Source organism: Coffea eugenioides, chromosome 3 (assembly GCF_003713205.1).
Source record: "Coffea eugenioides isolate CCC68of chromosome 3, Ceug_1.0, whole genome shotgun sequence".
Taxonomy (NCBI): Eukaryota; Viridiplantae; Streptophyta; class Magnoliopsida; order Gentianales; family Rubiaceae; genus Coffea; species Coffea eugenioides.
The window spans coordinates 38,893,337-39,028,463 of NC_040037.1; the positions used below are offsets into that span (position 1 = coordinate 38,893,337).

Below are 135,127 nucleotides of genomic sequence, written 5' to 3' on the forward strand. Positions count from 1 at the left end.
GGAGAAATGTGCCATATAAAAAGTTTTCCAATTTTTTTTTTTAAATGCATGAATCAAATTGCAAAATCACCCTTCATTATTTTGTGAGCAAACAATTGTATCCTCAATTCTTGTTTCATTGCCCGAGTTAATCATGAAACTAGACAGAAGAACCACATTTGTAGCACTTTTTGTCAATTTAAGTTATAATATTCTCTACATAATACTTTGCTTTTCTATTAATATATTGTTCTCATCTATTGCATATAATTAAGGAATATGTGCGTAAAAAATAAGATAGAATATTAGTTAATATAGACGTTCGCATATACAAGTTCAAAAGATAGGAGACGAAAAAAAAAATTCAAGAATTTTTACATAACAAATGTAAAGGGTACAATAAAAGAAATGTTTATCAAAACCTTTCTACGTGTATTACATTTCAGTCTTTATAAAGAACAGAAAATGAATGTATTTGGACCATTATGATCAATTTAGGCTTATTTCATATAATGTTGAGAATATAAGCCTAAACACCTAAACTTAGTTTGTATTTAGTTAAAAAGATGCTAGAAGATTATCATCATGTACTCGAGGTCTATTGACAAAACTTTCAATTTGCCTACATTGTTTCCTAGAAAAGAAAAATTTTGGTACTATAAGCAACCCTTATTTGGATTCAACCCTTTTATTTTTGACAATATAAATTAAATCTTTTATCCCAAATAGTGCGTTTGGGAGGAGAGATTTGACCAGAAAAGAAAAGAAAGTAACACAAGGAAATAATTTTCCACCGTTTGGGAGATTTTTTATGTCAAAAAAGAAATGAAATGGACTGATTTGACCAGATTCATTTTGAGGCTACAATAGAGAAAAGCTTTCCGTCCATTTTGGCCTGATTTGGACGGAACGGGGAAGAGTGGCTACAAATTTTTTCAAAATGCCAATTATGTCTTTAAATGGTTATTGAACAAATTTTTAATGATATATATATCCAAAATCTTTCTACTTCTTTTTTTAAACTCCCAAACAATATCAAAATCTCTTCCTTTCTTTTCTTTCATAACTTAAGGTTTCTTTTCTTTTCTTTTCTATCCTAAACTCCCAAACTAGCTATAAGAGTTTGCTTCTTCTACGACACTAAACGAGCTTATGAATTGATGAATTTCATATAATGTAGCAGTCAAATGTGTGAATGGAGTATAGTTAGAGGGCACTTGTGTAAATCTGGTCCACAAAATTAAACGTGGGTTCAGACTTCTTCAGACGCTGGGCTCAGTGCTCCACCCCAGCACGAAGGCGTGTTGTCCCCGTCACATTAACAAACGTACGCCTTTTTAATCCTCTCCGTCTTAAAAGGCGTGCGTCGGAACCCTAAATCCACAATTCACGCCTTCACCAGATTGTCCGCAAAATTCAAATACTTCACCGGCCGCCGGAGACAATATCCACAAGACTAATCCGCAGAGAATCGTTGGTTCTCTCATTTTAACGCTGCAGGTCTCTTAAATACCCTATTGCAGATTTTTTTTTCTTTTCAATTTTCCCTTTTCTTTTTGCAACTCTTTACAGTAGTATCATTTTTATCATAAAATTTAGCAATGAAATGCTACATGTGGAAAAAGGATTGTACTTCTGAGAATGCTTCTTTCCTCAAGTTTGGTTTTTGTTTTTGTTCATTTCTTTTATTGGGTCGTTTTCTATTTAACTGGAAATGGTTCAGAATGCATGATAATATGTATGGCAGTAAACGTGCTGACTTTCTGCTTTCATGGTCTCAGTGGTGAACGTGTTTTTTCCAGTTTCACTGTGCAAGTGATGATGGGCTATGGTTTGTGAGAGAATTTGTTAGTTGGAACACTATTTAGATTAAAGATGTAACATTTACCTTAGAGGCTGATAAGCTGAAACTAGTTTTGGAAAAGACTTGTAAAATAAGCTCAGTGTGTTAACTAGTTGCATGTCCTGGAAGCAAAGATAAGTCTTTATGCATTGATATATGTGATGAAAAAACCGTTGGATTTATGCATTGTCTGTTTCTTGATCAATGTTATCTTTTTGTTGACTGCTGATGTATGTGCAGGATTAGTTCTAGTGCCAGTTGAGCTTCTCATGGATAGAAGTCTTACGCTTTATGTGATTGCTTGGGCTTTACGAACACCCCCATGTATATGCCCTCTTTGTAGACTGTCGACATCTCAGTCAGTGGTTTTAAAATTGTATGATGAGGAAAAAATCTCTTGATTTAATGTTTTAAATTAGCCATTTGTATAAAAGTATGTTGTTTTCGGTATCTATGATGCTAAGAGGTAGAAGGTCCCCCATTGATCTCTCTAGAATTTCAAGCGACATTAATGAGATCTTGGGTCTTTCCACTCACTGCCAATTGGTTTTGAGATGGAACCTCAGGTTCATAAATTTTAGACGGTCAAGTGGTTGGAGCGAATCATGTCTGCTTTAATAAAATTTTGGCTATCAAAATAAGCCAGCCTTAAATGTGTAAAACTTATCTTTAGTTTGAGCACCTGATACTGGGTGCATCTTTGGTGGTATTACTGGAATAATACTTTGGAGATATTTTCTTTAATGTCATTTGTCACCTGTAATTTGTAACATTCTAAATCTCAGTTGTACCAATCTGAATTAGATGGCCATTAAAATCCTAACTGAATTACCTCAACAGTTATGCAGCATCTGTTTTTGTTTTTGGATGGCCATAGAAATTATATAATGCATGTCCGTTGCATTGAATTGTTATCTATAGTATTGGAGTTTTTGAGACGAATTTCTTTTTTGCTAATTACTGTTTGTTTTTCTACCTAAACTTCTTGCTTTCCTTACTAAATAATTTCCATATCTTATGGTTTGTCAGTACTTCTCATTATACATCAGAAGAGGAGATTCTGGAGATTATCATGTAGACGTCAAAGTTACATAAATCCCTTGAAAAGTTCTGCCCATTTGACATTTATTTTCGCTAGTTGCCTCTTGTTGCAGCTATTTCATCATTGGGAACATTTCTTTGACTTCATATCAACTAATAAGGAATGTAACTTGACTACAGTAATAAGAATGTTAAACTATACAAAGCAACATTTTTGTCCTACTGATGCTACATGGTACACGGCAGCTCCGTATTGTCAGTTTATCAACTTCTTCAACTACCTCATTTGACCAGTCTTTCTTTTGAATAAAATCAGAGTTTCAAAGTTTCCTGTTTGAATCTGTATTTCCTTGCTAGTTTTTCTTGAGCATCCTCAAGGAAGATAAAATCAATAATCAAAGGGTTTTATTAATGTTCAGCAACCTTAAATTATACTAACACTTATAGCCCAAGGGTCAGGTTGTTAATCTCATGCCTTAATAGTTGTAATTCAGTTTCCAAGTGCAACTTTCTCTTACTCTCTATTCATGATGTCAGGATCTTCTCCTGGCGTGTCATTCTTTTGGTTTATATATATTGTTAGAATTTCTCAACCTTTTCATTTTTTCTTAATTTGTGTTACATAGTTTTCAAGTTATTTAGACTACTCTTTTCTGTAAGAGTTCCTTGAGTCACATAATCATTTTCATTCTATTTTGACTTTCTATGTATATTTTGACTTTCAATGTACGTGCCAAGAGTCATTGATTTAGGTATTGTGTTTCTAGAGCTCTACATTGTTGTTAATACTGATTGCCATCTAATTATGCTCATAAATTTGCGTTACTTACTGCTACTACGGGCTTTGACGGTTGTGTAGCTTTCTTTTCACTTTAGCTGAGATTAACACATAAGATGATGCAACTATTGTTGATTTCTGAATTGGAAATTCTCCTACATGATTTTATTTACTGATTTGAAATTTACTCAAGTTTGGCTGTTAGTTTAAGTTCTCGCTATTCACATGACTTCTCTTTGCAAAAGAGTATTTTCAACTCCGTATGTATCACTCTGAATTTTTACTTACCTAAAAATTTTTAAGCATGATCTGAACAATTGCACATGTTACTAGCTGTTGGCAATCATTGTCTAAAAGCCAAGGGAGGTAAGTTTGCCCTGGAAATAATGGAACTTTGTGAAATATCCAGGTTAAAAAGAAATATGTAAATTCTTATGTGTGGGTGATGTAAAAAATAGCACAATGACTGTTGACAATATTTATGTAGAATTAAACAAATTCTAGCAAAAGCCTTACTCATGCCTAGATGAATATTCAAATTATATAATCAAATGTTCTCATAAGAAGAAGACGTTTGTGTTGTATAACTTGTTCATTGCAGAAAGAATTACAAATTTATGTAGATACAAGCCCATATCAGTTAAGAATTGGAGAATGACAAGGATAGCAATTGCTAAATAAGGAAGAAAAAAAGTACCGTGAAACCAAAAAGTTTTTTGACTAAAAGAGAGGAAAAGCTTTAGATTCCCCCTCCAAGCCACTTCCTTTTATTTAAAGGGAGGAAGAGGATGTTCTTGTGACTATTAACTTTGAACTTTTCTTGGGATGATTTGTCATTTTATGTGCATTTTAATGTAGTCGTACACTTTACCATTGTTAAGGGTAGTTTTGCTTCTTTCATCTGTTATAGACAAATTTCCAAGTAGCACATAGGCTTTTTCAGTCCAAAATCCATTTTAATAGTGAAAAGCATACTAGGGGTTGGTCTTCCCCTCTATCCCCATGTTAGTGTGTCAGGAGTGGTAAATTTTGTTTTTTCTATTAATAGCATCTTTAACTGTCTTTTGAAGTTTGCCTATGAGCCTCTGCATTTTTAGCTCCCTAATATGAAGGTATTATCATATTACTAATAACAGACCCCCTTATAAGTAAAAATACGACCATTTTAGAACAGTTTTAACAACACTTTCCTGCATGTTATATGTATAGTTTTTATATGACATGAAATAAAAGGTAGTACCTGACATCCAGTGATTAAGGGTCTATGAAATATATGCTATTTCCAAACATGGGTTTTCTCATATCATACAACTATTTGTCTGCTACTTATGGTAGTACACTATGTTTCAAAAATGGTTTTATACTTGTAGGTTCAACTCTGAATATGGAGGAACATGAGCAGACCCATGGTAATCTGCCAGAATTGGCACTGGGACTGGCATCAAGTGAGGGTCCTGTACTCAGTTTGCAGGCTGAGCATCGATCTAGTGACATAGAGAAAGGAAAGGTATTTTTATTGTGTTCATTATCTATATTGATTGACATTTAATATTGATTCTAAACGCCAAACTGTGACAGGATTTGGCACCACTAACATGTAGACGAGCTGATAGGCAGTTTTGGAAAATGAAGCCTTTGGATGCGCGTGTGCTTCTTCATCTTGCACAAGCAGGATTTTATGGTGTATATTGCATTGGGCAATTACCATTAGATCACTCGCTTATCACCGCACTAGTTGAAAGATGGAGAGAGGAGACACACACATTCCATTTTCCAGTTGGAGAGTGCACAATCGCATTACAGGATGTTGCAATTCTTTTAGGACTGCCTATAGATGGTGATCCAATCACTTCACCAGAGTCTTCCAAGAAGATGCAGGAATGGCAGGCTCTGTGCCAGGAGTTATTAGGAGTCACTCCTCCACCTAAAGATTTTAATGGTAATCGACTTCGGCTTCGTTGTCTCAATGAAAGGTTTAAGAGCCTTCCATCAGATGCTGATGACACTGTAATTTTATGCCATGCGAGAGCTCATATTTTGCGTATGATCGGTGGGTTATTGTTCCCTGACAAATCTCAGTCTAAGGTAAAACTCATGTATCTTCCATTCCTCAGAGATTTAGAGGCATGTGGGAAACTCAGCTGGGGGAGTGCTGTATTAGCTTGCTTATATCGTGAAATGTGTCGAGCTAGTAAGTCTAAAGCCAAGGAGATTGGTGGTCCCCTCATTTTGTTGCAGGTAAAAGAATTTTCTCATAAGCAGTATTACATTTTGGCATTAGAAGGTTTATTGATGACTTGGTTTTATTTAGTTATGGGCATGGGAAAGGCTTTTGCCATTTCGTTTGGAGAAAAAACTTCCAAGATTGAAGCCACCATATACTGAAGATGTGTCGAATGGCTCTGATCTTGTTGCTGTGGAGGATGTTGAAGCTCATGTTATCAGTGAAAGAGACCATGATTTACCTGGGAAACCTTTAGGGAGTAGGTAAGTGAACTGGTGCTGGTGAACTCCACCAAAAACACAAGTTATGTTCCTGTGAATGAAACTTGTAATTTTCATCTAATTTTGACAAGGTGGAGAGAGAGATTCAGGCATAAAAAAGGTGTTGCACACAATCTGGAGCTTTACAGAAACCAGCTAGATAGGCTAAAGGAGGGTGAGGTTAGTAAGTGGCATTATGGATTTGGTACTTTCTGTTTTGTTAACCTTTGCACTTACTCTGTGGTAACTTGAGCTTTCTCTTCTTTTCTCCTTCTCAGTTTATATGGAGACCTTACAATCCTGAAGTTACAGCACAATTGCCATCGTATTGTTTGTCTGGTCAAGCAATTTGGCATACAGTGTCACCACTTATATGTTTTAGTATAGTGGAGTGGCATCTTCCAAACCGAGTAATGCGTCAGTTTGGGCTTAAGCAGATGAAGCCACCTAATTGTGATACTCGCAGGGACCTTCATCGGACTGACATGCGTGGAAGGGAAGGTTATGACTTTGAAAAACTTCATTTGCACCATGTTTTGCTCTGGAGAGATCGTAATCAGCATGTCATTCAGGGAGAGCCATTTGACGGAATAATGGCTGATGATGATCCTTATCTTGTGTGGTATCGTGAGATTACTCGCTTAAGGATTGGGAATCCAAGTCAGAAGCAAGAGGAAAGATATGTTGAGAAGGAAGACATAATCAAGTCAATAGTATGTGCTAGGATCAATTTTTGTATCTCAATTACTTGGTCAAGCTTACTGGGTTATAATGATGTACTCTTTTCTCTTTTCAGGCAGAGACAATTGTGAGCATCTATAAGAAAAGCGATGGGACCATCAAGGAATTTAATGAGGATTTGGGGTTACAATCACTTGTACAAATTCGAAGGATGTGCATCAATTCACTGGAGACAATGCAGAAGCACCCTGGTCCAGCTGGACATCTTGCATCTGAGATCGTAGTATCAAGGTCAACACCAGCTCCCTCTTCTTCACATATGCCTCCCCGCAAGAGACACAGAGGCCTTGTTGCTCCAAGATCTCCAAGGAAATCGAGGAAGAAAAATGTTAATAAAGCTTCACCAATTACACCTACTGATATAACTTTGCATCCATTACCAGATGCTGCATCAATTTCAGTTCACTCACCACTTAGTGTTCTAGCAACCTCAGCAGTAGGATTGTCACGGGATCCTCCAGCAATGCCTGTTGATCCTCCATCCCCATCAATGCGTATTTATTCTCCATCTCCATCAATGCCTATTGATCCTCCATCCCCATCAGTGCCTATTGATCCTCCTGGCCCCTCAGTGCCTATTGATCCTCCTTCCCTCTCAGTGCCTAATGATCCTCCTTGTCCCTCAATTTCTATTGATCCTCCATCTCCGTCTGTGCCTAATGATCCTCGATCCCCACCAGTCCTTTGCCTTTCAAAAAATACGTCAAGCTTACCAGTTGTATTTGGAGAACTTTCCTCCTCAGTTTTACCTCTTCCGCATTCTTGTCCACCTCTTCCCCTATCATGGCCTTCTAGTGGTCTTTTAACTCGTGAATGGATCATGGATTTGGAGATTGCTCTTGATTGGTCCTCTAGGAACATGCCTCCTGAACAATTTTCCTCTGTGGTTCCTGAAGAGGTATTCAATCAATTGGTTTTATCAGCATCAACTATCATGTCTAAAGAGCCCAACTGCCTGAGAATAGATGGTGAATTCGGATTGAGCCCAGGATCTAGGGTTGTAGTGGTTGGAGATTTGCATGGACAGCTGCATGATCTGCTATTCTTGTTAAGAGATGCTAAATACCCTGATGATGATAGATTCTTTATATTCAATGGGAATTACGTGGACATAGGAGCTTGGGGACTCGAAACCTTTCTTATCTTGTTGGCTTGGAAGGTAAGAGTAGTTAAACTTACTTATGGCATCATAAGCTTATACCATAGAGGCTGAGATTGTTTAAAGTTTTAGCTAACAATTTCATTGGCTTTTGTAGGTCCTTTTCCCCAACAAGGTACACCTTCTACGTGGTAATCATGAGACCAAACTTTGTTCTAGCAAGCACGGGTTCAAACAGGAAATTTTGGTTAAATATGGGACAAAAGGAAAAGATGTGTACCAAAAATGTTTGAGTTGCTTTATAAAGCTTCCTCTTTCTTCTGTCATAGCTGGTAAAACATATGTTACACATGGAGGACTCTTTCGTAGCATCACTAAAGGAAAGAAGAGTAAAACTTCAGTAGATGACCTGAAGGAGATTGGCTCTTTAGAGGACCTATCGAAAATAAGAAGATTCGTCCTAGATCCTCCTTTAAATGGTAAGAACGCAATTATTGGTGATATATTGTGGTCTGCCCCGTCAATGAGCCCTGGATTTTCCAAGACTAATCAACAATCTTTTGGCCTCTTGTGGGGCCCGGATTGTACGGATGAGTTTTTAAAGAACTCAAATTTGAAGGTGAACACTGTAGAGCAATTTTTTTCTTTTGGTTGGTTTTACCTTTCTCCACTTTCTCTTTCACATTTGTATCTAAATATGTACAATTCGGATATCTCTATTTTTCCTGCATCAGTTAATTATCAGGGGACATGAAGGTCCTGATGTAAGAAAAGACCAGCTTGGCCTTGGAGGAATAGATGAAGGGTACACCATTGATCATGATGTGGAAGCTGGAAGACTAATTACAGTATTTAGTGCCCCAGATTATCCACAGTTCCAGGTTTATTTTTCTGTCCTTTTTCTTTTTAATTTCATTTATCCTCTTCTTTATCACATAGTGTAACATATTTTGGTGGGTCAAGTGGTTTATTGTGATTTTTTAGCATTTTTATCCTATATAATCTATTAAAATTTGTCATTTCAACAGATCTGTTATGTTATGTTTAGATATTTAGAATATAGTTGACTCTCATTTGGGTGGATGGTCACCCTATTGTTTTAGCAGAGCTTGGAGAGATCAAATGTTATGGTGCAGGTGTTTATCTCTCCTGCTGTGAGAATAAAAGGAGTTATTGCTGGGTTAATGGTGTGTTTTAGTTTTTCATTGAAATTTATCCACACCATAAAATAGATTAGCCTCTTTTATATGGTTGATTGGGAATTGTGTATGGGCCTCTAAATAGATCTTCCCTTTGTGATTCTGGTCAGCCAAGTTGGAAATCCTTCTTTAAGAACACTTTTTGATAGAGTGGAAATTATTTCTAGGGTGCAAGGTAAGAAAAGTAAAGCTGGAGAATCTTCTATGCATGTTTTCTGTATTTCTGTGCCTGTTCATGTGTGTGGTTTTTTAATATATATGGTAATTTCAAATGTGGCTTTTAGTATTCATTGGATGGTTTTAGTAGGCCTGAGAAGTTAGTAAAGCTAGCCTCAATCAGGGAAGTTGTTAAGGTCAAACACTTACTGATGCTGAAAGTAGGGTTGAATTGGTTCTTCAAAGCTAATGCAGTGGGGCATTTATAATACTATGGAAGCTAATATATGCACCTGTTTATAGACATATAACACCATGAATGTTTATACATTTCTACATAGCAGGCGAAAGAGGCCAGGTACCTGAATAAGGGAGCATATGTTGTTTTGGACCACCCTGATTTTGATGCTCCCTCTGTACGGATATTTGAAGCAGTCACTCCAAGACCCAAGGTACTGTTTCCAACTCACTTGGCAAAGAGCCAAGTAGAAATTTAAGTTGTTAGCTTTTACTTCTTATAGTACTTGTTCACTTTTGTTTACTGATATTTACTGCCTAGGGAGTGTGGTTAGATAAGATATTCTGTTCAGTTTTCCTTATGGGGTATTCTTGATTATCGTCTCGTCGTAAAATTTTAGGTTCTACTTCACTGACAGGCAAATGCTTACTATGATTACAAAAATGTCGCTGGTTCAAGTGAGGAAGGGAATTTAGCAAGTAGCTCGCATGAAGATTTGGACTTGGCTGGTGGTTCTGATGAAGAAATAAATTGCCCTCATTAATGTTAGTTTGGAGGACCTTCTCCACAAGAAATTTGCAAGGTGCAGATTTCTTTCATTTTCCTCACTATTCCTCCTTTAATGTCGTTTTACATTATATTGCTGTGAAATGTTTGATTCCTCATACTTGGTTTGCTTTGCATGTATAACAATGGTATTCAAGTTTGTTCCTTAGTACCAAAGGTATACGAGTCCTTTTTGATGCAGTTGCATTTTCAAATGTTTGTACTTTCAAGCCACTATCTTTTGCTGATACTTTTGATAGGGCTTGCTATTGTGTAAGAAGATAACTAGTTGTTTTGCTTTGGTTGCATCCCTTTGGTGCCTCTGAATAAAATTATTCCTTCTCAAAAAAGAAAAAGATTAAAACCCTTGGATTAATATGTGGCTTGTATTCATATCTTTATTTGTCCTCCTTCTTCAACTATAGTTGCAGCAGCAGCGTAGTAGAGAATTCTGGTAGCATGGACTGGAGGCTAAGCAACCGCTAACCAAACCAATTCTGAATTCAACAAAAATCCATATAAAGGGGTCCACCACTGGAATTCAGTATATCCACATTAACTAACCCCAATAATTGTGAGTTAATGAGTAAAAAAAAAAAAATTCTACTGACTTAGTCTAAGTACAAAATCTAGCATCTGTCAAACCTAATAAGGTATAAACAATTTACTCTTAGGAAGGGAATGCAGGATTAATTCCAGGACCAGGGGTGCAGTTGTGGCATAAGAAGCAGGAACTGAAGGAGTAGCTAGGGGAAAGGAAAGCCAAATGAGTTGGGAGAGATGAGACAGGAAAGGGAGGAGATGGGCAGCTGAGATTTCACAGAGAAAGCAGGTGGGAGATGGGAGAGGGAGAAGATTGGTGATGGGAAAGGGTGAGATGGGAGAACAAACAGGGTTTGGATTGGGTTTCAAAAAGTAGAGGGATCAGTTGAAGGGGAGAAAGGCCAGGGCAGGAAAAGAGACTGTTTAAACTGATGGGGCGTAATACTTTAGACAAAACTTATCTAGACACCATTTAACTGATTGTATTGACAGAGGAGGTCGGTGTCACTCCAAGAACACAAGGATGGTATGTGGAATAACAGCAAACCTCCAGGGAGGTCTCTGTCATTTCTGTAGATATTAACAAAAGTATATGTTATTTTGCAAGCAAGGAGTCCTTATTGGGGTAATATAAGAGAAATGACATAATATTTGATTAGCTGTTGCTCATGCTCACCTAAAAGCTTTCCTCCTGTGGGTTAACTGTGAGCCTTAGATTTAGGTTTACACCTAATCTGAGCTTCAGGTTCTGTGGATGAGGTACAGGAAATATGAAATCCAAAAGTGAAAAGTAGATGATTTTTATTGCAATGAATTTAGAATAGTCGTGATGTGATGCAACACTGAAGAGGATAGATTGGAAGCAAAATGAGGTCAAGTGATAGTAGCTCTGATTATGTTGCTAAGCATTCAGGTATTAATTGATGGCCTTTGTGCCTGCCTGAGAGAGAGGGAGAGGACTTTTTGGGGTGTAGGGGAAAGGATACAAGAGGAATAATGGTAGATAATCTTGGGTTGACTACCTTGTAAATTAATTTGGCAAGATGTTCTTTGCTGATCCAAATTAAGATTCCATCTCTCCTTTCAAAATCACTAGTAATTGTGAACCATTTTGCGATTATGAACTGCAGAAAGCTGCTGAATTTCACTCGGGCTTGGATCTGCAAGCTATAGAGTTAATCAGACCAAACTATTCCACTGAAGAAAGTCCCAACATGTAAAGAAATTATTGCTTTTACAGTGGCTTGTATAGCACCCAGTAACAAGCAAGATTTATTTGGACTAACAATTATTGTGTGGTTTAAGATGATCAACACAGCTGTAGTTGTCTGCTGGATCTTTTAATATTGAAACAGCTCCTGTAATCTGGATTTGATTTTCTCGACCGAGTGTTTTGGAGTTTAGACTCTCATTTTTCTTGCATCCTCAGCCAGCTTTGTCTTTTAGGCTCCTGCTACTTTCCTTTTCAATTAATGGAACTGCTCTTTTTTTGCATTTACCTTATAGTCTCTCTTGTGCTCTTTAATATTTACACACAAACCCAGGGACAGGTAGTGGTGTTTCTTTCTTGTCTTTTTTCTTTTTTTCCCCCCTTTGTAGGATATTTCCTCATTTTATTTTGATGATGATCACTCTTCTTCTAGGCAGCATAAGTCAAGAAGAAGTGGACACTGGTGGCAGCAGTGCCCCATTTGATAGCTTATGAAGGAACAAGTCCTGTTAAGAGTAGTTCCAGTATTTGCTATTTCAGCCTTTGCCTTTTGGGTTATATGCCTGTAACTTGTGTGAACAAGTGTTACTGGAACTTCACTGGCTTTCAAGAACCGGAGAAAAAGAGGCAAGGTATGGAATTTTTGGTAGCAAAAAGAGTATTCCAGCCTTGATTTGATGGAAGTTATCAGTTTGCACGGGCGTCAGTACCCATTGGAGTTTCTCTCTCTAGGCGTGCAAAACAACAGAGCCTCTGCTCCTCTGAAGCTGGAGTAAGGAATTGTCCACGTCGCCTGATTCTTTCCAACACCCAATTAAGATTTGGGTAAATGAAGCTGAGAGACAGTCCACCAGTGCAGCATTTCGTTCCTGCCTTGCTTCTAACTGGATTTCTGCAAGAATAGAAATAGTAAAGGTGGTTGTACATTTATTACGGTTCACTAACCTTCTGCATAAGCTGTTTCTGGCAGCATTTGGTTCCTGTATTGCTACATAACCGGATTTCTGCAATAAGCGTTCCTAGCCTTCTGCATAAGCTGTTTCTGGCAGATTCTGTGACTTTGTTTAGTAAAATTATGAAGTTGCTGCCTATTGATTGTGACAGCTTATAAAAAATCTTACCCCCCGGCCATCTTCTGTACCTCATCCTGATATTTAAGTATGACCTCATTAACCATCAATGTTTGTTTCTTGTTCATTGGGTTTCAGTAGCAGATTCTGGGAGATCGCTTCCTGGTTTTTATCATGCAATCATAATTGAATGCTAGAAAAAATTGGACCATCTGCCAGCTCAGTGCAAATTGCCTTACATGAAGTAATAATGTCCTTGGTGGTATATCATTCGAGAGCCACAAGAAGAAGACCAAGAAGGTGGGAAAAACACGAATCTAATTACTGCCAAACGAGACATTCATCCGCCTAGCACTTAAAAGAGAGATTTGGAGCATGCATGAACAGCCTTCACAGTTTCGAGTTTTGTCGGCAAGGCTCTGCCCAGATTTCCCCATCTTGTTCTTTAGTCCTGCCTGTAATATATTCTCCGACCTGGGGATCCTCAGAGAAATCTTTCACACCCACAGCCAAAAAGTGATGGGATCACTGTTTTAGAATTCAAGAATCGTCCAAGGTTCAAATAAACAATGAAGAGTCGATGTGAATAATTTGCAGTGAAATTTGAGTCAGTGGCAAATTCGACTTCTGATAATCAAACAACAAAAATGTTCTGTCAGTGCTCTTAAGCTTTCATCCATTACGAGTCAGTAGCAAGGAACATTATGGAAATGAAACTATATTGCTATCAGCAGATGAAGGTGCCAAGGAAGAGTTTCTTTGACCCCTTTCTGACTTGAATCTCCACTTTATAGCTTCCCAGAAGGCAGGTATTGCAACATCATCTGGGACCTCCTTGAAAGATGGCAGGTAATTTAAATCGACGATGACATGGTCGCCTGTGGCTTCCTGGATCTGAAAGTTTAAACGAAGCAAAACTGTAAATTCCAACAGGATAATGGAAATTAAACTGTAGACAGTTTTTGTTTCCTCCGTCGTTCCTTACACAAAATCTATCAACCCATGATTGAGAGGAGCAGTATGAGAGTTTAACGATCACAACGGCCTAAACAGTATTACCGGCATTTTATTACTTGGTAGATCACGCTACAGCAATAAGTTTTGATTTTTCATCACAACATCAATAATAAACAAGAGCTTCCACTCTCCTTGTTTCATTTCCTCTTACTGTGCCTGAACGAGATTATAACTTTCCTTAATCATGCCCATGAATTCTTGAAAATATACCACATAAAAAGCAAATCCTACCTTTTGCAAACAATCATGTGGAATTCATTGTGTAAAATACAGCTGGTCAGATGAGAGTAGAAATGATAGACGTAGAAAATGGTCAGAGTTGAAACAGAAACTCACAACAACATCAAAGCCAAATATGGTAAGGTTGAGAACACTTCTGAGCCAATTTGCAGCATCAGTGACGAGTTCGAGGTCAAGTTGCTGAATTCCAGCACTGCTCACCCCATCCTCAACCTGCTGATTTTTCTTGTCTATAGGTAGAGATTTCAAGCTGCAAGCAATGCCAGCAGTAATGAAAGGTTTGCATATGCTCTCATTCATGTGAACAGTTCTAGTATCATGGCAAAAGATGAGAATAGGAAATCAAGAAAATGGAGTACCTGTCAAAGAGGATAGGCTTGAGATCACACGCCTCTGGTAAGCCCATCAAAGTAGCTGCATTAGGCGTAGACTTCTTAATTGCATAGAAAACCTTCTCCCCCAGGACATAGAACTTAAACAGACAGGATGAATGGTCAACATATTCCTGCAGTTTCAAATGAGTACTAATCCCCTTGTGTCAATGTCTACATGCCATGCTTAGCGTGACATGTTCCATGATAATCACATAAGACAACTCAAATTGGTTTTATGAACATGTAACTTTAGTAAGTGGTAAACCATCATGACACTACTTTGTAGATGCTTGTACATAAGACACATACAACTATATATATGCATGACAACAGAAATTTTAGCAATACAAGTACAAAACGAACAAGTGAGCTGCAGTACAAGAAAGCTTTACCAATTTTTATCAACAGTCCCCACAGTTCCTGGCTTACCTGCACAACTGCTGGAAGGGGAACATTCAGGCCTTTGTACTGCTCCATATTAAAGACTATCGCCTGCCAGTTACAGCAAGTCAAAAGTCACAAAGAGATAAAAGTGACAATAAATCTGGATCTCTCCATCAGTCAAAAAAAAAATTAAAGAGGAGGCAAAAGAGTAACTAACGCAAGTTAAGCAAGCAAAAGAAAAGGACCACCTTGACATAAGAATTTCCAAATAAAAGTTTATAAGCTTTTTAGGTTTCAGGGGAGATTTGCAATCCCCTTTGTACTTGGGAAGTCAGATTTGGTGATTCCTAACATGCATTGCACAAATCAAACTGTTAGAATCTCAAATACTGCTTTAATGTAGGGTAAGTTTTCATGCAACTAGCTGTCTCTAATTTCAAATTTCAACTAACACAACCAGGCTATCTTGAGATGTTGAAATAATTGAGACAGAACTTGAAAGCTCCAAAAGATAGACTTGTATATTTGCTTTCAGTTTTTAAGTTATAAGAGATAATGTTCATGCAAGCAAATTCTTAATAAAAAAAATCCGGCCAATTTAATATAATTGCAAAAAGGGGATCTAATTTCATAGGGGCAAACTTGATATCATAACTTCTAGTAAACAGTTATTGCCGGTACAGTTTAGCAAACAATCGAGGCAAAATTTTTACTAAAACATAAAGATACCAGTCTCTTATTTAACCTGGGCTAGCAAAGCTGAAGTAACTACAGCAGCTTAATCTCCAACCAGGTAACATCTACCAAAAGGAGGGGAAAAAAAGAGAGAGCTGCAGCTACTCATGGCAGCATAAAACTAAGAAAGCATCACTTCTCTGAGTTAGAAGTCAAAAACTTCTTCTTTTTTTTTCCATTTTCATCAATCTCAATCCTCATTAAGCAACATATACATCTAATTCGACCTTAATACGCAAAAAGCTGCTATTTCATATACGAATTCACAGGATTGATAATTGATATTCGAAGAATATTGAGAAAAATATACACATAATGAAAAGAAAGCTAAAGAAAACATTTTTGCAACTGTACATATCCTACTTTGCCAAGCTTTCTTAGTTTCCAAGAATATGCACTCAAAAGTGGTGAATGTTGAACTGATAATTACCATGCTGTGCGCAACAGCTACACCACAAGCAACTTGAGGTTTCACAATATTTGGAAATGAGAGCTTGGCTTCAAACAACCTGTGTTCCAAATTGGGCTCCTCAAAGCTATTAACCTACACGATGAATCCCATAAAGTAATCTGACTGATGAGTAAGTTTAGCAGACTCTACAACACCCACTTCCACCCATTAAGCAATTAGAAAATGAAGAATCAGGCAGTTTTATAGTAACACAGAGTTTATCCATATAACTGCATTCAAAAGATAATTTTATTGTGACTAGGTAATATGAAATTATAGTTCACTCCACTTCTAGGCAACTTTGATACATGTCAGTCTGTTAGTGTGATGTCAAACACTGACGAAAGACTCAAAGGTGGCATCCTAATTATCTAGGTTCAAATCTATGTGACCACAGTCCTAATTTCCTGAGCAACCCCCTGTCTACACATTATTTGTTTGTTTCAAATGACTTTCCTACGTCTTGATAGTCTATTCCTTGACAGGCATCTACATGAAATGGAATACTATGTGATTTACAATATCTCCAGAAAAAGTTAATCAGGGCTCATCGCTCTTCTTTTGAATGGCAAATTATTCCAATATTAATGGTGTGTACTTTTGTCCACATATGTAGGATTTTAGCATGAAAGCATACAGTGTTACAACTATTAATTGGGATAGCGCACCATGAGATGTACCGAAACTTTTTCTTTTTTGAGAAAGAGTCTACTTGTGTAAATTAGGGAAAATATTTAAACATATCTACTTATTTAGTCGAAATTTTCACCTCAAGATGACTAGAATGTCTTAATTATCTCAAACCCCACTGAGTGAAGAGGTGGAAAATTTGGGCCCGCATATCCAATAGAGATTTTGCTAGCACTAGCCTCTGGTTTCTTTTCCAACAAGAGTTTCAAAGGAATAACCTGTATTGAAGCCAAAAATTAGCACTGCAAAGAGAATTTCTAGTCTCTACTTGGACGTTTAAGCAAAAGAGGAGAGACAATCTCAGACAAGCGAAATTTGATACCCTTGTGTTTTCATTTCTTAGGCAAAATCAGATCACTCATTTCCACCACATGTTCAGCAAATGTTTTCTGTAAGTAACATTTCAGAAAGAAGGCAGTCACTTGTTTTTCACATGTTAGGAGATAAGGTGTAAATTATAGTTTTAACATTCTCATTAATGTAATAAACAGAAAACGGAACATACTAAGATAGTGAGATGAACTTACAGGAAATACACAGCACATACTATTAGAATGATACACCATAGAGAATACTCTTAACTGTGATTAGATATTATTTATGATATAAACATATCATAGATAATATTCTAGCAAAACAACCTTGAGAAAACGAGGACCCCTGATTCTGTAACAGCTTTTTATGCAGAGATTTTCCAAACCAAATAGGATCTGTTGGATTCTAAGCCGATCCAGTACAGGATAAATGTTAGGAAATGGATCAATCACACAGCATTCTGGATGGCTCTCAGTGTACCTGGAAAGTTCATAATTAGAATACATAAACCGCAGCTAACTACTTCTTTATTCAAGAGCAGCAGATTGAAAATTTCTCTCGCATACTTTTATCAACATCTGCAATTACCAAATAGCTAGAACAATAGTCTTTTATCAACATAGGTTACCGCTGGAGATAAAGTTTTTCAAACATCTGCAGTACACAAAACAGAGGATAATTCAAGTGAAATAGAAGTGGGAAAAAAATTAAAAGACTACTGTTTTTTAATGCAATAGGCATGGATGTGACATGCACAAGATACATGAGGGAACATAGGAAACCGCTAGAGAAAAAGTTTTATCATCTTGCTCAAAACAGGTAAAATGTTCAGTAAACTACAAAGATTTCTGGACTAATAAATATCTGAAAGCATTTCTGCTGGTGCTTGATATAAATTTGAAAGTCGATTACTGGTCAGATAGAGTGCAGTCAGGCCTTGATTCTTTCCATACTAATTAAAAAGACCAGCGTGGAAAAAATTGTTGAAACTAGATAGTTCTAACTTTACAATGTGTCTTTATAAAGCTCTTAAATTAAAACAAAAGCATCCACATGAAGTTAAGTCACATAAAGTATAAGTGACCATATGATGTTTAGGTTACCTTTGTAAATCCTGCATGCCCTTGGTATACTCAATTTTGTCAACAAACTCCGAACTGCTACTCATTTTAACATCAACAATCTCATCTGTTGCTTTGTGAAGCAGCACATCTACTTGTTGTAACTGAGAAGATATGGGAAGTTCAAAGTTAAGGGGCAAAAATATCAACCCATTTTGCGTTGGATGTGAAGGGAATGCACCTCTCTGCAAATCCAAACACCGAAAATAAGCATCTTTTGGCATAGGCAGACATAAATTTGACACGTACAAGCTCAACATATAAGCAGAACCCAGAGAGTCATTTTGATCAAAATTAAATCAAAGCTAGCTACTCCTCCGTGCTTCTATTCATGCATTGTAATCGGACAATGACAAAGGCGTATATATGGCAACATCGTAATTCAACTTTCAAGGGAACATATAACTGCTAAGTTATGAACCAAATTCGAAAGGCCATTATCGTTGTTGATCCAGCCAGACCCAACAACGCAATCAAATCCATATCCAATCATACATCTTCCAAACTACCTAAAGACTTCCACAGACATGTCCCAACTGACCTTAGCAAAATCTTCTTTCCGAGAAGGCTTCATTATGTAACCGACCACCAAGATGTTCTCCTTGCTTTCTGCCTATTTGTCCAGAAAGATGAGAATCAAGCAAGCATTCATATGAAAGATCATTAATTTAATAATGAGATGATTGAATTCAATGGCTAAACTCCCAGAATCTCATTTTCTAGGCTTTTTCATGGAAATGGTATCACAAGGGCTTCGTCATGGCCGCCTCCAGCCATGATTCAAACAACCGCCGTCCACTGCACCAAATTAACGCAATAAAAGTACGCCAAGAACAACGAAGAAACTAACCTCCATGCTAAAATCTCTAGGCCAAACTTGTCTTCTTCAAAACCCTTCAATGAAGAACAGCAGGAGGAGAAGGGGAATGAGGAGCACTAATCAAGGAGAAGACGATGAAGATGAACTCCGGAAACTCAAAGCTTCCTTGAACAAAGCAGAAAGTTATCAATCAATCGGGTTGGAGTGGAATGCGTTTGGCAGTGGGCTTAATTCGTTTAGCTAAGATTGTTACAATAAAGGCCACTTCAGCTTTGACAGGCAAATTACGTCATTAATATATTTTTTTTCATATCTTTCTTTAAAAAAAAATTTCTGTGTTTTATACATGTGACTAGTGCTGTTAATCGAGCAAGTATTTGACTGTCGAGCTCAACTCGTGGTTAGTTCGAACTCACTCGACTAAGCAGATGAACCTTGAAATGTGCTCGAATTTGGCTTGCCAAATGGGACATATGACTCGAGTTCAAGCTCGAACTTGACTCATTTATCACAACGAGCCGAGCTCGACGCGAGCTCAAGTGTCGAGCTTATGCAAATTGATCACAATGAAAACATATAATTTTCAATTTCTATTCTTTTGACTTGTCAAAATAATATATATGTTCTTCCTTATCGAACTCAAGTGAACTGCTCGAATTACATACGATTCGAACTTACTTGGCTCGTTAATTAATCGAGTAAATTTCTAGCTCAAATTCTACTTGTTTACTAAAATTGACGAGCTCAGTTCAAGCCTTATCGAGTCGAGTTCAATCGAGTTTTCGAGTTCAAGTGCCATTTGAACTTATGAGACCTCAAATTCCTTCAAATAGTTTGAGGCTTTGAGCTTAAAAGCTAGACTTAACAAGCTCAATCTAGTGTGAGCACTTGCGAGATTTTTCAACATCTTTCGGTAGTTCAAACTTTGCAAGAAACACATTTGACTTGAATCGACTGCAATCCTTACTACTTCAAGCTACTCTTTTGTTAGCAAACATAAAACTTCAATCAATACAATAAGAAAGAGGATCCTCATCTAATATATGCTACAATTTTCTGATTCATTTGTGTGTGATGTCTGAACTCCAAAATTTTATCTGTGAATAATCATGTGAAAAAAAAAAAACTAGAAGATGAGAAGAAAATAAAACAGAAAAGGAAACGAAAAGCATCAAATCAGAGGCAATATAACCGAAGAGAACTTGTCATTTTGCACCGCCAACAATGGTAACTAGAAGTTAACTGATACCCTCTGGTATCGTTTAGAATAATAGGGGGGAAAGCAATGAGACCAGAGGGGCACAAGTATCTACCAACAATAACAACCCGTCTGAACCTAAGTATCACTCCCATCTTACTTGATGAAAACCGAACTATGTAACAAAATATGCTACGGAACAACAACATCAGGGTGAAACTGCCAACTTAAATTACAAACACACCAAAAAATGAGCCGTTCTCTTTGCAACTACAGGCAAAGTTGCTCAACTGCTGCAACAATCTGCGCAGGTTGAACTACAGTCCATTCCTCCAAGGTTCCTGCATATGGGGTTGGCACATCCTGTGACGACAAACAAACAATTGGAGCATCTAAATAGTCATGGAAATTTTCGTTAATAGCTGCAGTCAAGCTGGCACCAATTCCACCGGTGCGCATGCACTCCTCCACAATCAGCACGCGATGAGTCTTCTTCACTGAATTCCCAATTGTGTAAAGATCAAATGGCTTCAGCGATCTGATATCAATAACTTCAGGATCGTATCCTTTGTTCACCAATGTCTTGGCAGCCTGCATTACATGATACCTCATCCGCGAATAAGTAAGAATGGTCACATGCTCACCAGGTCTAACCATCTCAGCTTCCTCAAGATTCAAAACATATTCTTCATCAGGAATCCTCTCCTTCAAGTTATAAAGTAGAACATGCTCAAATAAAATCACCGGGTTGTCACTTCTGATAGCAGCCTTCATTAAGCCCTTGGCATTGTAAGCTGTTGAGCATGCCACCATTTGAATACCTGGAATTGATTGGAAATAAGACTCAAGCCGCTGTGAATGTTCCGCTCCCAGCTGGCGACCAACTCCACCAGGTCCCCGGATGACAATTGGTATTTTAAATTGACCTCCAGATGTGTAGTGGAGCATCCCACAATTGTTAGAGATCTGGTTAAAAGCTAGGAGGAGGAATCCCATGTTCATTCCCTCAACAATTGGTCGCAGGCCAGTCATGGCAGCACCAATTCCCATGCCAGTGAAGGAGTTCTCAGCAATGGGGGTGTCAAGAACCCTGAGATCCCCATACTTCTCAGCCAGGCCTTTGGTCACCTTGTATGAACCTCCATAATGACCAACATCCTCACCCATCACACAGACGCAGGGATCTCTATCCATTTCTTCTTCAAGGCCTTCTCGTAGAGCTTCAAACAGCAAAAGCTCATGCCTGTGGATGAATGAGCACAGTTTATATATTTTAGTCCCAAAAGATCGATGGAATAGCAAACACAGAATAAACATCTCACCAAGGGGATAATTCATATACATAAGTGCTGAAGCAATCGAGATTTATGAGATACAATATAAATAACTTCAACAACCTATTAGTGAATTAAGAATTAACAACTTCAATGCATACACAATTTAGTAATTAAGGCCCACTGTATAAGTGTGCTTTTGAAGAGGACCGTGGGATTAAGTTAGATAACACTACCCTCCATAATAATGTTACCCTATATAATATCCTCATTATTTTTTAATGCGAGGATAATACTCATCATGGGTAGTTTTAGAAACTCAAGATGCAACATTACACCTAAAACTGGATACAAGTTTTGATAATACTCCTATGGAGTGCATCTGTAATTCTCTTTACTTCTTCAATAGAATGTACTATTTTATTTCAATCATAACCGTACCAAGAATGTGGTTGTATGTGTACAAAAACAAAGAATAGAGTTCTGATCTAAACTGTCATAAGTTACAGTATAAAGTTGCTTGAACAAGCCCTGAATGCCTCTAAAAGTTTCTTATTGACTATATGGCTGCTTCTGATATAGCATTAGAGTATCCTCTCATTTAGTTCTCTATCTTTGAACATGAGGACATCTCTCTATCACTCTGAATCTGAATTTCCTTGACCTGCTAAATATTAGAGTTTGTTCTTTCATTTAGTTCTCTAGCATTGAACAAGAGGAAATGTCTCACTTAGTTCTCTAGCATTGAGCACGAAGAAATCTCTCTCTCTTCTTCTCACATACACACACAAACCAATTTACTCATACAAGAAAATCTGCAAAAACCAAATGATCACCAGAAGAGGTACCACTTAAACCAAACAAAAGGAGAAAAGGAAGGAAAGTATAAGATCAATTGGAGAACAATGAACAACATAATTGGTATTTCCATCTGCATTTACTACCAGAAAAATGAAAACTTTCGCTAAAGTAGGCTCAGCACCATTTTGCCACCAAACAAATCATTTATTACAAACCTAAACTTATAGTTCTCCAATTCAGAAACCGACTTCTAGCTTCCCAATACATTTAACTTTTCCTCACACAAGTGCATTCAGGTAAAGTACCAAACTGACTCCAGCATTCAATTTCTAACAATAAAATCATCTTTGTCAACAACCATATGCATGTGCATGATTATAACAGTCCAAATCTTCTGCTATTGTGTATGCATGTTGAGGAGGGAAAATCATACCCTGGCTTGGAGCCCACAGCAGCTGATGCCTTTTCTTCCTTGGTCTAAATGATGCCAAAAAAAAAAAAAAAATCGTCAGCATTCGTTCTACACATTCAAATAGTCACTAAAAAGCAACATGTTTCTGTGCATGTTTGTGCATAGGGTGAGAGGGAAATTTAAGACTTACAGCAACAGCATTAGTGACCACATTTTGAGCTCTCCTCTGTTGCTGGTTTAAACCAGTGTAACATTTTCCATCTGATCTAACAACAAAAAAGTTCCTTTTCTTCTCTGTAGCAAAGACCAAAAAAGAAAAACTTCATAAACACCCATGAGAACAATTGCCAAAGGTTACTCGAAGAGACACAAGATGGAAAAGGACCCAAAAATAAATCACTCCACCATGAAAAGAGAATGCAGGTACACTTTAGCACAGTAAAGTCTTGCAAAGGTCTCAGAAGTGAACTTGCTTTACTGGAACCACATGGATAACAGTTTATACAAAAACAAGAACTTAATTACTAAGATCCTGAATGACTTATTCCACCCAAAAGCAGAAGAACAATGGAGAATTGAATTAGGCAATAAATACTATTATGACATGGAATTTAGACCAAGAAAAATGAAAGCAACAAGAACAGAAATTACAAGAATTGCACAAAACTAAGAAGATTAGCACTTAATTGAATAAAATGGAACACCCAGTTTCAGATCCATGCATGTCGTATCAATCTAAAAGCCACATAACAGCCAAAGCAGAGATCTCCACTAATGATGTATTCAGTGCTAGTATAAGATTTAAAACATAACAGAGTATACCTAAGAGTGATGATCCCAGAGATGACAAGAGAAATTTGTTGGAACTGGCAGAAGGAGCTGCTGTAGCTCCTATTCCTTGCACAATCGCAGCCATTTACTGCAAAAACATATTGGCTCAGCTTCCAACTATTAAGTACACAAGAAAATTTTCAAACTATGCATGTCAAGGAAAAGTACAAGTAAAGATGTAGACATGCTTATCATATACTGAAAAAAATCTCCATTTACAAGAAAAACTGGCCAGGTACCCAGAGAACAAAGAGGACAGCAGAATAAATCAGAGTGAAAAGAAAATAACCCTTATATACGCGCAAAGCAGTATATGAACTACACAACGGCCAAAAAAAAAGTATCTTCTCTCAAATTCTCAAAAATGAACAAGGAAACATGAAAAACACAAAGCTAGAAAAAAGAAAAAAGGAAATTCGTTTAAATAAAGAAGAAGAGATGTTGCCATGGGAATTTCAATTTCAAGTCAACAGAGAAAAGCTGACTGAAGATTAAACTTGAGATTTACAAGCTCAAAATAGTAAAAAAATAAGTAGGACTTTACCATACACCAAACAAAAGAAGGAAAAACAAAAGAAAAAAGAAAGAGGGAAAAAAGAGATGGAAACGCAGACCCAAAAAAAAAGAGAAAGAATAAAATAAGTGACCCAGACAAGGTAGAAACTAGTTACCAGCAGAAAGTGAAATCCAACCAAGTTGATATAGCCATAAGGAGAAGAAAGAGAGGCCTATTTTGGAAACAGTTTGATAATGGCTAGATGAAAGGCAAGGAGAAATATAGAATGAGGTTTGGTCACTGTGGAAAGCTATCAAGAACGACAATCCTAGAGCACTACACACCTTTTGTACATACCCCAGGATACATACCCTATTGAGTAGACAAAGATTGGAAGCTATGCAACTTATCTTTAATGCATACTCTCAAGAATGGACAATCTTACTGGCCCATGATCAATGGGGAGTATTTTGGCAAGGGAACCTCAAGTAACTAACACACTTATGTGTGGTTTCAACCAAAAAATAATTAGGACCACAGTTGTTTAACCTAAGAATGACTGTTAAAGCAAGATACATGGTAAAACCAATCACTGACTTTGTAATCATTCCAGTGGACACCATACTTGAGTTCTCAAACGTGTGACCTGAAAGCACCCATGAATATAGCATATCCCCTTAAGAATTGGAAGTAACATAAGGTACCTCATTTTTGTTGAGAAAAGAAATGATAATGGTTGGTCCTATAGCCTCGTCTGGCTCAGACCACACAATATGAATCAATTGAAGAAATAGGAATAGCAGTTAGTGATACACATGATCGGTCACGTAACTGGATGCTTCAGTAAATTCAACAGCTTAGCAGCTTCTATTTAAACTCAGCTAACTGATCTAGAACATATACCATCATGCTTGGGCACAAGCATACAAAGACAGATTCTGAAAAAAAAAAAGATGCAGAAAACATTAAAGTTTTAGTTTTGGCACTTCTGAACCTTTTGTGTACAACTGGCATGTAGTTTTCTGCACAAGGCATTAATAACTGGTTCAATCTCAAGGAAGGTGAAGCTACAATAACCAGATGATGATTGATTGAGTTTAAGTCAGTTATAGGATCAACAGAATAATAAATTGCCATTTTTCCTCAAAAAACTTTCATGTTTTTCATGAACACATTTTCCAATCACCTTTTTACCTCACATACATCAGATTGCTATGGTACATTTTTCTACAAAAAAAAAAAATCCAAAAATTAGAAATCCAAATGGGCTCTAATTTTCCTTTGGTTTTTTGGCTTTAGGTGAACCTTAGACTGCACAAGTATGCAACTAAATTTGAACTTTTGCTAAGTAACATTTTGGGTGGTATGGAAAAGAATCAATGCTAATATACTTTTCTTGGTCTACCAACTGAAAAAATGGAAAAAGAAAGGGGAAAAAAGAATCTTTTCGAAGAAATGCAACAGAAGAATTCCTTCCCCACCACCACCCCCCCTTCTTCTTCAGGGCAGCTGGACTGGGCAACTGGGAACACAATCTTTAAAACTTAACAGCTTATTTCATATAATAATTAACTGCTAGCTATTCTCTGATCTTAAAATCAAAGAGCTTAAAATCTATTCCTGCCCATATTATTGGTTGTGAGTCAAATGCTAGCCAATTCAATAAATTCTGCCATCTTTACTATAAGTAGCAGAACTCGAGCATCAATTGAGTACAGAAAACAATCCAATCAGACTCATCAAGTCATGTCAAGGGTCAAATTCAAGTCCCCAAAAGGCTTGAGAAAATAAACAACTGTACAAAACCAAAACAAGAAAAAAAGGAACTGAACCAATCATTTAAGACATCGAGTAAAGCAAGCAAAACCCATCAAGAAAACCAAGCATGCAATGCAGGAGAGAAATTTGCTGGGAATATTACTTACGCTATAAAACCAGGTTTTGGAAAAAGAAAAGATGGGCCTTCGGCTGCTGTCCTGTCTTCTGGAGTTCTGGGGACAGCAAATGCAGTACAAAATTGGACGGATTGTTGAGGCAATTATCAATTAAACAGAAAAAAAAAAAAAAAAAAAAAAAGAGAGAGACCAACGACAATAAATTTGCTGTGGGGAGTTGGGAGTAGGGATTGGATCACACCCCCACGGCCCCACCCACTCCGCCAATGTGATCTGATCCGATGGGGAATTCTGGACTGAAGGAAAGAGAAGAGCCAAGCGAAAATGTGAAAAATTATTAATTAAGGACACCAAGGAAAGGAAATTGCTTTCTGGCCTCTATCTTTTTATTGCAAATTTCTTAGGACCTGTCTTCTAAATAATCTTTAATCAAGTAGTAGTAGACTAGTAGTTGTTGTTTTCCCCTTTTTCTTAGTAATTGTAATTTGGAAAAGTATTGTGCTTTTTATTATTGATTTATTATTTTCAAACTAATGCATTTTTTATTATTGAGGGAAAAGGAGGAATAGTGAAGAAAAATGAAAGTGTGATTAAAGTTTGGATTAATTTTTTATAAGAGAAAAAAAAATGTCATGGCCAAAATCATTTTGTTTTTGTTTAAAAGTAAATTGCAATATTTCTCAACAAAAAAAAATGAGTGAATTGCAATAGAGCGAACAAATTTTTTTCCCAATAAAATTACCTTTACTACTTAAATTGACATGTAGTTGTTTCAATTTTTTTAGATTACGTTGGTTAAATTGCTCTTAGTTTTAAACAATATTTCAATTTAAACTGCATAATTACATGTTTCTAAAAGAAGCTCAACTTCTATTTTTCATAGAAGACTTGCATTATTTTTCCATCCAAGTCAATCTACGTGACGTGTACTTTAGTACGTGGAATTGGTAATTGAATAACAAATATACAAGTCTCCTCAGTGGTACCAGAAGTTACCGGCTTTTGGTATTATTGTGGGTTTGAAGTTAGAATTATTCTTGTTCAACTTTGACAAAAAGAAAAAAAAGATCAGTGGTAGGGTTTAAAACTCGATTGGCTTAGTCCCTGTTCCCTTCCCCGTATCCCACATCGGTTTGTCCAGGGTGTGTGAGTGTAGTTATAGTCTCCTCAGTGGTACCAGAAGTTACCGGCTTTTGGTATTACTGTGGGTTTAAGGTTAGAATTATTCTTGTTCAACTTTGACAAAAAGAATAACAAATACACAAAATTTGTGGGTGACTAACAAAAATTTATAAATAGAAGTTTATCTTGTTTTCTTTAAGGAAAAAACCAAAAGAAAAAAGTTTTTCTTTTTAACTTAAGGTTCCCAAAGAATCTTTGTAGTCTCTTATCAGTTTTTTAATAACTTTAACTACAATAATTTCAAAAAATTTCTCAAAATTTTTAAATTACACACTTCAAAATATCCAAAACACAAAAAAAAAAAAAATTTCCCATTCTCCTTTCTTCTTCTTCCTCCCCACATCAACCCACTACCATCTCCGACGCTAATCACCTCTTCCGATGCTGACCATCTCTTCTGGCGTCGGTGTCGACTGAGGTAAGGTTTTTTTTTTTTTTTTTCCTCTTCTCCCTCTCCTCTTTCGTCCCTCTTCCCCTCTTTTCCGCCATCTCTCTTCCCTTCTCTCCCTTTCCCTCCTCCCCTGCACAATCTGGCCGTGCGACTAGACAATATACGTAGGGGAGAAGGAAGAGAGAGATGTTGGTGAAGAGGGGAGAAGAAGGGGAGAGGGAAGGGGAGGAGGAAAGGGGGAGAGGGAGAGAGGAAAAAGTGAAAAAAAAAATTTTGTGCTACTGCTGGCGCCGGCCGTTGGCGGAGGTTCCGATGCAAGCGCCTAACAATTGGTGAGGTGAGGGAGAAGAAGTGGAGAGGAAAGAAAAAGAAAAGGTGAAAGAAATAAAGAAATAGAAAAGGAAAAAGAAAAAGAAAAAGAAAAAGAAAAGAACTGAAAAGAAAAAGTTTACATCTTACAAAATTTTTCTATAACCTCTACAATAAGTTACAGTAAGATTTTAAACAAACACTCAAAAAATTCATTTGTAAAATGGGAATTTATCAAAAAAAATGAAAAAAAGAATGACAGAAAGGTTAAGAGCATTGGGATTGTCGATGGAAATGTTTGACATTGAAGTATGTGACCAATCATTGTAACTTAATCTAAAAAAATTGATGCAACAATAGTAGCCCAAAACACACAAAAAATATTTTCTATCCTCCTTTCTTCTTCTTCCTCCCCACATCAACCCATCACCGCCTCCGACGCCGATCACCTCTTCCAATTCCGACCATCTCTTCCAACACCGACTAATTTAAGTTTTTTTTCTCTCTTCTCCCACTCCTTATCCTCCTTCCTCTCTCTCGTGTTCCCATCTTCTCCTCTCTTTCCCGTCACCGCTCTTGTTCCCTCTCCCTCCCCCTACCACCCCTTCCCCTCCCCCCCGTGCAATTTGGCCGTGCGACCAGGCGATCTACGTAGTGGGGAGGGGGAGAGGGGGGGAGGAGAGGAGGAGAGGGAGGGGAAAAGGGAAAGAGGAAAAAGCGGAATTTTTTTTTTTTTTTTTTGCTACTCTACCAGTGCCCCGCAATTGGTGAGGTGAGGAAGAAGAAGTGGAGAGGAAATAAAAAGAATAGGAGAAAGAAAGAAAGAAAAAGAAAAGGAAAAAGAACAAGAAAGAAAAAGAAAAGAACTGAAAAGAAAAAGTTTTATATCTTACAAATTTTTCCTACAACTTCTACAATAAATTACAGTAAAATTTTAAACAAAAACTAAAAAAATTCATTTGTAAAATAGGTATTTGTCAAAAAAATAAAAAAAAAATGGCAAAAAGGTTAAGAGCATTGGGATTATCGATGGAAATGTTGGACATTGAAGTATGAAACCAATGATTGTAACTTAATCTAAAAAAATTGATGCAACAATAGGTTTTAAAACATAATTAGAAAAGGTTAATACAAATCTTATGAAAATTCGACCGTGTTTGGATAGTTAAGTTTTGTCAAATAATATTTTGTTTGCATCATAAATTTATTTTTCAATTTACTTTTTTATCTCACGTATATCACATCATAAAAAGTGTTACATTAATTATTTCAAATAATATGTCAAATGATCTCTTATCCAAACATTTGTATCCATGCCTAATTGGTAAAACAAATGCAAATTTTTTTTTTTTTTATGAGTGTGTGTATTGAGTAGTAGTGTATATTTTGTTTTAAAAAATTAGCAAAAATTTTCGATACAGTAAATTATGAAAAAGTTGTGCACTCTTTATTAATTATAATTAATCAACATGGTGATGTCCTCCTCAATAAATTCTTCCAAAAAAATGTGTTGGACAAATAAAACTTTGTCACATGAATATTAATATTAATTTGCACTTTAAAAAAAATATAAAATTGCATTTCTCAAAAGTAAAAAGAAAAAAAAGGTGGCATCAATCATTCCTTCAAATCCTTCCGCCTAAATACGAACAAAATTACACACACTCACACACTCAGTACTATTCTGCTCACTGGTCTTCCACTCCTATATCTCAATTTCCTTCAGATGAACCGGATAGTAAATTTAGTAATGGTGGATTCCGACTTCCCACCGGAACCGCCCGCCGCCGCCACCGCAATACCCTACCCTACCACCGCCAGGTCCACCGCCACAGCCAACAGTCGTCGGGACTGCTGGCGGAAATGGTGGATTTTTCAGGCGGAGGCCGAAAGTTAGGGTCACCTCCGAGTACGACAGTGAGAGCTCGGTGTTCTTCCACAAGATCTCCTGCAAGTTGCTGGATAGCTTGGCCAAGTTGAAATTCTCGTTTCAGAATGACGGCAAGGGGGAAATCTCCGACCCTCAGCTGGCTTTTACTTCCAAGTACTTGTCTCTTAACTATGATATCGAGGAAAAAAACGCCCTTGTCAACGGAGGTTTTGATGTTGGACCTGCTCTTCAATTCAAAGCCACTCATGACGTCAAAGTATAATATTACTGCCATTTTTTTTTTGTATTGCAGTAATTTTGCTCCATTTTTCATGAATTAATTTGAATTGTTGCCATGAATTAGTTGACTTAAATAATTTCACCATGGATTTTAGACCTAATGGGCAGGACTCATGAATAGTTTCGGAATTATTACTAGTTGCTTTTACATACTCTGGCAATGAGTTAAATGGATGAAGTTCTAATAGTTACTGTAAACTGGCTTCTCAGAACTTGAGAATTTTAAGTGGAAAAGTAGATTCTTTTGTGATATATTCTTTTGGTCAAATATGCAATATTGCAGCTTTCTGCAGTTTGTTTTTGTGGGACAGGAGTTTGGAAGTCAATATTTGGATTCTCCTGTAATTGGTCATAAAGTTTGTTTTTGTGCTTGTAATTATTGAGAGTCGAGTTATGTGATAAGTCAAAAAGTGACATGATTAAGTATGAAACTAAAAGCAAGCTGTGTTCTCTGAATCAGATAATAAAGAAAGAGATTCTTTTGGGCCAGTAAAGATCATGTAATTCTGTGCTTTGATGGATAAACTAAGTTCAGCTTCATTTTTTCTGTATTCAACATCCCAATCTCCTCTTTTCCTTGTCTAACTAAAAAATATACCTATTTGGTTACTACCATGATTTAGCAATGTTAACTTTCAACTTGAGCATTAATCTGTGAGCAAAGCTCGGATTTTCAACTGCTGTGGAAGTTAAAGATTTCACCTTATTTAACTTTTGCTTCAATCTACGGTGTGATGTATATTTTTCGTGATATTTGAGGTGGAAATTTTGCAACCGGTACACGATACCTGTAATTTCTTCCCTTGTTTTCTTTCTGGGGTATATAGCATCTGCGCTATGCTGGTCTGTTTACACCCTTTATTTACTTCTTTGCAGGCTCAGCAAGGAGAGGTGTCAATGATTGCAGATCTTGTCACTCCAGGTTTGAAACTTGAGCTGTCATCCGCTGTTCCATCTGTTGGCATGGTGAGATTGGTTTGAGAGTGCTTTGCATCTGAAATTTATATCATGAGCCACATATTCTTGTGCTGTAGGGCATACAGTACAAATACATGTTAAGCTAGATTTCTTGGACTTTTTTTGCTTATATTGGTCATCAGTCTATGAAAATTATGGTATTTAAGTTTCATTCTTCTGCTACTGCAGCCTAGAGCAACCCTTAAGTTTCCACTAGGCGAATTTTCATTTGAGGAGAAAGAGGAGGATGAAGAGGAAGAATTAAAGAGGAGGTTATCTGTTAGTGGGATATTCAAAACTCAAATGCTAGATGGGATTTGTACTGCAGAATACAAGGACGAAGATTTGAGTTTACGCTATGCCTATAAGGTAGTTTCCTCAAAATATTCTAATTTTCCTGTTATTAATTTTGAAAGGGTATCTACTTTTTCTCCTAATTTAGCTGATCATTTGTATCTCTTTACCTGATAGTTTAACAGTGAGCTTCTGATAGTTTAACAGTGAGCTTCTTACAAATTTTGAAGAACTCTATAACTAATTTTCTTCTAGAAAAAGGAAAAATCTGATTTAGTAATAAGTTGAAACATCCTGCCTTATATTTGTATATTATGTTCAATAGTAACTTGTTTTTTGCTATTCTTACCATCATAGGATGAGCAAATAGCATTCATTCCAAGAATTTCTTTGCCTTCAAATACAGTATCATTTGCTTTTAAGCGTAGATTTGGCCCTTCAGACAAGTTGAGGTAAGATCTCTCTCTCTCTCTCTCTAGCTCTCTACTATGTGGGCATGGACCGTACTTCTTATATCTTAAGACCATTTATGCTAACTGAATTTAAACACGATACCCAGCAGTATTTATTAAGAAAGGAAAAGAGCAGATACTTTTATGGTTACCGATATAGTGAAAAAAACATTTAACTTTGAGTATGTAATCGCGAAAGTGCAAAAACAAGTTATGTGAAAGTTCTTGGTTTAGTACATTGTCTAGCTTGGGAGTATGGTGTATTTGAGAAGTAAAGCTGTATTAGTTGGCCAAGGTTCTGCTTAGCTGGTGTCATTGCTTCGTTCTTGTCTTACACTTCTTGTTTAACTGAAATCTACTTAAGTATGATCATGCTGCACAATGGTTCAGAATTTATGACATATTGAAAGCACAGAAAGACAGATGTTTTATTGGATAACTTGGTATGTCATTGATGGCTCTGCTTGAATTGTTCTGTATTTTGACCCCAATCAAGCGGAACCTATTTTCAATTGTATTGTGAAATGGTGCAGTTCAAACAGGAACTTATGTAGAAATTCTTATCTGATTCTTGACAATTGTTAGTCCGCACAAAAGTAAGGGTATTTCTGTCTAAAGAAAAAGTAGTACCCACAAATTTAAGGCTCACGAAACAAGAACATAGAAATGGGTGATGACAAAGAAATGTGTTTATTCTTCTTTTGATGCTTTGGTGTGACAGAAATTGATATTAGTATCCCAGTGAATCATGCTTTTATGTTTATATGTCTTAATTATTTATGTTTGATGCTTCCTCTGTTGTCAATAGAATAAAACTGAATCAATTCTTGATTGGTGCTCATTATGGATTTTGATACTCCACATGGACAGTTACTGGTATAATTTTGATTCAAATGACTGGAGCACAGTGTATAAACACACAGTTGGCAAGGACTTGAAATTTAAAGCTGGTTATGATTCAGAGGTGCGACTTGGGTGGGCATCTCTTTGGGTAAGTGTTTTATTTTTCTGCACTAATTTCATCGTCTTTGGCTGCTAATTGTTATGCATTAACTTAACATAAAACATCATTCTAATTGTCTGAATGTTGGCTCTAAGTGTAATTACTCATTCAAAATGTTGGGTGAACGTTCAAGTTGAGCCAGATTAGTACCTCGGAGATATCCTACCACATAAAACAAATTGTGCTTGTGCTTCTTTCTCATCTGGCTAGAATGTGGGCATTGGTTTCATGAAATATTTTCTTATTCTATTTCCTTGAGAACAATGTGTTGATCTATTAATCGGTCAGAAATAAAATAGTAACTATCCCTTATCTTCTATTTTACCTCTTCTATATTATATTTGTGCGTATATTTCTTGTCAGACAGTCCAAAAAACAAATGAGAAAAAGCTTAGGATGCAGAAATTAATTCAAATCGAAATACATGTTCTATTTCAACTGATGAGATCAGCAGCATATTTTTGAGTGTATTAGAAAATTAGCTCCTGCTGACTGCGAGATGCCATATCACGCCACCCTTGCCACATCGTTGTTTTCTTCTGTTTCCACTAGTAGCCAGTGTTTAAGGAGCTTCATTACATTAGCCTACTGAGCTTCCTGTTGATTTGCTTATGCGTGAGATACATGGTACATCGCAAAGGCCCATAATTGTATGGTTAGGTTGTCTTCTGCTTCTTTGGGATTGTTCATCAACACCTTGGTTTCTCATAGTGAAACTTTGGTACGCCAGAGTTGAGCTTTCTAATGCCTTGCATTTAGGTTGGAGAGGAGGATGGCAAAGCTAAGACTGCTCCCATGAAGATTAAAGTTCAGTTCATGCTCCAGGTGCCCCAAGATGACATCAAATCCTCTGCTTTGATGTTCCGTGTCAAAAAGAGATGGGACATATGACTTTGATGGTTGTACAGTGATGATCTCTTAAATTTTCACAGCAATGATGAACGTGGTGTTTCAAGTGGTGGTGCAGCCTAGAATATATTTGTTGTAACCATAATTGTGCTATACCAAACAGGTCACCATATTGGGTAGAAGATTTATCTTTATTATGATAGAGACCTGAAAAAGAAATGATCAAGCATTTTGCCTTGGATAATTTCTTTGATGATTCTTGGTTGCAGTTTTTGACATTCAATTGTATATCCGACAATGGAGTACTCACCTTTTCCTAGTAGCTTCAAGTTCATATTTAGCTGGTTGCTTGGTTGAAACTTGGCTATACAAGTTGCAATTGAATCGAGTTAACTTGTCGCTAGATTAACCTGTACGTGCATTTTTCCTAACGCAGCAGAATAGTTGGAAGTTGAATCTGAAAGAATGATGTTTCAATTGAAATACTTAATTAAATATGCACCCTTGCATTAAGGTCTACATTAGATGAGTAGACTCCGCTTAACTGTAACATGTTTGGTTCCTTATTGGACATAATTTAGCTCCAAAAGAGGGGGAAAAAGTTCTCAAACTAGGGTTGTAAACGAGTCGAGTCGAGTCGAGTTTTGGACTTATTAAGCCGAGCTTGACTTAAGAACAGGTAGGCTCAAGTTCGAGCTCGACAAGCCAAAAAAATTGTGCTCGAACTCGACTCGACCAAAGAAAAGTTAGGCTTAAACTTGAGTCGACAAGGCTCGCGAGTTGTAGTTTGATTTTTGGCTCATGAGCAACTCAAATTGTCAGCTCGTAACGTAGCTCGAATTTCTGACTCGTGAGCAGCTCGTTAGCTTGAGTTTCTGGAAATTAATCTAATAAAAACAACAAATAGATTTTTTTTCTTACTAAATAATAAAATATTAGGGATATATATGTAATTTTACTATTTAAAAAAATAATAAAAATATATATACTCGAACTCGCGAGCCGGCTGACGAGCTTAATATTTTGAGCTCGAGTTCGAGTTAGAACTCGAGTCGAGCGCTTACGAGCGGTTCGGTTCGTTTACAGCCCTAGTTGCAAAGTAAAATAAGCCACTTTAAAGTTGAGAAAGCATGGTTAAATGCGTCTGCTTCATGCAACTTTTCTGTGCTAATAATTAATAAACTTAGAAAGTTGGAGGCATTTTCAGCTAAAACAAGTACTCAAGTAGCCAGTCAAATTAGAGGCCAAGTAAAACAGAGAGGAAAACGTCTGATGAAGAAGTTCAATGGCATTCTTAAGATAACCCATGATTGAAAACATATCTCCTAAGCCATGCCACTTCTTACCTGTGTTTACTAACATATCAAATGTATATTTGACTAACTAAGAAGCTTTTTTAACCTGATATTACTGAAAAAGTGATGGATATAAATTTCTTTCAGATATACACACCATATTTATATGTGGGTTATTTAGACAAACATAAAGTTTTTTTTTCCCTTTTTTCTTAGATAAACATAAAGTTGAAGAAAAAAAAAAGAGAAAGGATTGATGTTCTACTTTTGACCTTTTTAAGTGAATTTTGTTGGTAAATAATCACGAAATTACCATAGTTGTAATCTTACATCTTGATCTTTTGCTCCATTAGTGGTACCTCTTAAGTGTTTTGTTTAGTGTATATTTATCTAGTATTTGCAATGCAACATATAGATTTTTTTTAGAGCTAAATTTTTTTTTTGTCTTACCATTCATCTTATATTAAATCACTAACAGTGCGCTTAAACAACAGTGTTTACCGTTTAGTATATAATAATTAAAAATGTTAAAGAAAAGTTTACGACAACTTTTTGGTTGAGAAGGTAAATCCCAAATAATCCATAGAAACAAAGATCAGCAGCACTTCAAGAAGAAACAAATATTTTTCAATCATCTTTTACCTCATATACATTAAATCGCTATAAAATAGCAAAATTTCTATAAAAACTCTAAAAAAATAGCAATTCAAACGGACGAAATCACTACAATATATATACAATTTTTTAACAAAAACTTAAAATTATATTTTTCTAAAAAAAACTCCAAAAAAATAGCAATTGAAATGGGACGTAGATAACGGGGGTGGTGTAGTAGGAGAAATGAAGAAAAGTAAAATGGAAAAGCTGCTACCCTTTTCTCAAATTCCACCTCTCCTCCATTCTATCGACTGTCATCAATCATCAGCAGTATATTATCGTCTCCTCCACACGTACACGCACTCACACACTCGTGAAAAGGGATTAAAAAAAAAAGGGAAAAAGGGCTCTCCAGTCTCTTGCTTGGAATAAACAAACCAAACAAAAGAAGGCCGGGCTGCGGGCAGCAGCACAAGTCATAGGGAGGGAGTGGTAGCAGATAGCTCGTCAACAAAAACATACATCCAAAAGCTGCCAGCCTGCCACCGCAAAGCCATCCAAATTTTCACCCAAAACCAGACAAAGCATTCGTTTCAGCAGTTCTGTGCTGCTGCTGCAAAGCATAGGCTAATCAGGCGGAGGCCACAATCGAAAATACAAAGAGTTCTTGAGAATCAGTATAGAGCATATACAAGAGTTCTATCGAAGGAAGAAAGGAAATTTAGCAAGAAAAAAATAATAATAATAAATAAAGAGAGAAGACTGTGAGAGATGACCACATCTTTATCATTGAGGCTGTTGCTGTTGCCTATTCCTCATTCTTATCCACTGGCCTGTGCTTTTTCCCCTTTGGGTTCTTCCAAAATCTCTCCTTTTCCCCACCCGAACAATCCCTTTTCTGCATTGGACTCTTCTTCATCCTCCTGTGGGAGATGGGCTTCTTTCCGCAAAAACAAGGTAGGATTTTTCGACTTCTTTTTGCTTTCTTGATTTTGATATTTGCATTTCTGTGAAGCTGTAAGTGGGAAATGGCGTTTGTATCTGTCTAGCATGCCATTTATGGGGTTCGAAGGAATGTGAGTTTTATTGCGTTTCGTTGTTCTTCAGGGGCGAAAAGGGAAAAAGAAAAAGAAAAAGAAATAAGAGAATTGGGAAAAAAAAACAAAGGAGGGCTTTTTGCTTTTGTTCCTGGGGAGGGAGGGGGTTTGAGTGAAGCTTTATGGCATTTTAGTTTTCAGTGATTTGGAATTCGGATGCTTTGAGCAGAACAAAAACGTTTATTTGTTTAGTAATTTATGGGTTGGATTTGCTCTGTTCTGGATAATTTGTGGGGTTTTAAAATGCTGGGCAAGTGTAGTTTTTACCGCTTCATTTTCTAAAGTTCGTACTTTTTTCTTGGTTTTTCTAGCTGTGCTTCTCTATGTCCGAGATTTTGTTTTGTTCTCCTTCGCGAAACCTGAATTTTTGTGTGAATGTCTGTGTTGGAACCCTGCAATCAAATGGCACGGTTCCATAATTTTCTACATGCCTGAGTGTCATGCATACGTCAGTTTGTATAGATTTATTGTTTCTCCCGGCATTCCTTTGAATAACTTGGTATTGTTTCTCAAGCGATGTTTTTACTATGATTTATCAATGTGACAAATCCTTATTTTTCTTCCATAACAGAGGAAGTTTCTGCTACATTTCTTTTGGTCCTTTTGCGTGAAATATATTCATCTTTTAATTGGTAGAATTAGTTGACTGAGAAGGTCAATTAGTCTTGCATAGAATTCTGTAGTTGAGGATTTAAAGATGAATTAGAAATTAGGTGGAGATTCTTTGGTAGGTGTTGCTGCATTGATCTGAACAGATATTTATTTTCAATCTGCTCAGGATTTGTGTGGTATATGAGTGCACTACTTTTTATGCAAAATTTCTATCCAAAGGGGAACAATACCACTTACATTGTTTTTAAATGGCTAAATGCAATGAATGACCTGAAGTTCCATTTTCTTGTTTTGGTTCCTCTAAGCTTAGGAAAGCGATATAATGTTCGTAAATTTTGCCCCCATTTTTTTGGTTAGTTCTGCCTCTGAGCATTGGTTTTAATGATTTTTGGGCACTCACGTGCTCAATTCTTCAGCCGTGAGATGCTTGATGTCTTCACAAGCTGGTACTTTCCCCTTTGTTTTAGAAATTTCAGCAGTAAATGCAATTGCAATACATTTAGTACACCTTTCCATTTTATTTTCTCAGGCGAAGGGGGCCAGAGGAGGGGGAAGGGAAGACAATTGAAAAACGCAAATGACTATGTTTTTGTCCAGCTTTTCTTCTCTATTTCTCTTAGTGCTTCTCCATGTTTTGATTGTTGGAGTCCAAACTTATAGGCTGGAAGGATCAAAGTAGTGGCTTAATGAAGTAGATACAAGGCTACTCTGGGCTGTTAGATAGTTATCTGTCAGACTATTAGGTATAAGTGCAGTTTGTGCCGGAGTTGCAAGTATTCTGTTGGCTGTTTGAAAAGAGAGATTTTGTTTTCTATTCCTGGTAAGGATATTTGAGCCAGTTGCTGCAAACTTATGTTATGTCATGATGGCATACTTGATCCATGGTTTAATAGCAACTAGAATGGAATGACTAACTTTACATTGTGACCGATTATTGGTCTTACATGACAAATGCACTTTGCTGGGGGTGCTTGGGTGTAGAACGCATTAATTTTCTTTGTAGTTTAGTGGTTTTAACAAGTTTTCTCAAACAACTTTGCTTTTGAAAACTGAGAATTTCTCATTAGAAATGCTATTCTTGCAAGCTTGAGCTTCTCTTATTTCTTTATACGCATCAGTTGGTTTTCACTAATGATTTACTACCAGGGAACTCTCTTTTCTATGTGCTGATATAGTGGCTTTATGGATATGAGAAAAGACATCAAGGTTCTGAGGGCGTGAGAGATGAAGATGATCATCAGGTGCAAATGTATGGTTCTGATGAAGAGGTCAAAACTCAGATTCCAACTCAAGCCCAATCTATTGTTGAAGGGTCAGGAGCAGTTCTGCTGTCTGAGTACAAGCCTGCCCCTGATGTGGACTACATACAGGTTTAGTATATTTAATGTGCAAAATGAGGTTCAGATGGCAAGGAGTTTTGACCACAATTTTTCTTTACACCACTTAAACAGTATCAACAATTTTTTGTTACTTACTTTCCATGTACCTCTAATGGGATCACCGTTTTGCATTGTAATCTTTCAAGCATGCCATACTTTAGGCAAGAGAGCATGCAGAATGACCTTAGATAGTTTTCATGCCTATGTGTGGATAAATTTACTTGACTCATTTCAACATAAGAATTGGTTAGATAGGATGTCAATATAAACTATTGGCAAAGCATTTACACTTTCAGTGTTTAGGTTTTCAAAATTTCCATTTGTTTGTAAGTTGCAAATCCTCACAATAGAAGTACCTTTCGAAAGGCTACATAAGAGAGTTTCTTTCACTAGTTTGTTGAAGGCCCTCTTGCTTCAACTTTGAGTATTCAACTTCAAGTAATCATTACTTGGGTAAAGGCCCTTTTGCTTCAACTTTAAGTATTCACCTTAGTGAGCAGAAAATAAATCAGAAAGATAAAGAGACAAACTTGATTACAACTAATTACTCATTTCCTCTTGGTATCATTGAACTTCTGGCGGGTTTGTCGAGTCTTCAGGTTTTAGATTGTGTTGGAAGGTTGATATGAATGTCTTAACATCTTCAATGCTTTTGCAGATTCACAACAACTTATGTGAATATTCTTTTGTGTTCTTAGGAGTTACTAGCAATTCAACAACAAGGCCCAAGGGCTATTGGGTTCTTTGGGACAAGAAATATGGGATTCATGCATCAGGAACTTATTGAAATTCTCAGCTATGCATTGGTCATAACGGTATTCTGTAGCTTGAACCAAACCATGAAATGATAGTCGACTATTTCAGGCTGTTGAGTTGGTCATTCCTTTTGTCCTTTCAGCTAGAATGAGTATGGTGTAATTAGTATGCTCTTCTGTTTCTATTTCCAGAAGAACCATATTTTCACATCTGGAGCATCTGGAACTAATGCTGCTGTTATTAGAGGTGCTCTTCGTGCTGAAAAACCAGAGCTTCTCACTGTTATATTGCCTCAAAGTTTGAAAAAGCAACCTCCTGAGAGTCAGGAGTTATTGGCTAAAGTAAGAGTTACTGTCTTTGCTTAATTAGTATTTTCTTTTCGGCATCTGTGTTTCTTCTCTATCCTTCTGCTTTTGCTCATCTCTCCTTTTTTTTTTTTTTTTATTAAAAAAATTATTCTTTTACTTGCAATTGGTTGTCTTTGAAGCTGGTAGAATCGCCACAATGTGAGACTACAGGCAAAAATGTTTTTTGTCTCTCACCTTTATGATCTCTCTTGAATTTTCTCATTTGGGATTCTTTAGGAAGAAGCGCTACATGTTATACAAATTTTCTCCCACAAATACGATGTACTGGATGTCAAAAATGGAAAAAAGGAAGCCATGATATAGGTTGCAAATCCTTGTATGAGCCAAAGTTTGCCATAATTTAGTATATTTGGTCATTAAAAGGTGATTTCACTTTTGTTGTTGTTGCACACACGTAGAGTGCGCCTCGATGGTTATTACACTGGATCAAGGCTCTTGTTTTCTGTAAAGCTGCAAAGAATACATGCATATGTTTCATCTTATCACCTGATGGCCTTACCTTCATGACCACCATCACCTCATATCATCTGGTTCATTACATTGAAATATGGGATGAAAAGTTGGTCCAAAATTGCAGGAAGTACAAAAGTTTGACACTGAAAAATCTCTGTAAGGAACTTTTGTTAGTACTAGATAAACTAGAGAATTTACTCTGGCTTTTTCTGTGCTGGAGTATCCTGGGTACAGCTTGAGCATTGAAGCACCTCTTTTAAATAGTTTGTAAGTCAATAAGTTTGCTTCAACTTGTCAGTTTCAGGCTTGATTTAGCTATCCCATGATGGTTGATTGTATGCTAAAGCTACAATTTTACTGGTCTTAGACTGACTTGGGGTTTATAATCTTTAAAAGTCAGGAATAGAACAGGGGTTATCTATTGATCATTGTCATGGTTGATAACTTGATTGCCAAATTGCTCAATACAGTTCCTCCTGAGGGGATTCCAGCACTTCTCCAATGACATAATGGAGACGAAATTTATTCAAACATGAGAACACGCCATATATGTCTGAGGAAGTGAACATATGCTTTATGCATCAGGCAAAACTAATTTAAGATGCTTTTACGTGACTAATGAGAGTGATAAGTTATTTAAGTCATTCCTAATATATTACTTTCTTAATTTGCAGGTTCAAAATGTAATAGAGAAGCCTCATAATGATCATCTTCCACTTATAGAAGCCAGCAGGTACACAAGGGAGCCTACAGAGGTTCCCTTTCCTCTTGGCCTCAAATTTCTGAAAGTTATTTGCTCTTCCTTCTTCCTTTCCTCACCTTAAAAATTTTTTGTGTGTGTGTGTGGGAGGGTGGGCGGGTGGGCGGGTGGGGCTTTAGACAACTGGGGATACCAGCAATGTCATTTGTTGAATGCTAGTTTCACAACCTGCTACCATTAACTCGATGGTTTGAGATTCCTCCCCTAATAACTTTTTCTTATGATACCTAATAATACATGTAGATAGTTGGATGGCCTCTGGATTATGTATAGATACCTTATGAAGTTCATTACCAATTATCCTGGGTAGGGTACATCTTTAGCTTAAAACTGAAAAGTCACTGTAACTTATGATGTAACCCAAGATTTAAGCAGGGTTGTAACTAGTGAAAAAGGGGACTAATTTCAACCTATCTGACAAGTATTTGTTTTTATCTTTATCTGTTTTATTTTTTATATTTTATTTTCTGGTATATCTAATAGACTTCCAAACTAGGTTAGGTTAGTGTCTTCCCTTCCATTTGCCTAAAGAAGCATTTTAGTTAGGAAACGTAACACTGCTTTATGTTAAGAATCTAGTGGCTTCTCAAAGATAACCAAATAAAAGGATGCAGTAAATAAAGTTCTATCCAGTTATACTGGAAGTTTTACATACCAGTGCTTCTTTTGCTTCGCTGATGGAAATCTGTAGTTTTGGTATTGAATTTGCAAGCATTTAAATCTAAACTTGTCATGATGAATGCAGGCTGTGTAACATGGATATTATTTCACAAGTACAGCAAGTTATTTGCTTTGCCTTTCATGATAGCAGACTGCTCATGGAAACCTGTCAAGAAGCTAAGAATATGAGGAAGATAGTTACCCTTTTTTACTTGGACTGACAGAGCTGCAATTCTTTTTATTTCTGTCAATATAAATTTTTGTTCCAAGGCAATTATTATCTTCGGTTTTTGGATTGGAAGGGCCAGACAGAACGGATTTTGTCTCTGCAAGTGGAACACTGCAGAGAAACGGCCGATTCATGGTTCGTATATTGGAAAGTAGAGGGCAGCTTCTAGTTGATTATATTTTTTGCAAGAGAAATTAAGAAATGTACTAAATCTAGCAATGTGTTTCATAACACAGATGTTAGTGATAGGTCTTATCTGTAAAACCCCTTTTATATATATCACTAACACAGATGTTAGTGATAGGTCTTATCTGCAATACAGATCCTGTGTATATATATCCCTTTTGCTTCTTGGTGGCATACATTTATTAGAATTATTGATGAGCACTTTTTACATTTTTATGACTTGATGTGATTCAAACTTTTAATTCCACAAAACTTTCCATGACCTAGTATGCTTTCATGCAAGAAATGCAAGAATGATTTTTTTTTTTTCATTTGGTTGCCTAGATCCACAATACAAACTTGTTGATCCAGCAAGCAAAATTTGATTCCTTAATTTGTTCTGGGCACTTAGCTGATGATCCTCTGTTCAGTGGAAACATACCAGTACGCTGAACCATTTCTTAGTTCCATCGACTTCCAAGCTTTTGTTCATGTTGGACGTTGCCGATTCACACCATTACTGCTATTAGCGACAGTGGCATAACATTACTCCATGGGGTCTGGCTAGGTTTGCAGGAATATTGGAGAAAATAGCACAAGAGAACAGATCGATGGTTAAGCATATAAAGGGCCATGTTAGTTAAACACTGCAATAATGTTGGATTTGGGGCGGGAATAGTCAACAGAGAAACCGTCCGGACCGATTGTGTATTTTGCACAAGGTGTAATTCAGTTTGCACATGATGTAATTCACTTTGTACAACGTGTAACTATAAAACAAAATTTTGTGAATTCTATACATGATGTGAAAAACGATGTATAAGATAAACTCTGGATCTTACATCTTTTTTAGCCAAATCTTGACCATCAACCTTCTCGAACGGTTGCTTCCCTGCACCAAATCCAATAATGTTTTACCAAGGTTGACTATTTTCGAACTCAGGTTTCTCACTTCCTTTGCAGACATGAAGACTTGGCTAGCGTTTGGAGGGCATTATGCATTTTGCCAACATATTTTCTCCCACATCTTATTGGAATCATTTTCTAAATCTGAAGGTACAACTGCTGTTTGTAGCTCAACTTCACAGGCAAAGCGAATAGTGTAATATCTAACTAGTAACCCCATCTTTTGAAACTAAACGAAGGTAGGAGAAAGAGTTAGGCAAACAAGATATAGACTTCATCTTCCATGATGGAAAGTTTATAGATGATCTGACTAGCATACGTGGTAAGTCACACTTTCCCAGGTGTATTCCCTCCCTGCTGTTGCCCAAAAAAAAAAAAAGATATGCTGGTTTTCTATATCTCTGACTGAAATGAAGGTGACAAAGAAAATCACACTTTATAAAAGCCAACATGAGTATAGCATCTAAAATGAACCTATCTAGCATGGACATGAAAGCCATTGTCTTCAACTAAGAATAGCAAGTACATTTCAAATTACATGGAGTAACTGACAAATACTTCTGTACAGAAGTAAAAAATTATGAGTTCGTGACAAAAGTTTGACCATCATGCAAGTTTCCAAAGAATCCACTCATAATAAATCATACGAAAGATTGAACTACAATGTACAATTGAAGCTGCCAGTGGCCAATAAATAAAACTAGATTAGGGCTTCAATTGCCATCGTTATAGCAAATTTTGATATACATATAGATCAGATGATGTCCGAGACAGCATGACAACTGCTCATTCAAGCAGGTAATGGCTCCTCCAGAACTGAAGTAAATTCAAAAACAATGTAGTTAAAAGCAGAGAGATAAAGAGAGGTAATGTTCCTCCAGAAGAGAAGAAAATTAAAAAGCAATATTGTTAAACAGGGAAAAAAAAAAGGGCAGAGAGAGAGAGAGAGAGAGAGAGAGAGAGAGAGAGAGACCTTTCTTCCGCTTGACATCTTCTTCAATTGCCTCTGCAATGGCTGGTGCTTTAGTTGGTACTTCAGGAAGATCTAATCTCTCTTCATCCTCCGGATGAGGTGGAACTGCAGTTGGAACTTCTGGCAGATCTTGAACCGTCATCTGCACAATTTTAAAACAATTCTTCAGGTTATCATCAGAGGCATCTATCTTTACATAATGCATGCATAAATCAAGAGGAAATTGGTCATGTGAAAGACAGCAACAAAAACAAATGAGATATAAAACTTAAAGAGAGCATTCTTGTAGCTTTATCTCACGGAGTATTAGGTGTAAAGAAAGCAGACAGGTGTCAACTGAAACTGCTAATACCAAGTACTTCTAAATCATGGGCCATCTAACTGCAGGATAATTGAGTTATGCTATTGGCACAATTTTTGCAATACCCCAAAATGCTTCCTAGCACCCAAATTTGAATGCATACCATTTATCGTATGGAACTAAAAGTAGGAAAAATCCTGGGATTCTGCTATCCATAAAATGATCATGAAGAAAAAGAAATTGCAGATATTTCTGATTTTTAAACCCTTTGGAGAAACAAAACAACGAAAGTAAAAAGCTTGAAATGTTCTGACCTCAGTTTCAAGATTGTCAAATTCCGCCAAAATTTCCTCTTCATCTTCTGCTGATAACTTCTCTCCCAATATTGCATTAATTTCCTATAAAGAAACAATACAGGTGTTATCCCCCAGGTGGGTTTGAAACAATTATACCATACATGAATTGCAATATAATGCACTCCCACTAATAAATTCATTAAGGTCCACGAGCTATAAGAGACAAAGAAGAAGAAAGAAAGCCACTTCAATCCTGAAACACAAACTTGGGGAAGACAAGAGAAATGACGAAAAGGAATAACATGAAAACCATACCAGTGGACCAGTGCTAACCAACAAACACAGGTGAATGAAGTCGCATAGCAGTAAACGTACGAAGGAGAACTCTCCGAAACAAATAGAGAGCAGATGTAAATCTTTTCAATGCAGTTATTACACTTCACATTCATTAATGCTTTTGTTTAGTTAAGAAGCTTCCTCAAGTACACACGATTAAGAAGCTTCCTCAAGAACAGATGACCACCATCAATTTTAAAACTTCATTTATGAGCATTGTTTGTCTCATAAAGTGTTGCATATCTTGTCAAGTTTGGTGGCAGCTGAGAGCATGGCATAAGAATGCGAGTTGAGGCTTTCAAGCACAAGCACAAGATGTGATAAGTGGAGCTAGTGAGTGATGGAATGAATTTATATTGGGACGAATATGGATTAAGATTAGATATGAAAAGTACAAACAAAAATAATAGCACATGCAAGGAGAAAAAGAAAGCGAAAGAGGGTGATGGAATCTATGAAAAGAACATTTGTTTTCTAAAACCCCCTTCTGTCCACTTAATATTCTTCCTCCCATCAAGAAAAACTGAAGAAGAGAACTTCACTTCTCCCTGATGTAATTTTTCTCACTCCTCTTGAGGTACTTAACATATTTAAAAGCTACAAACTGTTATTAGGACTACAGCCTACATATTTGTTTTGAGCAACCCAGCTATTTTGTAGGTTTACATGCAAACCGCCAGAACTGTTACCATCAGTTGGACCTTAGACTGACACTTTTTGTATTAACTCCTTTATGGCAGGAAAAGAATTTTCACATTATTAGCCATATACACACACAAACCCAAAAAAAAAAAAGGGTGGAAACACCTTTTTCTCTGTGACCATAAAACAGAAAAAACTTTTTTGAATAGAAAATCTTCTGACAGGAGAGCCTTTTCCATCTGAAATGTTTAATGTCCCACCGAACCAAGCCCAAAAGTCACATGGTCAGTTCTTGAACTATGAGAATGCATCTTCTCAACTTAATTGACATTAACCGTCATCTAGCGGCCATTTCAAACCAACAAGCAGGAATAAATTAAGTTCCAGATAAGAATAATAACAGATTCTAAGAGTTATCCCATAGGATACTTTGGTTATTTTTTTTTTCAGTTACTTGGGTAAAATTTTAAATTATGCAGGAATTCAAAACCAACATAAGCACAAGACAATGGAATATAATCCACACTGATCTGGAAGACAACAGGAAAACACTGTAAACTCTCACATCTTGGTAGGCCTTTGCCTCGGCAGTGTCATCCATCAGTTTTTGAACATCATCCAAGTTGATCTCACTTTGTATTGCTTTAATTGCATTATTTCCCGTCTTCAAGCTCTCAAATACGGCCTTCTGCTTGCTTGCCAATTCGATATCTGCCAACTAAACCAAAATGCATGTTCAAGTTCTACACATTTGCGAATGAACCATCCACAAGAACACCACTAGATGGATGAACAATAAACATGCAAAAAAAATAAATAAATAAAGAAGGAATCACTTACTTGCTGCTCAACATTAATGAGCCAGGTATCTACTTGCTTTAATAGTTCTTCCTGTACTTTCTTCTTTTTCAATGCTAGTAAGGCCCTATCTTTCTTCTTTTCACGAATCAAGTCCCTTGCAGCTTGCTTCTCAGCCTCAATCACATTCTCCAGCTGAAATCAGCATACCACCAATGACGATGCAATATCACAAATTATGATGTGCATTTTCAATCACACACTGAATTTGCATTGTTTGATCCTAAAATAGTCGGGGTCTTTAACAAACCATCATCTACAGGTTCTGAATAACAGAACATGCAAAATCTTAAAAATATTGGATCTTTACAACACTAAAGGCAATCCCACAAGAAAGAAGGACAATCCATTTACGCCAACAATCCTAGCTTTCAGAAATCAAATTGCTCAAACATAATTAGTTCTTGACCAAGCTTACCTGCTGCTGGTATTGAGCAAGCTTACGCCTTTGGGTCTTCAGGGAGAGGATTGCCCGATCCACCTCTGTTATTTTTGGCTTCTTCACAAATACATTTCCCATTATTCAATCCCCTCTATCCTAAGACCCCCCAAAGAACAAGCAGAAAAATTGGCGATTGAAAAGCTGTTATGCCAATCCAATGAACAGTTATACCAATTAAAAATCCAAACTTTGTACTTAACAGAAATTCTTTTACAACCAAACAGGATTGAAAGTCTGATTATGATGAGAACTCAAAAAATTCCTCAATTTTTGGAAGACCCCAAAAGAAAAGATAACAAATGAAAGAAAAGGCTAAAACCCAGATGCAGAAAAGTTTAACAAAGGGGGTTAGCTGCTGACTCCTGGGGTCTGGTGCTCAGCTGGGACTTTTTCTTTTCTTTTGGCATGGTTCTGAGCTTTGACGGAGGGAGAATTTTCTTTGTTCTAATTTTCGTCCGCTTCATATTTCTCAAAATTATAGATGCGACCCCCTTAGCTTAACAGGTTTACAATTGCACCCCTGGGGCTGGCAGCATGCTTCTTTCCCTCCAAAACGGAGCAAAGTTAGTTATGATTCTTGCATTTGTAAATGTCTAATGCTTCCCTGCGGACCAAAGCTCCCATCCTAATAAACCGAGCCTGTTTTCTTGCTTTGCTGGAAAGATGCAAATCCATGCCAGAGCTCAAGCAAATTCACGCCCTCTTGATCACCTTTGGCCTTTCCGACCACCACCCATTTGCCTCCGAAGTCCTCTCCTTTTCTGCAGTCTCCAGTTCAGGTGACATAGTTTATGCTAATCAGTTTTTCCTTCGGCTGTCAGACCCAACAATCTTTAACTACAACACGATGATAAGGGCCTATTCTAATAGCAAGAACCCAAATAAATCTGTAAGTTTATTTGTTGATATGTTGAGGGTTGGTGTCCTGCCGGACTACTTGACGTACCCTTTTCTTGCTAAGGCTTCTGCTCGGTTATCGGAGCTGAGGCTCGGAGGGTGTATTCATGGAGTAATACTGAGAAATGGGTTTGTTTCTGATCGGTTTGTTTCGAATTCTTTGATTCATATGTATGGTTCTTGTGGTGACGCAAGGAGTGCCAGGAAGTTGTTTGATGAAATTCCTACTAGGAACTTGGTTTCTTGGAATACAATGTTGGATGGATACGCAAAGTGTGGAAAACTGGATTTGATGAAGGAAGTGTTTGATTTGATGCCTGAAAGGGATGTTGTGTCGTGGAGCTCTTTGGTTGATGGCTATGTCAAGGGTGGGGAATACATGGAGGCGTTGGCAGTTTTTGACGGGATGAAAGCTGAAGGACAGAAGGCAAATGAAGTGACTTTGGTTAGTGTCTTGTGTGCTTGTGCTCATTTGGGTGCACTTGAGCAGGGAAGGTTGATGCATCGATATATTGTAGAAAACAGGTTGCCTTTGACTCTTGTGTTGACGACATCCATAGTTGACATGTATGCTAAATGTGGGGCAATTGATGAAGCATTGTTTGTCTTTCATGGGTTTCCAAAGAGAAAAACTGATGTATTGATTTGGAATGCCATCATTGGTGGGCTCGCTACTCATGGGTTTGTTCAGGAGTCCCTTGAGATGTATGTTGAAATGCAGAGTTTGGGGGTCAGACCAGATGAAATCACTTACTTGTGCCTTTTGAGTGCCTGTGTTCATGGAGGTTTGGTAAAGAAGGCTTGGTATTTCTTTGACTCTCTTAGTAAAAATGGTATGACAGCAAAAGCAGAACATTATGCTTGCATGATTGATGTTTTAGCACGTGCAGGCCTATTGTTGGAAGCATACAAACTTGTTTCTCAAATGCCAATTGAACCAACTGCATCCATGTTGGGCGCATTACTCAATGGATGCATACACCATGGAGATTTAAATCTTGCGGAAGTAGTCGGAAAGAAACTTATTGAGTTGGAGCCTGATCATGATGGCAGATATGTTGGCTTATCAAATGTTTATGCAATTGGAAGACGCTGGGCTGAAGCAAGAACAATGAGGGAAGTCATGGAAACAAGAGGAGTGAAGAAATTTCCTGGCTTTAGTTTTGTCGAAATAGGGGGAACCCTTCATAGATTTATTGCACATGAAAAGATGCATCCCAAATGTGAACACATATATATGATTCTAGATGCCATTATAACACAAATGAGGCCAGCTACAGATACTGAAACACAAGAACTTATTTTAAATCTTACTTTTTGACTTCTAGAAAACCCTTCAGTTTTAGCATAAGGGGCATATCCGGCTTGTAGTAGGTCTCCGTTGGAAAGAGCACTTGATTATCTATCAGCTGTCTGTGCTACTGGATTTAGATGATTATGTGAGTTTGGAGATGGAGAATATAGTCTTATGCGATGTTCTTTCTCATGTTTTAGTCGTTTCTACTTGAGAAATTCTGGAGACTATTGGAGCTTGTCCTCAATAGAAGAGAAAAATGATTGGGTTGTTAGGAAATATTTTATTGTAGTTTCTATCACCAATTTGCTTGTGTAGGCACCGACATGGTATTCGAAACTTTTATAGGGAATTGCAGAGGAAACTCTTTTAAAGAAAACATCTCAAGGTTTGGCTTACAAGATACAATCCAGAGGCTGAACGTTGTCTACTACAGAACAAGCATTTTGTTTCCGAAAGATGTATAGGGCACTGATCATCTGATTCAATTATGCATCATAGAGAGCAGGCATCTCATATTGTCAAGTAAGTTCTTTTTTCCTGTAAGATTGCTTATAAATAACCAGTTATTCTCAAGGACAAGAGTCATATAATGTTGAACGGTTGGGAAACTGGAATAAGGCCAAAGGCCAATCTTTTCTTGAATGGGATGGAATCTAATAGTTATTCATATCTGGAAGGTCGAACAATAAAGGTCAAAGCTTGCCCAAGACATATGACATGTACAACTATTCATCCTTCATACTTTTATCTTCTTCTCTCAAAGCCAGTGTTTGCACCCCGTAAAGGAGCCATATTGGCATAGGAAGCTAGCCTTAGGAAGGGTTTCTCCATATGATCAGTACCTTTTTTCACATGTAGATGCCTCAGCAGCAAAGATAGTATGGTTGGTCGGCTTGCGCTCTTACTTGGAAGTGGTCTCAGCAGCTAAGTCAATAAAGAGGTTAGTGATATTCAAACTGCTATAAATGATGTAGTTTGTGATTTATGAATGGTTTTTAACTGTTGTCAATGATATAGAAATTGCTTTCTGGAAGGACCTGAAAAAGGTAAGAATTAAATTCCTCGAGATATCATTAAGTGCTCATTGTATAGGAGAGGTAAATTGATAGATTTCAGTTTCTTGTTGGTTTTTAGCATTTTGAGCTCCTTTTGTGTTAGAAGGTTGCCATCATGGAACAGATTTACATCATCAAACATTTTTTTAGCTCCACTATGAAGTTAGAAAGAAGCTCAATCACTTTCTGTAGTACTCATCATGGTAAACTTCTTTACATGATTACATTTTCTATTTGGTGTATTCGCTTTTTGATTTTCACATCCTGATCAAGTTTTATATACTAATTTTGAATGATTCTGGGGTGCACTTTATATCTAAATTATGAATGGTGATCCAGGTTGTTTCTTATAGGTTTGCTACTACCAAAAAAAAAAAAGAAAAAGAAAAACCTTATGCTACAATCCCAATTGCAACCAGGATTCACCTGTTGTCTTACTAGTCATCGTATATTTGCTTTTCATCTCAAAATCTGCATGGAAAATCCTATATTCATAGTTTTCTCTCCTTCGAGATCTTTGGGAATGCATTTAACAAGCTGTAATTTTGTTCTCATTCTGGGGTTTTTTTAGGTATTTAACTGCTTGTGGCTGCTTTTATAGTTGGGAAGTTGTAATGAATATATTTGCTTCACGAATTTCACTTGCGCTTTCAAATGCTAATTGTAGCAGTAACTTATCCATTCTCCATGTTACATTTTTTCGTGCAGGATAACTATGCTTTAATCATGTTCATCATTTCCTCATCCATTTTGAAAGTATTATCTGGATAAGCAGCATGTGCTTATAATCTGGATTGTTAAACCACATGCATCTTCCTACTGGAATTGGTGTAAAACGTTGAAGCTGCATCCCATTGCTAGTAATTGTATGCAGATGATTTTTGGGATGGTCAGATGACTTATCTTTGGCAGGATCGGTGGCATTTCCTTGGACCCCTGGCTCATGTTTTTTTTTTTCGCCACAGATAGAACACACTTAGCTAGGAGCTCTTAGAATGCAAAAGCATCATCTGTTATTGAGGATGGAGCATGGTTATCGCCTACTGGCAGGAGGTATAGAGGGGAAGTGGTGCATTTCGCTTCTGCTGCTCCACCTCTTGTTCCTTTATCAGATCAGTTAGATTCATCTGTCTGGACTGGAGACCCTAAAGTATCTTACTCTGCCAAATGTGCTCTCAAGCAATTTTGCCATTTCTGGACCTCATGTTCCTTCGTTCAAATTTATTTGGGGGCAGAGAAATGTTCTGCAACATGCATTTTCATGTGTCCTTTTTCAGCTGCTGTTTGGACTCGTGTCCAAGGAAATGTATGAATTGCAAGAAAGCTGAAGGGTAGTCTGGGGCATTGATTGGCAGGTAACTCACTGTGCTCGGAATAACTTTTGTCTCCTGTGTGTCAAGTGTGGTTGTTGCTGCCACAGCTTGCTTACCCTGGAGATGCAGAAATCAAAAGCTATTCCTGAAGAGTATAATGCCAACATCATCAGAGATGTCTGAAGCATTGCTTTGGATCCGCGTCCAGTTGCTAGATTGAGGCAAAACCGAATCCAGTAGCTAGACTGAGGCAAAATCCAGAGCTGCTTTTAGAATTACCAGTTTTCTTGCTCCCTATTGCTTTGTTCCCTATGTGGTTTACTAGTAATAACCCACACGTGAATATATTTTTCCAAAATATTAAATCTTTAATATAAATTAAATTTCTGTGTAAAACTAAGAAATATAAACTAAGAAATTGGTGTAAACTAAGAAATTAAATTAAAATCTTTAATAAATTGGTGTAATATAAACTAAGAAACTATATAATGAACAAAATTAAGCAATTGGTAGTTGAACAAAGTGTTTGTTGTGTGCAAAGTAATTAAAAGTTTATTGTACATTCTATAGTTGTAAAAATTCTGAAAATGGAAGATTATCATATTTAACCTAAGTTGTTGGTATAATATTGACTAATAAACTATATAATAAACAAAATATATTGTGTCAAACCAGTGTATACAACAAAACCTGAGCAAAATACATACTAAAACATTCTGACTTTGGTAGTTGTAAACCTTTTCTATTATATTTTTTATAATTATAGATGATTTTTTTTGAAGTTTTCTTAGTCAATATGACATAATATAGTCATCAATTTAATCTTTTGCTTTCTCATTAGCTGTTTATAACCTTTTGTCTTCTTATTAATTATGATTTTCTTCTAAACCAATATGTATACAAAATATAGTTAACTCTAATTATCACGCATAAGAATATAACAATTGGAGATAATTCTTACATATACAAGAATTGGAGTTGAAGAAAATGATTGATGAGTAATTGGAGTCGGCTTGACAAGCCTAATGACTCGAGTTGAACATCTCTATGTTTGATTTGCTAGCTCGATGAACCTTTACATATTTATTTTTTTATTAGTGGTGAAATTACTTATATGTCCCCAATATTTTTATTATTTATTAAGATGAAATGTCTATTTTATAAATATAATAATTATTCTTTTAACCTCCATTAGAGGGCTCGAGTTTGAGTTTGCTAGGATTAAGTCAATCTCACGATTAGACCAAAACTCAAGCCCTAAATATGATAAGGGCGGTTGATTTATGCTAGTGTTGACTGCCCACCCAATGTGTGTGCAATAAAAAATACATAATATTTATGGTCATTAAATAAATTTTTTATTACTGAAGCAAACTTTAATCTTTTAAATATTTTTCATAAAATAATTTTATATTAATAGTTATAATATTTAGCGGTAGTTATGTTGAAAACATATATTTAAATAATTAAAAGTAAAAATAGTCATAGACAGTTATATATAGTTAAAGTGAAAGTAGTTTTTATATGAGTAAAAAAGCAAATATATATAATGACAATAAATATTAACTCCAATATTAATTCCAAACCCCTTCCTCAGGTTTAATATATAGTATAGATATTGATATGATGGTTTGATTAGTAGTATAATATGATATTATGACGTGATTAATACTATCTCTCTTCCGTACTTTGATAAGCTTTTATTTTTTTTTTTTTTTTTAAATTTTGTATCTATTCCAAATTGTAGCGACACTTTTCAATTAAAAGACAGAGGAGGGAAGCAATGGGCAAGAAAATATGAGAAGCTCCTCTAGCGTCAGCCTCATCTCCTGCTCCTGGCCGAGGTTGCTCGCACCCACTTCCACTTCCACTTCCACTTCCAGCTCATCTCCTCTGAGAACGATGATGAACCCAAAATTAGATGCTACAAAGTCCCACAATAGATCAAATACTAGCACAAGTTCAACTCTTCTTTCATCATCATCATCTAGTTCTACTACAGTTGATAAATTCCAACAAGTCATCCATTCTAGCTCGACAGGTAATTATTTTCATCAAGACCAATCATCTTTGGACTTAATAATTCCTGATCATAATGCTGATTCAAGATTTCTGTTTTTTTTTTTTTTTTAAATATTGGGTTTTCTTGGAGAGTGGGTAGATGGTTGGCAAAAGTGCTGGGAACAAGGGTTGACACCATGGGACTTGGGGCAGCCTACCCCAATTCTTGTCCATCTTCATAAGACTGGTGCCCTTCCTAAGGGCAGGGCTTTGGTCCCTGGTTGTGGTAGTGTGAGTATTATCCTACTAGTTTAAAGTTCTAATTTTTCCTCTTTTGCGTATCTGGGATTTCTGCATTTGGGTTTATGGATTGGAACTGATGCTTAGAAGTGTAGAATATGCTTGTTGGATTCAATTGTTGTACGTTTGGGTTCATGGCTGTAAATTGCCTGCCTTGGTTAACTTTTGTTCAAGATTTCATGATTGTATAAATCACTGCAATATGGTTGTTTTTGGGTCCATGCACTATTGCCAGGTAGCTACAAGTTTACTGCTTCAGGTGCGTTGTGAACACAATATTTATTGAACGAGTAGCTACAAGTTTACTGTCACTCTGTCTTCTTTGGTTTGCTATCATGCTGAGAACATTGGTAGATTAGTTAAGTGCTTTTATTGCAGAATAGCTATGTAGAGGAAAATTTCAGATTTTATGCATTAAATGCAATCCGCTCAATGTAGTGCGCTTCATCCCATGCACTACAGCACCATGGTACCCTTGTGATATGGGGATTAGGTGATCCAGGTTTTTGAACATGGCAGTGACTATAGGAAGAAAAGAAATCAAGGTTCTTTTGACTTCACCATACTGCAGGTTTCATTTTTATGCTGCATGTTTGCTTGCTTTTAGTAAATTCACCCAGTTGACATTTGTAATCATGAATCTGTACTAAGGAATGGTGGAGATCATTTTGGAAATCCACATAAAATTTATTCTTTTTTTTTTATTTTCACATTTTCTGTTTTGGGTGGTACAAGATTTGGGGTAGGTGTTCTGCAGCTTAGTTTTAATTCCATACTGGTTGTGACTCTAAAGTCGTTCCTTTCTGTTTCTTCTTTCTTTTCTCCTTGACTTATCAATGGGCTTTTGTCGGCTGCAGGGCTATGATGTCGTGGCAATTGCCTGCCCTGATCGCTATGTTGTTGGCCTGGATATATCAGAAGTAGCTCTTGAAAGAGCCAAAGAGGTAACTACTTATTTTCCGAATGCCCTTTTTGTCCCCTCACACTGAAGTGTATTTTTATTTATGAAAAGTTTGGGCAACTTTCTAGCTGGTCAATGAGGAAGTGCTAAGCCATCAAGGGGCATTGGCTAAATGTTGGTCACTAAATGCACATAACATGTGTTAAACGTTAATATTAGTTCTCATCTTGAGTCATTTACTATGATACATTTGTTCAGAAATGTTAAAACTCTAGGCTCTTGCCATAATTATCCTCTTTATTCTTGGAGGAACAACTGCCTTGGATACGAAATGCTAGGATTCCTTGATTCGAGTTCTCAGACTTGATTTTTTCTGAATAAAAAACATTGTCTAAGTACTTTATACATATTATTATCCATTTTCTCATACTGTTGTGGAAATGTTTGCTTACGCGGCACATCAAGGCAGTTGTCCTCATTATCAAGCCAAGAACACTTTGAATTCTTGAAGGCAGACTTCTTCACATGGCGTCCCACTCAGTTGTTTGATCTCATTTTTGACTACACGTGAGTATTAGATGACCATCAGTTGATTGTCATGTGAGGAGGAATTTTTGCTTGCTAACTATTGCATGAATTCGCTTGCAGATTCTTTTGTGCCATCGATCCAGATATGAGACCATCTTGGGCTGTTAGAATTCGAGACCTTTTAAAACCAGATGGAGAGCTCATAACTCTGATGTTTCCAGTATGCTATCATCTCGTCAAATTGCCTTTCTCAGTGTTTTACTTTGAAAATGATTTCACCATGTTAGCATCTGGAATTTGTGTAGTGCGATTATTGTAAGAGTATAATATATGTGTTGATAGGTCTATTATTGAATGTGGGTTAGACAATTGACTGGAATTCTTGCTCGTGTGTTATCTTCTAGTTTCATATGCCTAACATGTCTGATAGGAAGGTTAGCAACATCTTAGTTGCACAATGTTATTTTAGAGTAAATTCTGTGCTTTATCCTACTAAATCTGGTCAACATAGCTTTTTGAATAGTTGTTCTTGAATTGTTTAGATTCTCATTACATTTATCTTCTCTTTCAACAGATTAGTGATCATGAAGGGGGACCTCCATACAAAGTATCTACTACTGAGTATGTGCGAATTTTAGTTATCATAATCAGAACAATCTTGTCGTCTCTTCTGAGAATCCATTTATTGTTTTTAAAGATTGACATATGGAGAAGCACTCACTTTTTTATTTACATTCATTTTTTGGTTCTGCATGCAACTGATGACAAATCTGTGGATGCAGTTATGAAGAAGTGCTGCACCCATTGGGGTTCGAGGCTACCTCTATCGTGGAAAATGAACTGGCTGTTTCACCTCGCATGGTAAGATTTGTCATGTTAGTTTTGGTCTTGGTTCATTTGATGGAAATCCCATTGAAAATGAACTTGGCTATTGCATATGAATAAACACTGTTACATTAGGACATTCTGATCTAAATATCTGAGATCCAAAACAGAGAAACCATCTATTGCTATTATCTGCTTTTTGTTAATTGTCTGATTCCTTTCACAGCCGGTGGAATCCTGTAAAAAAAAAAAAAACTTTTGGAGATAATTTGAATTAATCGATATCTGATATTGCCCAATAGATGGCTCTCATTGGTACAAGAAATGTAATTGATGATGTCCAGTTTATGTTTATTGTAGTAATGTTAGAAGTCCTCCCCACCAAAAGCTGAAAGTATCTCTTTGGCTTATATGCGTTTCTTCTTACGCTGTACTTGAGCTTTGGATATGGTGGTCCATTTATTTATGGTTTTGGCTGTTTAATCACCATTAACCTTGATACATAGCAAAGACCTTTGATAGTAATTGCACTCTTTAATTCCTTGGCAGGGACGAGAGAAGCTTGCTAGGTGGAAAAGATCAATCTGTCTATCAACTTTGTGATGTCATTTCACCAGATAAGTCGAGGTGGTCTGATTAGTTGTTTAATTGTTTAGCGTATAGATTTGATCCATCGACTAATGCAATGGGAAGGATTTTTAAAATTGCCTTCTTGGCATTCTTGATGTAAGCTGGTTTTGTCCTTGTACTTGCCAAGAACGCAAAAGAAACCGAGGGGAAGAAATGAAGAAAGAGAAAATATCAGACTCCCTGCGCACTCTATATTTCTCTGAGATGGTTGGAAGACTGACTATACAGGATGTTCTGGTCCACCATCTTCTAATTTCCATGAGCTTTGGTAATGCCATCCAGTCAAGAATCAAAACTGTAATACTCCATGATTTAGGTTTGTTGAATTGCTTCCCAGATTGAAACTCTGTTCAATCTAAGTCTCTTTGTTGTTTCATGCTAGTCTGGACAAACTTGTACAAGTCTGAGTTTGAGCAGCTTCTTTTGTGTGTACTCATTGTAATTTATCCTTCTCTGTGCTTTAGCTACATACAGCAGATAGACATTCTTGATCTTAGTTGAATCACGTATAAAACTTTGGTTTAATTAGCTCTGGAGAAAGCTCTATCTACTCATATGGTTTTTCCTCTTTTTTTTTTTTTTTCTACAACTAAAAAATAAATATTTGGTGCAAATTAATTTAACTCGAATAATGAAAAAAATTGGTGAAAATGAACAAGAATTGATCATATTTCCACTTGGTAGCTGGTCTTATGGTTTCTGCAAATGTGTCTACTTGTACGGTGGGCTTCCAGGGTTGTACACCACTGTATTGTTTATATATACAATCAAATCTATTATACGTGTATTATTAATTTTTTGATTATTATTATTATTATGTCAAAGAATTGCAGTATTTATGAATGAGTTCACCATTAGTATTATATTAGCGCTTGATCGATCCCAAAGTGGGACTGTCAATGGGTTCGGGTTAGTCCATATTCGGCTCGTTCGGCTCGAGAAAAAGCTTGATGAGCTGACCTTTTAAATATGAGTTCGGCCCAAATTAAATATGAGTCGAGTTTGTGTCTTATTAGTCTCAAATTCGATATAGGTCCGGTCTTTTAATTACTTATATATATATAATATTTATATTTTGATATTATGTATAATTTTATATCCAAATGTTTTACTAAATGCTAAATATAATTAAAATATATCTGAAAATTCTTCTACTAGCTTTCTTCAGAACCAATATCAGTAATGCGTAAATGAATATTAACTTTTTTTATTAGTTGTGTAAATTTTTGTGTTGGTATAATATTGGTTGATTTATTTTTGATCTAGAAACACAAATCATCAAGCATGTTTGGATTCAAATCACAAGATTATAAAGAAGTTCCAACTTTTAAAAATATATTGATTTATGACTGCATGTTTTATTAATATTTTTCATGTTTTTTGAACGAATTAGATTTAAATATTATTGTTGAAAATTTTTTTATTTATATGCTTTTTAAAAACTATTACTTGTTCATATTTAGTTTTAATGTTGTAGTCTTGTAAATGTTAAATTAGTTGTGCAACTTAATAGTTATAGTAATTATATTAAGAAAATTAAGGAGTAATAAGTGAATTTGAACTAAATTCAAATAAGATTCTTAATCCGAATATTATGTGAGTTGAATATGACTTCATATTTATTAATTCGAAACTCATAATCCAAAATCCGAATTCTGAAGATGTTACAAATTAAATAAGTTGAACTCGAGTTTATAAAAGCCCGGCTCGTTAGGCACGATCCAACCCAAAGTGAAAGGGCTCAGCAAAGAGAAAAATGGAATGGAAGTCCCCACGACCATGAAACTTTACAGCTCAACCTGGAATGGGAGCCAAAAATATAAGAACAGAAACAACAACGTTTGACGTTCTCGTCCGTACGAAACCAGAATGCCCCGCCTCAATCCTCGCACTCCCATGCAATCTTTCCTATCCCCACTTCCAAACTTGTTGACATTTTCTCCTCCTCTCTCTCTTTCTCTCTCTCTCTCTCTCTCTCTCTCTCTTTCTCTCTTTCATCTGCAAGTTTTCAAGCCTTTTCTCTTGGATTTTGATCATCTCATTCTCATCCCTGCATGAACAACAGCAATCATTCTCAGATATTGTTGTATCCATAATTTGAGAAAGGAAACAAAATGGACGACCGTGACTTGGAGGACGACGACAGGGATGCATTGGCAGGATTATCAAACTTCCCGCCTGTGCCCAAAAAAACTCAATCGTATAGCCAACAACTGCGTACAAGCACAGGATCACATCACAAGAAACATCGCCAAGTGCGAAAACACAGCTTAGATGATGCTAAAACCATCGGCATTGCCAGCAGTAATAGTTACAGCTATTTCTTGGAGAATTCATCTGATGATGATGATGATTTCTACCCCTATTCCACCACTGTTGGCTCTGCTTCTTGTAACGCGGACTATAATATTAATCACAGGATTGATGGATTGTCAATGGGGGATGGTGGTGGCTCTGAGGAATACGTACAATATCAGCATCAGCATCCGCCGCAGAACTACCAACCATTGCCGGAGTTTATGGGGAGTGGGGGTGGAGTGGGGATTTTCAAGGTGCCTACTCGGGCCGCGGTGCACCCGGGCCGCCCTCTTTGCCTTGAGCTTAGACCACATCCCCTTAGAGAAACTCAGGTAAGCCGAAATATATTTACAAAATGGGGAAAAAAATTTCTTTAGAAGGGGAAAACTAAGAGAGGAAGACGTGAATATGTCCCTGAATCACCTGCACCTTGTTCTCAATTCAAATACCAGATTTCTATTTTAATCTAGTCTATAATTTCATCCCATTGATAAAAATAGCTACACTTTACCACCGTGATTAAGCAGATATTAGATAAGAAGCTGGTGGTGACTTTTACTATAGCACCGTAAAAGTTTCGAGTGCATTCTGGCTTTTTAATATACGATAATTAGTTCTGTAGCACTTGACATTTCTATAGTGTTATGACATGTTTTCTACATTATTGTGGGTGACACTGCAGTTCTTGTATGGTTTATTTCTGAAATGAATCCAGATGTTCTTGAATATATTGTAACAGTGGTTTATGGTGTTGAATAGTATCTTTTAATAGTTTGTTTTGGCTAATTGATTGATGAAATAATTAGTGCTAGTTTCATTATCTTTAAGTTGAATGGGTGAGATGAATCACATCTATTTTGAGATTAACCCAAAAAAAAAAGGGAAATGCTAATTTTTGTACGTGTCTGTGAGTCTGTATCTCTTCTTTGTTCCTTTTCAAACTTTCTGGAATCGCAAAAATGCTTTATGGTATATAGTTGATTCACTCATTGTAGGTAGAGGATTCATGCTCTAGAGCTTTTCCTTTTTCAGTTTGTTCAAATCTTTTAACATTCCTAGGAGACTCCAATGCAGGTCTCTCTTTTGATTCAATCCATTTCATGGTAATACAAATTAGAAACTTAGTGAGAAATTAAAGAAAAACGTCAACACAGTTTAGGATGAATCTGTATTCTGCTTATCAACAATGTAAGTCAGGATTGCACTGAACAAGATTTATTGGTATATCAGTAGAAAAAGCACACGACAAGAATAGCCTTTGCTGGCAGGGATAGCGCGTTTAGAACCTTCTCTTTTCATACCCTTTTTCACTTCAGAAATGAATAAGGAACTTATAAATACCATTGCAGGTTGGGAGGTTTGTCAGAACAATTGCTTCCACAGACACAGAACTATGGGCAGGTCAAGAATGTGGTGTAAGAGTTTGGAATCTATCAGATGCGTACAAGCCAGGAAGTGGATTAGGAGGAAGAACAAGGAGAGGGGATGAGGATGCAGCACCCTTTTATGAATCGGTAAATACTTCCCCAGCACTCTGTCTGATGGTGGATCCAGGGACAAAGTTGGTTTGGAGCGGGCATAAGGATGGTAAGATTAGGTCCTGGAGGATGGACCAGCAGCATTCAGATGATACACCTTTCAAGGAAGGTCTTTCTTGGCAGGCTCATCGTGGTCCTGTTCTTTCCATGGTTTTTTCTTCTTATGGTAAAAACTACTTACCATCAAGTTGACTGACAATTACTTCAGACTGCTTATAAATTTTTCTCTTGGCTGTGAAAATTCGTATGGCTAAATGTGTGATATATACTATTGGCCTCTCAGCAATCAAAACTCTTTCCCATTAGGTGAGGCGTCAGTCCAGGGATTAGAGAAACAATTCATGCTGCCAACTTAAAATTTTTCAAGATGCTTACTTGAATGATTCTTAGATAACTTTCAAGAAGGTCTTATCTAGGGACAGATATTGTCTGAATTTCTGCAATTTGTGGTGTTCATCTCATTGCTAAGTTTAAGTTTTTGAATTATCCAGGTGACATCTGGTCAGGCTCTGAGGGCGGCATTATAAAGGTCTGGCCTTGGGAAGCAGTTGAAAAATCTCTGTCTCTATCCCCAGAAGAAAGGCACATGGCTGCTTTATTGGTAGAGCGATCGTCTGTTGACCTTAGAAGCCAAGTTACAGTGAATGGCGTATGCAACATTTCATCTTCAGACATAAAATGTTTGTTATCCGATAATCTCAGAGCCAGAATCTGGGCAGCGGCCTCTTTGTCATTTTCATTGTGGTACGTTTGACTTCCTGTTTTCTGCCGCATAATCAAAATTCAAGTTAAGGAGGTCAGGATAATTTTTCTGAGTCCTAATTATATTCATAGTTGACAAACTGTAGGGATGCTCGCACAAGAGAACTTATCAAAGTATACAACGTAGAAGGTCAGATTGAGAATCGAGTTGACATGTCTTCAGTACAAGACCAAGTAGTTGAAGATGAGATGAACGTTAAATTTGTGTCCAAATCAAAGAAAGAAAAATCCCAGAATAGCTTCTTGCAACGGTCACGTAATGCTATCATGGGAGCAGCAGATGCTGTTCGACGTGTTGCAACAAAGGGTGCAGGTGCATTTGTCGATGATACTAAGAAAACAGAAGCTATAGTGCTTGCTGCAGATGGGGTTATTTGGACTGGATGTTCAAATGGTTTACTTGTGCAGTGGGATGGAAATGGGAACCGTTTGCAAGATTTCATTCACCATCCTTGTGCTGTACTAAGCTTTTGCACATATGGCTCACGGATATGGGTTGGCTATGTAAGTGGCATGGTCCAAGTTTTTGACCTTGATGGAAATTTACTTGCAAGTTGGGTGGCTCACAATGGCCCTGTCATAAAAATGGTAGTAGGCAATGGTTATGTTTTTAGCATGGCAAATCATGGCGGTATACGCGGGTGGAATATAGCCTCTCCTGGGCCTATTGATAACATTTTACGACCAGAATTAGCTGAGAAAGAAGACATGTACACAACACAAGAAAATCTCAGAATTTTAGTTGGTACATGGAATGTTGGTCAAGGAAGAGCCTCTCAGGATGCACTTATGGCATGGCTGGGTTCTGCAGTGTCAGATGTTGGCATTGTAGTTGTGGGATTGCAAGAAGTGGAAATGGGTGCTGGTTTTCTCGCAATGTCTGCAGCAAAAGAAACTGTAAGTTCTGTGCTCAAAAGTTATTTAGATGTAGGCAGAAGGGCAAAATCAGTCTCACAGAGAGAGAGAGAGAGTATTATTATGATGCGATTAAGTCATTTACACATCAACAGCTTTGCTACTACATTTACAATCCACTTCTTGCTAGTGTATGTACTAAAATACCATGTAATTAGTTTTTCAAGCAGAACCACCATATATACTAGCAAATTGTCTTGGCTTAGTCACAGGCTTTTAGTCTGAAATATTCCAAATACTGGAAGGCTGTTAGTCTATTAGCGGGAGCTGTAGAAGGAGCAATGACTTTAAGAATTCCAACTAAGAAAATGTCCACATATGTGATGACACCAGAGATGATTGGTTTTCTGGGAAGCATTCTATATGCATGCATGAAGTAAAAGGAACTCAAGAGATAAATTTAGATTTAAGTATCATTTGTAGTCTAGGAACCACTTAGAATGAAATGAATAATTCTCGATGACCATTCATAGTTTTAAGGAGCCAAGATAAGATATTTATCCATGTTTATTTGTTTTTGTAGTCAACATGTATTAGGATTTGCCCTAGTGATTGTTTAATTTCTGATATTCATTTTGGATTATATGTCCCTTCCCAATGGTAAAATTCCCCTTTTAGTAAATATGATTGTAATTGCCTAATTGGTCAGATCCCCTTTCGTAAACAGAGAACAAATAAATTTGATCTGATAGAACTTTTGTTTCTGATATAGTTTCCTACATATGATCACCAAGATCCAAAAGCCTTCTGCAGACATTCGTCTTCATTACAAGACGAATGTACCTATTTGCAGACATATTTTGTACCTATTTGCTTCCTGCACTATTGGTCATACTATCAAAATAAATCTGTCCTGTTTATTTTTTACAACATTTCAAGTAAGGACGACCAAGAGTAGAGGATCCTGTTTTGCTCTTGTGGTCTTGGAGGTCATTAAGTACAAGCTAGACATCTAGACATAGAATTGGTAGATTTTCTCTCTGTTTTGCAACTCATATGCAAGTGTATTCGGTTTCAAGGTTACCACTATTCTATTGTAGGTAGGACTTGAAGGAAGTTCTATCGGTCAATGGTGGCAGGATGCTATAGGAAAGACCCTGGATGAAGGATCAACATTTGAGCGTGTGGGGTCAAGGCAGCTGGCTGGCTTGCTTATAGCTATCTGGTAAGAATTTGTTCAGGTGCTTTGATCATCTGATTTTAGTTTTCTGTTTTGAGACGAAAAAACGTCCCTAATGCAATCACTTCCTATTAACGTTGTTTAGCTATTCTAACCAATGACTTGATCGCTGATAGATTCTATTTGGTCCTCTACCTTTTTGTCCTGGTTCTTTTTTTTTCCCGTTTATACATATCAAACAGGGTGAGGAGGACTCTCAGAACGCATGTTGGGGATCTAGATGTCGCAGCAGTAGCCTGTGGATTAGGTCGTGCCATCGGTAATAAGGTAGTTAGATCAGCCTTCATAATACTTTGAAATGCATTCAGTTTTTGGCTTTGTACTAAAACTTTGACCTTTTGCTTTGAATTAGTTTAAATTTTTCATCCTAATTATGTTTTCTTTGCCAAATATGATTGTTGAAATGTATCATTTTTTAACTTACTTGACTTTGTTGATATCAGTAATTCTTTCTCTGATGGCAATTCTTTTCCATTTGTTCTCCTGCATAGCTAATTTAGTGCACAGACATGCAAAATTATTCTAAAACCGAAGCAATCAACAGTTTTGTGTAGCTGCCATCACAATCCAAAAAAAGAGAAATTGAGAGCAAACTACTTTGTTATTTACTGTATGACCCTCAGATTTGCAAGAAGGATGTTTGTGATCCTTTTTGGTACTAGACTGTTACTTAGTCTCCATGTTGAAAATTTTGATTTGATTAGAGAATTCGCATCAAATAGATTTGAGGAAGTTTCTTCTGATTTGATTAGAGAATATCTGCTGTTCAGAAGTAGCAAAACTAAGCGCAGAAACGTCTTCTTTCCAACTGGTTGCCTTTTTCAGATATACATATATCAAGTCAATGCTTTTGAGATATGTCATTCATTTTATGTTTCTGTGTTTTTCTTGATATTCTTCCAGATACTATGTGTGATGGTCTGTTCTCACTTTCTGGATTCTGACTGTTCAAAAAGGTTAAAGAAAAAGTGCAAAAATGAGGACAAAGACTTAAATCCTATGCTATAATGGGCGCAGATATGTAAAGCCAAGCCTTGTTTCACTATGATATTCCTTGAGTTCTAACGTGATAATTCATGCTGATTATGGACCATAAGCTATAATCATAGTATAATACATTGTAACACATCCAGGCAATGTGGATAACGGTATTACGCATCAGACTGACTATTACCAAATTTCACACATTTCAGGGGTTAACCGTCTTCCCTTTTTCTTGCTTCTTTTATTTATTTTTTCTGGTTAAATATTGAGAGAAAATGATGATGCTTTGAACTTTTTTTGTGGTAACATCCATATCATGATGACTTGTTGCCAACTAAGTGGTTTTTCTTTCTTAGAAGATATCTGGCAGTGCTATGATCATCCAATAATTTTAACAGAGTTCAGATCTATGCATTTGAAGATCATTATTTGGAGCATCTGCATCTTGTCATCCTGCACCTTGTGCTTATTAATGTGATTACAGCAGACTTCAAACCCATATGTAAAGTGAATTTCTTTGAATGTTTTTCACACACATGGGGCATCTTTCCTGTCTGCAGGGTGGCGTGGGGCTGAGGTTGAGAGTATTTGATCGCATAATGTGTTTTGCCAATTGTCATTTAGCTGCACATTTGGAAGCTGTCAACCGCCGCAATGCTGATTTTGACCATATATTTCGAACAATGACTTTCTCCCGTTCTAGCCCTCTTACTAATGCTGCTGGTATGCTGCCGTTCCTGTTTGTCTGTTGCTCTCTTATCTTCTCCACGTATTTATTTTGGCTGCTTTATTCTTCTGGATTTCCATGGATCCTCTCTGTTGCAGCTGGTGTCTCATCTGCTGCCCAAATGCTTCGGGGTCCAAATGTATGAATTCTATCTATACTAATATAATTTGGATACCAATTGTCTGTTTCTCTTAAGGCTAGCCTTGCGAGCTTCTGTACCTCTTTCTGTTCTAACAGGCAGCTGCAGTTAACCCAGAAGAAGGGAAACCTGATCTTGCTGATGCTGACTTGGTTATGTTCTGTGGTGATTTCAATTATCGCCTTTTTGGGATATCTTACGATGAAGCAAGAGACTTTGTTTCTCAAAGAAGTTTTGATTGGCTTCGCGAAAAAGATCAGTTAAGAGCAGAAATGAAAGCTGGTAAAGTTTTTCAAGGCATGCGTGAGGCCCTTATTAGATTTCCTCCAACCTATAAATTTGAAAGGGGAAAGGCAGGTTTAGGAGGTAAGAATATGTGATGATGACAATCTTTTTCATTTTCTGAGCAGTGTGACATTGATTTCCTGGCATTTTATTCTGCCTAGTAAATTGATAATGCAAAACACTGAAATCAAAATGCCAACTCATTTTCAGGATATGACTCGGGTGAGAAAAAAAGAATTCCGGCATGGTGTGATAGGGTACTATACAGAGACAGTAGGGCTGCTCCAGCAGAGGAGTGCAGTTTAGAGTGCCCTGTAGTTGCTTCCGTTGTGCAGTAAGTTTCCTGGTTTCCTTTCAACCTACCAGGCTACCATTCTTTATCTGAAAACTTTTTACCCTATGTTGCAGGTATGAGGCTATCATGGACGTAACAGAAAGTGATCACAAACCCGTACGATGCAAGTTGAATGTTGACATTTCTCATGTTGATAGATCAATACGAAGACAAGAGTTTGGGAGAATTTTTGAATCCAATGCCAATGTCAGGGCGTGCTTAGATGAACTGCGTTTTGTTCCAGAAACCATTGTCAGCACTGACAGGATTGTGCTTCAAAATCAAGACACGTTCAATTTGAGAATAGCCAACAAAAGTGGCAAAGACAATGCTTTCTTCCAAATTGCATGTGAAGGTCAATCCACCATCAAGGAGGATGAGCAACCATCAGGTTATCGCCCCAGAGGTTCCTTTGGTCTCCCTCGTTGGCTTGAGGTAAAATAACAACTCTCTTTGCTAGCTTTGATATTCTTCAGACTCCAGCAAACAAATAAGTTCTACATCTTCAAAAGTAGCATATTGGCATTATACTACTTCATTCCATGCTGATCATCTGTTTGCCTCTTCCAGAGGTCTATCAAAGTAGAGACCTTTTTTTCCCTTAAGTTTTCTAGTCATGAACATTGAAAACATTAGACCACAAAATTCCAACCTAAGTCTGTTCTCTGTTTCTAGGCAATTCCTTACTCGTTTGTTTCTGTAGAAGCTTAACTTTTTCGAATTTAAATTTCAGGTCACACCTGCTGCAGGTGTATTGAAGCCTGATCAAATTGCTGAGATCTCAATACACCACGAGGAATTCCACACCTTGGAGGAGTTTGTTGACGGGATTCCTCAAAGCTGGTGGTCTGAAGACACCAGAGACAAGGAAGTGCTCTTGTTAATCAATGTACAAGGAAGCCGCTCACTGGTGACAGGAACTCACAGAATACACGTGCGCCATTGCTTCACTTCTAATACTGTTCGTCTTGACTCAAAAAGCAACTATGCTAGGAAACACTCAGGAAGTGCTCATTCAAGATCGTTGCCAAAACATGCTGGTGCTACCTCTGATACAATTGATGACCATCGCAGCTTACGTGGTCCTTAAGCCTAAATGAATGAAAGAATTCAGACAACAAAGTGTATAGATGAACTAGGCAGTTTTTGATGAAATGATATCCAGTCTAGCAACACATTTCCTACAGCCTTCTTCACTAGATAGCATTGTGGTGTAAATATTCGGACTATAGGCTTAGATCTTGATCTCATGTTCACTAAGTTCCATTTCAAAGTTCCAAAATTTTCATCACCACTTGCGGAGAACCAGGTCCTGATTTCTTTCATTCTTTTATAAGTTTCTGCTTAAAGCCTTTGAATCCAAGTGTAGTGTCATTTGTAGGTGAACTGTTTCTTCTAGTGAAGCATAAAGCTTTGGTTTTCTAGCAGATAGGATACTAAATGCATTCAGAGCTGATGAAGGATCTAGTAGTAGAACACTGCAATTTGAAATCCCAACTGATGCAGAATCACCTCAGCATAGCTTAGTAGCAAGCAAAAAACTCTCTAGTGATTGAAACCTCCAGAGCTCTTGAATTTTAAGATCGTAGAAAATGGCAGTCTAGTTGCAGCATTCTCAAGCTTTCATGGCCATAAAACAATCATGCATGGTGAGGCTGCTGCATAAAGAAGGGGGAACTGATACGTGCATATCACAGGAACTGTTTCTGGTTTGAGGTTGAAGTTGATTCACAAATCTTATAGAAAATGTGATGGTTCTGCATTTAACGAAGCCCACAATGCAGCTCCTGTCCAAAACTTGCTAGAGGAACTCTTAAATTGGATAAAATGCATTGTAGGTGGTATATATTAGCAGAAAGTTTCTTTGAAAGGAAGAGGAATTTGTCAAACTGCACTAATGGTCTTAATGGAGATTTGGACTATCACATTGTTATGTGAATCCACCATTTCTCCAGACACTGTAACTCTTTGAGCTCACTCGTGTCACATGCTTTACCTTCATCACGTCAATGAAAATTGCTCAAGAATTATCGAACAAGATCGAAAAAGCTAACCACATGCAAATTTGCTTCACTCACCAACTAATATTTCATGTCACCTGCCTACAGCTTTGGATATAGTTTCAACATTCGCATCCCACAAAAAACAGAGGAGAAGAAAAAACATCAAGTTCCTTCTAAATCCTCTGTCATGCCTCTCTGTTCCAAGTGCTTTTGTCCTTCCAACACAACTTAATGCATAGTCTAGACCTTTAGGTTTCTACTTGACGATCAAAACCATCACTCGGTTCCCCTTGATCACTCTGCAGAATGACCTTGTTTCCCAGTTTTTTCTGTTTTTATGTTTAACCTTGTTCCCAGCTTGAATATCTTGCAGACTTGCGTTTTTTCCAAGTATTAACAAGAATAGGAAAACTGAGATACAAAGATAATAAAGCAGAATGGGGCTTCATGAAGATTAATATCAGCCATTATTACTTTATGTAACCATAGATTATTTGTAGCTCAAAACAGCATGCACCCAGAGGTTAATTATACAGAGGATACAACTCAAAATCTCACCGTCAGCACTCTCTCTTTACCTGTACAGAATCCTGATTTGGGAGCCATCATAGCATACTAAATCTAAACCCTGGTTATAATATGGCTGATGAAATCTTCATCATCCTGAGCTTCAGTGCCAAATGCAGCTCAACGCAATATGATCCAGCTAATATTGCAGGATAATGATACTAGTGCAGAAGTCATTGAAGGTATCTTTCTGCTCCAGATGCCCACGCTCACAGGAACTGACTGTCCCTACACTGCATACATCCTTTTATACTTTTCACCATATAACTCCGGATCTGATACCATTGACACTGAAAAGGAACCTGATAGTGTCTCGGCTCTCCTTATGCTCCTCATCTTTGAGTCTTCCAACCTATGCCGGACCACACAAAAGCACATTGAGCCAATTGTAGCAAGCATTATAGCACCACCAATTATGGTTGCATACACAGCAAGCCACTGTTCATGACGTCCAACAACCACATAGGTGAGAGAAATAAAGGCAATTGAAATGAAGAGGCATGCCGTCCACATAAGCTTGTTTATCACGAACATAAGTTGCTTCTTTGCCCTCTGTTCTATCACAACAATAGATGTCTGTACCACCACAACAGCAAGGGAGATAAATAAGGCCAGACTATCGCACAAAATGAAGACTAAGAAAGCTGCCTTTTTAGCTATATGGGCTTGCCCAAGTGAAAATCCTGCTGTTCGTTCCTCGACATACTGGCCGGGTACAGTGAAGATGGCTGCAAAGGCAACGGTTGCAATCAGGACAGCAACGACTGTTGCAGAGTTGATAGCATTGTTAAGGCCACTAATGTGGAGCTTCTTCACTTTCCTAGCAATCTTCCTTACTCTAAAGCCAGTCTGACGGCTTTGTTGGAGTTGGGACTGCACGTCATGTTTTATGTCACTGACAGTCTGTTTGAGTTGCTTTGCAGCATTTGGTGGTTTTCCATGATCTTGAGAATGAAGAGCTCCTGCCTCTTTTAAAATGCTATCTAATTCTGGCATTGCAAGCTTTTCCGAAATATCAAGGGGGGTTTCTCCAGCCTTATTAGTTGCATTGATCTCAATGCCTTCACTTGCTATCAGACTCTGTACAATCTGCAACATCACAGAACTAGGTAAGAACATTGTCATTGAAACCAGACAATAATAAAATAAACCCCCAGGTTTTGCTAAATTGAACCTGTAAAAATGCAAGAATCTGCCACTTCCAGATAATTCCAATAAGCCAAATTCTTTTCCCAAGAAATGTCAACATACACGCTTGTTTGACAAAGTTTTGCAATTAGATTCCAATTGCTATTCAAATGACCATGCATGCAATTCACGAAGAAAGATTGAACCCTGCTCTTAGATGAACAGATGTCAATTACCGCATGGAAGTAGCTAAATTATCCAACTTATGGCTGTCGTAGGACTATAATTGTACTAAAGCCTTATCAGATTAAAAAAAAAAAGAAAACTGGACTTAATAGATTACTAAAAAAGTTATTTCCTGTCTGTCAGCTTGTTGACTGTATGAAAACCAAGATTGACAGTACAATAGAATATCACAAATAAAATGGCAGCTTAACCAGTGTCCCTGGAGACCATGTGCCATAAAGAAAGCAAGTGAAAAATTCTAAAACACTTCCTTGCTTAGAATGGTTCAAATTAACTGGAAGCAACCAAGAAGGCCAGATTCTGGATTTCAGCAGGTTATTGCAAATTAAAACATAAAATGCATCTGAAAATTTTCATGGCCAGAGTAAAGTGGACCAATCTGCATTTGCGCAAGTAAATTGCTTTTCCACTTAGATAGATCAAGCTATAAAGGAGGAGATAAGAAGAGCAGGCAAAGAACTTGGTTCAGTTCTCACTGCCACCTAATAGAATGAATGAAAAATCTGGACAGAGTAGAAGAATTCAAAAACATATCAAGGGACACCATTTACAATGTTCACAGAATGTCTTCTCCAACAACTCAAGCTTTGCGATCACAATGTTCACAGAATTCAATCCACATGTCTGCATATAGTGTGAAATTTCAGCAAATGAGAAAGTTGGAAAGAATCTTATGTGGTTTAAGGACCACTACAATTCAAGAAAGTTGGAGAAAACACTAGCCATCCTTCCAGAAAGACAGCAGATTAGTAATAAAAAGTGCTGCCCAGGACACATGTCCTTTTATTATGTTCTATTCACCCATCGTAAGAAGAGTAACACAAATAAACACACAATGATTCATATTGTCACTTAGTTTAGCCAATTTTTTACAACTCATGCCTTGAGTCCATGAACAAAGTCATGCCAAGACTAAAAGTTTTCTCCAAGAATGCACAGGTCTGCACGTAAAGACAAGGTAACAGAGATATAAATGCACAAACTCCATTCCCCATTTGGTTTTAAGTTTTTTAAACACCTTAGAAACCAAGAAGGAAGTACATGAACCTATAAGTTGGCAAGGGTAGGCAAGAAATAAGCAAATTTTTTTAGAGACATTGCTCACAAAATGTTAATGTTACATGTCCAAATATAAGAAGAAATATATCAAACAGGTAGAAACCCAAGAAACTTTGTCAAGCATAAAAAAGAAATAGACAGAATAAGTTGTACAACCTGAGTTCGACCCTTCCTTGTTGCGATGTGGAGTGCCGTGTTTCCTTTGTTATCTCCCAAGCTCAGAACAGAGGAGTCAGGTTTTATTAATTCCTGTACAATCTCCACGTTTTGGCCCTTCACAGCCATGTGGAGTGCAGTTTGACCTTTCTTGTCAGTCCTGAATCCTATGCTGGGATCCTTGCTCAAAAGTGATTTCACAACTTCCAAGTGACCCATTCTTGCAGCCGTATGAAGCACAGTCTTGCCATTGTTTCGAGCTATCTTAGCGATGTTAGGATCAATATCAAGAAGCAGATTGACTACATCAACGTGTCCTTGAGCAGCAGCTGTGTGTAAAGCGGTAGTATTGGATGAATCCGTGGTCATGTTCAGGTTGGGAAAAAACCGTAATAGTTCTTTCAGCACTTCTGCAAATTTATACCAAAAGATACTCCAATAAGATGAATTTGAAAAAAATTTTAAAAAACAAAAAAAAAAGGAGCAAACTGACCTCCGAATACACATTTGAACTAAGATACAAAAAAATTCTATCCCTTCGATGAATATCTCATCATATGATGTTAACTCACTCTTAAGGTATTAAGTACATGAATTTTAGCAAAACTTTCCATCAGAATCCAAATGCAAAACATAAGAGCCAGAATATCCAATTTTAATTCATAAAAATATTATAAATATCAGAAAAAACTGACTCTTGCATCAATAATCTGATGTGACAAAAGGAAGATACTCAGTACCAAGGGCATTTCCTCAACCCTTAAAATAAAAGCCGTAAAAAGGACAGTGCACGGTCCAACTCGAAACTCTCATTGCCTCTAAAATGGGGAAGTTCAAGCTTCAGACCTTTTTTTTTTTTTTTTATAAATCAAGCTTCACACCTTTATGAGCACAGTTTTAAGAAAATACAGGATGACAACAACTTTATTGGCAATCACTACAACAGATGAAAAATGTCAGATTGTAAGTCTTCATGGTCAGTAATTTCGTCAGCAAAAACTTTGCAGCAAGACAACACCTGCTAGGACTTAAGATTGTCTTAAACTGGATGCCTTGGTCCTGTAATTAGATCTTTAGGGGGGCTAGGTTTAAAAGGTTCTCCACAAACCACCTAGTTGACAGCAACCTGTTTGTTGCACCAAGTCTTGCCCTTAGTTGTGGACCTTTAATCATTTCACCAGTTTCTTGTCAGGCTACAAAAACATCTCAAAAGGAGATCATCACATTCTCAGCTCTAACACTCCCCAGGACACTGGTCAAATTGCACAAGTCCTTCAGATCATAAGTTCAGAAGGTCAGCTAAATTAAACATAACACAGCTTCAAACATTGTATAGACCTCAGTTACAATATCTCAGAACCACTTCTTGACAATCTTCACCGGCTGTCAGATTGTCTAATGTGTGGCTCTGTAGATCCTTTCCAGACAAATTTTATTGTCACGTTGTGCTAGCAAAAGTAAGAAATGAGAAATTTATTTTTTGCAGCTCTAGTTTGATACAAAAAATGTTTTTGTTTTGGCAAAAAGAAATCTTATCCTAAAAACTTAAGATACGCAAAATGCTTTATAACAGGCAGTCATTAAATAGTGAAAAAGAAGTCAAAGTTGTCCCTGTCACACCAGGTACCATTGACGAAAAGCATATAGAATACCATAGCACACAGAGGTACAGATTTTGAAGCTTACAAAGCATTTGACTGCAGTGAATTGCATGGTTTGAGATGACATGCAAAGAATTGCATGGTTTGAGATGGCATGCAAAGTGGAGCCTCCCTATATTTGAGTATTCACTAAATATGTTAAGAAGCAAACAAAAATCCAATCGCAACTCTCATTTTTACATGAAAACAGTAACTAGACAGGCTTCTGCCTGTAATGGAACAATTTGAAGATAAATCCTTCACAGACTCACCAAACTCTTCATATTTCTAATATTTCATGAGACTACCATATGCTTTTCCTAGATGACTCGCTGAATCTTGTTCCCTATAGCAACAAATCCTACAGAGGACCAGGGTCATCATACATTCTCTACGTATCAAAATCCAATTACACTGGTTACTAAAACAATAGTCAGAACCCTAGCTATCTTAGACGATATTTGGAGTGACAATACCACAAGTTCCAGAAGGAGAATTACGTATGTGCCTTACATACATATGGGAAGAAGTTGTAAGCATAGCTTCAATCAGCTGATGGATCTGAATAACTGGTAAATTTCATTCTTGAACTGGTGCCAAATCCTTAAACTGAAGATTGAGAATTGTGGAAGCAATTATAGAATCTAGGATGGGAGATTGAGATGCTAGTTTCAAGCCCCCAAACAAAAAAGGATGGGGAACCTTTCACCCATCCATCACGCTCTCACTTCGAGGGCAAAACCTCAGAAAAGGAAACAAGACAACCACATGTATTTGTACATATACATAGAATACAGATGCAACTAAGCTCTGGTAAGATGTAGAAAGCTGCATTGCGTTGTGTTAAATTACATGTACAATCTTTTTAGTGACTGCGGCTTCAGATAACATCACATGTTGACCCGCTGTACATCTTTGAATGATCAATAACCAAAAAACACTGAACTCCTTAGAGGAAAATGTACTGAATGGTTGAAGAAATGGAGTTCACGAAGTTAGAACACTTAGGTAGACATTTTTCAAGAATAAAAAGAAACTGATCACTACTATTACTATCATTTGTTAGCATAGTATAAATGTCGATACTCTGGATATTTACTGTTGGTCCCTTTTAGCAACCAAGTAATCTTAACAAGCATCATATGACAGGTACAAAATCTCAGTTAGAAGCTTAGGTTAGATTATTGCTCATAAATTTAGCATTTGCAGACGCTAAAAGAACACTTCCCACGAATGAAACAGATTTTCTATGTATAGCTGGAAAAGGCATGAGAGAATGAAAATTATTGCATTTACATATAATGGAGGAAAAAAGAAGAAAGCACTCACCAAGTTGGCCCTGCTTTGCAGCAACGTGGAACGGATCATAACCGCTATTTGCACGAATGGAGGCAGTTTCAACATCAATGTATTTCAAGAACTCTCCAACAACAAATGCATGCCCATTCTCAGCAGCCACAAACAAAGTAGTCTCACCTTCCTGATTCTGCTTGGACAGCAAATCCTTAATGACACTACCATCACACTTCTGAAAAATGTCTCTCACCTTAGTCAAATTCCCAGCTCTTGCAGCAAGATGAAGAGGGGTGTCCCCTCGTTTTCCAGGAGAATCTTTGCTCCGTTTCTTCTCACCACCAAAGCTTAGCTGCCTCTCCATAGCCATCCTGAAACTCTTCTGCTTCTCCATTAATCCCTTAAAGCTCTTCTGCTTCTCCATTGCCACCCCACCCTGAAAACTTTGCTGTTTTTCAATCACCCCATGAAAACTTGGATGCTTCTCAATTCTTGCAGGCCTGAAGCTATTCTGCTTCTCCATGATCATACACAGAATCCAGGAAACCTTACTTGAAAAAAAAAAAACTTGAAAAAGGGAACAAAGAAAGTTCCTCCCCAATAGAATTTCAAAAGTTTTTGGCCATCATCAACTGCAAATTGTAAGAAAATTCTCTAAGAAATCTCAATCCAACACCTTCTTAGCTCAAATCCAAAATCTCAAACAGCCTCAACTTGAAACTTCACCTCAAATTCGGAAGAGATCAAAGCTCCTTAGAAACTGGACGTTTGCACCAAAAGTTTCATAAAACCCCAGTAACTTCTATTGTAGAAGCTCAAAAGACCTATAAATCTCCTTGATTAGTAACTACCAGCCTCAACAGTCATTAGAAACCTATAAAGATGCCATCTTTTCAACGAGCCACCAGTTAAGAACAAGACCCAGAAATCCAAACTCGATAAACTTACAGTAAACTTTACCCCAAGAACCAAATTTTATCCAAAGATGCTATCAAAAAACTTACTCCTACCCCAACCCAGAAGATAAAATCAAGAACACCTGAGAAACAAATCCAACCCAGATAGATTCTTTCTTCATAAAGCCCCAAGAAGCAATAATAATGGAGAAATTTGCTTTAAGGTCGGATAACCCCACACAGGACAAAGACAGAGAGACATCCTCCACATGCGTGTTACAGTGATAGATTACCAAAAGCAAAGATAAGATAAGGAGTGAAATGCTTTGGCCCTCCTCAAGATAATTCAGTACGAAACTTATTTTAACACTTCAACAGTCACTGAAACCAAACTCGACCTAACATTTCATTGAAAATCTTACATTTGCTACCATATATACTTCAAAAAGGCAATACTGCCCAAAAAATCCACTTGGATAGTGTAGGTAGTATTAAAGTAGTTTTTTTTTTTCTTCTAGAAACAAAACATTTAAAAAAAAGCTCCTAACAGTTAGTGCAAATAATGGCCGCCATTGATGATTCCATCACAAATGCAACACTAAAAGACATTAGAAATGGGGCCAGCCACCCCACCGTGGCGTGAAGCACTACCCATATATTATGGCCATTTTAGTGGTCTAATCGGGACCCCACTTGTGGGACCTGACTTTTTCATGGGACCTTCAATTATTATAAGGAAGGAAAACGTACAATTTCAAGTTGGTCTTGGATGGGTCTTTCATTTTCGATCAAGGCAAGTCCAATTTTGTTACGCACTTGCCATTTTATATGGTGTCTATATACATTTTGCCCACTTTCTTTAATTTTGTGACATTGGTTGCGTCGAGTTGCCGTCCCAAAGCTCGATTCCATTTGTATAGTTAATTTAGAATAAAACGTCTCGTTCTACCTCACGGAAGCGTGGAAATCAAGTTTCTTCTCACTTTCATTGTGAAGAGCACTAAGATGAGAAATTAAAATATCTTTTAAAAAATATGCCAAAGTTGCTGTTGCAATACTTGATTTAGTTATTATTATGGTTAATTTAGAACGGAACGTTTAAAGGACATACGAATTATACAAGCACGAGTATTTAACTCTCAACCTTACTTATTTCATCTTATGAAATTAAGTTCTTCTTGTTGTCGTTGTGAATAACATGAATAGCAGAAAGTAAAATTTCTTTTAAACAATACACAGATGATGACGTCAATTTGACCAAAAGTAAAATTGCTCCAAAGATTACGATTGATCTAGAGTGACCAACAAGTTCAATGAAAATGGTAGACCAGGGTGTGAGTTTACACTAGATCAAATCTTTTAGGGGCTAAATGTGATTGATCTTTTGCCCTTTTCTTCTTTTTGAAGAAAATTATGTAATAGTGTCTTTCAATGATAATTCTCTCCTTGATGTCTTAAAAATGTCAAAGTTACACCAAGACTCTCTCTCTCTCTCTCTCATGAAGAATGGTGGAATTGTTTTACCATGCTGCGGCCATTAGATGATCCATGGGACCAACAACATATCCAAAATGCAAAACACATGGTCAATTGACCCATTGGATGCTGCTTCCATCCCAATTCCTAAGCATGTTTGTTAGTTATCCTATATGATTGATTGACACATACCAAAACCTTGATAAACACAATAACAAGATGTCATGCATGGACTCTGATAATCCAATGTGTCCAAACCATGGGTCAAATATAGCTGCATAATATCCTAGTGGTGGACTTTTAATGTTGTATTAGTTGACAGGAATATTGTGAATAATGATGGGTCAAAACTGTTGCAAGTTTTTTGTACATAGCTTCAAGATTTACTTGGGATCACCTGTTGAATCTTGAAACCAGAGTCTTGAATAATTTTAAAGTTGGAACCACAAATATAATAAGTTAGTCAAATTACTTTGTAGCAAACTTAGAGCAGCTTATGTAACTTGCTTTAGCCATTGGTTTAGTCATGTTTGACTTTATCTTTCGTAAAGAAGAGAAACCTATTATTATTATTCCAATATATATTCCAAACATTCTTTGTTCAAACCTAATCTAACAGTTTCTCCAGTATTCCAAAAGGAAAAAAAAAAAAAGAGGAAAAACCCTTTAGTTTCTCCAATATTGGAAGAGTATCAGGAAAAGATGAATCAATTTTTAGCTTACATTAGATACTTAAAATTGCCAAGTACCTCAAAAAATTTTGACGTACGTGTTCTACTCATGCTGAAAACTTGACATTTGATTAATACGATATTTATGTTATATCGAGTCTTTTATATTTTACTTATGTGTGTTTGTTTGGATAGAGTAGTATTATTTGAAATAATTACTGTAGTACTTTTTGTGATGTAATGTATGTGAGATAAAAAATTATTGGAAATATAAAAAAATAGGTTGGAAAATGTGTTTATGATGCAAGCGAACTATTATTTGGGATAATTTCACTGTCCAAACACTCCGATTTCACTGTAGGGATAATTTCACTGTAGTGATTTTTTTTTTTTATATTGGCAGTTTTGAATGTATGTCACATATGGCATGATTTGAATTTCAAGTTAGAATTTATGTTATGTAATATGATCTAAACCTATTTGTGTAAAAAAAAAAAAATTACACTGGCAGTGGTGTATAAAAAAGTTAAATGATATTCACACTCTTATTTTATCCTTTGGAACTCCACAATGTTAAAAACCTGTGTTGTACCATACCCACACCCCATATTTGACTAGAAAAGATCTCAACTGCACAGCTGAAAATTTTTCCAAAATGCTTCAACAAGAATAGTCTAAAAAGATAAATTTAGTAGCATCCAAAACTAAACAAGGATATAATCCATCCAGATTCAATGAGCCTTCTCTGCCTTGATCCTATGGAAAGCCAAGTTTCCTCTGGGGAGCCCAAAAACAAAGAGTTGAGGGCAATTTTGCCATAAAAAGTACAAAAAATTGCTTTGGAGTATCTTAGACTAATTGAAAAGTGCAAATATCATTTTTTTAGTTTAATATCACAATAACAAGTAGGTAAATATAATCCAATTGACAACTTTGTGGCCAAACTTCTTAGGTCTAAAGTATGAAGTATTCGAAATGAAAATTAAGGGTGTAATTGTGAAATTAATGACATTAAGGGTGCAAAATAGAATTTGTCCAAATTATTATAGTTTGGATAGCAAAATTAATTCAAATATTATTGTTTTCCTTGCATCACAATCACAATTTTAGTCAATTTTTTTATTTTTCCAACTATCTTTTTATCTCACGTACTCGTATCACAAGATGTGCGACAATAATTATTCCAAATAATCTCCTGTCCAAACACAAACGGCTTTCTTTGGCACAATGTGTCCAAGACAAAAGTTTTGAGATGCAATGCAGCCATAATTTCTAACCTTTTATGATTGAAGTGGAAGAGAGAAAATTAAGGGTGTAATGTCATAATTAATCATTAACTTATCCATCAATGGTGCAAATTAAAAACAAAATTACTAAAACTTTGGAAGAAACAAAACCCATTTTCTATTGGCTTTGATGGATATTATTTAGTAGTTGATTTTTGTAGTTTTAGACTTTTAGTAATTCCTACTTCTTGAAGCAAAGCTTAATCATCTTGCATTTGTCAACTTCTTAGACCAGTCACCTTTGTGCTTTAGCAAAACTTTCTCTTGGTTTGGAACGTAGAACTGTCTTAAGTGGGATGATTTTCCTTCTTCACTGATCAAAGGTAAAGAAAGCTGCATCCTCCTCTTCCTCATGTAAAGAAAGAATTGGCCTTAACTAATTTAAATTTCAAGTTTCCAAAACTTTATAAGAACAATAGCACAGTCTACAATTGCTTCTTATATGAGCTTGATTAGTACCTCAAAATCTTCCACTGCTCATGCTAAAAAATTGGCATTCTGTTGAGTTTGTATTTTTGTTATATCAATAAGTTATATGCATGATTGTAAAATCTTAGATGTTCTTAGTTAACTGTAATCTTAGTTAATTAAATCAAGCCTATGCCCATGGCAATCTGATTAAGTTATTGTAGCATAAGTTCCAACATATCCTGGATCAGTGTCATTGAAGCAAAGCATCTAGGCAAACTAAATCTTTTCGTTATACTTCTGTGCCTTGTTAAGCAACCCTTTGAAGAATTAGGTTCTATTTGATAATTCAATTCAGCACTTAAAGTTAATGGATTCAGATTAGATGCGTTTGATAAACAAAAAATTGAACGTCTGAATTAATTAAGTAGCACCGTCTTTTCTAGACAAGACTTGATTCCCCAAAAATAAATGATAAATTATTCATTTATTATTTAACATGTATACGCTCAAATGTATCAGATTTAGTATTTAATGATTTAATAACTTAATGGATTTAGATTTCAAACTTTTCAAATTTCAAGTTTATCAAATGCACTCTTAGTAGTATTTCTTGTCATCAAAAGTTCTTGTCGCGTACTACGGTTTTCTTCTCTGGTGGGTACTTCTGGGAGGGATCAGGGTGGGGTAGGGAGCAAACGAGTCGAGTTTTGATCTAATCGAATTGAGTCTTGACTTAGTTTTATCAAGTTCAAACTCGAGTTCGACTTCGACGAGCTGCCAATTTAAAGTTCGAGTTCGAAAAAATAAAAAATAATTATTTTATTTTTAAAAAATAAATAAAATGAAAATTTTAATATAAATAATAAAATATTAGGAATATATATATAATTTTACTATTAAAATAATATATACATAAATATATACTCGAACTTGCAAGTCGAAGTTAACAAACTTAATATTTTTTAACTCGAGTTCGATTTGGCTAGCTCAAATTCGAGCAATATCAAGTTCGAATTTAGCTTTGACTCGAGCTGCTCCCGAGCGGTTCGATTCGTTTGCAACCCTAAGACAGGGGAAGGAGGCGAGGATGGCGCATGGTAGGACTGCAAACGAATTGAATCGAATCGAGTTTTAGTCTAATTAAGTTCAGTCTTAACTTAGTTTTATTAATTCCAAATTTGAATTCAAACTCGATGAGTTGCCAATTTAAAACTGGAAATCGAGTTAGAAAAAATAAATAAAATAATATTTTTTCTTAATAAATAATAAAATATTAGAGATATATATGTAATTTTATTATTTATATATATATATACACACACTTAAGCTTGCGAGCCAATGAGCTTAATATTTTTAAACTCGAGCTTGAGTTTGAGTTTAATTTGACTAACTCAAGCTTAATCTTGAGACGAGCTTTGACTCGAACCACTCGTGAACGTGAACTGATTCATTTGCAACCCTAGGGCAGGGCACTAGTATTCCTGTACATTTTCTTATTTCATGCATCTAAAACAAAAGTTCAAGATGCATAATGTGGTCATTCTTCCATAACTTTATGGTATGAAGTGTTCAAAAATAAAAGTTAAGGGTGTAACCTGATAATTAATATTTAATGCATGCCCAGTTTCATTCTTAGTTTTTTCCTTTCTGTTTTTTGGTTGATGTTTCTGGGCAAACCAAAATGGCATTCTATCTCTCGTTATCTTCTTCTTCTTCAGCTGCTGCTACTTCTTGTTGCTGCGCTCCACCATCTTCTCTGTACAGCAGGCTTAACCCTTTATTCTTCCCTCAACGACGCCGTAACTTCACTTCCACACTCTCCGGACTGAGAAGAAGAAGAAGAAGCAAGACTAAGTTCTACACTGGCAAGCGCCCCCCATCCCCTCTCTCCCTTTTCTTCTTTCAATTATTAAGCAAAAAGAAAGAAATCCCATTGAAAAAATTAGGCAAGTTGCGAGTACAGAACAGTGGCAAAGAGGGTTATATCAGTTCTAATGCATTTCATCTTGTTGCCGATCGGTCGAAATTCCCGGAAGTTTTCACTTTCACTTCAATTTTCTGGAGTTGGGACAGCAAGAATTTTAGTTTCAGTTTTTTATAGTTTCTATTTATACAAGAATTGGGCTAAATTTCACTTTTTGGAAATGGGTTCGGAAAAGATTAGCGCAAGGATTAACTGCTTGAGAATTGAAGAAATAACTGTTGGCTAAAGAATTGACGAAATGGCCTTTTGTTTTTCGTTTCTTTGTTATCCTGTTTGTCAGTTGTCTAAATACGGGTTTTGTTTGAAATTCAGTTGCAGCAGCGGTATCAGCAGAGAATGCGGGCGTTTTTACTTCACCAGAGACGGCCAAGTCATTTGATTTTGCTAATGAGGAGCGCATATACAAGTGGTAATGTTTACTTCATTTCTTTGTTTTGATGGCAATTGCTCGCGCTTGCTTGTTTACAGAATAGCTGTTATCTTCCAGCACAAATCCTTGTGTTTATCGGCAAATGAATTTAGTCATCGTACTTTATCTAAAGCCACCTTTTACTAAGCCAAAGGGCTTTGTTTAGAATGTATAACTGAGAATGCATGTTCGATATCAGGTGGGAGTCTCAAGGGTACTTCAAGCCGAGTTTTGATAGGGGTAGTGATCCTTTCGTAGTTCCAATGCCGCCTCCTAATGTTACTGGTTCTTTGCACATGGGGCATGCTATGTTTGTCACTCTTGAGGTATGACAAGATAGTTCACTGGAAGCAGTTTAGCCTCTTTTCCTCTTTGTGATTTGCTTACAACTTGAGTTCTTGTTGTTATTTATTATTTATTTATTTTTTATCAATTTTCGTAAAATCAGTTAAAACTTAGAAGTGTTGATTTAGGATTTGATCAGATGCTTGGTGAGATCTTATTATGACCTTGAATTATGGATTCTAGGTTTTTTGGTCAGATCAATGTCGATCACTTTCATGCTTATCTTATCTTGTTTACCATAGGCTATTATTTTAAAATTTCCTTTTCTTTACCTTCTTGGGCCTAAAATATATGCATTGTGTGTGGTAGTGGGAACTCAGTTTTAAACGGTTTCATTGCATGCCTTAGGATTTAAGAAGTAGCAAATTTCTGTTGATCTTGTACATGTGCTTAAACGGTGGGGTAGGATTAGTTAGGGGGGAAAAAGAGGGATGATCAATTTGATTGCTTGCTCCTGGTTACTCGCATCATTAACTGTGGAAAACGTGACTTGTTTACCTACATTTATTTTATTGAACAAACACAATTTAGTTTTATCTTCCTTGCTCTTATATGTTTACATCATACTGTCTGGGGGTTATCAGCTCTGGTAGATTTATTTGTGCTCTGTTCCCAATCATGCATCATCATATTTTATATTCCTGTTTAAACTTTCAATTTTTCAGGATATTATGGTAAGATACCATCGCATGAAAGGAAGACCTACACTTTGGCTTCCCGGGACTGATCATGCTGGTATTGCAACTCAGGTCTTTCTCTAGATTTGAAACGTATAATTTGGCATCGGATTTTGTACGTCACCATAGTATATAGTAAAACCATTAGAAACATTATTTTCCCAGAATAATCTCTTTTTCCTTAAACTACTTAAATGTTAATCATTCAGTCTCACTGAGATGAGACTATCAAGCATCCTCTTTCTCGCTTACTTCCACCAATGTATGATGTCAGTCTACAAGTAGGATTAGTGCTTCTCTAAATATATTTTTCTCTTGCTTTCAGTTGGTTGTGGAGAGAATGCTGGCATCTGAAGGAATACAGAGGGTTGATTTGGGTAGAGAAGAGTTTGCAAAGCGAATCTGGGATTGGAAAGAGAAGTACATCTTCCTTCTGTTCTTCCTCCAAAATTTCTAACTTGATATCTCCCACTTCATAATTGATTTGATCCTTGCATTTATATGTTTATTTAAAGGCATTAATTCTTTAGCATCTCTTTTAAGGATATTTTAAATGCTTGTGACATACTTTTAGGAGAATGTGGTCTTTTTTACCTTTTCTTCATTGGTTCACTGCAAGGGTGTGCATTCTACTTGATATTTTAAATGCTTGTGGCATAATTTTAGCAGAATTCGGCCTTTTTTACCTTTTCTTTATTGGTTCACTGCAGGGGTGTGCATTCTACTTGTCATATGATAATCTGGGACTTTTCTTTTGTTTTTTGCAGTTAATTTGAATTTTTTGGATGCGAATGAGGTAATGAAATTGGGTTTGCATAAGATAAAATAGTATGGAAATAGATAAGTTCACTACAAAAGTAGCCTCGTTCGTTATCAATATTTCTGTTACCTTGAAAAAGGCTTGTGGAGTTGGAGACAAATGAGGTGTCATCATTAATGGTGATCCTAGTTCTCTTCCCATATGGAAAATGTACTTGCCTCTTGATATTGCCTGATTCCTTTGAGTGCCTTCCAAATAAGCACAGTGAAAGTGTTGTTAACATTTGATCTGGTCCATTTTTGTCTACTTCGAGCTTAAATTCAGCAGGGAAAAAAAAAGATTCGAAAATCGCCCACAGAAGAGCTCTTTTCAAAAGTTCAGACATGACCTATCGTATTTGAACAGTTTTTTCAAGGACTTCTTTTACAATCTAAATTTAGAAAAGCCAAGTGTTAGCAAGTTATGCAGACGCATTTTGACTTGCTATAAGGTTGGCAAGATTATTGGTTAAAAAATCTTTTCTTTCCCTATACTGTGCAGGATTTCATTCTCTGTTCAGTTTTGCTTTAAATTTCTCCCCTTGATTCCTTTTTTTTGGTTGTTGACTGGCCAAGATATTTGGTGCTTAGTTGGTGCTTCCTTGTTTGACAACATATACTTCTGACGTTTTTTTTTGGTGTAAATCCAGTCATTGACAATTTATGTCTCTTGCAAGTTTTGTGGAGGATATCTTCTCATTGGCTAGAGAATTAAACTAGTTTTTTGCTCTCCTAGCTTTGATAATCTCTCCTTTATTAGGTGAACATTAGACTCCTCTTTTCTGAAGTCAATATCTACTTGATAATCATCATGGATCCCTATGCATAAATCATGACATAAATATCAAGCTGACTCAAATTTCATGCAAGATCAGATTAAAATATTTGACAACTAAGGTGAGCATTATCTGACGCTGCTTACAAACTGAAGTTGAATTTAATAGCCCATGTTTTATATTGGTCTCCTTTTTTCGATGTCCTGCGTTTGCTGTACTACATTATTGTGAACCTGTGTTAATGTATTCATCAAATTCGGTTTTGGAGCTCTTATGGTATTCACGTGCTTGTGGAGTTATTCTCAAATTCAAGGACTATATTATGCTCTGCTTATTGGTATTCTACTTTTAGGTATGGTGGAACCATTACGAATCAGATTAAGAGACTTGGTGCTTCGTGTGATTGGACTAGGGAACGATTTACCCTGGATGCAGAGCTGAGTCGTAAGACATCTTTCATTTCGATAAACTCGAATTAGATATTATTTCTGTTAGGTAGCAGAAAAAAGAACACTGACAATTGGATAAGGTAACACATAAGGTTTATGGTAAAAGTTTATTGTGTTGGCCTCTGAAGCCCTGTCTCCATTCTTTCCTGTCATATGGTTTTACTTTTCTGCTAATGTGTTCATTTCTGCTGACCACATGGATATTTTCTTGTACTAATTGAAATATGGCAAAAAGTATCCTAAAGCATTGAAACTCCAATGGTTGCAGGAGCTGTTGTGGAGGCTTTTGTTAGGCTGCATGAAAAAGGCCTAATTTATCAAGGTATGGGCTACCTCTTTTGTTATGCAAAAATTTACACATTTCTGGCAGACTAGGCAAATAAATTTTAATGAGTAAAATAATCTGAATGTCCAGCAACGTAAAATAATTGTGGAATTAGGATGGGTTTAGCTCTTTTTCCATTTTCTGGTTGCTGGGGTGATTTTATTATATCAACCAACAAACCGAGAAATAACATGACATCTCATCCAAACAATTGGGGGTGATAAGACATACAAAATTGGATGTTAGGTTCTTTCTCTTAGTTACCACGACATTGGGAAAGAAGAGATTTGCCCCTGATTAAGCTGGTGACAGTGGATGAATTATCATCTATAAGGGTTATTTCTAAGGATCTAGTGGTGGTTTTGATGCAGGTTCATATTTGGTCAATTGGTCTCCTAATTTGCAGACTGCTGTTTCTGACTTGGTATGTTCAGTTATTTGGTAACCTTTTGATATCACAGCTGTCTTTGCTGCTTTATTTTTGTCTGTTAGTTCATGTTAATCTTTTTTCGTAGGAAGTTGAATATTCTCAAGAACCTGGTGCTTTATATTACATCAAGTACCGTGTAGCTGGAGGTTCGAGGTATAGATCAGCCATTTTTCTGATGAATATTTTGCATACTTTTCGTTGCCTGTTGTTAGTTGATTAGTAACTTTTTTGCTTCAAGATATTGAGATGCATTCCTTATGTTGAAAATAGAGAGCATCATCTCCTTGAGCCTGACTCATGCATATCCATATGGAGAAAAAACATAGAGTTCATACCCCTTAGCACTTATCTTAGCTAAGCTTTCAACACAATCAACTAAAATCCATGAAAGGCTTTCCACTGAATATGACACTTTGGTGCTAACTTCTAAACGTGCATTGCCATTGTCTTCTATTTATCAAGCCTATATGTTTGCGTTAAAAATTATCTCTTTGCTTCCCTTGAGAGTTTGTGTTGCTAGATTGCCAAATCCTTTTATTTTCAGAGATGTTATTAAGCACAAGCAATGGTAGAAAGGACTAGTTTCTATAGAAATTCTCAAAAAAAATTGATCAGTTGAAGTTTTGCCATGAAGCTGTGATATAACATACACCACTTATACAAATATATGCTGATTTAACATGACTAATTTTAGAACCAGTTGCAGCTAGAAAAAGGCTACCACATGATCCATCAAACACATGGAGACCTCACTACAACACAACTGATTTCAGTTTACTTTCTCCTACGGAGACAACTGTGTAGATGCTCCAGATAATGATTCATATCAAATTTATTGTTAGTGATGTTACAGGAGATAGTTTGTGTGCATCAGGCATTGGTGAAGAATTTAGGTAAAGTCATGGATTTTTCTTGTTAAGGTGTTCAAAACCAGTTCCTACTTTCTCACTGGACTCCATGAACTGCCCAACGGAAGACGAAAAAAAAAAAGAGAGTTAATGGCTATAAACCAGTCATTTTTATTTTGTTTGATGGGTCAGCATCGACAGATAAGAAGGCAAGCATCTGGCTAGTGCCTTGGACATCATTTTGGGTGAGGAGTGCAATGTGATTGCGCAGATACTGTGCACCATTAAGCATGGGAATGGGTAGCAATCCTCTCATGAGTTCTTATGTTTCATGGTCAAACATTTGGAAAAAAAATTGTGCCATTTCAGCTGAAATTTTCAGATAGCAAGGGCCTGATGGAATCATCTTACTGCACATAATGCCTAAAGAAGGTTTTGGCATAATGGCCTTCAATTTTTTTCTGATAGTACCATTTAGACAACATTTGCTAACTACTGAGTGTCATTCTTTTGTGTTCTGACTCTTTTTTTAACCTCCCACTTTTTTCCTTAGCAGAATTAACTATAAATATCAGAAAATGGGCTTCAGAAATTAGAGTATATGTGAAATTAATTACAGCATCGATTTCATTGGTACAGAATAAACATTGTAACAGCCATTTGACTCTCAAATCTGATAAAGTTGATGGCTGAATCATGCCAACCATTAAAATGCATGGCTTGTTAGTCACAAGGAAGAGTCGTAACATTCGTTTTGTTGACAGAAGTGTAAAAGCATACATCTCCACAAACCAATGCATACTAGATATCTAATAAAAAATTTACATGTGAGTTTTAGGGGAGAAAACTGTTTAAACATCTTTGGCAATTACCAAGATCATGGAGGAATTACTTAACAAATCCCTTCAGTCCTATATCACCAGTATGGAGCCAACTGAGTCTTGATTAGATTTGAACCTGCTGTAGTATGTCTTTTAGCAATTCTAAACCATAGCATTCGTTTTGGCAGTGGGAGTATCAGGACTGAAAAGGATCCTAGGGATCCATTCATTCAAGTGCCTCATCTTGAATGGTAGAATTATAACTGCAGAAATTCCATTGCTTCAAATATTATATGCAGATTCATGACTGCAGCAGAAATTTGCCTTGTAAAAGACCCCTGAAGTTTTTTGAATTCTACACAGAATGCAGTGAATATGGGCACATTGAAGACTCAATTTACATGGATAATAGTGTATTAGGACCATCTTCATCTTCATATGATACAACCTGTAACACCGGACCTTGAAAAATTGTATTACCTCTCTTTTGCTCAACTTGTTGGAGACAAATGAACATGATTATCTTTAGACTGAAGTAACTTGTTGCGGAGGTTAATTTGAAGGATACATAGATGTGAAAAGGCCTGGAGAAGATATAAGCAGATGGAGGAAATATCCCAGGAAAAATGGAGTGAGTACTCTTTGCTGGGTGTGTCTGTTTATCCTTGAACATAAGCTCACAGGCCCTTGCTTGATGCTCTGCTGTTATGCTTCTGTATTCTCATAAATATTTGGAATCTGGAGGCACTTATAACTGGAATGGGGCCAGAAATTTGGACAGAATGAACTGGTCTGTCCCATAAACAGGTCCCTCTTCGAGAACTAAGAACATTTTTTACATGTCCACATTCTGGTGTATGGAAACTTATTTTAAGATGTAAACTGATGAGGCACTTAACATGCAATTTCTGTCTTCTAAAAGCAAGCTGATTTACCATTTGTTTGTTAACATATTTATTTTTCATAGTGGAAATCTAGGACAAAGTTATCGTCTCTTTTACTTATGCTATTTTTTTGGTTGTAGGGATGATTATTTGACAATTGCAACCACACGTCCAGAGACCTTATTTGGTGATACAGCTGTTGCTGTAAATCCTGAGGTATGTTTCTGCCAGAAATGGCGCTATTATCTATTAGATTAATAGTAATGAATTCTCATAAGCATCATTTTATATTTAATATTAACGACAAGATCTATTATCGCTTTTGCATGTCCTCGGAAATTTAAAGTTGGTGTGAATTCTCCCAATTTGTGGCCTACCATATGATCTGTTTTATAAATAGGCAGATGCTCTTTACCATTATGGATACCAATGGTATGTCCTATCATTGTGGGTATAATGGTAGATGCCCGGGATCAAGTTACTATTATTTCTTTTTCTGCTTTTGTATTAAGTTTATCAATTTTTTTTTAATAAATGATTGGCCACAAAGGATTTTTTTTAGTGAACGTATCACAGCTTACTCTTTTCTTGTAAAGATGAAGAAAAAACTCTAATTTTTCTCCTATTTACGACGGGACGAAGAATGAAATTAACACTATATTTATTCCTTTTTCTACTTTTTGGGTTTAAGCTCTTATTTGCCCCCTCATTTGCTCTTTCTGTTTAAGTTTTTGCTCATAAATTGAAGAATAGTTCGCTCTTGCATTTTGCATGCATATACTTGAGTTAGCAGTTGCAATAGATTTCAAAGAGATGGAGAGAGAACTTTTATCTTAATGAAGCTAACACAGTGGTTCTTGGGCATATGCTTGTTGGTCTGATTTCATACAGTATTAGAACTGTAACTTGGTTTTGCCTGACTGTCTTTTATCTTTACATTTCAAATTTAACTAGAGGGAAAGCTAACTTGATTCACCCGAGGTTTGCTTGATGCATAGCTTTTGGCTTGTAAGGTTAAGCTTTGTCAGTTGGGTCATCATTTAATTCCAATTTTCCAGTTCTCTTGCTGCTTATCTGCTGTACATACTCCTTAATCCCAGAGCTGAAGATAATGGTTAAACTTTTTGGCTTGGCAAGATTTTCTGTCGTAATGTGAGCCTTTTTCTACTGGATAATGGATTTAGGTTTTCCTTTGCCGTCTGATTGAGACAAAGTTTTACAAATAGAATACATCACATTATATTTCAGTGACCAATCAATTGCTGTTTAGCCAGGAATTGTCTTCGGGTTTTGCTAGTTTCTTGTCTATTGCCTACTTTTTGTGCATTTTTTCTTAGTCATAATCAGTCTTAATTTTCTTCTGCAATAAAACCAAATTCTGATTTAATTGCTTGTGGAAATTAACCACCCCTTCGGTTGTCTTATGATATCCTTTATCCTGAGTTATGTAACTGAAAAACAATTAAAAAGATGGTAAAGAAGCTTTGAGTCTTGACTTTTGAGATGTAAGAGAAGTGTGCAGTCAGCAAGAATTTCACAAAAAGTAGCAAGTGAAAACTTGGATATTCCGAGTTTATTGGTAGGGAAAAACAAATAATTATGTAAAACTTGGACAAAAGAAATAGTCAACCACATGCAGACAATGGTTAAATTCAAAAACTCATTCTAGTATTGGCTTTCTGTTTGTAGAGTATTGCAGTTTAGTGGCTAAATAGGACTATTGGACAGAAATGTTTTAGATCATTGATGAGAAGAATTTGGTTAAACAAAAGTGTGGTTTGAAGTTAAATCCATCTGATAGAGTCACAACATTTTATCTTGGTCTATAGTTATTTGTGCTACAAAATGTTTGAACTTCTGATAATTTGGTTAATCTGAAAAGGAAATGCTATGTTCTGGCTTTGGATTTCCCTTTTCCACTATTGCAACTTAATCAGTCACTTTGCTGTTTGCAAAATTAAGCAGAATGCAAAGATGAAAGAACTGAGCTTTATTGTGTCAAATTGATATTTACAGAATTCTATGCTGTATAAACCAATTTACTTCCGTTCTGCTTAATTTATTTATATCTGACGCCCATGCCTTGTGAATGACTTAAAATATAACTATAGTGTCCACTAATGGGAAGTATTAAGTTGCATTCAAAATTCTGGATATTAATGGATGTTAGTTGGATTTATATATTTCTCTCCTTTTTGAATTTCCAACTTTTGGAAATTGATTTTATAATACTACAAATGCATTTTCCATTGGTGTTGCCAGTAAGAAAACATAGTTGATCTGTGCATTGGAAATTCTGCACTCCAGTCAGATGTTTTATCCACTTGATCACCCCCTTCCAGATGGTGTTGGGGTGAAATGTGAACTTGACTCCATTATTTCATGTTAACTTACAAAGGAGAAGTACATTGAGGCAATATTTGACTTTCACTTTTATAAAGGTACTATAATGTCTTAGGGATATCCAAAGTTTGGATGTGGATGGTGAAGTATTTTTTGTGGGATCTCTGCTGAACAAAATTTGGAAAATAGGTTGATATAAAATGAGATGGAGGGATCAGGGACACTGAAGTTTGAGTGTTGTCTCATTTTAACAGCTTCAAATTGCAGTCAAAAGTTAATTTTCTGCAGAAGGTAAATCTGGAAGCCTACTGCCTGGACCTAGAATTTTTTTTCATTTTTTTTATTTGAGTGGCCACCCATACCATGTTTTAGGATTAATCAACTTGTGTTCGAGTGAAGTAGAAGACTCTTGTCAGCTACTTCTTGATGGAGCGCTATTGCATCACCTCTCAGAGGCACCAATGAACTGACTGTATTTTTATTGCAGTTCCCTAGATTGTTGTTAGATGTCTTTTCCTGTGCAAAACAGAGTGCATCATATGTACACTGTTTCTTTTTCATCGTTTGCAGGATGAACGTTATTCTAAGTACATTGGCAAGATGGCTATTGTTCCATTGACATTTGGACGGCATGTTCCCATCATCTCGGACAAGGTAGGGTGTAATTTCATTTTTTACTATTCTTATTGAGTCAAGTTTCCGTGAGATCTAAAGGTGATAGAAAAGCTACTCATATGCTGATTTTGATGGTAAAAGCCTAAATGATGGCTAGAACTGTATCTTTATGGCTGGAATCTCAATAATCTTCACAGCATACTCAGAAAAAGTCTGTTTACCTATTTACTTTTCAGCAATCTGAAATTACTTAACATGAGAGATGAGCTTCTTCCCTTATAAGTTGCCTTCTTTTTTTATAGTCTTGGAATTCCTTTTCTTTCCGCTTTGACTCTATTACATGTTTCTTAACGTGTATGTTGTGTTTTAAATGCTCTATACCTAAAGAAGTTGATGCATCTGTAAGCTATGTGGTTTTTGCATATTCTTATTTGGATGAGAACTCTATGAACTTATTTTTCTTTCACGTCTACTTCCAAGGGTTGTCCCTAAAGCTGTTTATGCATGCTTCACATCAATTTCATGATCTCTGAATGTAATGGGTTTAAAAATTGGCAGTATGTGGAGAAAGACTTTGGAACTGGTGTGTTGAAGATAAGCCCTGGGCATGATCACAACGACTACCTTCTTGCTCGAAAACTTGGTCTTCCCATACTTAATGTGATGAACAAGGATGCAACGCTGAATGAAGTTGCTGGGCTGTATTGGTGCGTAGCAAGATGCACTTTTGGAACATCAAAGAATTATTTTTATATTCTCTTTTGTTAACATCAGATACTTGTCGTACTGAATAATTTTGTGATTTGTTAATATCTTGGATTGCGCTTCTTCTTTCAGCGGTCTCGATCGGTTTGAGGCACGAAAGAAACTATGGTCAGATCTTGAGGAGACAGGCTTGGCTGTTAAAAAGGAGGCCTACAATCTGCGAGTTCCTAGATCCCAACGTGGTGGAGAAGTATGATTTTTCTTTCTTCACATAAGTTGTGAACTGCTTAAAGGTGATTGCTTATTGGGTTCTGGCGTTATATTGTGATAAGCAGATAGTTGAGCCTCTCATAAGTAAGCAGTGGTTCGTAACAATGGAGCCCTTAGCTGAGAAGGCTCTCAAAGCGGTTGAAAAAGGAGAATTGACTATTATGCCTGAGAGATTTGAGAAGGTGCATATGTTTGTAAAATTCTGTGTCTCTGTTTCTTGCAACATGTTCTTGGTGGCTCCTTAGGAACCTTCTTTAAATCTTTGTAACTACTAACTCTCCCATAAGCTACGTATGGTCATTCCAATACATCAGAAAAAAGCTAATGTGTTCCAAGTTTTGAAAAGCTTTTATAGTGGTGGTTGCTCAACTGTCTTTGTTGTCTCTTTTCAAGGGAAAAGATTTCTCTGGCACATGGAACTATTTTTTTGCCTTTTTATATAAAGTGAGATAGAATAGGCATATATTCAGTTCAATTTTACTTTCATGAAGCCTGTTTTGTTATTTATCTCTTGGTTCTGTAGTGTACTATATAACTCTAGATTTTACAGCTTACACGTGTGCTACTTGCTGACTCTAGATATACAAGCATTGGCTGTCAAATATCAAGGATTGGTGTATAAGTCGACAACTCTGGTGGGGACACCGAATCCCCGTCTGGTACATAGTTGGTAAGGATTCTGAAGAGGAATATATAGTTGCTAGGAATGGAGAAGAAGCCCTTGAAAAAGCTCAAGAGAAGTATGGAAAACATGTTAAAATATATCAGGATCCAGATGTTCTTGACACTTGGTTTTCGAGGTTAGTAGAATTTTTTTTTTGAGAATACTCTTAAAAGCCTTGCACCTATACCATCCTTGCAATGTCATTTTGTCAAATGGATCCCATTTATGTTGTAATCCCTTTTCCAGTTTCAAACCATACTTTGTTTGAAAAAATATTCAGTACTAGTGTATATATGCTATATTTCTTTTCCATAGGGAACTAAGTAAGTTAATAATTTTAGTCCTGTTTTGGACCAGTATCTGTTTTAAATTGTATTAATCGACACTAGATATAATAGGCTTGTTTTCAACAACTTAATATAAGCGATAAGCAAATCATTTCAAATGAAATACAGTTAATTTTGAAAATTTGTAGAGACAACATGCTTTTGTTTTTCATGTTGGAAAAGCTAATCACTGTTTCTAACAGCATCTCACGGGCTTTCAAAAATAGCAATTTTCCATTGCAATTGTGTGCTTATAGATTGTTATGAGCTGTCGAGAGTAAGCCCAATGGCTGGAAAAGTCTGCTTGACCATATAGTGTTAAATGGGGTATTCAATTTGAGTTGGACTATTTGATTACTTGCTCATAGATTTTGCAATGCAGTTAGCTCAGTCTGAAAAGTAGTTTGCTTTTCCTGGGAAATCTTCTCTAAGAAGATACTTTTGACTCTGTTAGGATCTGACTTTTTTGTTGAAATTATTAAATATTATTTTGAATTGTAGATACGTTTCTCTGATAGTTATCTTAGAAGTGTATTACTCAATTTGCTTTTACATGAGAATTCTTTGGATTCTTTTTGGGGGCCTTTTGTTACCTAAAGAAAAGGATCATATTAGGTAATGTAAAGGCTAATACACATTAGGGTTCACATGGTCGTTAAGCATACTTAGTCATTAAACTTCTTTCAGTTCTTTAAACTCTGATTTTAGTTAGTCTAAGGTGCAAATTTTCTGGTTGCATTTTTTTTTCCAAGTTGCTGGTCATCTTCTAAATTCTTGACAAGCATGAAGTACTGATATTCTTCTTGAAAGAAAAGGTGCTTTATGTTGGGATTTAGAGAAATATATTAACAAAGAGTAATAGCAGAGATTGAAACAACCAGGTCAATCTGATGTTTAAATTGAATTGAAACAACCAGGTCAATTCATTTTAAAAACTCTGTTACTTGCCTGGTATATCTGATGCTTGACAAAGTGTCATCCTGTGAAACTCTTGCCAAAAGCTACCCTTGATTCATGAAAATAAATAAAAAAGAAAAATCTAAAAGATGCAAAACTAGACTACTGACTGAGCATTCTTAGTTGTAGATGTTGGTTCTGGTACTTTATTCTCTTCTTTTAATGTCTATCTGCTGAAACAATGAGAGCTAAGTCAATATTGCAGCTTGGGTTTGGTTTCTGGAATTCTGAATGGTGATTATAAATCAGACACACTTCTGATATATGATCTAGTTGAAACTTAACTATTTTGTCTTTTCTTCTAGTGGGCTATGGCCATTCAGTACTCTTGGTTGGCCAGATGTGTCGGCGGAAGATTTCAAGCGGTTCTATCCTACATCAATTCTTGAAACTGGGTATGGACATCTTTTATGTCATTGGATTAGTACTATATTTGGGAATAATGAAAATGTTATTATTTGCACAGTTGCTTCTAATTGTATGTCATTTTGCTGAAACAAATTGTTTGTTAAAACATGAAAATTGCTGAAAAGAAAAGGGTTACCATCTCCAAAATACTATTGAACGTATGGTAAAGATCATGACATCATGTCATTTTGATTTCAGCAAATAAATTCAGTTGCCAATTTGTTTTGGTTAATGAAAAATGATTTTGGCCTTTTGGAGGTAAAATCTATTCTTCTGTATTTCTTTAGTTATCTTGTTTGTGTTTATATGGTGATGAGGCCAGCAAGGTGCTAAAGGGTCTTTGTCTCTTTTTATTTTTTCCAGCCGGATGTTATTTCTACTATTTCAGTCTAATTGCACCATGGCATGCCAGCACTTGTTTTTATCTTCAGTTAACATGAAATTATAATGGCATACACACTTACTTCACGAAGGAATGTCTTTCTCAGTTGTGTCCTTGACTCCTTAAGTCTTCTCTAATTTGAAAAAGTTTCTTGCCGTGGATGAGCTGTTATTACCCTTTCTAGCCTTGCCCATAGACAAATGTATCATACACTGTATGTGTAACACAATTCCTTTTAACTTATGCTCCTTTTGGAACATTGACCCATGTTCTGTTGAACAGGCACGACATATTGTTTTTCTGGGTTGCCAGAATGGTGATGATGGGAATTGAGTTTACTGGGACTGTTCCATTTACAAATGTGTATCTGCATGGACTTATCCGTGACTCTCAAGTTAAGTGTGGTTGTTTTCACTTGCCACATTACCCTTATGCACTTGTTTCTCCAGTTTTCTATGTGTTTTTTTTCCTGGTACAGTACCTGTCTCTCCATTAATTCAGCCACTGAGCATTACTTTTCTTGTCACGTACACTAGAAATGGGTGCTTATTTAATTCTCCTTCAATCTATCAATGCTTCAGTTGTTGGTGCGGTGAATTGTCATTAACCTTTTGTTTCACAGTTAAATCCTCGTAGTGTAACTATTCTTACTAATCAGAATGAATATTTTCATTGTGTCAACTTGGAGAAGTGTACTTCGTAACTTGATTGTTTGAATTTACATAATTATACGATATTGGCCAATATTTGAGCTTTCAACTTTAAATGTTCTCAGAAGCACTTCACTAGTTTAGTAGACTATGTCTATTTGTCAACTACCTTCCGAAAATGGGCATCTTGTGAGATATGTAATTGAAAGACAAAAGCATAAATATGTTATAGGAGATTAATTGGTGAATGAGTCCAGAAATTTTTGTTCAACTATAAATTAAGTTTTATCTCCTTTACTGGTAAAGTTGTTCAACAAACAATTGAAGGAGGTCTTCAATACTGGATAGAGCGCAATGAGAAGGCATGAATGATGTACTATAGAGAAAAAGTGATTTTTGGACCTATGTAGTGCTTCAAGTTAAAGATTTCATGCCAAAAATTCTAGTATGTGAGAATAGAATGATGGATTTCTTTATTATTAATTCCAGACAAAAAAAGTAGTAGTACAATGCTTTGGCTATGTCGTTCTTTTAGGTTATTCTTCCCCATAGTGTAGATTTTAGATTTTTAGTTGATCATCAATTCCTCACTGTATCGAAAGGACCTACTTTCTTTACCCTTCCCACTGCTTTTAACCCAAAAAGGAATTGTTATTAGTTGTCAGATTGTAATGTTTGTGTTCCATATTTCTGTCGATGAATTTTCTTTTGAAGATATAAAAATTTCCTTTTGCACATCCAAATGTTTCTGTCTGCAAAGGAGGCAATTTTTGTTTTGCTTTTAGTTCTAAATTGCTAACCTTTTGTGCATCTTTGACAAAAATTCTTCTTTAAATAAGAGTACATGCTGCTATAGTTCTCACACTGATCCAGACATCATGTATGCTTTAGAATGTAGGTTAAGATTTATTGTTTACTTGCATTTTTCTTAATATTGTAAAATTTGCAAACTGTTGACTAGTTATCTGTGGTTTTCACTTCAATCATTGTGTGATGTGAAGTGGCACATAATTAATCATGCAGGTCACTTGAGGTACATTTGTCAAAATGTATTGACAATCTTAAAAGATATTGAAGTATATTATCTGCTTGATCTGTTAGGAGAATAGCTTTTCTAGTTGGACCTCTGTAATGATCCTTTAGAGTGACCATTAATTGTTGGCTTGCTGTTTCCTGTGCCGCAGTCTTTTAAATGCACTCTTGGCCTCATCCTTTCTTTCAGAGCTTAAGGTTAACGAATTCCCATGTCCTTTAACTAGTTGCTATTGCTGTAGTAAACCTTTTTAATCAACATGGTTCAGGGTCGAAAAATGTCAAAAACATTGGGGAATGTTATTGATCCACTGGATACAATTCAAGAATATGGGACTGATGCCTTACGCTTCACTCTAGCATTAGGAACTCCTGGTCAGGTTTGTTTCTTTTGAGAAGTTTGTAACTTTAGCAGTTTGTTTATTTATTTGCATGCTTTCTAAGAAAATTGGATAACTGCTTTCAGGGTTGGCTATTTTGAAAAACTCTTCAAATTTTTGTGCCTGCTTTATTGCAGGATCTAAATTTATCAGTTGAGAGGTTGGCCTCTAACAAGGCATTCACTAACAAATTGTGGAATGCTGGCAAGTTTATACTGCAAAATTTGCCAAGCAAAAGCGATTTATCTTCTTGGGAAGCGTTGTCAATTTATAAGGTTTGTATTCACTAATATGGCATGGTTACTATGTTTTTTACTTATGAAAGGTTACCTGCTACAGAATAGGGGAATTAGATGTGAGCCAATGAAAGAGCAAACATAGCTATTGGCTTTTAAGTTGACGAATTGAGAATTCATATTTGCAGGTCTGAGTACTTGTTCCTGTATCCTCTTCAATTTTTATTGTAAGCAATTGTAACCCGTATGTTTTTGCTTATACATGTTTTTCTTTGGGGATCAGTACTTCATGGAATAAACATAAAAGTCATTTCGACATTTTTAGAAGCTGAGGTTCCAAGTAGACAAGGATGATTAATTGTTTAATCAGATGGGAGGCTGTGGTTGACTGCATAGGGTGTGTATTGCACAAAAAAGGTTGACAACCTAGCTATGTTTAATCAGACTGTATAGATCAGTTCAACAGGAAAGAGGTGTAAGGTCTTGTCTGGGTTTGTGCACAAAAGGTGTGTGTCAAGTTCCTTAAAGCCAGAGTTGTTAGATTGGTCCCATCATTTTTCACTCTCTGAAACTTACTGTTTGAATCTGAATGGACCTGACTGATTAAATTGGGAACCAAAAAGCAAACCCATTTGTTTGCTGGTGTTGTGCCTGAACGTTCCCGAGCGTAAGGGTAAGGTTCCTTGAGCCAAGTTCTTGATTGTTCATGTGATAGAATGCGTTTTTTTTTTTTGGGTGAGATTTTTAGGGATAATGAAGTAGATGAAAGATTGGGTAATTATCAATCCTTAAGCTGGAGGTATTTTGAATTATCTTATAATGAAACAGGGACAATTTGCATCTGGATCTTTAAGATACTTGCATTCCGAGTTAAAGTCTTCCCTGCTGCTTGATAATCTATATTGGATGTGGTGAGGCTGGAGATAAAGTAGATAACCCTCTGGAGTTTACTGTTGCATGATCAGTGCTCATTTCGAGGCTTTGATTTGTGAAGTGATTGAAAAAAACTGTTGTTACTTTAAAATATAGGGGATCTCATGCATTAGCCTCGATGATTGTTGGAGAGCTGTTTCCTATTCATCACTGCCATATATTTTCATAGGTGGCATTGTGTGCACTAGTGATACATTAGCAAGACACTGCTTAGCACTGTACATTTCTATTCAGGAAATCAGCAAGTTGGGAAGGGCTTTTTTTCCCCCTTTTTTGGATAATTAATTCAGTAGCATTTACTATGACTCTATAGAAGAGGGCTTTCGTAATATGTGAACATCTCTCTCTCTCTTATTTGCTTTTTTTTTTTAATTTAAAAGGGTTCAACAGTGGCTCTCCACCTAACCCCGGCACTTTGACATCTCTCCTTGTATGTACATATTGCTTAAAAGTGTTCATTCCTTTCTCAGTTTGATACGGTGGAGTCTCTGCTCAAACTACCTTTGGCAGAACGTTGGGTGGTAAGAAACATCTAATACTTGTCATTAAGTCCCAAACCATTACCTCAGTGTCTTAGTGATTTCTTCAATATTCAGGTATCCAAACTTCACATTCTCATTGACACAGTTACATCAAGTTACGACAAATATTTCTTTGGAGATGTTGGAAGAGAACTATATGATTTCTTTTGGGCTGATTTTGCTGATTGGTATGTTTATGTTTTTTCAATTTCTATTCACAATTTATAGAATCTTTAGAGGGGATATTATTTTAACAAAAAGTACATTCTACATGAAGTTTACTGCAAACTTTTCTTCCTGGTGCCGTTAGAATTTAGAAGTTCTGGACATGCACAGGCTTTTTTGTTCATTAATGAAAAAAATTTAATATTCTTCTTTTTGTTTTCCCTTTGTCAGTGGCATATTAGTGTAAATCAGGAGGTTTGGCAATTAAATGCATATGTTGAATTTGCAGGAAGCATTCTTATGCTCCCATGGGCTAGGATCTGTATGAGTTTAAGCATTTAACAAAGTGATTATTGCATCTTTATATACCTCATATGCGTATGTCTGTGCATATACTATGTTTCAGTGTTCTTTTGCTGTTCTTACTAAACACAACTAATCTTTTCTATTTATAGGTACTTGAATACTTATCCATTCAAGTCTTACATGGATCCTTTTGGTTATCTATTTTTTAGCTGCAAACCCCTATGTAAATATTAAAACTCCAAAAATAACTAAAAAGCTGCACCATAGGTGAATGGCAAATGATTTTTCACATGAGTTGGGGGAGGAGGAAATAGTGTTCTTAGAACATCATCTTGAATGTGAAAATAAAATTTCTTTAAGGAATATATGGCATTGTTTAAGAACATTTTTACTATACAAAGATATTTCCTTATTTGATTCTCCATAAGATTATCATGCCTAGGCTTTCTAGACTAGTCACTGTAGATCTTGTTGTTTCACAAACTTTTCATCATTTGGGTACAGTTATCTTAGCTATAGTAAGTGTGCTTAATCATTAAGAAGGCAAATAGTTGAAGTTAACTAGAAGGGTGAACGTAAGCTACATGCTTGTGTGGCATAGACGTCAGACCTAGGTTTAGAATGGTCCTTTGAAAATTTTAATTTGTTTTTGGCTTCTAATTGGTAGGCTAGATGTTTACCTTGATTAAGATCTGTATTCTACTCCTACTATTTGAGAAAAGAAAAGAAAATATTATAATTTCCTTAGTAAACCTTTGACTTATCTTCTCATAAATCAAAAAATATGAACTTTGTGATATATTCTGAGTGCATTACTTATGATAGAGATGGAAATTGAAGAATTAGATATGGATCTGGTCTTCTGGAAATGATATCTATTTGTTGCTGCCATTTGATTTCTCAAACCTTCAGCCGTTACATTGTTATAAAACTACTCTAGAGGAGCTTATACTAAATCTAATTCAGATGTTTCCTATTTGCTTCTCATGTTCCCTTTCAGGTACATTGAAGCCAGTAAAGCTCGCCTTTATCACTCTGAAAGTCAGTCACGTGCTTCTGTAGCACAGTCTGTTCTCTTATATGTTTTTGGAAACATTTTAAAGATGTTACATCCTTTTATGCCATTTGTCACGGAAGAGCTTTGGCAGGTAAGCAGCTCTCTCTCTCCCTCTCTCTCTCTTTCTCTGCGATGTGCTGTTTTCTGGGTGGCTTATCTATGCATATATATACACAACTAGAGAAGTCAATATAATCTTTTTGTCGTCAACTGCTTCTTTAAGAAGCCATGCAAATTATTTATACAATTTATGGTTGGAAATTATATGGGAATTATTTAAACTATATTGCTTCCTTTTACATGCATGAGAAAGATAATAAATGGAATTCAGGAAAAATTAAGATGCCTATGCGTATTGCTTGTGAATATATTTGGTGACCTTTAGGGCTTCAGAAAACAAATCAAGCATTTTAGAGATTTTCCTGTACATGATTTCCAAGTGAAATAATTTCTAATAATAAATAGACGAGTTGGGTACCTTCTTTTTTGATGTCAAAGACCAGGAGTTAGATTTTGCCATTCCTCGAGGCTCGGGGTACTCCTATGTACTCTTAAACTCCTGAAATTAGGAGTTATAGGATAAATGAGCTTTCCCCTTTGCGTATCAACATGGTTTAGAATTTAGGGGTGTGGTGTGGACTGCCTTTCCACTAAATGAATGTCTGTATTGTCTTTACATTAGAGAAAGAATGGATAGTGGTAATGAACATATCTTCAAATTGGGTAATTGATCCTACTTTTTTGTCCTCTTCTTTTTTTAATAGGTGGAATGTAGTATACAGAAAATCTGATTGTTTATCATCATGAAATTTGATTGACCAGTGCACACTGGTTGCTTATTATTCATAATTGTAATTGTGCAAGAGGTTTACCTCAACTAGCATCAAAAGCAGTCACCTTGCCAAAGTAGGCACTTGTATTTTTACCTCTTCACTAGTAGGCACTTGTATTACTTATGATACCTCTTCACCTTGCCAAAGTAGGACTCAATGTGATCTGGTTAACTAGGCACTTGTATTTTTACCTCTTCACCAGTGTAACGTAAATTTAGCTCAAATTCTGTTTAAATGTTTACAGATGCAAAATCAGACAATCTTCGAATTGGTTTCAGAGTGTGGATGTTAATATTACCTTCATCCAAATAACAATTGAAGATAATTTTGACAGAATCCATAAAAGAAGTAAATCCTAGTCTAACTCTTTAGTAGGTGCTTCAGTAAACGATGCTATTCATCACAAATTGAGTCCCAATTTTTTACGTTGAACTTCTGACCTTATCAGATTCTGTTTCTAGATAGTTTGATAATCAGTCTGACGCCTGTGTAAAATGATATACATATTAATAATTAATTTATGTAAATGTCTACCTTGAAGAGCTTTGACTCTTCCATTTTTTTATTCATTGACAGGCACTACCTTCCCGGGAAGAAGCTCTCATGGCATCTGCTTGGCCATTGACTTCACTTCCAAGGCATGTTGAGTCAATCAAGCAATTTGAAAATTTACAGGCTCTGGTAAGCTTCTTCTGAACTTTACTCCATGTCACAGGTGCATCCATCTCTCCAGCTCCAGACTTGTTGTCTAGAATGTATGGCTTTTCCAGGGTCATTGACTTTTTAAAATTTTCATGCAGACAAGATCAATCAGAAATATTCGGGCTGAATACTCTGTTGAGCCCGCAAAGCGAATATCTGCATCCATTGTTGCAAGTTCAGAAGTAATTGAATATATATCAGTAAGTTTTTATCTCGTTTATGTCAGTCTACTTGGTGAAAATTTTCTTATGCCTTGAATTTCACTGTTAATAGGTTTCACTTCATTGCTTAATGAAGATTGTTTTAGGTATGGCTGTGATAATGTGCTCAATCATGTTAACAACCTGAGAATCTCTACAGGTGATATGCATCGGGTGCCGCCATATGACTACCAATATTATGTAGTTGTATGTTTTTGCAATTAAACGTGGCCTTCTGAAATATGGATGTAAATGTTCATTCATAAGGCACCGGTGTGCATCGGGGCTCTGTATATAGTGCCTGTAACTAAAAGGAAAGACTGCCACTAGATGAAGATAATTGTATATGCTTTTATGTATGTTTCCTCTGCACGGATAGATGTACAAGAAAGTCTTCCATTGGAAGCAGAAGACTAAGATTAAGGGGCTGATTGAAGGTTTCTCTGAGAGTGATACAGGCACAGAAATTTACAGACTATGAGGGTTTTTCCGTATTTAAAACAGAGAACTAAAAGATGTTGCCTTGGGGAAGGTGCACCTCAAATTCTATTTAGCCTCCTGCATCAATTATTGTTTCTCTCCTGAGGATAATGTGGAAGACAGAAAGCAGAAGCTAAAACACATCATCTCACTCACTATTACACATCCTTCAACAGTAAAGAAGTTAATTTTTTGAAATTAACTGCATATCTTTGTTTTAGCAACACCGAAACAGATATTGAAGTCTGAATGACTCCAGTTGGTTCCTCGACCGCTGATTAATAGTCTTTTGAGTGTGCTATTTGTTTTTTTCAGTTTAATACAAATAATAGGAGCGTGCATATAGGGGGTATGAGTCCTAAGGTTTGACGGTAAAATGAGAGTAAATTGTAGGTATTTGGCCAAGTTTTGAGCACCGAAAACATACAGAAAAATATAAAGAGCAAAGAGAAGAGGGCCCAAGTCTTGTTTTTTAGTCTAAATTCAATGGATTATTGTTTTTTAGTCTTTAAGGAAATTAAAAGGCGCATCTAAAGAACAGATAGATTATCATAGGCTCAGGGTTTTCCATAATCGGCTTTTCTATGACTTGACCTTGTAATGCCTAAAGTTGTGCAATAGTATCTCTTTTAGCAACATTGGTGTTATACCCATGCATGGAAATTTGCCATTTACAACCTGTTGTATAGTTACCCAGTAAACTGAGACGTCCTTTGTGGTAAATTGTGCACATCAATATTCGTTTCAATTTGGACCTTTAAGTAGAAGCAACGGTTGCTGAGATTCTTATGACTTTTCAGTCTGGTTTTTAGAAAGCACCGTGGGCAAGTAGTTTTGTGGTGCGGACAGCAATTTTTCTTGTCTAACGGAAGTGTGTCAAAATTCATTTTTCAGAGTTGCTCTGATCATATCTTACTCTTTTCTTTTTGCATGATGCAGAGAGAAAAAGAAGTTCTAGCTCTTCTTTGCAGGTTGGACCTGCAAAACATGATCTTTACGGATTCTGCTCCAGGTACAATTCCCGTGAGATTTATGATTGGTGGAAATTGAGATAAAATAAATTTTCGTGTTGTTAACTGTACATTTTTTCTTTTGGGTCTTGTTCTTTTTCGTCATATTTGTTGGGATCTGCATGTGGCCTATTTGACGTGGTTGATGTTTAGGGAATGCCAATCAATCTGTACATATAGTTGCCAGTGAGGGTCTGGAGGCATACCTTCCACTTGCTGACATGGTGGATATATCTTCTGAAGTCGAGCGCCTTTCCAAGCGCCTTGTTAAAATGCAAGCTGAATATGATGGACTAATGGCTCGTCTAACTTCACCCAGTGTAAGTACTTTGTTTCATATTGACTAGTAACCTATTCCTAGCTCTTAATTTCCAAATGAAACATTTTGACTTCTTTTATCTGATTGTATCCCAAAAATGTGGAAAAACTAAATGAAGTAAAAAAGAGGATGGAGTTCCAGTTTAATACGAATGGGATGATTTTCTAGCAGTAAGAATTTGGAGCTAAATTGCTCGCTCTTCTTCTGCTTCGTCTTCTTTGTGGTGTCTTTTTTAGTTCAGGTTTGTGTTTTTTAAACTTGTAATGCTCGAGTGGGGGCTGACAGCCTAAGATATATCAGCATCTAATGAAAGTAAATACTAATAAGAATCTTTGACAATGGAGTTTTCATGGAACCCATTGTTCATTACCTTTTAGGTTCCTGTCATATATAGAGATGTTGCTTCATCTGTTTTTCTGATTGCATAATTATGTAACAAGCTGATTCTGGTGGCTCATTCTGGTGACTGTAGTGGCAAAGAACGTTACCTAGTTTGATTCTGGTGTACACATCGAAGCTTTAAGTTTTTTATTCAACATAAATACATGACGGTAAAAGCCCATGTTTTTAACCAATTAAAGCACAACTAAAGATTTTACCGTTTATCCATCTTCTCACTTGTCCCTATTGTGTGGGATGCGTTGAATGTTTGTTGTGATATAGACGGACTTCTGTGCACTGAGCATGACAAGAGGAAACTTTGTTGCATAATGATTAGTTGACAGTCTTAAACTATGGGGTAAATGTTCTCGTGACGTGTATGTCATATTATCAATGCTAAGCTTTGATGATTAAATGCGTAACATGGCCAATAGTTAGCTTTAATTTTTAATTTTCGCGTTTCATGCTCTCATGCATTTTTATTTGCTGTATACAGTTTGTAGAGAAAGCTCCAGAGCACATTGTTCGTGGGGTTCAAGAAAAAGCAAGAGAAGCTGAGGAGAAGTTAACGCTAACTAGAAATCAGCTAGCTTTTCTTGAATCCTCGGTCTTGGTTTCAAAATGATTCTTTTGCATTTAGAGGATGATACGTTTAGATACAGTTGGAAGATCCAATCATGTTCTCTTCTCTCTAGCAGTGCTGGATGCGTGCATTTTGATCCCATGTCCTCCATTTTGAAGGCGTTTGAGTTCCCTACTTGGCTTCAAGACTTGCTATAGTCGGACAGTTTTTCCCATGGGATTCCAATTACTGCAAGACTCTGTTTGGACAGGAGAATCAAGCATCTTGTCAGAAAAAACATCGAGTGTTGGTAGCGATTCTGCGCTGCATGGCCACCAAGAGGAAAGAAACCGCAGAGCCATGACTGTATAGCCATTTTTTCTCTGGAAGTGCTACGCAGATAGAACTTTACTTCTAGGTTTTGTAGCTAGATGGATCTCCATATGTTATAGCATTCACAGAGTTTCCTTCCCCCAGCAAGCACTACCTAGAGATAAAAGCAGAGACAGACCACTTTTTTCCCCCCTTTTTCCTTTATAATTTGTGGGGGCAAGGACTTTCTCAAGATATTCTGTTCATTTTTCTTATCAGGAAATATTTGAGTTAGGCAATAGCAAATCTTTGTTTTGTTGTCGCTGCTTATCATTTTTGTCCTTTTTAAGTATCTGCTTGTGCTTGTACATTTTCCAGCAGGGGACAAAATTGCCTGTGAATTGGGGTAAAACTATTCTTCACTGCACTCATTCTAAGTTTTAATTAGGCAGTTTATTGCTCCTCCTGTTCCTCAAATCACTGCAATCTGAACGCAGAAGACAATTATCTGAATTTCCTTTTCTTTCAAAATTCCATGTAAAAAAAAAAGTCAGGAAGCAAATGACTTGCAACTGTATTAATGTGTCCATATCTTCATGAACAGTTTTCATTATCTAAAATTGCTTCATTTCACGCTCAATCAAAACAAAACAATGCAGTGCCAGTCAACATAGGCTAGATAGCATATGCCTTCACATTAGTATTACAACATATGAAAATTTCTAGCACCAAAAAATTGCCCAAATAGCAGCACTAGAGCTGTAGAAGCTCTTTTCCTTCCACACCCCCACCCTGTACTGTATATTTCGTCAAGAAGTTATAGAGCCTGCTCTCAAATCCACTTTTTGCGATTTCTCGAGCCATGGCCTCCTTGAAACCATCTATCCCAGCCAGTCTCCACAGGGCCTTTAGTCCTGTAAAATTGCAGATCAATGCAAAATTCACTCCTGGCGACTGATAAGTAAACACTACTGAAATCTGAAATGTAACAGTGATGAAAGCCCTTACTCAGGAAGTAGAGCATCTGGAACAGACTCAATGCTGGTGATAAGCCTGCAAAAGGATATAACAATGGACTAATGAAAAGTTTTCTTTCACATTTTCATTTTATGCTTGAAACAAAAGTAGTGATTTGTAAGCTTCAAGACAAAAACAGTTTGATAGAATGATCGTTCAGAAAAATTAGTTTTGAAGACAATAGCCAAATTTGGCTGGCTGCAGTGATCAGCTTTTGGTTACTTTTAATTACAGCATTTTAAGATCAATCCATTTGTGAAAGTTACATCATACGTGCAAGATGGAGTTGTATTAACAAAAGATAGACTGCTAATATGGTCAGCCATTTTGCCAAATAGGTGAAAAATCCAAAGCAAAATTTTTTTGTCCAAATGTCAAATCCTGGAAACAAGCAAGAGCCCATCTTGGAAAAAGTTACAGTACTAGTACTACACTAGATAATGCAAGTCCTTTTAAACACTGGATAGGTATATTAGTACATCCCCAAACAGGCATAGGCAATCAAGTGGTGAAGGCAACTGAAGGATAATCAAGAAAAACAGGTAAAAGAAAGCCCCTTTTGACTTCTGATTTCTAAAACTTACTCTTTGCAAACGACAGACGATTGACCCAGTGTATCGAGCTGGTCTAGTTCTTCCTGGATGAAAAAGTGAAAGCTTATTCAGAATTTAGGTACACAGACATAAACAAATTCAAGAAATCTGCAATTAAAAAAAAAGGTTATTTGGATAAATGGATCCAAAAATCTGTCAACAAAAAATGCAATAACAGAAGAGGGACCTGGATGATTTGGATTTGCTGATCAAGATAGCCTATGGCAGCTGTCATTCTGTGCTTTCCCATGAAACCCGGATGAGTGCCTCCCACTCCTCCTATCCCAGAAAGAGGTCTTGGCTCATGCCTAGTTTCTCCTCCTCGTAGTGATGATGATGATGATGATGAGACTACTACCGCCGGCAATGGTGATGATGAGGAGGAGGATGTTGTTGTGGGGTTCCGTGCGTTTTGCTCATTATTATTTGCTTCTGAAGATGAGACCATGTCCATCATGAGGAAGCAGATGCAGACCGCAGAGAGACGGAGGAGGAGGAAAATGGGAAAAGGAATGATGAAATTTGGGAGGAGGACAAGAAATGGCAGCAGTCAAGGGACCGGATACAATGGGTCAGAGGAGGATGCCTCCCTGCAGTCAGAGTGGACCAAGATGGACGTGACAAATGATTAAAGTGACTGGTGACTGGTGACGCCCCGCCCCAATCTATCTTCTATATCTTCTACTATATCTAAAGCATATCAGATACCAGATCCAGAAGGAAGTCAGGTATCCGCAGGTTGCAGTAGCATTCACCTGTTCATTAATCATTACCACTACTAGTAATACACTTATTTTTAAGTGCGGTGGTAATGTGAATCCTGAAAAAGTGTGAGTGGAGTACAACTTTCTCGATACTGAAATGTAATTTTTAAAAAATGTACGTAACGATTTAATAAAATATATAAAATAAAAAAATTATTAAAAAACGTGTTCACAAAAAATATATTGTAGAGATTTTCTGATAAAAAATCCCTTTTCGAACAAGACGATTTTATGACATGAGATATTAACAAGAATATGTTAATGGTCTAAACGACAAAATGTCTGCATTTTCGTTTTCTAATATTTTTTTTTTTTTTTTTTTTTTTTGTCATCACTGGGGTATCCGGGCTTACACCCGACTAGTCCCACAGCGCCCCAGCAGAGCGGGCCCGACCGATCATTTTCGTTTTCTAATAGCTTTGAAAGTCATAAGCATTTACTATTACCTGATTCCTGTTCTTTCTTTCTTATTTATTGCTGTATTAGTTTGTAAAATCTACTTAAGAGTTACAAGTTTTGTTCATCTTAGGAAGAGAGAAGGTAAATAAGAGAATATTTCAAAAATGGTTTTTTTTTTCTTTTCTTGTACACGTCTTAATTATTAATTATCAAATGTGTAAGCAATTTAGGAGGTCAAAGTTTGTAGCCCCCAATTGGCAAGGTAAGATAAGATAAGGTAATTGGGCAGTGGATGGGCAGATGGAGAATGAAGATAGGCCTATAGGTCAAAGACAGCTATCTTGTCTCCTTGTCCTTCCCATCATACCGTACTATTACTAATTGACAATAATAGCATATATTGTCGCCTCTCATTCTCATGTCTAAGATGATGAAAACAAAATGGAATGGGATAATTTTAAAAACCTTTTCACTTGACTCTTTCAAAGTTTTAAAAATTACACTTACTTATTACCTTTCTCATTGCTTAAAAGAACAATTACTACTACTCTTAAACATTTTAATGAAATTTTCTTGTTTGGTATATATGTGAATACTAAAAATGAAATTTTTCGCTGACAAAACTATAGAACTACTACTGTTGTCGCTAACTTCTATTGTAATCAAATGATGAGCGAGTGATTTTATTTTTTTGATGAATTGACTTCATATGTGATCCAATGTTTTTGCTGATATGTTTGGATTGTAAGTTATTTGGGATTATTTGGAATATTTTTACTGTAGCACTTTTTGTGATGTGATGTATGTGAGATAAAAAGATATTGGGAAGATAAAAAGGTGTATTGGAAATTGTAAAGATGATGTAAGCAAATAAAATTGGGGAAATATGAAGCAATCCAAACAAATTTTTCCAGTTTTTTTGGTATCAAAATGAACAATAAATAAAAAAGAAATGGCCAAAATTCGCTATCAAACTATGGTAAACCCACTGTTAGAAAAAAATTTACAAACTTTAAAAGGATTATTTCAACACTTTCTTCTCCATCGTATAAACCCGAATCTATAATAAAACATTATTATCAAAAGTATCATATCATAGTGTTAAAATTATTATTATAGTTGTTTTATGAATAATAAATATAGACATGAAAATTTTGACACATTTTTCTTATAATTGTTCTAGATAGTCTTACAATTGTGTAGATAAGTAAATTAAAACAGTTTGTCAACTGTTTTGACTGCGCGCTTTTATCTCCAATGTTTTGATTTTGAATTATTATATTTTCTTAATTTTTAAATAGTGATATGAAGGGTTTTAGCATGAATCGAGATACAAATTAGAATAAAAATAGTATTATTAAATAGACAATAATAATTCTAATTAAAACTTTTTACTTTTAACTATTTAAGTACATGTTCTCAATATAACTACCTCTAAATATTATAATTACCAATATAAAATTATTTTATGAAAAACATTTAAAAGATTAAAGTTTGTTTTAGTAATAAAAATTTTATTTAAAACATATGACTATAAATATTATGTATTTTTTGATTGCATACACAACTCAAATTTGTATATCGGGCGAAGCCCGTGAATTGAGAGCCCAATACCATATCGAAAAAGGGTCCGGTCGTGGATCACAAATTTTAGAGGTCCCATATCTGTCCGTTTCAGAGGAAGTTTTGTTTTGTAGAAGCCAGCCATTGATGCAATTTCAGTTACAGAACACAAGCCGAAAAAAAAAACTCCAGTAAATTTCACTTCACTAGACTACTACTATCTTGCTGCAGTTTGCAATCTGCAAACTACCCCGCCTGCTGTTGAAAGGTACCCAACAATTCTTCTTGTATTTAGTTAGACTCTACTGATATCATTTTTTGCTACATTTTTTTCTTAGTATGTCATTCCGTTTCTAAGTGGGATTCATGGTTTGTGCTTTGTTATCTTGTTGGATTGAAAAAGATAGACGCTTTCTTTTTTTGGGGGTTCTTTTTTGTTATTTTTTTTTTATTAGTGTATTGCACAAATCAGGGTTGTTTCCTAGGGGGTTTCATGGTTTTTGCTTCGTTATCTTGTTGCGTTGGATTTAAAAAAGATGGAAGCTTTTAATTTTTTTTTTTGGCTAGTTTCTTTTTTTTTTATTAGTGTATTGCATAAATCATGGTTCGTTAATTAATTTTCTAAGAAAATATGAAAATGGTTCTTATCCGTCTGTTGGCTGTCCCATTCTGCTAAATTGAATTGTTCAAGGTTTGCTGCTTTGTCGAGGGTCATTGCTGCAATCTCAATGTAACTCATGTATTTTTCTTTTTTCCGTCTTTATTAAGTCCGTGCTAAAGACAGTATTATTTTTCTGTAAGAATAGACCTATAAAGAGTTCCCTGGGCACACATCTTTTTGGTTGAAGATGTCTGCAAATTTTTTGAAATGATGTTGGGCAAATGAGGCTGCTCATGTTTTATTCAAATCTGATTAGTTTTTTGTTCCGTGGATTATTTCTGGAAATGGGTCTGACGTGCATTTGTTTGTAATTAACAGCTATCAAGTTCTGTGTGATGGTACAATCCCAAGTTCCCAGAAGGCTAGGATGATGCCATTTCATGAACTCTTTCCAGTTTATGATTATTGGTACCAATCTGAAGGAAGGAACAAGATTTCTTTTGCTGTTCCTAACTGGTCATGCCAACAAATTCCCAATCTACCAATCAAGGTTGATGCCTCGATATGCATCTCTACGTTCAACTGCGACGTCACCATGCACTGCAGGAAAGTTACGAGAAGCTTTGGCATTCTTTTCTTCTGGACCAAGGCCTCCAGATTATTCTTTTTACTTAAAACTTCTGCAACTGTGCATTGGCACGAATGCCGAAAGACAAGGTCATTCAACTCATGGACACCTAATAATAAATGGCTTTCGTTCCAACGTCCATTTAAATACAAAGTTGATCATATTTTATTCGAAATTAGGTGACATGGTAAATGCTCGTAAGGTATCTGATAACATGCTTGAAAGGAGTGTGGTTTCTTGGACTGCCTTGATCTCGGGTTACTCTCAAAACGGAGAATTAGAAGAAGCTCTCAAGGTGTTCTCTGAAATGCACAAGGATGGTGTTAGATCCAATCAGTACACTTATGGGAGTGCCCTACGGGCTTGCACCGGGCTAGTGTGTTTGGACAGAGGAAAGCAGATTCAAGCGTGTGCCCAGAAGAGTAGGTTTGTGGAGAATTTGTTTGTTCAAAGTGCACTGGTTGACTTGTATTCAAAATGTGGGAGAATGGAGGATGCTTTTTCGGTTTTCAGTTCGATGATGGAGAGGGATTTGGTATCTTGGAATGCGATTATTGGTGGTTTTGTTATTCAAGGATTCCATGACAATGCATTCTATATGTTTCATCTAATGCTAAGGGAAGGTATGCCCAAAGAGATGAACTTTGTGCTAATATTCGAGTTTTGGTCCTCTCCTTTTTATTTTTTTTTTGGTTGAATTATTTCTTTCTATCATACTTACACTAAACAGCAATAGGTTTGCTGCCGGATTACTTCACCTTTGGAAATGTTTTGAGAGCCTGTGTTGGACTTGGAAAAGTTGGTCTGGTACATGGTTTCATCATTAAACTAGGTTTTGCATCACATAGTAGTTTGACTGGTTCTTTGATTGATGCCTATGTAAAATGTGGTAGTGTCGACAATGCAAGACATCTGTACAAAAATATGCAGAATAAAGACATTATATCATGCACCGCATTGATCACAGGATATGCCCACAATGGTAAAAATATCAATGAGGCTGTGCAACTCTTCAATGAAGTACGTCTGATGCATGTAGCAGTTGATAATATCGTGCTCTGTTCTTTGCTCAGTATATGTGCAAATACAGCTTCTTTGCTCTTGGGGAAACAAATACATTGTCTTGCATTAAAGTATCCAACTCATAAGGATGTGGCCATGGGTAATGCTTTGATTGACATGTACGCTAAATCAGGAGAGATAGGAGATGCAAAGCATATTTTTGATGAAATGGAGGAGAAAAATATTATTACTTGGACAACTCTCATTACTGGCTTTGGAAGGAATGGCTATGGAAATGAGGCTGTTTCACTTTACAAGAAGTTGGAAGATGAAGGATTGAAGCCCAATTATGTGACATTACTGTCTCTTCTTTCAGCGTGTAGCCATTCTGGTTTGACCGGTGAAGGATGGACGTGTTTCAACAAAATGGTGAGCAACTATAATATTTCTCCAACAGCTGCGCACTATTCTTGTCTTGTAGACCTCTTTGCACGCAGAGGATATTTGGAGGAAGCCTATACTCTGATGCAAAACATGAATATTGAGCAGAATGCGACTCTATGGAGTACGATTCTTGGTGGATGTTACATTCATGGAAATACTTATCTTGGTGAAGTAGCTGCCAAACATTTAGTGAAAGTTGAACCCGAGAACTCGGCCAACTATGTGGTTATTGCAGGAATGTATGCTGCTGCAGGCTTATGGGACAGTTCAAGGATGAGCTGGAAATCCATGGAACAAAGAAGCTTATTAAAAGCTCCAGGTTGCAGTTGTTTTGAGTCCGCTAGCAATACAGTTGCGCTTCCTTCACCATGATGACATAACAAAGTGGCTGTTCCTATTGTGATCTGAGAGTAATATCCCTTGGTTCCTAACTTGAGTAGCAGGTAGCAGGCCCATTTTGCTTTCAGATTCGCTGTTCTTGGACTTAGCTGTTTTGTTCATTTTTGGCTGTTGTTATTGCTTTTGAAATGAATTACTATTGGATTGTTGATTGAGGTGAATAGTCATGCTCACTACCAGTTGCGCCTAATGTTATGGTGGGGGTTAATTTTGTTTACACTCTACCTGGCCTTGTTGATTTCTCCCTGTTAAGTTTACCATCTCATTAATACTGTTCTTTCTGGTTTCTAAATGGCTGTAAACTATCAGTATCATCTTCTTCTGCATCCTGATAAACCTTTCCATGGAAATAGAGCTGAAATTTTACTTGAAGGAGTCTTAGATCAGCTCAGACGAAAAGCATAAATGGGATTTGGCTTTTGTTTTTAAATTGATTTTTTTTTAGCTCTCAGGTGAACTGGACATAACCATGCAGAGCTTGTTAATTTTACTTTACTCCTAATTATTCAATTGCAGGTGCTCAAATGATATTGAAGCTGATGGCATTACAGAAACTGTTCGTTCACACTCAGGTGGGAGTTTGGTAAGCATCCTACAATCCTTGCTTTCGTGGTATATGCACATCTTTAGGTCTTGCTTGTGTCAGCATGAAAGCATTTTGCCAGTGTTTAGAAAGTACTACCATATACTGCATGCATGTTTGGACGTAAGAGCGTTCACATATAGTAAATCAAACGTTTTACAGGTAAGTTACTTCATTCAAAGCTGTTTCTGATTGATGCTTCATTCAGAGCTGCATCCCCAAGGGTTGGACTGGTGATGACTGTTGCTGCTCAAGACTGCAGTCTTATCTTCTTAAGAGCTCTTCAATAGTTCTCATGCATAAATTTTACATTTCTAGTTCCTCAGAATAGTAGCAACACGAGCTATACTATGAGAAATGTAGTAATTATTCTGGGGTTCAAAATGCAGCAAATTGTCACCATGCCAAATGAGTCTGATATAGGAGAGTTTACTCAGTTGGATCAAAGTTATCCTGAATAAGAGAACTATTGCACGAATTGTGTCGACTGTCATATTGGATATGAAGTTTAATATGCAGGGAAACAAACTCTATGGAGTACCTAGGGTGGCTTCTGAATCAACTACTAATATGCTTTTCTTTTCTTTTTTTGGGTTTTCTGGTTTTTTTTTTTTTTTTAAAAATGGAAATTATATTTCATTTTCAGTTTAATTGTAAAACGCAAACTTATAAATATTAGACTTAATTTTGTTCAAGACTTATCCTCTAAAAAAGATTTAGACTTATAAAGGTCATTTCGAACTTCAGAAAAATTAACAATTAATTTGAGGATTAATTTTTGTGTTTTACATGAGATTCTTTTTTAAGTATTTAACCATGATTTGTCATTTGTTGACTTTGGAGTTTGGTTATCTTTTATTAATTTGTTGGGCAAATTAAAATAACTAGTACATTTATAGTCATTTTTCTATATAAAAAAAGTAATATATATTTATGATGTCACTCGATTTTTAATATGGATCCAATCCAGTTGAACTCATTGACATTTGATTCCTGAGTTTTATGAAATCACTCCTCGATCCGAATTTTAAAACATAATTTTCTCAAATCTTAGGTTCTGATTAAGATTTCATCCAATTATGTCACAAAAAAAGGTTCGTTTTGGATACAATTGCTGTTCTAAAATCAATTTATAAAAATAAGGAAATAAATTTAGAACCAAGAAAAATAAAGGCAAGGAATTTACATTAGAAGCACGGTCGATAATATGTTAAAACTAAGGTTGCAAACAAATCGAGTCGCTTGCAAACAGCTCAAGTTCGAGCTCAGAAAGAAAAATTAAATTATTTAATCTAAAAGAGTATTCTATTAGAAGAATTTTGTTGAAGTTAAATTCATTTTTGATTGTGAATTTCATTTTGTGTATGCGTGCCTTCCCCCCAAAAAACATATATAGTATTCTATCCACGGATCGGGAACAATAAAAAAAGTAGACTCAGTATTTCTTGGAATACTTATTATAATGTTATTACTAACTGTAATAATTCACCCACATATGTTTTTATCCTACCAAAAGTAAAGAAATAAAACTTAACCTCCTTTTGATTTGGGAATGAACTAATGCCTCACCCCTTTCATAGTTCATAGAAAGGAGGAGATGGATTTATTGCTGTATTTATTGGATCCGTCGGGACTAGCGGGGCTCGAACTTGTAGCTTCCGCCTTGACAAGGCGGTGCTCTAACCAATTGAACTACAATGCCAGCGAAAGGGATCTTGCAGAGATTTTTATTTTTTTTATCTCCACATCGAGTCTTTATGAAAGATAGGAGGTTATACCCTCTCATGATAAATTGAATTGGTGAATTGGGCGAATTATTGGGCTAAGATGGATTTGAATCAGCGTAGACATATTGCCAACGAATTTACAGTCCATCCGCATTAACCGCTCGAGCATCGACCTAAGAAGAACACTTTTAGATTTATTGATAATCCATAATTAAATTCCTTTCAGTACCCTACCTTTAGGGGAAGTCGAATCCCCGCTGCTTCTTTGAAAGAGAGATATCCTGAACCACTAGATGATGGGGGCCTACTTGCCCAACCACTGTCATACTATGATCATAGTATGAACAGTTTTTTGAAATTGTCAATATAATGTAATGATTTGATTGGATCTTTCTGCCTTTTTTAGGTGTAGAGAATTTTGCGATTTGTCATTCATGAATAGTTCATTCTAATTGCCATTCTCTACTCTATATATAAAAATAAATATAGTTATAGAAATCTATATTATTTAGTCTAATATAAAAAGAAAATCAAAAAGTAAAAAATACATTCAAAAGATTTTCTAATGCATTCAAAACAAAAACATAAAAATGAAATGAATAGAGGCAGATGAAAATACAAGAAATTCTCAAAAAAAATGCGATTAAAACAAAAAATAGATAAATACCAAAATTTAGAGATTGACCCTCCTTAATTTACTTTTTCAATCAATCAAGAATGATCAACATCGAACTTGAGTCGAATTCGAGCAAATCAAATTGAACTCAATTTTGAATTCAAAGATATTCGATTCATTAGCTCGCGAGTCGGCTTGTTTTTATATATATATATATCCTTAATATTTTATTATTTGTTAAAAATTATTATTTTATTTATTTTTAAAAAATAAATAGTTATGTTTTTATGTTTTTAAAGTCAAACTCGATCTTTACATTTTGAACTCGTCGAGATCAAGTTCGAATTCGAGTTTCATAAAACTAAGTTGAGACTCGATTCCGGGGCGCGTTTGTACCTCTAGTTAAAAGTTAAAACTATACTTTTTAACGGTTCGACCGGTTCCGGTTCCAAAATTTAAGAAACCGGAAGGGTGGCCCAAGGAATAGATTGATCAATCGAAATCAGACCGAACCGGAAACCCCCCAATTTTGCTGGGCTTTTGAGCGTTTTGCAGAGACCAAGAGATTGGAGACGTAATGTCGTCAGGAGGAGGAAGAGGAAGTAGGGCGATGGTGTCAGTTGCCGCCGGCGACTTGCAAGTGGTAGCGACGTCGGAGAAGCCGCCTCGTCCTCCGTCTTCGTCGTCACTTTCTTCGTCATCCAATGCACTGGTAGAGTACACTCCGCCAGCTCCTAACCCCGAGGAGGAGGATCTCGAGGTCAAGCTCCGCCGTATCATCGACTGCGTCCCCGTTCGTGTTAGTAACACCTCCGGTAGCTCTGCAGGTTCTGGCTCCGGTGACTTCCACCAGGTAATTATTAGTTCTTTCTTCTGCCTGAAGTCCTAAACCCTAGATTCTATCAATTTTCCGTTATACAGTCCTAACCTAACCCTATCACTAATCCAAGTTAGGTTCTTTGTCATTGGAGTTTGGCTCGGCTGTTTAATTAGATGTTTGCAGATTGTATTAAGTCCAGCCAAAGTATAATAACTGAGAATGGTTCCGCAATGCTGATGTAAAATTGACGATGATATGTTTTCGAAAAAATGTAGCTTTTAATAATCTGTGAATTGAGAAGATATCAGAAGATTTAGAGGGGCACTTCGACAGAAGTCCTAAATTTCGTAGAATCCAGCAAATTATTTCATGATTAGCTCACATCAACTGACAAACTAACTGTGTCTTAATGGCTGACAACAGCTTTTATTACATGATTGAGAACAGCTGAGTTGATGCTAACAGATTATGATTTCCTCTATGGTGCCTTTTCACAGAACTGATGCTGGCGTCCCTTGTTTGAATGAATATTTACAGTGTGTATTACATTTACTGATTATTGTTGTGTTAATTGTGTTTACCGGGTCAGTACTCAATATAGCATCTTAGTGAAGAAATTAATTGATTGGCTTAATCACTTGTAAGTAAAGGAATTTCTTTTGCCACTGCAATGAAAGCCTTCAGACGTTGAGAATCTATAGCTTCAGTACTGGTGATTTGGTTTCCAGCTGCTGGGCACAAGGACGAGACAAAAATAAAAAAGAAAAAAGAAAAAGAGACTACATGGGCTGTTGGTGCACCCGATGTACATGTTGGCATCTAAAATATGGAAGAATAGCCTTTTCTCTTTGTGCATTCACCAAATTTTGAACTCTACTGAACCTCAATTCCAAGCACCTCCCAATCTAAACAATCCGAGCCCTGTTGAGCGTCTACCAGAAAACCTTAATGCATGGAATTACCCATTTCAAGATTTTGAGGAACCCAAGGAAGACTATTGAGAAACCAGAGCTATTAGTGACTGGAAAACTATGACTTTTTCGGTTTGAGCATAAAGTACTGACAAGTGAGAAACAAATGGCATTAGTTTAGTTCATTTTTCTATGACCTGAATCACTATCTTTTATTGGATTCATTAATTGTTAAACTAGTGAACTTCTAGTGTGTTCCAGTTCAAGAACTGGCCATCATTTTATCGCTTGGGAGCAATGGGTGGCTTGGGCTGGAGCTGGGTGTTTTGCAATTTTTATCTGGGGAACAAGCAGTTAGTTGGACCAACTGAACTTGATAACAAGAGACCTGTGTTTAGCCTCCTTTGTGGGTGAAGGGGAGCTTTGCTTAACATAAGCGCCTACTGAAGGCATAAGGTGGCCATAGGTAGTTACTGTATTTCACCAGATTTATTTTTTGGGTAAGATGGGCACTTGTGGGTATTTTCCCTTTTCATGAGCAGTAGTGTTGCGTGTGTTTTGTCTTTTCAATGTTTATCTGTCTAGTCCAGAAAGTTGCCTAACATCGATGGTATGGTATTTATTTAACTCAATTACCATCTGTTAATGGTGATGAAGATCTTAACTCTTTCATGCATTTTCTGGGAGACAGTATCGGCAAATGAGACGTAAAGAGCAAGATCGACTTGCGAGGATGGATGTGGACCACCAAAAAAGAAAAGAAATAGCAGAATTTAATATGAGGAGGGAAGAAAGATTAAAAGCTGCGGAGGAGCGCACAGCAAAGAAACGAATGAAACGCCAAAAGAAAAAACAGAGAAAGAAAGAGAAGAAGACCAAAGTAAATGATGGGGGAGCAGAACATAAGAAGGACGAATCCTCAGATGATGATGCAGATTCAAATGATGAAGTTGACATGTAATTAACATTTGATTCACAGCGGTGCTTCCATTTTTTTGGGGGGGGGGGGTGTGTCTTTGGAGGCATGGCTGAAAAATGAGCTCTTTAGCCTGGAGAAAGCAAGGGACGCTTTGTTATTGGGGGTTATGACATGTATGATGCTAGAAAAATTTTTGTGAACTAACCCTTGAGATAGAGCACTTGGACAGAGAATTTCTAACTACAGTAGAACCTTCCGTCACCAGGTGAAGTTCTGCGGAATGAAAGAAACCAGGAGTGAACTGCGTTGTAGCAAAGTGTATCTTGAAAATATGACTTCCATCCTGTGCATAACTAAATTAATTTGTGTGCTACGGCTGAGATCTTGACTTGCCTTTTAATTTTGTTCTTTTTTTTTTTTCATCCCAAGTTTTTGGGACCTCTTGCCATGCATTCCAATTCTCTGGTTCTTTCACTGTTTTTTGAAGAAACCTGTATGCTAGTGGTACTGCTGGTTTGGCAAGTAGTAGTATTCTTTAAGGAGCCTATTCACAGCTGCTCATTGCCTGAAAGCCAATGATACTGCTGAACTTTTTGGCAAAAAGTCCCCTTGGTCTACAGTCCACTTAACGTAAAAGAGAAGGGTTTCACTCATCATTTTTTCTTGTTGAGACCGATTTCATGCTTTGTACTCTTTCCATCTGTGATTTTCTTGTTCCAAGAGAACCAAGCAGTCATAACCACAAGGCTAAAGATTTGCGTTCTAGTTTAGCTCTCAAATTAAGCCATTACTACTATTTTGTCCAGAATCGAATTAAGTTATAATCTTAAACGCCAGTTATTTATGTCAGGTGCAGTATGATTTTTGTTTTTTGGGTCCATCTGTTAATTATATGCATCACTCTATTTGCTTTTAAAATTTACTTCATGTATAAAGAAAATAAAACAACGTAGCTGAATTATATCACAATTTGATGATTATTAGTATATTACATCAGAAACTAAGAAAAGTATATAATAGGAGTATCAATCGGGACTAGTCGTTAGTCTTTACTGCAAGGTCTCGGGTTCGACTTTTGTGAAGTAACTCGCTGGTATCTTTGGGCGAGGCTTTGCTGGCCTTAGGGGATTAGTCTGGCCAAATAAAGGTTGGGACACTCCTAAGTTATATATATATATATCAATCGGGACTAGTTGTTAATCTTTACTGCAAGGTCTCGGATTCGACTTCTGTGAAGTAACTCGCTGGCATCTTTGGGCGGGGCTTTGCTGGCCTTAGGGGATTAGTCTGGCCAAATAAAGGTCGGGACACTCCTAAATTATATATATATATATATATATATATATATATATAAAATAGGAGTAGAACAATCTAAAAATTCTACTCAGCAATGCATTTTTTTTTCTTGCAGAGAACCATATAATTTCATTACTCGTTAATCATTCCAACATTCAGCTAGGAAAATATATTGAAAGTTGAGTATGTATAATAAATCCTCAATGCATATGCAATTTAAAGAAAAATTTGTACTTAATTAATCCAATCAATTGGAAAAGTAGTTATAAACAAAGCAAAAAAAAAAAAAAGGTTAAAAAGTGGCAGTGATAGGTACAAAGTTACAGCTCACCAGCCTCCACCAATTGTGCAATATTACTACCCCTTCGCCCAATTCCGACCCCACCTTCAAAAATTCATCCTCCCAATCCAAATAATTTTTCCAAAAATTAATCATCGGAAAACCCTAAACCGGCCGGCCATGGGAGACTCTCATCGGCATTCTTCTTCAGTCCATCAAGCTCTTGGCTGTGGTTCTGGTACTATACATTTCCTTCCTCTCTTTCTTTCCTGTTGTTCATGTAAACATGCACCAATGCAATTTCTCCTACGCATGTATTATTTATCAAGACTATTGGAATCCGGTGCGATTCATTTGGTTAAATGGTGTTCAGATTAGGTTATATGTATTGGTGGGGAAGACTTGTTTTTACTGCGTAGTATGCTGACTTTTAAATTTTTTTTTTTTGGCTGCACCAGTTTCTAATTGATTCTCATTTTCATTGACTTAGATGGTGAAATTTTTTCTGTTTTGTTGAGTATATCTGTTTTTTTAAATGGAATGATATGTATGGACCATTAGAATTTGCTGTTGGGTAATCACTTGGTATTAGTTTCGTATAGGCTGTGTAGTTGTTTGGAGTTGGTTTCAATGTATTTTGATTGTTTTCTTTTTTGGCCTTTGGTTTCTGCTATTGTGGGTACAGTTGCTGATGTGTTGATGTGGAGGAGATGGGGTACAAGCGCTGCCGTGCTTGTGGGTTCAACCACTCTTTGGTTCCTTTTCGAACGGGCGGGTTATAATCTTTTAACCTTCATTTCCAATGTCATCTTGCTTCTCGTTGTTATACTCTTCTTCTGGGCTAAATCTGCATCGCTTCTTAATAGGTAACTCATGCGTATTCGATTCATAATTGCTGTTCTCAATTTTCAGTCATGCTTTGAAGCATTTGTTTGGTAAAGTATTGAACTAGTGGTACTAATAATTACTTGGCATAATCACTGAAAACTGCATAATGTCCAGCTGGGTATATAGGGGAAAGAAATGGTTGAATGGAGTAGGAGGCATTTCAGTAGCCTGGAGTCTGAAAATGGTTGATCTTTTACTTTAAGAGTTATCAAATGATGTGCTTTTCCTTTTCGATGTGTTGGAATGAAAATTGATGCAATTTTAGACCTCTACCTCCTCTTCCTGATCTGGTGGTTTCGGAGGAAACTGTGACCAAGGCTGCTGATGTTACGAGAGGGTGGATTAACAATGTGCTGTTGATTGCATGTGACATTGCTATTGGTGGGAACTTGAAGCTCTTTGTTCAGGTGTGTTTTATTGTTCTTGTGATGCTTTTTGCATATTTCAAATCTAATTGGTAAAATGAATTGTGTGATGTTTAAGTTCGGGTGGCTTTGGTCAGGTTGCTGCAGGATTGTGGCTGGTGTCATACATTGGCAGCTTTTTCAACTTTCTTTCTTTGCTATACATTGGTGAGATATTTTGCTGCTTGATTCTTTGGAGTCAGATTTTACAAGCCTTTCTGACATATGATTAACTTGGACTTCCTTCTTTTCTTTTGAATCAGGGGTTCTTCTTAGTCTCTCGCTACCTTTTCTGTATGACAAGTACCAAGATCAAATCGATACCAAGTTGGTGGTGGCTTATGATTCTGTTCAGGTGCAGTACAGAAAGCTTGATCATAAATTGTTGAGAAAGATTCCAGGCATGCTGAACAAGGAAAAAAAGACACAATAGAATAGACTTGGTGTAAGTTCTTCCATTTCTCACATAATATAGAGCAAAAGTTGGTGTCTTGTGTAACTTCCTTTTTAAATTTCTTCAGAATACAAATAAATAGGAGTGTACTCTTGATTTTCACTTATAGAGTCATGCCTATTTGTTTGGAATTTTGGGTATTTGTGGCTACTTTTAATTTTCTGTGCCTTCTTTTCTATCTGACTCACACTCAAAATCTGATGGTCAGTCTTATGTGCTGCAGAATCTCCTACATCTTTACCACATATATTGTACACTGGGTTTTGTAGATACATGTGGACATTTGTATAAACATATGCAGTTTTATGTTTTGTCCAAGGAATATATATTTATGTGCTTAAAGGTGCTATCATAGTTGAGGGCTTTTTGAAGCCAAAGGTTTTTAATTGCTTATAACATCTTGAGAAATAAGTTTTCACCCTTTTTTGAAGCCATAGTAGGTTGGCTAATGGTAGTGCTTATTTTGACAGAACTTTTATAATTTGCTATATTTGAAAAAAGGACACCCACACACACACACATATATATTTAGCAAAACCCATACATGGGGACTTTTTACATCTATTGACATGTTGCCTGTAACATTTAATAGGCATCATGTCTTGAGAAGCCAACTATTCATTTAACCAGTTTTTCCTCATTCTAGCAGATGAAGTTGGCGGCTATTCTGGGATAATGATTTCCTAGATGCAAATGTTGTTTTACTCTTACTTGGTTAGTCTTTTTTTTTTTCCCATTTTTTTATTTTTCTTAGTCTAAAACCTAAGTAAGCTAAGTATGGGCATTGCATTTCAACTAGGAAACTGATGATTTAACCAACTCTGTTAAGCTTGGTTTTTTGTCTTATCCCTGAGCTGCCAATTTCATCTAGACTGTTGAAGAAGTCAATTACTTAATTTGGTTCTTATTCAGAGGATGCAAGATTCTTACTCTGCACAGAATCTTTTCGTCTTTCAACAATTTTAGTTTCAAGGCTCTTTTCATTAGTTTTGCTGCTGTCTTGATCATCATGTAAGGACTTAGACATGGAGAATGGTATGCACCTGGTGCTAAACAAGTTTTTTGAATTTGCTTGTGCTTGATGTATTTGTAGATATACTAGTCATAGGGTTTTGAAGGGGCACCTTTGTCCAATTGGTGGCAAAAAGTTGATCGAAGTCATGCATTTTATACTTGAATATTTCTTTTGATATCAATGTAGATCACAAATCATGTCCTGACTGGTTCAACATGCTGTTTGTTTGTCTAGAGTGTTTTCTTTTTCTGTCCTCTCTTTCTCTAGATTAGGAACTCTATGGGAAATATGACCTTGTTTATATGATCTTGCAACTGAATATACCTCTAAGAGGCTCACTTCAAGTTCAAAACCAGGAAGTTGAAGGTTCTTTTTACTGGAACAATGTGAGTCAGTAAGATAATGGTGTGACTTGTCAACTTTAGTTCGTGATTTCCAGTTATTGACAGGGTTCAGTTTACGCAATGGTTTATGTAGCTTTATTTATGCTTATGTAGCTTCATTGATGCATAAATAGAGCTTATATGGAGACTTTTTTTGCATTTTAAACTGAGGATTTGCATTTTAAACTGAGGATTAGAGTTGTTGAGGTAGTTACTGCACAACATTCCTGTTCTTCCGATTGTTATTTGGTGCCTTTGTTGGGTAGTTTATTTCACCGTGTTGACAATGTGCAAAAGCTTGTGATTTTGATGCGAAGTTTCACGCTGAAAGTGTTTGGAGTTGTTCCCGCAGAGGCACTTCTGATTATTTCAAATTAATTGCAGGGCCATTTTGCTGGGCACTTATAGCGTGGGTGTTTACTTGCCATTAGGGGTATTAACATGAAGACTGGATAGACCAATATTGTCTTAAGCGGCTCCTGATAAAAGCTAATCTTGTATTTTTCACACTTACTGTAACCAATTCCTGATAACTGTGGGTGATACAACATAGTGTGGCTTTGATGCACTTGCTTCTTCCACCGGAAAAAAATTCTCTGGCGATTTTGGTTTTGGTTGTGCAAATGAGTGTTTTGAAGGGTTATGCCCATTTAGATGTGCCTGGATTCCCATTAGGAAAACTATCAACCCATCAGCTTGAAAGATCCCATTGGAGGAGGCTTCCCTTAAAGCTTGGATCTACCTATTGTGATTGTAAACATTAATTTCTCTTGTTAATCCATATTGTTATGAACATTCCGCCGAGTGTTCAACCAAATATGATTGATGTGCATAAGCAGATAAAGAAAAATTTGTTCTAGAGTTGAACCATTTTTTTGTTTGGCAATTTTTTAAGGGTTAGCATTATGACTATCATCTTTCTCGTTGCCACATGAATCTTATTACATGTTGCATATGGAGTATTCCTTTTTCACCCATAATAGCTGCAACTGCACATCATATATACATATGTGTGTATATGTATATGCACATACACACATACACATGCATACATACATATGTATATGTGTGTATATATATGTACATATGTGTGTGTGTATCCTTATGATTAGTAAATTATCATAAATCCATTTTTCAGTCTAAGAAATTAAAGGAAAAAATTTATTCTATGTTCTTAGCATTAGACGATTAGAAATAAATTACTCATTTTTTACAATCAAGTTCACTTGCTGGTTTGTGAGCCTGTAAATAATTGTTCATTGTTTTGTGAATTCACTCGGGGCTTTTACATAAGCTGTGATGAGGAAAATTACTTTGCTTTGCACCGAATTATCAATAATTGATCATTAGTTGCAAAGCTCGTGCAGCGATTGCAGTGGGAACATATACCACATAAATGTTGAACAGCACAAGATTCTACTTTAGCTTAAAATTTGGCTTACCATTAAGCATTGTTTTGAAAACCAGATCGGACCGCGAACCTTTCATAGCTCTGATCCGATTCATACTTTGGATTGATTGGACTTAAAAACCAGCAAGAATCGTCGAACAATGCGAATCGGATTGAACCGTTGAATCAACGGTTTTTTTTTTTAGTTTTTGTCTATTAAATTGAAAAAAATTAAAAAAAGAATAAGTTTTCCTTAACCCTAAAAATTAAATATTAAATGTCATATTCACTCACTTTATTCTCATTTTTTGCCTCTTATCAAGTTTGCATCTTTATTTCTATTTTTCTGATTTCCTCCAAACTCCAAGCTTCTTCTTCTTCTTCTTCTTTTTTTTTTTAAAAGTTGCAATCTCTAAATCCAAAAAACGTGAATTAAAATTTAAACTCACAATGTCTAATTTCCAAAGACGTGAATTTTGTATAATTTGAGAATATTGTGGTATTTTTGGGTTGGATTTAAGATAATTTTTTTGATAGATACAATTGAAATTGTGATGAAATTTGTTTGTTTCAACTTATACTTTTAAAAATTGATTAGTGAAAATCCAAGTTCTTTGAAAATATCAAACTTTTCATCATGTAAAATCTTAAATTAGTTCATTGCATGTCTTATTTTGTACACATATATATATAAATTATTTTTTAAAAAATTCATTGAATCAGGATTGAATCGACCCGATCGGTTGAATTTCGACCTGAGCATCTCATCGGTTCAATTAACGGTCCGAGTTTCAAAACATTGACGAAAATATCTCAAGCAAATATGCAGTGGTCCACCGTGAAAGTTGTAAAATCACCTATAATTTGGTCAAGCGGGAACATCTGTCTACTTGCATTCACCTATAATGTAGACATGACCAAGTAATCAAACATATCGTTAACTATGCACTGGAAGTGAAGCTGAACTAAATTGGCCATGTCTATGAATCACATATCATCAGGTAAGTTTAAAAAGCAATAAAGAACAGGCATAGAATGTTTGCCTGCATGCATAAACAGGATAATCAATGCATTTCTTTATGGATGTATTAATCATTAGTTTACTGGTTTTGTCTTTTAATTTGTCATTTCAATGCACTTGCGCAAGAATTAAGAGTATTACTGTAGAAGAGGAACATACAACTATTCATTTCCTCACAGTGTCGTACAGATAGACTCTTGCATCAGCAGGATCTGTTTAATTAAACTACAGTTAAGGGTGAAAATCCCTCAAGTCTTACTTCCTGATTACAATGAATAGTTACAGGGGATAGGAAGTAAAACAAACCCCGGAAACCAGGAATCGATCGGTTAACTGTCCAAATGAAAGAGCAAAAATCTTTGGTAAGAGAAGAAAAAAAAGTTGGAGGGAGCTCTGAAACTGTTTATAAACAACTTTCTGGAATTATGACTCCTTTTGTAGTCCCTCCGATGTTCTTGCAAAATGATTGTGCTTGAGCTTGATGTCGTGCAGCCTGATGCCTCGGCATGGATTACTAGGACTACAATCAAATATCACAGCAACCTGAGTAGTTGATGTGCCTTGTATGTTTTGGTATGTGACTTGATTAATCTTTACACCAGAAGTCTGTAAAAGAAAAAGGCAAATGATCAAAGGGAATAAGTGATGGTGAAGGATTTTCCTAGTGTCAATTGATAATCTGTGATGCATAATTGATGGTTACTAGCTTATTACCTGACGAGGACATCCTTGGTTGTTTGGGCAGTAATTCTGATCAATGATTATAGGATTATCCACATTCTTCATGATGATGTTTCGAAAGTTGATATTGCTAACAAATGCAGTTGTTGGCCTTGCCCATGCTTTAATTCTTAATCCATTATCAGCTCCAGTGAACAACGAATTCGTGAGTGTCACATTCTGCACACCATCTTCATTGAAGTCCCTGCCCAAACTCCCAATGCTGCAATTTAGACACTTGTTTCTGTCAATTACTCATGCTAACATTCTTTGTTAGGAAGTCTACCTAAATGCTGCAATTGAGTACCTGACGCCATGTCCAGGGCCACACTGTATCTTTTCCATCCACAGGTTTCTTGTTCCTGGACCAATTGATATGCAGTCGTCGCCTGTTTTAATGCTACTACCAGTGACGGTAACGCCTGTTGAGCCTTGGACATGAATGCCGTCAGTATTTGGGCTCAGGTCTGGAGCTACAATCCTTACATTTTGAACTTTTACATTCTTGCAGCTGTTAACCACAACATGCATAAGCTGGCTGTTGATTGATGTCAAGCCGCTGATCAGTCCATCATTCACCCAATTGAATGTTATAGACTGCAATTACGGACGTGAATATGAGTCAAAAAGCTATGCAAATTCCCAGATACCGGACTCCATCCATAAATTTTTTTTTTTAAAAAAAATTACTGTACTTGAAAACTATTGATTCTCTCCACTTTTTCCTATATGCTTCTGTCACTGAAATTCAGCGACAATAAAATGGTAAGGATACATACCCTTGCTCCAACTGGGCAGTTCTTCCCTGACTGGCGGCATGCCCAGAATCCTGCTCCCTTAGCGTCCAGTGTTCCACCGATGACCGAAAGCCTATTGACCTGAATGAACAATAGCCAGTATCCTGAGTTGCCAAGAGCCCAGTAATTTTCAGGAGCAACAAGAGTACCATCGATCTTCACAGAGATTCTGTTTCTACAGGTCCTTTTGAGGATGCTCACCTCGGCCGTCCCGCATGCCCGAGGTGAACTCACCTCGTCCGTCATAAGAGCTCATCCGTGTTTCGAGCATATCCCTTAAGCTCGGCCGGATCCCTAGTCTACCGTGCAGGTGACCTCGGCACCTCCACCTCAGCTGCACGCTGATGATGTCAAGCCACCTGACATCACCTGGGACCAGTGCTTTATCTGAAAAGCACTGGAGGCACTTAATGGCACCTGCACCATACTCTCCGCCATCATACCCAGAAGGCTACAGTGTCAGAGCCAGGCCGCCTGACAGGGAGCAGAGCCGTAATGGCAGGACATGGGTCCCACCGGCATAAGACCTCCGTCCTGCCCTCCACTCTCATTCTATAAATACCCCACACACTCCCAACAAGTAAGCACACTGTTCATTTGCTCATACTCTAGCATTTTCTCGTTCTCATACTAACTTAATCGTCGGAGTGATACCAGGGGAGAAGCCCCGCCATTCACTTCGGACAAGAAGGTTGACTTCGGACACACGAATTCACCTCACCTCATCTCAGAGAGGACTGATTTAGGTCGGCTTACTTATCCACCAAAAATCGCCTCTTCAATTGGCGCCGTCTGTGGGAACGAGATTACTGCTAAAATGAGATCCACGCGCTCCAGAAGCGGAAGAGTTCCCTCAACTGGGGCTGGGCAGACATCCGGAGCCCAGCAAGATCGTATCTCTGAGGAACATGGGTCCCAAAGGACCCAGCCCAACAATGAGGAGGCCATCGCCAAGATGGCCGAGTTTGTCACGGACAACCCCAACATCTTTGAGGAACTAGGAAGGTACCTCAAGAGGCAGGGAAAAGAAAAAGCCGAGTCTTCCAAGAGGAGACCGACGAAGTCCCCTGAAGTGCCCTCAGGCGAGGACTCCGAAGATGGGCGTCTATCTCGGAGCACCTCCAGGCGAGCCTCATCCAAGGCAACCTCCAAGATTGCCTCCATCTCCCGAGCGTTTTCTCGGGGACTACTGGGAAAACGAGCCGAGGACCCACCTCGGCGTCCCGGAGGCCTAGCTTCTGATTACATGAGGGCTCCGCCCTTCACTGATGACATCAATGGGGAAATGGTGCCCCCAAACTTTAAGCTTCCAAATTTGCACACCTATGACGGCCGAGGTGACCCCGAGGATCACCTCCGCGCCTTCATCTCCGCATTCCGACTCTACTGCGTCCCCGACGCCGTGATCTGTCGGGCTTTCCCCATCTTCCTACACGGGACCGCCCGGAAGTGGTTCTGGAGTTTAGAACCAGGGAGCATTTCCTCCCTGGATGAGCTGATAGACCGGTTCATCCACCGCTTCGTGTCGTCTCGACCAATAACAAAGACTTCAGCTTACCTCTTGAACCTGCAACAGGGTAAGGGCGAGTCACTTCGCTCATACGCCCAAAGGTTCAATGAGGAGAATGTACAGATACCTGACCAGAACGAGCAGGTAACTATCGCTGCCTTCACCAACGGGTTAGTGGCAGGGATCTTCAACACAGAAATCCATCGGCAATACCCCCGTACACTACGGGAGCTCTGGGAAAGAGTGGACCAGGGAATCCGAAGTGAAGATGTAAATCGCATGAAGCGAGAAGCCCAAGCATCTCGTACGGGGCAAGATCCCCGGAGGAGGAAAGACACTGGCCGAGGTGAGCCAGGCCCAAGTGGCACTTCAAACCAACCCCGAGACCGCCGAAGTGTCTTCGACCGGATCGTGAAAGGCAGATCGTCCACCTCGGACGCCGAGCTGACGCCCCTCAATTCGAGCCGGACCCACGTCCTGGCTGTGATGAGGCAGAATCACCTCGGCCGCAACCCCCCCGAAATTCCGGGGAGGAGAGATAAGAGGAACTCGAACCTCTACTGTGCCTACCACCGTGATGTAGGGCACGAGACTGAAGACTGCAATGACCTGAAGCGGGAAATCGAAAATTTGATCCGGCAAGGATACCTGAAGCAATTCGTCCGCAAGGATGGAGGCTTCAACCGAAGCGTATCCCACCGGGAGAACCGGGGCCCTCGCCGCGACGACCGACGGGACACGAACATGCATTGCCGTGGTCCCGAAGACCGTAGGGAGGACAAGCAGCCCCCACGCGATGGCTCACCGGGCTACGGCCCCAACATCGCCGGGGTGATCAACACCATCGCGGGAGGACCAACGGGAGGAGACAGCCAGAACTCCCGGAAGCGGACCTACCGCCAGGCCGAGATGGAGGTGGCCGAGCCGAGCTCTCGGCTGTCCGAGGTCATCACCTACGGTCCCGCTGACCCCGTTCCTGCGGCCTCCAGCAATCACGAGGCTCTTGTGATTGAAGTCCTCACCAACAACTACGTAGTCAAAAAGGTCTATGTTGACCCCGGAAGCTCGGTAGACGTCTTGTACTACCGAACTTTCGAAAGTTTGAAGCTGACCAGGGAGCAACTCACTCCTGTCAGAACTCCTCTCGTGGGATTCGGGGGACACGTCGTCCACCCGGAGGGCATGTTGACCCTGATGGTAACAATCGGGCGTCATCCACGCTGCCGAACTGTGCCTGTCAGTTTTGCGGTGGTCAAAGCAGACTCCCCCTACAATATGCTGATAGGCCGGCCCACGCTCAATGCCTTGAGAGCCGTATACTCCACCTACCACCTGAGCTTTAAATTCCCAACATCTGCGGGGGTGGCCGAGGTAAGCAGCGATGTGGGCGCCGCCCGGGAGTGCTACCTCGCCACCATTCAAGCAGCAGTCACCCACCGGCCCTCACCGAGGTCAGAAGAAAAGAGGCCAGCGGTCCTCTCCATAGACCGCATCGACCCTCAGAAGGCAGAAGAGCCCAACAGGCTGGAGCCCGGGGATGAGGTGGAACTGGTGGTAGTGGATGAAGCGAAACCTGACCAAGTGGTCCAAGTAGGGGCTGGACTACCCTCACCCCTGAAAGAAGAAATGATCTCCCTGATCAAAGACCACCGAGACGTCTTCGCGTGGTCCGCGGATGAAGTGGTCGGAGTGCCACCCGAACTCATGACCCACCAACTCAACGTTGACCCACAGGCCCGACCTGTGCGACAGAAACGAAGGCACTTCGGCCCCGAACGTAGTCAGGCCATATCGGATGAGGTCGACAAGCTCTTGCCGGCCAAGATGATCCACGAAGTCCAATATCCCACCTGGCTGTCCAATCCAGTCATGGTCAAAAAGGACACCGGTGGATGGAGAATGTGTGTCGACTTCACCGACCTCAACAACAAAGATTGCTATCCTCTGCCGAGAATAGACGCCCTCGTCGACGCGGCGATGGGGTATGAAATCCTCTGCTTCCTAGATGCCTTCAAAGGGTACCATCAAATAGGAATGAGTGAGGAGGACCAAGAGAAAACGGCGTTCTACACCGACCGAGGTACTTATTGTTACACCACCATGCCCTTCGGGCTAAAGAACGCCGGGGCAACCTACCAAAGGCTGATCAACCGACTCTTCCAGAATCAGATCGGCCGCAATGTGGAGGCCTATGTGGATGACATCCTCGTTAAAAGCCTCGCCACTTCATCCTTTCTGTCAGACGTGAGGGAAGTCTTTGGTGTCCTGCGAGACTCGAGAATGAAGCTGAATCCCAAGAAGTGCGTCTTCGGCGTCACCTCGGGAAAATTCTTGGGGTATCTGGTTTCCCACCGGGGAATCGAGGCCAACCCCGACAAGGTGAAGGCCATTCAGGACATGTCCCCACCTCGGAACATCCGAGAAGTCCAACGGCTAAATGGACGCCTGGCCGCGCTGAATCGCTTCCTGTCCCAATCAGCTGAGAAAGCTCTGCCCTTCTTTAAGGTGCTCAAGAAGGCTGATCAGTTTGCCTGGACGGAAGAGTGCCAGGCTGCTTTCGACAAACTGAAGCAATACCTCCATCACCTACCCACTCTCGCTTCACCTCGGCCCGAGGAGAAGCTCTACCTCTACCTCTCCGCAGCCGATGAGGCCGTCAGCGCTGTTCTTATCCGGGATGAGGGCACCCAAGTGCCCGTCTACTATGTCAGCCGAGCTCTCCGCGGACCGGAGACCCGATACACTTAGGTGGAAAAACTGGTGCTGGGGCTAGTTCACGCCGCTCGGCGGCTGAAGCCCTATTTCTTGGCTCATCCCATATCCGTCCGGACCGACCAGCCTCTCCGACAGATACTGGTTCGACCCGAGGCCTCCGGGCGCCTCACTAAGTGGGCCGTCGAGTTAGGGGAGTACGACCTGTCGTATGAGCCGCGCACCGCCATAAAAGCTCAAGCCTTAGCCGACTTCTTGGCCGAGCTCACCTTCACGGAAGGTCCAGAGTCCACCTTTTCCCTTGCCGGGGTGAGCACCCCATCCCTGTGGACATTGTATGTGGATGGATCCTCTAATGGGGACGGTAGCGGAGCTGGACTTCTCCTGGAAGGACCTCAGGGAGAAGTGTGCTCTTACGCCCTCCGCTTTGGCTTCCCAGCCACCAATAATGAAGCCGAGTACGAGGCCTTAATCGCTGGATTTCAGCTGGCCCGAAGGCTCGGCGCACAACAAATCCACGTCCGCAGTGACTCCCAACTCGTCGTACGCCAAGTCCTTGGTGAGTATGAGGCCAAGGATGAGACCATGCAACGATACCTCTCCAAAGTACACCAACTCACGGCGTACTTCGAGTCCTTCGAAATCCAAAGAATACCCCGTTCCCAGAATAAGCGAGCCGACGCCTTATCCCGGCTGGCTTCTACGTCATTCTCTGACCTCAACAAAACTGTCTTAGTGGAAGTCCTGAGTGAACCAGGATACGTGGGAGAGGTGGCCTGCCCCGTGCACTCTGAAGAATCATGGATGACCCCGTTCATCCTTTTCTTGGGTCAAGGAGTCCTCCCTGAAGACCGAGCCGAGGCGAGAAAAATACAACGCAAGGCGGCTCGGTACGCTCTCCGCGATGGAGAGCTGTACAAACGTTCCTACCTCGGCCCATGGCTGAGGTGTGTCACTCCCGAGACAGGACGCCACGTCCTTCAAGAGATCCACGAGGGCTTGTGTGAAGCTCACGTCGGCCACAGAATGCTAGCCAAGAAGGCTCTGCTTCTTGGATATTTCTGGCCCTCGGTTCGACAAGACGCCCAGAACCTCGTTCTCGGCTGCCATTCCTGCCAAGTCCACGCGCCCGAGTATCACCAGCCCGCCAACTTCATGGTTCCCATCACTTCACCCTGGCCATTCGAGCAATGGGGGACAGACATCATAGGTCCTTTCCCCAGAGCCGTCGGGGGCCATACCTTCCTGGTAACCGCTGTGGATTACTTCACCAAATGGGTTGAAGCCGAGCCACTAAGGACCATCACCGGGCTGGTAATTCAAAAATTCTTTTGGAAATGCATCGTCTGCCGCTTCGGCATACCACAGGTAATCATCTCGGATAATGGGAGGCAATTTGCCGAGAACCCCTTTAAAACTTGGTGCACAAACCTTGGCATCAAACAACATTTCACTTCGGTAGGCCACCCCCAAGCCAACGGCCAAGCAGAAAACTTCAACCGAACTCTCTTGCATGGCCTCAAGACTCGACTACACCAAGCTGGAACATCTTGGGTCGAAGAACTCCCTAGTGTCCTTTGGTCTTATCGGACCACGCCGAGGTCGGCCACGCAAGAGACCCCCTTCTCTTTAACATACGGAGCCGAGGCTGTCATCCCTGCCGAGATCCTTACCCCCAGCCCTCGGCTCGCAGCCGAGGTTAACGACGAAGAAAGGCAGTTGGATCTCGACCTCGTCGATGAGCGAAGGGACCTCGCCTCAGCCCGGATAGCTTCCTACAAGAGCACAGTGGCACACTACTACAATGCCCGTGTCAGGCACCGTCGATTCCAGCCTGGAGACTTGGTTCTGAGGAAAAACTCAGTCAGCCGAGCTGAACCGCAAGGGAAACTATGCCCGAAGTGGGAAGGCCCTTACCGAGTTGTGGAGTCTGATCTCAAGGGATATTGTAAACTGAGCTACCGAGATGGCTCACTAGTGCCGAGGTCTTGGCACGCCGAGAACCTCAAAATGTATTGTGCTTGAATTTTTAATCAAGATATGACTTCGGATCTTACATTATTTTTCAACATCGGTTTCACGTTATTAAAAAATAAGGGGGGACAAGCAAGGGACGAAGTCAAAACAGACGAAGTCAAAGCAAGAAATTAAAGTGCGGAGGTGAAAAGAAATAAACTTTCATTCAACAAAGGAGCGTTACAAAAAATACAAGGCCGAGGTCGGAGTGCTACTAAGCGCTCTCCACCTCGGCCACCCCTTTAAGACCCACGAGCCTAGACCCCTGTCTCGGCTCCATTCCCCTTTTCGGCTCCCTCCTGGGCAGCCTTCTCTCCGGCCTCCTCTCCACCGGGGTGAAGCTCTTCTCCATGCTCTTCGCCGATGTTCCCTCCAGGCACTTCACCCGTCCCTTCGCCGAGGCCTACATCGGCTTCTTCTCCTCTTTCCTCCTCGAACGCTTCGTCGAGTTCAGACAGCCATTTGTTGAACTCGTTTTGAACCTCGGCCAGGTTCCTCCCGGCTCGGATGCCTTCGGCCATCCGATCGCACAGCTCCGTGGAGTCCTCGTTATAGTGAGCACTGTTCCTCAATGACTCCAAAGCCTCGGAGGGCAGATGAGCTGCGGCCTGGTCTATGGCCGAAGTGAAGCCCAGCATGAAGGATGGCCTTGTCAGCTGGCCGAGATCCCCAATGAAGGTCTCGGACCTCCGGAAATCCTCGACGGCCGAGGTCCTCGCGCTATCAAGGGATTGTTCGTGATTCTTCTTCGCCTCCTCGGCCCTCTTCTGCTCTTCCTCAAGAGCGGACCTCAGACTGTTGGTTGTGATCTCGGCCTCCTCCCCTTTAGCCTCGGCCTCCTTGAGCTGCCTCTGAAGCTCGGATTTCTCAGATTCAGACACCACCAGCTTCTTCTTCAACTTGACAATCTGATCTTGCAGCTTGCCGGTGTCCTGCTCCTCGAGCAACTCGCAGTACCGATGTGCCATCTCGGCCACAAAGGCTGTTCTGGAGGCCGTGGTCACCATAACGCTTTGGAGCATCTCGGCCGGGGTCAGCTTCCTTGTGAAGTCCAAGTCTCTTGGCAGAGTGGACTGCATCACCAGGTCTTGGGCGACCCGAGGATTCGAGCATCGGTCGTTGACCTTGAGCGACCAATCCGGACACCACTGCCCGCCGGAGTGAGACTTATCCTTCCCAGAATACACTGGGGGGCTATGGTACCGGTTCCAGAGCGAAGTCGCCGTCACCGCGTTGACCGGAGCTTTCAGCTGTTTGCTTCGGCCATGTTGAGGTGGAAGTGCCGTGGTCACCCCTAGTGGCACCCCCTCTGGTACCGAAGTGGACCCTGTGGCAGCAGCAGCCGAACTGCTCTGAGCTGCCGTGGTGGGGGTGGTCTCCTTGGCCGACGTCTTGGGAGGCTGCCCTTGTGTTTTCTTCTTGGGCGGGGGCGCCGATGTCTCGCCCGAACTCTTCCTCTTCGACCTCTTCGCCACTTCGGCACCTGAGCTCGACGTGATGATGTCGGACAATTTGGTCACTGCACAAAGAGCAAATATTATCATGTGCCTTAGCCGAAGTGAAATCAAAGCTATGAAAGAAAATTACAAGGTATCTTAAGTTTAGTGGAGGTGAAGGGAGTCTTGTCAGGAGGGATCAAAGCTCGGCTAATTCCCCCGTCAACCAGCACGGCTTCGGGGTAGTCCAGACTGTATATCCGAAGTCCCGACCCCATCAGCTTCTGGAAGTCCTCCTCCTTGGCATCCCCAGCAGAGGGATCGGCCTTCGCTTTGATTGGCCTCCACCAAAAGCCCCTGGGGAAGTCCACCTCGGACACAAAGAAGTAGTCGCGCTTCCAATTCTTGATTGAGCTGGGAGCGCCGACCACCAACTTCGGAATGGCATTGTTCCGATTGCCAACATAGAACCATCCCTTGTCTGTCCCGTGCGCCTTGAGGGTATAGCATCGGCGGAAGAGGTCGACAGACGGAGTCACCTCCTGATGTCGGCACAGCATCTCGAACCCAATAATGATGCGGATCGCATTCGGGGCGAGTTGGGTAATCCTCACGCCGAAGTGACGGAGCAGATCCCTGAAGAACCTCGACGTAGGCATCCTCAGCCCGGCCTCCAACTGTTGGACATAGATGGCCACCATGCCAATGGGGGGCTTCTCGGCTGAGTCATCCACCCCGGGCGGTGTGATCTCGTACCCCGACCGGAAAGGGTACTTGTTTATCACCTTCACGACCCTATCTCTTCCGATTCGACTTCTAAACTTCGGCATCTTGCCGAAGTCGATGTTGGATGTATCTTCGGGAGCGACAGGCTCCAGTGCGTCCTCGTCGTGTGGTATCTCGACGCCGAGTTCCTCATCATAGGCCACTTCGGAGCCACCATCGCTCATCTCGGATGACTCCAATTCGACGTCAACCTCCTCGCGGACCTCCTCGGTGGATCCTTCCCCAGAGCTCGGCATCGACCCATCAGAGCTGGACGTCGTCACTTCTATAGGATCCGGCCTCACCTCGGTTCGATAACTCGGTGTCACGGTTTCTTTGTGGGTCTTAGCTGTTTTGGCCATGGGTGAAAGATGAGGTAAGAAAGAAGAAGAATACTTACTATTGCCTACGGAGTTGGACGAAGTGGATGACCTCGGCTTTGATCTCGGCTACTAGACCGACCTCGGCTGAAAGAACTGACCTCGGCTACGCTCGTGAACTTGCAAATCTCAAATGAAAATGAAAGGTGTGAGAAGTGCAGTGAGGGGGCCCCCCTATTTATAAGGGTTTGGGCGGAATATGAAGAGGCGGCAAGAATGCGAAAGGACGGCCACGTTCGAACTCAGAACGTCGTGCCTCCCTCTCTCCTCATTAATGCCCCGTCCTTTCGGCTGACACCCTGCACGAAACGTCCCACTACTTCATGACGCGACGGTTACCAGTGACCACGTCCCTTCAACTGACACGCCCACGTGTCACGTCCCCGCATCTTCCGGGGCAGTTTCGGGACTCCGACTTTCTACGACTTCGACACAAGGAAGCCTCGGAACCCCCCTAGCCCGGAGCTCCCGAGGCTTGGGGGGCTTATTGAGGAGGCTCACCTCGGCCATCCCGCATGCCCGAGGTGAACTCACCTCGTCCCTCATCAGAGCTCGTCCGCGTCTCGGGGTTATCCCTTAAGCCCGGCCGGATCCCTAGTCTACCGTGCAGGTGACCTCGGCACCTCCACCTCAGCTGCACGCTGATGATGTCAAGCCACCTGACATCACCTGGGACCAGTGCTTTATCTGAAAAGCACTGGAGGCACTTAATGGCACCTGCACCA

At 37.8% G+C, this 135,127-nt stretch overlaps 15 protein-coding genes and 1 pseudogene across 24 annotated transcripts; 10 read left to right on the forward strand and 6 right to left on the reverse strand.

Annotated features, from left to right (window-relative positions):
* The first annotated feature begins 1,331 nt into the window (after positions 1–1,331).
* Positions 1,332–12,988, forward strand: LOC113765207 (serine/threonine-protein phosphatase 7 long form homolog). The gene is made up of 12 exons (XM_027309298.1): positions 1,332–1,479; positions 5,012–5,148; positions 5,220–5,879; positions 5,953–6,128; positions 6,218–6,305; positions 6,404–6,838; positions 6,922–8,025; positions 8,123–8,584; positions 8,700–8,846; positions 9,665–9,772; positions 9,977–10,141; positions 12,291–12,988. The coding sequence occupies exons 2-11, from the start codon at positions 5,026–5,028 to the stop codon at positions 10,100–10,102; spliced, it is 3,429 nt and encodes a 1,142-aa protein (XP_027165099.1). The 5' UTR covers positions 1,332–1,479; positions 5,012–5,025; the 3' UTR covers positions 10,103–10,141; positions 12,291–12,988.
* Positions 12,989–13,147: 159 nt separating this feature from the next.
* Positions 13,148–19,296, reverse strand: LOC113765208 (inositol 1,3,4-trisphosphate 5/6-kinase 4). 2 transcript variants are annotated; one of them, XM_027309299.1, is made up of 9 exons: positions 19,105–19,296; positions 18,796–18,867; positions 18,237–18,439; positions 17,460–17,613; positions 16,108–16,221; positions 14,988–15,050; positions 14,544–14,689; positions 14,281–14,434; positions 13,148–13,821 (listed from the first exon to the last, which is right to left on the reverse strand). In XM_027309299.1, the coding sequence occupies exons 1-9, from the start codon at positions 19,108–19,110 to the stop codon at positions 13,630–13,632; spliced, it is 1,104 nt and encodes a 367-aa protein (XP_027165100.1). In that variant the 5' UTR covers positions 19,111–19,296; the 3' UTR covers positions 13,148–13,629. The 2 variants fall into 2 exon arrangements, with proteins under 2 accessions (XP_027165100.1, XP_027165101.1); XM_027309300.1 differs by lacking the exon at positions 19,105–19,296 and having other exon boundaries at positions 18,237–18,358; positions 18,436–18,439; positions 18,796–19,084.
* A 954-nt stretch (positions 19,297–20,250) lies between these two features.
* Positions 20,251–26,263, reverse strand: LOC113764788 (pyruvate dehydrogenase E1 component subunit beta-3, chloroplastic-like). Of its 3 annotated transcripts, none has more exons than XM_027308786.1 (6): positions 26,172–26,263; positions 26,012–26,077; positions 23,582–23,678; positions 22,950–23,053; positions 22,781–22,824; positions 20,251–21,515 (listed from the first exon to the last, which is right to left on the reverse strand). In XM_027308786.1, exons 3-6 carry the CDS (start codon positions 23,673–23,675, stop codon positions 20,543–20,545), a joined length of 1,215 nt encoding a protein of 404 aa, XP_027164587.1. In that variant the 5' UTR covers positions 23,676–23,678; positions 26,012–26,077; positions 26,172–26,263; the 3' UTR covers positions 20,251–20,542. The 3 variants fall into 3 exon arrangements, with proteins under 3 accessions (XP_027164587.1, XP_027164586.1, XP_027164588.1); XM_027308785.1 differs by having other exon boundaries at positions 20,251–20,458; positions 20,499–21,515; positions 26,012–26,258; XM_027308787.1 differs by having other exon boundaries at positions 26,176–26,200.
* A 3,351-nt stretch (positions 26,264–29,614) lies between these two features.
* Positions 29,615–33,947, forward strand: LOC113766567 (outer envelope pore protein 37, chloroplastic; the record flags this gene model as incomplete). Its single annotated transcript, XM_027310744.1, has 6 exons — positions 29,615–30,010; positions 30,910–30,999; positions 31,180–31,359; positions 31,642–31,736; positions 32,607–32,727; positions 33,499–33,947. Coding segments are annotated over 6 exons (1,014 nt in total), but the record flags the coding sequence as incomplete, so codon positions are not given.
* A 1,933-nt stretch (positions 33,948–35,880) lies between these two features.
* Positions 35,881–42,196, forward strand: LOC113766994. 2 transcript variants are annotated; one of them, XR_003467836.1, is made up of 7 exons: positions 35,881–36,437; positions 38,365–38,559; positions 39,267–39,383; positions 39,516–39,665; positions 40,820–40,878; positions 41,651–42,043; positions 42,099–42,196. XR_003467836.1 is itself a non-coding variant. In XM_027311161.1 (6 exons), exons 1-6 carry the CDS (start codon positions 36,252–36,254, stop codon positions 41,784–41,786), a joined length of 843 nt encoding a protein of 280 aa, XP_027166962.1. In that variant the 5' UTR covers positions 35,881–36,251; the 3' UTR covers positions 41,787–42,196. The 2 variants fall into 2 exon arrangements, 1 of the variants encoding a protein (XP_027166962.1); XM_027311161.1 differs by having other exon boundaries at positions 41,651–42,196.
* A 1,086-nt stretch (positions 42,197–43,282) lies between these two features.
* Positions 43,283–47,124, reverse strand: LOC113765196 (vacuolar protein sorting-associated protein 20 homolog 2). The gene is made up of 6 exons (XM_027309287.1): positions 46,690–47,124; positions 46,254–46,406; positions 45,979–46,131; positions 44,454–44,537; positions 43,839–43,980; positions 43,283–43,681 (listed from the first exon to the last, which is right to left on the reverse strand). The coding sequence occupies exons 1-6, from the start codon at positions 46,789–46,791 to the stop codon at positions 43,656–43,658; spliced, it is 660 nt and encodes a 219-aa protein (XP_027165088.1). The 5' UTR covers positions 46,792–47,124; the 3' UTR covers positions 43,283–43,655.
* Positions 47,125–47,302: 178 nt separating this feature from the next.
* On the forward strand, positions 47,303–49,218 carry LOC113766569 (pentatricopeptide repeat-containing protein At5g08305). The gene has a single exon (XM_027310746.1). The coding sequence runs from the start codon at positions 47,303–47,305 to the stop codon at positions 48,929–48,931; it is 1,629 nt and encodes a 542-aa protein (XP_027166547.1). The 3' UTR covers positions 48,932–49,218.
* Positions 49,219–53,060: 3,842 nt separating this feature from the next.
* LOC113765097 (probable thiol methyltransferase 2) lies at positions 53,061–56,991 on the forward strand. 3 transcript variants are annotated; one of them, XM_027309155.1, is made up of 9 exons: positions 53,061–53,316; positions 53,428–53,567; positions 54,434–54,520; positions 54,947–55,044; positions 55,126–55,225; positions 55,580–55,626; positions 55,788–55,866; positions 56,380–56,412; positions 56,705–56,991. In XM_027309155.1, the coding sequence occupies exons 1-9, from the start codon at positions 53,073–53,075 to the stop codon at positions 56,711–56,713; spliced, it is 837 nt and encodes a 278-aa protein (XP_027164956.1). In that variant the 5' UTR covers positions 53,061–53,072; the 3' UTR covers positions 56,714–56,991. The 3 variants fall into 3 exon arrangements, with proteins under 3 accessions (XP_027164956.1, XP_027164953.1, XP_027164954.1); XM_027309152.1 differs by having other exon boundaries at positions 53,062–53,316; positions 56,380–56,991; XM_027309153.1 differs by having other exon boundaries at positions 53,063–53,316; positions 53,437–53,567; positions 56,380–56,991.
* A 1,583-nt stretch (positions 56,992–58,574) lies between these two features.
* Positions 58,575–66,904, forward strand: LOC113766393 (type I inositol polyphosphate 5-phosphatase 12). Of its 2 annotated transcripts, XM_027310589.1 has the most exons (12): positions 58,575–59,090; positions 60,108–60,462; positions 60,788–61,040; positions 61,145–61,955; positions 63,014–63,138; positions 63,336–63,420; positions 64,698–64,860; positions 64,963–65,003; positions 65,102–65,369; positions 65,499–65,622; positions 65,697–66,057; positions 66,356–66,904. In XM_027310589.1, exons 1-12 carry the CDS (start codon positions 58,575–58,577, stop codon positions 66,710–66,712), a joined length of 3,459 nt encoding a protein of 1,152 aa, XP_027166390.1. In that variant the 3' UTR covers positions 66,713–66,904. The 2 variants fall into 2 exon arrangements, with proteins under 2 accessions (XP_027166390.1, XP_027166389.1); XM_027310588.1 differs by having other exon boundaries at positions 64,698–65,003.
* A 1,149-nt stretch (positions 66,905–68,053) lies between these two features.
* Positions 68,054–75,009, reverse strand: LOC113765296 (ankyrin repeat-containing protein At5g02620-like). The gene is made up of 3 exons (XM_027309425.1): positions 73,751–75,009; positions 70,782–71,191; positions 68,054–69,281 (listed from the first exon to the last, which is right to left on the reverse strand). Exons 1-3 carry the CDS (start codon positions 74,241–74,243, stop codon positions 68,421–68,423), a joined length of 1,764 nt encoding a protein of 587 aa, XP_027165226.1. The 5' UTR covers positions 74,244–75,009; the 3' UTR covers positions 68,054–68,420.
* Positions 75,010–80,125: 5,116 nt separating this feature from the next.
* LOC113765295 (valine--tRNA ligase, chloroplastic/mitochondrial 2) lies at positions 80,126–104,279 on the forward strand. 2 transcript variants are annotated; one of them, XM_027309422.1, is made up of 27 exons: positions 80,126–80,319; positions 80,751–80,847; positions 81,047–81,173; positions 81,858–81,941; positions 82,195–82,289; positions 83,796–83,887; positions 84,161–84,214; positions 84,589–84,641; positions 84,733–84,800; positions 87,341–87,416; positions 90,114–90,197; positions 90,717–90,865; positions 90,996–91,113; positions 91,199–91,315; positions 91,713–91,933; positions 93,386–93,475; positions 94,153–94,264; positions 95,822–95,932; positions 96,070–96,207; positions 97,572–97,622; positions 97,698–97,810; positions 99,094–99,241; positions 100,560–100,664; positions 100,784–100,885; positions 102,305–102,377; positions 102,529–102,695; positions 103,572–104,279. In XM_027309422.1, the coding sequence occupies exons 1-27, from the start codon at positions 80,136–80,138 to the stop codon at positions 103,698–103,700; spliced, it is 2,958 nt and encodes a 985-aa protein (XP_027165223.1). In that variant the 5' UTR covers positions 80,126–80,135; the 3' UTR covers positions 103,701–104,279. The 2 variants fall into 2 exon arrangements, with proteins under 2 accessions (XP_027165223.1, XP_027165224.1); XM_027309423.1 differs by lacking the exons at positions 80,126–80,319; positions 80,751–80,847; positions 81,047–81,173 and having other exon boundaries at positions 81,858–81,927.
* Positions 104,280–104,506: 227 nt separating this feature from the next.
* Positions 104,507–106,217, reverse strand: LOC113765435 (guanine nucleotide-binding protein subunit gamma 2-like). Its single transcript, XM_027309610.1, has 4 exons — positions 105,747–106,217; positions 105,551–105,603; positions 104,958–105,002; positions 104,507–104,863 (listed from the first exon to the last, which is right to left on the reverse strand). Exons 1-4 carry the CDS (start codon positions 106,014–106,016, stop codon positions 104,782–104,784), a joined length of 450 nt encoding a protein of 149 aa, XP_027165411.1. The 5' UTR covers positions 106,017–106,217; the 3' UTR covers positions 104,507–104,781.
* Positions 106,218–108,411: 2,194 nt separating this feature from the next.
* Positions 108,412–112,500, forward strand: LOC113764491 (pentatricopeptide repeat-containing protein At3g20730). 2 transcript variants are annotated; one of them, XM_027308407.1, is made up of 5 exons: positions 108,412–108,553; positions 109,265–110,137; positions 110,245–111,403; positions 111,876–111,942; positions 112,105–112,500. In XM_027308407.1, exons 2-3 carry the CDS (start codon positions 109,327–109,329, stop codon positions 111,330–111,332), a joined length of 1,899 nt encoding a protein of 632 aa, XP_027164208.1. In that variant the 5' UTR covers positions 108,412–108,553; positions 109,265–109,326; the 3' UTR covers positions 111,333–111,403; positions 111,876–111,942; positions 112,105–112,500. The 2 variants fall into 2 exon arrangements, with proteins under 2 accessions (XP_027164208.1, XP_027164209.1); XM_027308408.1 differs by having other exon boundaries at positions 110,251–111,403.
* A 2,318-nt stretch (positions 112,501–114,818) lies between these two features.
* On the forward strand, positions 114,819–117,335 carry LOC113765572 (PRKR-interacting protein 1). Its single transcript, XM_027309799.1, has 2 exons — positions 114,819–115,138; positions 116,708–117,335. Exons 1-2 carry the CDS (start codon positions 114,863–114,865, stop codon positions 116,975–116,977), a joined length of 546 nt encoding a protein of 181 aa, XP_027165600.1. The 5' UTR covers positions 114,819–114,862; the 3' UTR covers positions 116,978–117,335.
* Positions 117,336–118,598: 1,263 nt separating this feature from the next.
* On the forward strand, positions 118,599–122,525 carry LOC113765301 (reticulon-like protein B11). The gene is made up of 6 exons (XM_027309429.1): positions 118,599–118,749; positions 119,197–119,377; positions 119,665–119,806; positions 119,902–119,971; positions 120,067–120,248; positions 122,040–122,525. Exons 1-5 carry the CDS (start codon positions 118,692–118,694, stop codon positions 120,234–120,236), a joined length of 621 nt encoding a protein of 206 aa, XP_027165230.1. The 5' UTR covers positions 118,599–118,691; the 3' UTR covers positions 120,237–120,248; positions 122,040–122,525.
* A 1,944-nt stretch (positions 122,526–124,469) lies between these two features.
* The window catches only part of LOC113767013, a 26,136-nt pseudogene continuing 15,478 nt past the window's right edge, over positions 124,470–135,127 (reverse strand).

Bases quoted from the DNA above. Each gene is read 5' to 3' on its own strand.
- LOC113765207 (XM_027309298.1), top strand. From the start codon at position 5,026: ATGGAGGAACATGAGCAGACCCATGGTAATCTGCCAGAATTGGCACTG. The intron at 5,880-5,952 runs GTAAAAGAATTT...GGTTTTATTTAG, and splicing joins GTCCCCTCATTTTGTTGCAG to TTATGGGCATGGGAAAGGCT. The intron at 6,839-6,921 runs GTATGTGCTAGG...TTCTCTTTTCAG, and splicing joins AAGACATAATCAAGTCAATA to GCAGAGACAATTGTGAGCAT.
- LOC113765208 (XM_027309299.1), bottom strand. The intron at 18,440-18,795 runs GTCAGTTGGGAC...TTGGATTTGCAG, and splicing joins GGAAAGAAGATTTTGCTAAG to AGAGGTGCATTCCCTTCACA. The intron at 16,222-17,459 runs GTTGTTTTGCTA...TTCATCGTGTAG, and splicing joins GGGGTCCTCGTTTTCTCAAG to GTTAATAGCTTTGAGGAGCC.
- LOC113764788 (XM_027308786.1), bottom strand. From the start codon at position 23,675: ATGGCTGCGATTGTGCAAGGAATAGGAGCTACAGCAGCTCCTTCTGCC. The intron at 23,054-23,581 runs GTATACTCTGTT...TCTTTGCTACAG, and splicing joins TCTGGGATCATCACTCTTAG to AGAAGAAAAGGAACTTTTTT. The intron at 22,825-22,949 runs GTAAGTCTTAAA...GGCATCATTTAG, and splicing joins TGGTCACTAATGCTGTTGCT to ACCAAGGAAGAAAAGGCATC.
- LOC113766994 (XM_027311161.1), top strand. From the start codon at position 36,252: ATGACCACATCTTTATCATTGAGGCTGTTGCTGTTGCCTATTCCTCAT. The intron at 39,666-40,819 runs GTAAGAGTTACT...CTTAATTTGCAG, and splicing joins GTCAGGAGTTATTGGCTAAA to GTTCAAAATGTAATAGAGAA. The intron at 40,879-41,650 runs GTACACAAGGGA...TGATGAATGCAG, and splicing joins CCACTTATAGAAGCCAGCAG to GCTGTGTAACATGGATATTA.
- LOC113765196 (XM_027309287.1), bottom strand. From the start codon at position 46,791: ATGGGAAATGTATTTGTGAAGAAGCCAAAAATAACAGAGGTGGATCGG. The intron at 46,407-46,689 runs GTAAGCTTGGTC...TGCTGATTTCAG, and splicing joins TTGCTCAATACCAGCAGCAG to CTGGAGAATGTGATTGAGGC. The intron at 43,981-44,453 runs GTCAGAACATTT...AAAATTGTGCAG, and splicing joins TTGACAATCTTGAAACTGAG to ATGACGGTTCAAGATCTGCC.
- LOC113766569 (XM_027310746.1), top strand. From the start codon at position 47,303: ATGTCTAATGCTTCCCTGCGGACCAAAGCTCCCATCCTAATAAACCGA.
- LOC113765097 (XM_027309152.1), top strand. From the start codon at position 53,073: ATGAGAAGCTCCTCTAGCGTCAGCCTCATCTCCTGCTCCTGGCCGAGG. The intron at 55,627-55,787 runs GTATGTGCGAAT...CTGTGGATGCAG, and splicing joins TACAAAGTATCTACTACTGA to TTATGAAGAAGTGCTGCACC. The intron at 55,867-56,379 runs GTAAGATTTGTC...ATTCCTTGGCAG, and splicing joins TGGCTGTTTCACCTCGCATG to GGACGAGAGAAGCTTGCTAG.
- LOC113766393 (XM_027310588.1), top strand. From the start codon at position 58,575: ATGGACGACCGTGACTTGGAGGACGACGACAGGGATGCATTGGCAGGA. The intron at 60,463-60,787 runs GTAAAAACTACT...TGAATTATCCAG, and splicing joins CATGGTTTTTTCTTCTTATG to GTGACATCTGGTCAGGCTCT. The intron at 61,956-63,013 runs GTAAGTTCTGTG...ATTCTATTGTAG, and splicing joins TGTCTGCAGCAAAAGAAACT to GTAGGACTTGAAGGAAGTTC.
- LOC113765296 (XM_027309425.1), bottom strand. From the start codon at position 74,243: ATGATCATGGAGAAGCAGAATAGCTTCAGGCCTGCAAGAATTGAGAAG. The intron at 71,192-73,750 runs GTGAGTGCTTTC...ATAAATTTGCAG, and splicing joins TGCAAAGCAGGGCCAACTTG to AAGTGCTGAAAGAACTATTA. The intron at 69,282-70,781 runs GTTGTACAACTT...GTGATGTTGCAG, and splicing joins CAAGGAAGGGTCGAACTCAG to ATTGTACAGAGTCTGATAGC.
- LOC113765295 (XM_027309422.1), top strand. From the start codon at position 80,136: ATGGCATTCTATCTCTCGTTATCTTCTTCTTCTTCAGCTGCTGCTACT. The intron at 80,320-80,750 runs GCAAGCGCCCCC...TTTGAAATTCAG, and splicing joins CAAGACTAAGTTCTACACTG to TTGCAGCAGCGGTATCAGCA. The intron at 81,942-82,194 runs GTCTTTCTCTAG...TCTTGCTTTCAG, and splicing joins ATGCTGGTATTGCAACTCAG to TTGGTTGTGGAGAGAATGCT.
- LOC113765435 (XM_027309610.1), bottom strand. From the start codon at position 106,016: ATGATGGACATGGTCTCATCTTCAGAAGCAAATAATAATGAGCAAAAC. The intron at 105,604-105,746 runs GTCCCTCTTCTG...TTTTTCATCCAG, and splicing joins AGCAAATCCAAATCATCCAG to GAAGAACTAGACCAGCTCGA. The intron at 104,864-104,957 runs GTAAGGGCTTTC...GCAATTTTACAG, and splicing joins CCAGATGCTCTACTTCCTGA to GACTAAAGGCCCTGTGGAGA.
- LOC113764491 (XM_027308407.1), top strand. From the start codon at position 109,327: ATGAACTCTTTCCAGTTTATGATTATTGGTACCAATCTGAAGGAAGGA. The intron at 110,138-110,244 runs GTATGCCCAAAG...TACACTAAACAG, and splicing joins TCATCTAATGCTAAGGGAAG to CAATAGGTTTGCTGCCGGAT.
- LOC113765572 (XM_027309799.1), top strand. From the start codon at position 114,863: ATGTCGTCAGGAGGAGGAAGAGGAAGTAGGGCGATGGTGTCAGTTGCC. The intron at 115,139-116,707 runs GTAATTATTAGT...TCTGGGAGACAG, and splicing joins GCTCCGGTGACTTCCACCAG to TATCGGCAAATGAGACGTAA.
- LOC113765301 (XM_027309429.1), top strand. From the start codon at position 118,692: ATGGGAGACTCTCATCGGCATTCTTCTTCAGTCCATCAAGCTCTTGGC. The intron at 118,750-119,196 runs GTACTATACATT...TTGTGGGTACAG, and splicing joins AGCTCTTGGCTGTGGTTCTG to TTGCTGATGTGTTGATGTGG. The intron at 119,807-119,901 runs GTGTGTTTTATT...GGCTTTGGTCAG, and splicing joins ACTTGAAGCTCTTTGTTCAG to GTTGCTGCAGGATTGTGGCT.